General features: G+C 39.2%; 2 protein-coding genes across 5 annotated transcripts in view; both read left to right on the top strand.

The window, feature by feature from the left end:
• LOC139750883 (kelch repeat and BTB domain-containing protein 8-like) overlaps positions 1 to 33,843 on the top strand; it is a 66,002-nt gene extending 32,159 nt beyond the window's left edge. The window contains exons 1-9 of one of the 2 annotated variants that reach the window (XM_071665754.1): positions 3,421 to 3,681; positions 7,562 to 7,793; positions 9,470 to 9,659; positions 14,183 to 14,319; positions 17,522 to 17,677; positions 18,096 to 18,412; positions 19,810 to 19,991; positions 24,544 to 24,759; positions 32,400 to 33,843. In XM_071665754.1, the coding sequence (XP_071521855.1) occupies positions 7,627 to 7,793; positions 9,470 to 9,659; positions 14,183 to 14,319; positions 17,522 to 17,677; positions 18,096 to 18,412; positions 19,810 to 19,991; positions 24,544 to 24,759; positions 32,400 to 32,840 (1,806 nt within the window). In that variant the 5' untranslated portion in view covers positions 3,421 to 3,681; positions 7,562 to 7,626 and the 3' untranslated portion in view covers positions 32,841 to 33,843. Of the gene's footprint in view, positions 1 to 3,420; positions 3,682 to 7,561; positions 7,794 to 9,469; positions 9,660 to 14,182; positions 14,320 to 17,521; positions 17,678 to 18,095; positions 18,413 to 19,809; positions 19,992 to 24,543; positions 24,760 to 32,399 lie in introns of those variants that run through there. The other variant, XM_071665762.1, reaches the window with a different exon arrangement.
• A 15,998-nt stretch (positions 33,844 to 49,841) lies between these two features.
• LOC139750874 (uncharacterized) lies at positions 49,842 to 142,245 on the top strand. 3 transcript variants are annotated; one of them, XR_011713242.1, is made up of 7 exons: positions 49,843 to 50,044; positions 82,627 to 82,931; positions 106,587 to 106,719; positions 109,474 to 109,579; positions 112,631 to 112,756; positions 119,926 to 127,800; positions 128,161 to 142,245. XR_011713242.1 is itself a non-coding variant. In XM_071665742.1 (6 exons), the coding sequence occupies exons 1-6, from the start codon at positions 49,945 to 49,947 to the stop codon at positions 120,818 to 120,820; spliced, it is 1,653 nt and encodes a 550-aa protein (XP_071521843.1). In that variant the 5' UTR covers positions 49,842 to 49,944; the 3' UTR covers positions 120,821 to 127,820. The 3 variants fall into 3 exon arrangements, 2 of the variants coding, with proteins under 2 accessions (XP_071521843.1, XP_071521828.1); XM_071665742.1 differs by lacking the exon at positions 128,161 to 142,245 and having other exon boundaries at positions 49,842 to 50,044; positions 82,639 to 82,931; positions 119,926 to 127,820; XM_071665727.1 differs by lacking the exon at positions 128,161 to 142,245 and having other exon boundaries at positions 119,926 to 127,820.
• The last annotated feature ends 1,934 nt before the right edge of the window (positions 142,246 to 144,179 follow it).

Here is a 144,179-nt window from a genome sequence, read left to right as displayed (position 1 = left end):
ATCATAAAGATACTGTAATTATTTGACGAATATTATCGCTTTTAAAATATTCCTACGTATAGTCTTGACCTTGTTGTGTGTGTTTACCGGCACAAATATGTCCACAGTGGACTTTTAGGCTGGAAATATATAATGCGCCGGCACATTCAACACCGCCACAAACGAGTTCCTGGAGGATATTCACCAGAAGAAAAAAGTGCCCGTAGTGACACCCTCTTTGCTCTTAGGAGGCTTTCAACTTTAACACAAGACATAACGTAAGCAAGATGTTTTAGATTTATGCCTTTAGGGTTACAGCCATTTGAAACGAAATATTATAATGCTGGCAATCTATCCAAACTATTTTCTCTCTTTTTTTAATTTCAATTTAAAACTAAACTCGACTGAAATTATGCAGGTTTTCCCTGGTGACTGCATATATCATACAGGCTTCTCCATCTCTCAACATGTGTGATCATTCATCGTACTAGACAACCTCATTACCCAAGACATTGTGACCCAGGTCTTCGTCGTGTTTACTGCTTGACCACATGAAGAATAGATAAGCTCATACACCTAGAGTCCTTCGTGTAGTCAATGAGGGAATGCTGACGTCGACTTGGTGTTGTAAATGGTTTCGTTTCCATTAACAGCCTCGTCAGTGATATAAAGTTTAGCTTCCATTTTCCATTAACAGCCTCGTTAGTGATATAAAGTTTAGCTTCCATTTTCCATTAACAGCCTCGTTAGTGATATAAAGTTTAGCTTCCATTTTCCTTTAACAGCCTCGTAATATAAAGTTTAGCTTCCATTTTCCATTAACAGCCTCGTCAATGATATAAAGTTTAGCTCCCATTTTCCTTTAACAGCCTCGTCAGTGATATGAAATTGAACTTCCGTTTTCCATTAACAGCCTCGTAAATGATATAAAGTTTAACATCCATTTTCCATTAACAGCTTCGTTAATACATCGATAAATCCTAGCCGTATTATTTCATTACTTACATTCTTGAATATACTGTACGTGTATCCTTGTTTTTCATGAAACATAAGGTACGTTCATATTTGATCAGTGTGTTTAAGGATGGATTTCCACTCTATAGAAGTATAGAAGTGACCCTTTTTATATACCTATGCCGATGGCCACCAACTACAGTGGTAAGGGTTCCCTCTCGAAAATAAATTGGACTAACAGTGGGTCAGACATCCACAGCCAAGGCCCACACACCGTCCCATGGTCTCCCCTGACTACATCATATACCTTGCTTCAGTTCATTAGCAGCAGGTCGTCCCCTGTATGCCAGATCGCTCCAATCGCCTTTTTTTTTTTTTTTCTTTTTACTACGTGTATGTCTTTTGGGAGGTTGAGTTAGATGAATTAAGGTGAGGTGTTACCCAAGTGGGTGAGTAATCAAAGAGTTCAATTCAGCGTTCTTCCGCGGGTTCATTTGTGCAGTGCTGGTATGTAGGTGATGTGTCTAAGGTTGCCAACGGGAGGTGGTGGGGGTTCTGCTCAGCTGCTTGCATAGCTGGGTATACTGAGTGGATACAGTTGGTTTATGAACAGTTCATACGGAGGATCTCGGGTGTGTGTGTGTGTGTGTGTGTGTTGAGCCATAGAGAATGGTCTTGTTCTGGTAAGCCATTCAAATATGTCCTCTTTTTGTATTTCTTGAGTATAATGGACTGTTTACGCAATAATGATAATAGTAATACTATTAAATGATAATAATAATAATGGCAATTTGTTCATTGAACTTAAGCAGTCATTTCGCAGAAAATACATAGAACTGGGAAGGTCATAATTAGCTCATTAATCATAAAAGACCTCAAGGTAAAGGTGTGGCTGAATACTTCTGCGCTTTGGAAAAGGACATGAGTGAGGTACGTACATGGTCTTTAACTTAACATATACAGGGGCGTATCCAGGTCTTGGTTATGGGGCATGGGTGGGGGGCGAATTGTGATATAGCAAAGACAACAATGCAATTTAGTTACTTGGATTAGCCGAATTATTTTAAAACTGGACACAGCTGTTGTACTGAATCAGTGTGAGACCGGCGACTGATTCTGAATTAATAGAAATGTTGGTATTTAGTAACATTAAGTAGCTGCTATATATATATATATATATATATATATATATATATATATATATATATATATATATATTTTTTTTTTTTTTTTTTTTTTTTTTTCTTTTCATACTATTCGCCATTTCCCGCGTTTGCGAGGTAGCGTTAAGAACAGAGGACTGGGCCTCAGAGGGAAAATCCCCACCTGGCCCCCCTCTCCGTTCCTTCCTTTGGAAAATAAAAAAAAAAAAGCGAGAGGGGAGGATTTCCAGCCACCCGCTCCCTCCCCTTTTAGTCGCCTTCTATGACACGCAGGGAATACGTGGGAAGTATTCTTTCTCCCCTATCCCCAGGGATAATATATATATATATATATATATATATATATATATATATATATATATATATATATATATATCGCGGAAGTTTTGTTCGGTGAAGCAAATTAATATGCTTTTGGAGGTGGAGAAAATGTCGCTGTTATACACGCTTGCGTTTGGCGAAAGTGGTCAGACTGACAAATTCTCTTTACATATCCTTTCGAGGGACTACAGGTGTTCGGATGTAAGAGGATATTATTAATTATAATATTAAGTTTATTGTATACAGTTAACTTCAGGGGGGTTCTTCCCTCCATAGATACTCCCCTAAGTGGATGGATGGAATGTCACACGCTCACTTGTGTGTTGCGCCCCCTTGTAGCTGTATATTACTTCTGTATTTGCCGACAGTCTTACTCAGAATTGTCATATGCTGTAGGGAATAGGTGGTCGTATTTTGCAGTGACGTGCAAATTATAGGCGGTAGATATAAGTGTGATAGGATTATTGGGTTAGCTACTGCCCAGGGAACTTTCCAGTTCTAACTTCTTCGTCCCTGTGATCTTACCGAGGTTTATATAGACGATGAGAGCACATGTAAGGTCCAAGAGTTATCTGAAAGGCATGAATTAGGTGTTTTTTTCGGGTTGTGGTTTCAATATGGCGTTGACCCTAGCAGTTGATAGGCCTAAAAGTCCAACCAAACCAATCGTATATCTGGGATCGTATATTTCAACCAGCCATAAATCCTTAGTGCAGTAAATTACACACGTGCTGCCCGAAGATTTTATTAATAAAAAGCTGCAAAGTTCGTCACGAAGGAATCAAACTGACCTACGAATGTATTACTGGTAACAAACAGATGGTGCAGCCGCCACGGGCTTATCTGTTGCTGTTTGACTATTCCTCTTTTACATGTAATTAAATGCAGATGTATGAATTTGTTCACTCTCAGTGTATGATTATGATGGCATATTTATCGCTTCCTTTTCTTCCCTTTTCTTATTGTATTATTAATTTTTCCCCCGAAGACGACAATAGCTGTCAGTCTGTTCGAAACGGTCTGTGCGTCCCGTACGCCACGTATATTGTAACTAATATATTTGGGTCGCCTCGTGTTAACGTACCAAAATATAGTATCTCCATAATACGATTTAAATGTTTTGGTGAATTGGTACACAAGATAGGAAGGAAATATTCCTCACAGAACAGGTTGAGGCAAAGGTGTTCACTGGACGTGAACGAACACCGGGTCTCCCTCCCAGCTGATTCTACCTCATCAAAACAAACAAGCACACGGGCTAGAAGTAAGCACTGTCGGGCAGCATTTTTCTCCATTTCCTTCCTAACGTGATCATGGTAGTGCAGACTTTGATCAGGAACGAGAGGAGAGTAAAGATTGTTTCTGCATTGTGATGATGTGATTGATCAAGAGCAGTGTTCTCCAGTCTTTGTTGATCCCACATTTATTAGTGACTATTTCTAGCTTACACTTAAGGATTAGTGGGTTTCTGTAGTCATAAGTCTTATTTACCCACGGCCAGAAGGTGCTTAATCAGTCTGCTTTTGAAAATGTTTGTTATAATAGCGTCTCATGTTTTGTTAGCTGGGCTAATCTGCTTATTTGCGACTCTTCTTCATGATATATCAGTAATTTATCAGTACGAGGGCATGTGTGTACTGATTGATGGGTTGTAATGGAAGTGATGCCAATAGATTCCATGGATTCTTTACGGTTGATTTAGTGTGATATTTTTACCTGTAACCCTTCCTCCCATTAGTTTCTTCCACTGTGGATGGGGCTTTAAAAATTTTTTTTTAGTATAAACGGTCTGTACTTGCTGATCAAATGGTTCCATTTTTTTTTTTTTTTATCAAAATATGTTTGCTAAAACAGGAGGGAAGCGTATAGTGTTGTGAAGTAGACTTGTCAATATTGCTTCAAGTTAGGTGAGGGCATCCATAATTCATTGTCCTGCCGATGGCTAATAGCAAGGCGACTGATGTGAGTTCAGATTGTGTAAAGCTTTGTTCAGTTTGTGAATCAATGTTTCACTGACAGGAAGTAGTATGAAAGGTTATGATTAAAACTTTGGAGTTGTATAATTTTCTCACACTGATGAGAAACTCACCTCCAGTATGTCAGCACCTTTGTCTTATCACTGAGATGAAGCATCCTTTTCCAATGAAATTGTACTTCATCTCTATACTGGTGACACGAGATAAAGATTCAAATCAAATGATGCCCAAAACTAAAGCATCACAATAGTTACATAGGACCAAAGTTTAAAAACTTGTAAGATCATGGCCTCTAAACACTTCACTTGTGACAAAGTGCTGAAAAAGATACCAAGAATGACGTCATCATTCATGAACTTTCGATACTGAAGTTATGGGAATAAAGTTGATAATGATTATTGATAAGTAATTATTTTTCCCCCATGAAACAGATTCCCAGTTGTACGGAGGTTCCATTTCTTTAACAGATTTGTTTTTCCATTTATAAAGATTACTAATATTGCAGTAAATACAGATATCAAATTCTGTGAAAAAGGAATCAGACTCTGTGTTTAGAGAAGTTCGCTCCTTAGAAACATACATATTACCACATCTGTTCCTGAGTTGTTTACTGATTTTTTTTCCACTTGGCACCTCTCATATTACTGACAAACAGTAACAGCAAGTATATTGATATTTGTCCAACAAATTACAGAAATACACTTATTATTAGAATGCATTTATCATATAGAATGTTCTAAATTGCACATTTCACCGTGTTTAAGGGTTTAATTGATATTGATTATTAATTATTATAATTTTACTCCACATTTTTCCTCTCCTTCATAACCCTACCACCAATATGTTATTTGATACTGAAAGATATCTTAGTTAAAATTAAAAACTCATGTTCTAAAATCATTATTTGTAGGGGAAACGAGGAATCCATATAAGAAGAACAGGGATCCCAGACATAGAAAACATGTGCCATCATTTTGATATATTACCAAAATTTTGTTTCATCTGTTACTATCTTATTGAATATTATTGGCAAAGTGGCTAGAGTGGATGATATTGCCTTTGGAAATCTTAAGAATGTGTTGTTGATTGGTTAGTTAGGATTTCAGCGTAAGGACAGATCACACAACTTGAATTTATGTATGCTGTCCCTATTTATCATGTTCCGTCATCCACCACCCTTATATTGTACAGATGCTACTTTAAATCTTTGATAACAAGTTTCATGTTTGATTTCATGGTATGTCCTCTGGTTGCTCTATCCCCACATCTCTCAAAGAACTGTTCACTATCCATGTAATTGATCTCTTTTACAGGTTGTGATTAAGTCATCCCACATTCTTGTCTCTTTCAAGGTGGACAAATTTAAAGCCTCAAGCTTTTCCAAGTAACTTTGCTCTCTTTATCCTGGTACATATCTTGCTTTGCTTGTTCTTTGAATTTGGTTGGAGACAGCTGTTGATTGATGTCTTGCTGTAGTGAAGTATTTTGATACTCTTCTGAAGGACTATACATTTTTCAACTCCTGAAGCTGGTGAGAGAATTTTGGGGAGTGTATAAAAGGGGAAGCTGAAATTAATTAAAACAAAAGTAAAGTAATCAAGTGCAGTAGAGGGGGTGGGAGAGGAAAATTTGAGGATAAGTTGAATTGATAAGGACCTGATCAATGGATGGAATGATGGAGGCTTCAGTTTATCAAGGCTGGATCATTCTCAAGGTCATGAGGCATGCATTGGCAAGAATGAGTTGGATTGATATAATGGGAAGGAGTGACATTGGATTGATGTTATGGGAAGGAGTCACAGTGTGTTGTTGTTGGGCTTAAATATTGCATTTGAAACAGCATGAACTTTAATACACCAACCCTGTGACTCACTTCAGTACCCCTAGATCCGTATGTTGCCATGTATACCCCCAGATACCTAAAGCACTCCACTAATGCCAGATCCTTCCCTTTTAGACTTGCACTTAAACAATCCTTTGTTGCTCCCTTGCTGCTCCTTGTTACCCTACTTTTGTTCACATTTAACATCCTTGTACACAATCACCCAAACCCCTTCACCAGCTTCTGGAGTTTCTTTCAAGAATCTGGCACCAGAGCAAAGTCATCTGCAAAGAGCAGCTGATTCACTTACCGTGTTTCTCTACCCCAAACATACTGCCGACCTGCCTGTTAATCCAAAACCCTCACATTAATCATCCTTACCATATCATTCATGAACAGATTAAACAGCCATGGTAACATTATATATCCTTGATGAAGACCCACCTTCAGAGGGAACCACTCATCCTCCTCCCTTGCAACATAGTTGTGCATTTGCTTTGCTTTTCCATTAGCTCCATTTACTCCATGTATCCATAACACTTTTGTACAAAAATACATTTTTGTCACTCCCATCAAGATCCCAGATCCATGGGTGCCACATTCAAGTAATTCTTTCTTCAATTATTTCTCAAACATTCTTCACAGTATACACCTGGTCCTCACACCTTCTACCTCTCCTTAATTCACATTGTCACATTGCTCCTTCCTTGTCAGATACTTTGTGCATGACAGCCATCATCTCAATCATCACTTTTCCATACACCACACTGGATCTGCTCAGCTGACATACACCTTTTTAATTCAATCATTAATTTTTCGTTCCCCTTGTCTCTACACAAGGGCACTATACATGCACTGTGCCATTCCATAGACAGCTCATATTGGACCCTACTTGCATTGAACAGCTTAACTAATCAATCAACATGTTAACCCCCTTTCTTGACAAACATAGATGCAATCTCATCCACTCCTGATGCTTTCCTTAGTTTCATCTTGTGCAGGGTTTTCATGACCTTTTTTCCTTTTTTCACTGTCCTATTCACCATGACTGACTCTGCTCACCACCTTGTCCCACACACCACACTCACCTTCCTATTATCTTTTGCCTTAAGCAATCTCAAACTACCCTTCCATATCTTTCTCTCATCTTTTTCTGTTACCACTTCCCCCTCTGCTATCCTCACTTTTGCCTCTTTTGTTCTCTTGTAATCCCTTTCTTTGTTCACTTCCTCCTAAGCATTCCATTTTCTATGGAGTTAATTTCTCATCTGCCTTCATTTTCATCATATACCTTTCTCATGACCTCCTGCCACCTTCCTTATAAAAAGCTGTGTTTTTCTTTGCAGGGTTAAAGAATGATCATGCATAAAATTCCTATATGGGATTCTAGGAATGTTTAGTGAATGTCAACATGAATCGTCAGGAATTTACAGCTGGTGCACTCCATGCAGCGAGAGTTCTAAAGGAACTTTCAGCTTTCCGACATTTTGCTGCTCTGTGCGATGGAACTGTAAAGCTTTCTAATGGGACAGTGAAAGTCAGCAAAGCTCTGTTAGCTTCTGGATGTCCATATTTCAAGTAAGGTTATGATTTATTTGTTATTACAGAATACCACTTCCTTATGAATGATAAGGCATATGTATGGGTGATTTGTAAAAGCTAGTCTTAGAATCTCATCCAACTCCTAAGAAGTTCGTTACACACTACCCTTCCCAAAACTGTGCTCTCTCTCACGTAGGTAATTTCTCTTTTATAAAAAGTCATCCATTTGCATGATTATTATCATTCCCAGTATCTTACAGACCACAGTTTTAGGGAAACTGGTCTGTAAATCAGCTTCTCTTCTCAATCTCCTTCCTTATCAGTGGGTGCGACATTTCCCCTTTTCCATGCCTTCGGTACCTTTTTTCACGATTTTTAGAGAAGAGCATTTTTCTTTCACCTTTGGTTGCAGTTTCTATACCATTGTAGTGTTCTTAATACTTATGTGAAAGTTATACTTGAGGAGGAATTAATGAAAAAAAAGAGAAATGAAAATATTACCTGAGAAGACTGTGTGCAAGTTAAGTGTGTATGGCAGACCATGTAGAAGTGCTCCATGTTATTTACCATGAAAAGAACTGTCACCAGGAGATAGGGCAATACCTGACCTCCATCCACCAATAGCTGAGGCTGATTCATGTAATTTTTACCTCCAGTGTAGAATATCTGAATCTTAGTACAAATGGTCTAAACAATACAGGTACACCACTGATTTTCCGGCACTCTTGGTTCCAACTCCTAACCGGATTAATATTTTGCCTGACCAACTGTGGTAATAATAATTCATTAACTTACCTCAACCACCAAACCCACTAATTATACATCTCCCATGCATCTAAAGTATACCTTGGGCTGCTAGAAATTTAGATTAAACAAATGTTAAATGTTTGAGCACCCTAAGATGGTAAGTCTCTCCTTAAATTTTTTTAATCCTGTGGGATCTTCTTCGTCTTCTGTTGTTAGCATTTTCCTAGCTGTGCATTGCCAGAATAATGCAGTGGTTTGCAGACCACTTTTCTCCACACACTTTACTCATGGAAATTCCATGGTGCTCATGTTGTAATTTAAGTCTGGTCTGTTATCATGCTACCTGACAAGTCCACCCCGTTACTCTGACCCTGTTGAAACCATTCCATCATCACTTGGTCATACTCAGTACTCTTACCATCTTTCATAGTTTTTCTAATTATCATTTGCTTCTTGGAATTGCTATCTGCATAGAATTTCAATATTTTCTCCCTTTGCTTCTTTATATCATAAACAGTTTATGAACCAATACTGTAGATGTCACACAGCTTATGCTCCGAAACACCATGGTCCATTTTTTGAACAGCTCTACTTTATCTTGGATCGATATGGACTTGTGTTTATGTTTGACACCACAACTGACATTGTCTTAGAAGCCATAGATGGGTTAAATTTAAGCAAAATAGGCTAAGAATCTCACAGAATTGCAGTATCACCACCAACAAGTGCAGTGTAAAGCACGTCCTACACACAATGCCATCTGTAGCCACCCAGTAAACTAGTCTGGTGGCCGCAGTAATTTCAAGTTCCCTTACGTAATTTTGTCCAGACTAAAGGAGGTGCCGAACCATCAGTTGCCGGAAAATAGGTGGTGTACCTGTACTAACCCTTCACAGTGATTGAATATTTTGTTTTCATGGTATTTAATTCATTAACAACAATATTATTTGATTTTTTTTTCTCAGAGTTCTCTATGAATTTGAGGAAGAATCTCAGCATGGTGCCCACCGTACATCTGAGCCAAGGTTGGACATTACCTGTGAAACATTTGAACTCATACTGGATTTCATTTATTCTGGGAGAGTCATCCTAGATAATGATAATATTCAAGATATCTTACAAGCAAGTGATCTTCTGCTTATGACTGATCTGAAGGTTGGTTTATATTATTACTAATAGAATTAAAGTGGGCACAGTAGTATAGTTGTAACTTACCACTGTCAGACCAAATTTGATTCATGTTTTAATTTTGTCATGAGGGATAATTGGTTATTCCTTTTTATGACAAAGGTTCCAATCATAGAATGAAAGCTCAATCAATAGGTAAGCCTTGACAAACTGGAAGAATTTGGTAAAAAGGGAGAGAAAAAGAAAAAGATAAAAATGGAGGAGAGGTTAAGAAAAGTAACTATGAGAAGATGGATAAGAAATGAGGATAAGTACATGTATTTAAAGAAAAGATACAAGTGTAATTCAGTAACATATTCAGCATGACAGGGAATATGATCAGCATGCAGGTCAACAAGGGCCTAAGATAACTTTAGGCATGACTTTAACATATGCAAATCAGAATGATAGTGCAATCACTTGTGCAGAGCTGGTTACTGTGGGATATCAAGGGCCCGATATGATCTAACTCTTCCTGTTTGGTATGTGCTAGCCATTGAAGTTAGGAGCCCAAGTGAGGTGGTCTAGCCTTAACATTATTTGGGGAAAAAATGCAGTCCCCTTAAAAGCAAAGGCTCTCTTCCACCCTCTACTCCCTTTGGCATACACCAGATGGAAAGCAGGTAGAAAAAATACCTTGCAAGGTTGATATGCCTGAAGGAAATTTTCATAGGAAAGACATGAGGTAGAATGAACATGAATATGTCATGCATCACATCACCAATATGTGCTCCCCCTTACTTTTTGTTATAAGGCAGTAGTAAGAATAAACTTGAGTTCCATCGTCTCGACTTACTATGCCTATATGATCCTGATGCTGAAGAATGATTTAATGATATTTACTTACCCTCTCAAAGTGGGGTTAATCAATGTTGGTATCTTATAGCATACCCAGGGAGAGAAATGGTTGATAAAGTAGAATGATATGCCACAGCATTATGAGAGAGAGAGAGAGAGAGAGAGAGAGAGAGAGAGAGAGAGAGAGAGAGACACTGGATCCCATTATCAGTGTCCTTAGAAGTAACATATATTGGACCCATTTGGGTTGTTATTCTTGAGGACACTTCCTTCCTCCATCTTGGCAAAGTAAATGGCATTTATCAAAGGCCTTGTTCATTTGAGAAATTTTCTAGCTGTTCATCCATGGGAATCCTCTCCTCTGTTGTAATAGGTTTTGGATTAATTTTTTTCCAACTTAGGGGTGAAAAGGTTGAGCATGTAATCTTTGCATACCCATATGTTTCCTTTTCAAAGACTTTATGAAGAATTGTTTATCATGTGTCTGATTCAATAATTTTTTAATTATTATACTTTATCGCTGTCCCCGTGTTAGTGAGATAGTGCAAGGAAACAAATGAAAGAATAGTCCGACCCACCCACGTACACATGTATATACATACACATCCATACACACACATATACATACCTATACATCTCAACGTATACATATATATATATATATATATATATATATAGACACAGACATATACATATATACACATTTACATAATTCATACTGTCTGCCCTTATTCATTCCGTTGCCACCCCGCCACAAATGAAATGAAAACCCCCCCATTTATTTATGAATATGTAAATATGGAAATATGTATGAAACTGCAGAAGCTGGTGACTGAGTTTGGTAAAGTGTGTGAAAGAAGAAAGTTAAGAGTAAATGTGAATAAGAGCAAGGTTATTAGGTACAGTAGGGTTGAGGGTCAAGTCAGTTGGGAGGTAAGTTTAAATGGAGAAAAACTGGAGGAAGTAAAGTGTTTTAGATATCTGGGAGTGGATCTGGCAGCGGATGGAACCATGGAAGCGGAAGTGGATCATAGGGTGGGGGAGGGGGCGAAAATCCTGGGAGCCTTGAAGAATGTGTGGAAGTCGAGAACATTATCTCGGAAAGCAAAAATGGGTATGTTTGAAGGAATAGTGGTTCCAACAATGTTGTATGGTTGCGAGGCGTGGGCTATGGATAGAGTTGTGCGCAGGAGGATGGATGTGCTGGAAATGAGATGTTTGAGGACAGTGTGTGGTGTGAGATGGTTTGATCGAGTAAGTAACGTAAGGGTAAGAGAGATGTGTGGAAATAAAAAGAGCGTGGTTGAGAGAGCAGAAGAGGGTGTTTTGAAATGGTTTGGTCACATGGAGAGAATGAGTGAGGAAAGATTGACCAAGAGGATATATGTGTCGGAGGTGGAGGGAACGAGGAGATGAGGGAGACCAAATTGGAGGTGGAAAGATGGAGTGAAAAAGATTTTGTGTGATCGGGGCCAGAACATGCAGGAGGATGAAAGGAGGGCAAGGAATAGAGTGAATTGGATCGATGTGGTATACTGGAGTTGACGTGCTGTCGGTGGATTGAATCAGGGCATGTGAAGCGTCTGGGGTAAACCATGGAAAGCTGTGTAGGTATGTATATTTGCGTGTGTGGACGTATGTATATACATGTGTATGGGGGTGGGTTGGGCCATTTCTTTCGTCTGTTTCCTTGCGCTACCTCACAAACGTGGGAGACAGCGACAAAAAAAAAAATATGAAATATGTATGTATACGAAATGTATAGGTATGTATATGTGTGTGTGTGGGTATTTATGTATATACATACGTATGTGGATGGGTTGGGCCATTCTTTCATCTGTTTCCTTTCCTTGTGCTACCTCGCTAATGCAGGAGTATGATATGCAAGGTATGATAATATAAAGAAACACGACTAAACAATATTTCAACCCCAGATTTCTGTTCAGCATGAAAAAATACTTCTTATAGTGGGGTTTCAAAGTAAATCTATTTTTATAAGAAAAATAAAAAAAGTTGCAGGTAATAGTTCAGGGTACTTTTCAGCTCAAAAAACATTTTATTTCAAAATTGAAACTTAGCATATTCAAACACTTGTACACTTGGAATAATCATGGAAAATATATCATAATGCTCTATTATCGATAGGTACCCAGTAAATACAGTGCTAATGATCAGATGATACTTTAAAAATATCTTCATTTAACAGCTTAAATAAAGGTTGTAAAGTTGACCAAACGATATTTCAACCCCAGATTTGTATTGAGCATGAAAAATACTTATAATGAGGTTTCAAAGGAAATAAGTTTTTTTGTGAAAAATACAAAAAATTGCAGGAAAATTATCAGCTCCAAAATTTTTTATTTCAAAAAATAAGTATGATATATTCAGACGCTTCTATACTTGATATAATCATGGAAAATATATCATAATGCTTGCAGCCTCCGAAAGATAACGAGAAAATACAGTGTAAATGGTCACATATGAATTATAGAATATCATTAACATTTATTAAAGGTTATAAAGATAACCAAACATTATTTTAACCCCAGGTTTGTGTTCAACAAATAAGGTCATAAAGACATGCAAATGAAATTTCAGTGCCAGATTTGTATTCAGAGTGGAAAATACTCCATTTAATGATGTTTTACAGGAAATCTTTTTTTTTTTTGAGAAAATATTTTTGGGTCAAAATCTTTTTATTTCAAAATTGAAACTTTGCTTATTCAAACACTTCCATACTTGAAATAATCATTGAAAATATATCATAATTCTCTCAGTTACCGATAGATACCCAGTAAATATAATGCTGATGGTGAGTTGATACTTTGAAAATATCTTCATTTAACAACTTAAAGGTTATGAAGATGACCAAACGAAAGGTTATGAAGATGACCAAAGAATATTTCAACCCTAGCTTTGTATTCAGCATGAAAAATACTCCTTATAATGAGATGTCAAAGGATTTCTATTTTTTTTTGAGAAAAATACAAAAAAATTTCAGGTAATAATAGTTCAGGTTATTTTTCAGCTCAAAAAACTTTATTTCAAAATTGAAACTAAGCATATTTGAAAGCTTCTGTACTTGAAATGATCTTGGTAAATATATCATAATGCTCTCAGTTAGCATGTCTTGCTTGTTGGAAAATGCTGCTTCTTTTATTGACATTTTTATATTCATCCATATTAGGTTTATTCAGAACTGACTTCAACCTTAGCTTGAGTCTTTTCATTGTTCTGTGGTCACCCCAAGTATGGTTTTATATGTTTCTGTCAGTCACTATGTGTATTTTCCTAATTTCTCCTTGAACTTTATTGAATAATTCCTGCTAAATAGTTTTTAACTTCCTTGGTGAGGTCTAATACATCAATTTTAATGCCCCTATTTGCTGCCAAGCATATATTATCATGTATGCTTTGTAAGTTGAGCTGTTGTCACAACTACTGTTTGGAAGGTTTGTGAAGGGTAAGAGGTATAAATCTCAATAGAATAAGGGGTTGGAGTCTTCTAAACTGTGGACACACATGTAAATTCTCTTGTATCTTATGGGACACTGTTACAGAGAGAAACAGTTTTTCGTTGTTCAAAAATCTTTTCTTTCTTTTAGCTTCCATAGTGATGATAAGGAAGAGTGTATGTACTTTAACTTCTTGTCAATGTGCTGAAAGTGATTTCTTTCTTCAAAAGTTCTTATTTGATGTGTTTTCTTTTAAAGGAACTGTGCATTCAATACTTGATGAGCAGGATTGATGTGGACAATTGCTTGGGAATACTTCAATTTGCACAGCAGTTCTCCTGTCCACGACTTGTTCATTATGCTCAAGACTTTGTCTGCCAGCACTTCAAGCATAGGTGTGTGTTTTTTTTAATTAGCAGTAAACTTTTCTTATATTACTTTTCCTTCATTACAACTTGGTGGTTCAAAAGGACCTCCTTTTATCATAGTTATTGTATTTATCTCCTCAGTCATTCATAGCTTTCATGTAATACACCGAAACCACAGCTCCCTATCTACATCCAGGCCTCACAGACCTTTCCATGGTTTACCCCAGACATTTCACATGCCCTGGTTCAGTCCATTGACAGCACATTGAACCCAGTATACCACATTGTTCCAATTCACTCTATTCCTTGCACACCTCTCACTCATGCATGATGCATGTTCAGGCCCTGATCACTCAAAGTCACGAACATCTTTTTGAAATACAAAAAAATATGGTTGCCATGACAGTTGGAATAAAACTCAAAAGATGTAGTGTGGATGTGTGGATAAGCTTCTTTTCCTATGGTTGTGGTGAGCACTAGAATAAGGTACTGTCAGATGTAGTGAATGATATTTTATAAATTCAGGTATACTCTTGAGAAAAGCACCAGAAATAAACTGTATAAACAACAACGGTAATAGGGACACTAGAAGGCTGCTGAGCTGAATTACATTTTCTTGTCAAAGTCAAAATCCTTTTTTTTTTTTTTACCAGACTTCTCAGTCATGGGCCAATCAGGCCAACTGTTGTCTTTCATTCTCATGTAAACTCATGTAAACCACACTTTTTATTATCGCACCTCTCTCTTACCCTTTCATTACTTACTCAGTCAAACCATCTCACACCACATATCGTCCTCAAACATTTCACCTAATCTCCACACTACCTCGCTAATGCAGAAAATGGCGACATTTATGAAAAGAATTATGTTATATATCATATGTATTCACCTTATCCAGCATTAGCGAGGTAGTGTTAAGAACAGAGGACTGAGGCTTAGAGGGAATGTCCTCACTTGGCCCCCTTCTTTGTTCCTTCTTTTGGAAAAGTAAAACAGGAAGGGACAATTTCTAAATCTGTTGGGGATGAGAGGGCCTGGGAATTGAGTCAGTTATTTGATGATGATACAGCTCTAGTCACTGATTCATGTGAGAAACTGCAGAGGTTACTGACTGAGGTTGGAAAAGTGTGTGAAAGAAGAGAGGTGAGAGTAAATGTGAATAAGAGCAAGGTTATTAGGTTCAGTAGGATTGAGGGACAAATAGATTGGGATGTAAGTCTGAATGGAGAAAAATTGGAGGAAGTGAAGTATTTTAGATATCTGGGAGTGGATTTAGCAGTGGATGGAACCATAGAAGTGGAAGTGAGTCACACGGTGGGGGAGGGGCAAAGGTTCTTGAAGTGACAAAGAATGTGTGGAAGGAGAGAATGTTATCTTGGAAAACAAAAATGGGTATGACTGAAGAACTAGTAGCTACAACAATGTTATATGGTTGCAAGGCATGGGTTATAGATAAGGTTGTACATAGGAGGGTGGATGTGTTGGAAATGTTTGAGGACAATATGTGATGCGAGGTGGTTTAATCAATTGAGTAATGAAAGGGTAAGAGAGATATGTGGGAATGAAAAGAGTGTGGTTGGGAGAGCAGAAGAGGGTGTGTTGAAATGGTTTGGACATATGGAGAGAATGAGTGAGGAAAGATTGACAAAGAGGATAGATGTGTCAGAGGTAGCGGGAATAAGGAGAAGCGGGGGTGAGGAAAGATTGACAAAGAGGATATGTGTGTCAGAGGTGGAGGAAACAAGGAGAGGCAGGAGTTCAAATTGGAGGTGGAGGGATGGAGTGAAAATTATTTTGTGATGAGGGCCTAAACATACAGGTGGGTGAGAGGCATGCAAGGAATGGAGTGAATTGGAATGATGTTGTATACTGGGGTTGATGTGCTGTCAATTGACTGAACAAGAGCATGTGAAGCATCTGAGGTAAACCATGGAAAGGTCTGTGGGGCCTGGATGTGGATAGGGAGCTGTGCTTTCAGTGTATTGCTCATGACAGTTAGAGACTGAGTGTGAATGAATGTGGCCTTTTTTGTCTGCTTTCCTGGTGCTACCTCACTGAAGTGTGGGTAGCGATGTTTCCTGTGGGGTGGGGTAATGACAGGAATGGATTAAGGCAAGCATGAATATATACATGTGTATATATGTATGTCAGTGTGTGTGTATGTATATGTATGTGTATGTTGATATGTATATGTATGTATATGTGTATGTGGACGTTTATTTATATATATATGTATGTGTGTGTGTGTATACGAGTGGATGGGCTTTTCTTCGTCTGTTTTCTGGTCGTCTGTTTTCTGGTGCTACCTCGCTGGTGCAGGAAAGAGTGATTATGGATAATATATAATTATCCCTGGAGATAGGGGAAAAAGAATACTTTCCATGTGTTCCCTGCATGTCGTAGATGGTGACTAAAAGGGGAGGGAGCGGGGGGCTAGAAATCCTCCCCTTCTGTTTTTAATTTTCCAAAAAAGGACAGAGAAAGAGGCCAAGTGAGGAAATTTCCTCTTAAGGCTCAGTCCTCTGATCTTAATGCTGCCTCGCTAGTGTGGGAAATGTATGAAAATATGTATGAAAAAAATATGTAATGTAATGTTTTTTTTGCTCTCAGAGCTTTATTCAGATATGAGATATGTTAGAATTGAACCTCAAAAAGCTATTACTGTGCTAGAGGCAGAACCCTTTAGATATTATTTTATTTTTTCATGTCTTTCCTTTCCTTTTCAGAGAAACATTTCATGACAGTGACATCCCTAGATACAGACTTTGATGCATAGTGAACGATAAGCTTAGGTGGGCGATCTGGTGGTGCTACCGTACCACCTTGCTAATAATGTCAGAGGCCTAGGTGGGATGCCCTTTGGTTGTAGGATGTATGAATAAGTATTAGCTGGCCACCTAGATATTATGGTGGTCACTGAAAATAGAAAACAAACAGATTAATACTATTTCTTGAAGAAAAATGATTTTTTAACCCCTTTCATGTGAGCAAGTGCTGACACTAATGTTCATAGGGCTTTACTCCTGGTAGAGAAATGGTTTGTCATATTTTTGAAACCAACAGTTCTTCCAAGTAAGGTAAATATGATTTCTTTGTCAAAATTTTTTAAGTTATCAGTTGTTGAGGTTCAAGTACCTATAATTATACCAAGATGATATTTTCCTTCAAGTTAACTTTTTAAAAGATAATATGCTATTTCAGTAATTTACATGCATTTCTTATATTTCAGGCAAATTGTGCGCACAGAGGAATTTCGTAACCTGAGTGAGGAGCGCTTGAAGATTCTTTTATCTCAAGATGGGTTAGCAGTTAAATCTGAGTTGGATGTTCTCACTGCTCTCGTAGTGTGGCTTAATTCCAACCTATCAGCATCTCCAGATGTTGAGTAAGGCATTAGTGAAGGTCTTTACTTTATCAGTGTTTGTACTCGTGCATTTGTTTTCGAATGCTTTGTAGGACATAGTGTAATGAAATCATAGTTGAATTTTTTTTTATCTTATGCAAAACAGAAGATATTATGTTTCTCAATATTGTGAATATACAGTATTAAAAACTTTTTTCCTCTAAGTAATTTTAGATCGAGAATGATGATGATTTTACTAGTGTATATATTCTTCATTGTAGTAATAACTAGGTTTTGATTAAGAATAAAACTCTTATTGAATATTAGGAGTAGAACAGGTTGATGAGATGTGAAAAGGATGTTTATAGTTTATTTTGATGAGTAATGGAGGCTTAATTAGAAAAAATACGTAATTTACAATTATTTGAATTAGACTACTTAACTAGGTGAAAATTTCCAGATCTTTGGTTACTAGCTGCTTACGGGAGTCCTCTGATCTCAATTATGACCCAAAGTTCCAGCGAGCTTTACAAGACCTACGAGCTGCCAATCCTCCTTGGGACTCTCCTGGTGCCACAAGAGTATTAGATGCCCTTAATAAGACACGAAGAATTCGGTCCATCAGAGAGCGAGGCATGAAGACTGTTTTAGCGTGTTGTGATGGCTGTACCAATATTTACCTAGTTGATATCCTCAGTTCAGGAAAACATGCAGGGGCTCATGTGCGGTTGCCACCAATGTGTCATCCCAGAGTAAAACCTGCCCTTGTTGTAGAAGGTAAGAGGGTGTTTGGTTCTTATTATACTTAACAGCTAATGGTCATTCAGTGTGAGCAAATAAGATTGGTGTAATTAATGTAGTGTAGATTGTTGAATTTCTCCTACAATGTCTTCCTCCTTTGTACAGTAACTGATACCTTTATGTTATTCTGGTTAGAGCAGGATGATAAACAAACAATCGAGTTATAGGACCACTCTATTTCAGCTCTTAGAGATCCAATCTAGCTCATGGTTCTGGCATATACCCTTGACAGAAATTTTGTATTTTGCACTACTTGGCATTGGCTAATCTAGGGCTCAGATAAATCTTGTTTAGTTGACAGTCAGGAGGAAGCAGGAATAATCAAGTTTTTTTTTTTTTTTTTTTAAGATACTGCATCACTTTAAGACTATAAGGAATTATTTGATTATCCAAACCCTTACACAGTATTGGGTGATCATACCACAGTGATGCAGGAGTGCTTGTTTACCATAAAAAGGATGGGTGTGTGAGTGCATTTTTCTCTAGGATCTTGAGAATTTAATGTGTTTTATTTGAAAGAGTTGTCATACAGTGGTTTGAAAGCTTTGGGATTCTAACTTTGTGAGGGAACTTGCTTTTCTTCACAGTGTTTAAAACTCTTTGGAACCATAGGTAGAAGTAGTCTGCAGAAAGATTAGGGAGGAGCCTCTGGAAACACTTGGCTAGAGTTGCCCTCTGCCAGTGGCCTGGTAAGGATGAGGCATTAAAGGCAAAGAGGCAGCACTTGAGTTCATCAGTTATGGAGACTCATTTGCCATGGGCACCCTTTTGAGGGAGTGCCCAGAGGGAATGGGCATCAGAGATATAGATAGTAGGGAAAGGAAACAAAGGGAAGGTTTTGATTTCACAAGGCCATATACAGTAAGAGAAGAAAGTGCACTAAACTTTGTCATACTTAAAGGGGGAGAAAGACTGGAAGAGATGACAGAATTTAAGTTTTTAGGAGTTATCTTGTGTAAGTTTGGTGATATGGAAGGAGAGATTAGGGAGAGAGCAGTACAGGGTAGAAGAGTCATTGGGTTTCTTATTTACATAATGAAAGGTAGAAGTGCAAGTATAGAAATAAAGAAAAGATTAAGAGACAGTATGTTCCTCCTGACCCTGACCTACACAGCCGAAACCCATATGATAGTTTTTAGCCAATTGATGCCATAAACTCTGTATTTACCTCATTTGTTAAGTAAGCATTTAATACTGAATAAGACAAGGAAAAAGCAGTAATTTTTATCTCAATTTTGTGAAGAAGAGGCTGTCACTTATCGGAACTAGATGTGAATAATGGTTGAATGCCATGTACTAGAAATCAGTCTGATTTTGTGATTCAGTTAACGGGAAAAATTTTTCGAAAGTGTATTGGAGTAATTTCTTTACAGGTGGGTTTCTTTTTGCACTGGGTGGAATGAGTGTTGATGGAGGAATAAAGAATGATGTTCAGCGATATGATCCTCGGTCGAATTGCTGGACCATGATGTCTCCGATGCCATATGCTTGTTGTTTACCACAGGTTGTAGCACATGCAGGAAAGTTATTTGTTACAGGGGGATTAAATGGTGAGGTAAGTTCATCATTTCATTCAAATGTAAGTCCCATCAGTATATGATTCATAGGAAGCCCTCATGATATATGTTTCTATTATTTCAGATTAAAGTTGTTTTTTGCATTCGTTTTTCTAAAGTATATCTACTATGATAATGTTAATGATGATTATCTGTACCAAATTGCTTCTCCTGTCTTCGCAAGGTAGGGTCAGGATCAAATGAAGATCTTTAGCTCTAATGTTTATTTTATTGAAACCAGCACTTACCATCCACAGTCAAACAGCTCTTGCATTCAAATCACCCATAGCTGACATCCAATTTCTTGCATCAAAACTGCTGGCACATTCAATCAGCTCCTGGCAAAACAGTTGCCTCTCTTCCTCAATTCTTTGTTCCAGGTACATAAACACTAATGATCACCCACCATCGTAATCCACTTTAATTTATCCCAACATCAGTTGGGATGCTTTTCCTTACACTTTATTTTACACGTCTCCACAACTCCTCCTTCAGCAGAAATATTACCCTTCTGTAGCTTTTACCCTCACACTAACCCCTGAATTTACCTATGAGATATTCCTGAACCATTCTTCCCCCTTACCCTTGAGTTTTCTTTCACTTAGAGCAAGAGCATCCAGGTTCTTTCTCAAATGTACAACCTGTCTCTCCCTTCTTCTCATCTTGTTTACATCCATAGAATTTCAGGCATCCCAGCCTCTACATATTTCAGTCAGTTTTATCTTTCTATGGTAACTGGTATACTTTCTCACGATTACCTCGCTGGACTGCTCGGTATGCATACGAATGTCAACGGCTCGGGAGTTCGCAAAGTATGGATAATTCACGTGGATCCAGTTGTACAGGGTAAAGCTTCTGCCTCCTATAATCCTTTTGCGTTACCGGCATTCGGTGCACAATCAAATTTTTGTAGGTTTGTCAGTACGTCTTTGAGGAGGATGGTCCCTCTTTTCTTGGCCCCTTCTTGTTTTCAGCTTTTAGAAATTGAAGTATGAGGAAAAGAGGGTTCCCAGGCTCTGGTCTTGCCCCACTTAGTCACAAGTGTCAGCAAACTTTGGGGAGAATGATACAGTGTTTTGGAAGGAGGTTGATAGTGCGAAAAATAAAAGAAACAAAAGGGAATTTTCTGTGAAAGGGGCAGATGGGAAAGTGGTAACAGTCATTGATGTGGTGAAGAGTGTGTTTGATGATAGAGTGGTTGGTAGTTTGTGTGGATGGGGAGGTGAGAGAGTTATCACAACTAGTTTGGTGAAAAGAGGAAACTTACTGAGAGCCATGCATAAGATGTCAAGGTGTCTGGAGTGAATGGTACTACAAGTGAATTTCTTAAGAAAGGGAATGACTGTGTTGTTCATTGATTTGTTAGGATTTTCAGTGTATGTATGGATCATGATGAGGTACCTGAGGACTGGCAGAATGCATGTATAGTACTATTGTATGATGGCACAGGGGACAAAGGTGACATCACAAATGTATAAGTTTGCTGAACACTTGATAAGTTTTATGGAAGAGTGATGTTTAAGAGGGTGGTGGCATGCATAGATCATTAGACTGGGAAGGAACAGTAAGGTTTCAGGAGTGGTAGAGGATGTGTGGATCAGGTGTTTGCTTTGAAGAATGTAGGTGTGAAATACTTAGAGTAATGAAGGGATATGTATGTTGCATTAATGGATCTTGAAAAAGCATATAAGGTTGATAGAGATGCTTTGTGGAATGTGTTCTGAACATATGGTAAGGGAGGAAGGCTGTTAAAAGCAGTGTGGAGATTATATCAAGGAAGTAAGGCATATGTGTAAGTTTATGGTGGTGGTGGTGTGTGTGTGTGTGTTTGGGTGGGGGTTCTTAAAGGTAAAGATGGATGTGCAACAGTGTTGTCTGATGTCACTATGACTGTTTAAAATGTCTATGGATGATGTGGTGAGGGAGGTAAATGCAAGGGTCTTGGACAGAGGAACGAGTACATTGTTTGTTGGGTGTGGGAGGTGCCTAGGAGGAGAGTCAGTTCTTGTTTGCTGATGGCTTTTTGCTTGCGATAAATTCAGGTGAGAAATTGCAGAGGTTGATGTTTGAGTTTGGGAGAGTGTGAGTAAAAGGAGAAAGTGAATGAAAGCAAGGTTATTAGGTTTAGCAGTGCATAGAGACAGATTAGTGTAAATGGAGAAAATTTGAAGGGAGTGAAGTATTTAGGATACTTTGGAGTGGACATGGTAGCAAATGAAACTGGAAGCTAAATGAATCATACTATGGATGGATGATGGGATGAAGGTTTTGGGAGCATTTAGGAATGTATGGAAAGAGAGGTTGTTATCTGGGAGGGCAAAATTATGTTTGTTCGAAGGTGTATTAGCTTCACTGGTGTTGTATGGATGCAAGTCTTGGACTGTGGATGAAAATGTAAGGGAGAGGGTAAATGTGTTGGAAATATTTACCTCCTACCAGCTGCTCATATCTTAGTTTCTTTGCGATTCAGTTTGTGACCAAATGTGATGTGTGCTTTTGTTACTGTCAGCTGGCTTTTTCATCATTCCAATTCACTCTATTCTGTGCATGCTTCTCACCCTCCTCTATGTTCAGGCCCCGATCGCTCAAAACCTTTTTCACTCCATCCTTCCACCTCCAGTTTCGTCTCCCGCTTCTCCTTGTACCCTCCACCTCTGAAACAAACATATATCTCCTTTGTCAATCTTTTCTCGCTCATTCTCTCCACATGTCCAGACTATTTCAACACACCCTCTTCTGCTGTCTCAGCCACACTCTTTATATTTCCACACATCTCCCCAACCCTTTCATTACTTACTCGATCAAACCACCTCACACCACATATTGTCCTCAAACATTTCATTTCCAAGACATCCACCCTCCATACAATCCTATCTACAGCCCATGCCTCGCAAACATATATTATTGTTGGCACTACTATTCCTTAAAACATACCCAATTTTGCTCTGAGATAACGTTCTCTCCTGCCACACATTCTTCATCGCTCCCAGAACATTCACCCCCTCCCCACTCTGTAACTTATTTTTGCTTCCATGGTTCCATTCACTGTCAAGTCCACTCCCAGATATGTAGAACACTTCACATCCTCCAATTTTACTCCATTCAAACTTACATCCCAATTAACCTGTCCCTCAACCTACAGAACTCAATAACCTTGCTCTTATTCACATTTAATCTTAACTTTCTCCACCGCACATTTTTGCAAACTCAGTCACCAACTGACTCACTTCCCAGGCCCTCTCATCCCCAATGGACTGCATACTTGCCTCTCTCTCCAAAACTCTTGCATTTACCTTCCTTAACCACCCCATCCGTAAAGAAATTAAACAACCATGGTGACATCACACCTCCCTGCCACAACCGACATTCACTGGGAACCAATATCTCTCCTCTCTTCCTACTCATACACATGCCTTACATCCTTGGTAAAAACTCTTCACTGCTTCTAGCAGCTTACCCCCCACACCATATATACTTAAGACCTTCCACAAAGCATCTATCAACCCTTTCATATGCCTTCTCTAGATCCATAAATGCTACATGCAAATCCATGTTTTTCTTAGTATTTCTCACATTCATTCTTCAAAGCAAACACCTGATCCACACATCCTCTACCACTTCTGAAACCACACTTCTCTTCCCGAATCTGATGCTCTGTACGTGCCATCACCCTCTCAATCAATTCCCTCTTGTATGATTTCTTAGGAATACTCAACAAACTTGTGATACATTGTACTGTATGGGGAAGGCTTTTGATACTTAAGACCCTCTCTTGTGAACATTCTCTACTGTGACATAATTTCATAAATTTATGTATGCTGCCTGCTTTAACCATGTCCTCTCTTTTTGTTCCTTTCATCCACCATTCTTATTCTATAGAAGTACTTCTTTACATCTTTTTGAAAAAAATGTACAGCTTAATTTTATGTTATGTCATTTGGTTGCTCTATCCCTACATTTCTGAAGTACTGTTCACTGTCCACATCATTGATCTGTTTTAAAAACTCAAAGGATGTCATTAGGTCACCCTTTACCCTTTACTTTTCTTTAGCTTAGCTCAATTAATTCTAGTACCATCTTTGCAGCCCTCCGTTGGACCTTCTGAATTAGCTTTATGTGCTACTTTATCTGTGGTGACTAAACTTGAGAAGTATACTCTAGCTTTGGTGTTATGTAGGTTATGAACAGTTTGCTGAATATTTCCTTGACCATATGCTTGAAAGCTATTTTGATATTTCCAAGAAGACAGTTGGTTTCCGTTACTATTCTCGTAATGTAGGAATTTGGCAAAAGGTTAAGGATGATGTTGACTCCCAAATGCTTTTCACACCCAGGATCCTGAATTTTATTACCTGCTAGATAATAATCATATTGAGACCTTCTTTCACACCTGACCCATCCTCGTTTCTGCCCAGTCTTCATTACTTTGTGTGTGATTTAATGTATAGGTAACCCTGCCTGATTAGCAGTGTGCATTATGTGTTTGATTTACACTTACATGTTTCATGATATTATTTTAACAGCATATTTGACATTGTATCTTAATTGCAGACAGAACTTGAAATTTCAAACTTAGAAGAATTTGATATATATGCGAATAAATGGAGAACATTGCCTTCCATATCTAACGTACGTCGAGGGGCTGCACTTGCAGTAGCAAATGAAAGACTCTACTATATTGGAGGATCTCCATCACAAGAAGTACCATCTTGTGGCTTATTCTACAGGGTGTTAGATGCTGTAGAAATCTTCTGTATAAAAGAAGAGGTATGTACAATGAACTAATAATGAAAGATGCACATTGTTGGGGCAGTAGTTGTGTTATATTTTTTAACTAAAATAGAATAATTATTACCCTGATTAGAGGTGATTTGCATTACCATCATATTTACTGCATGTAGTAAGAGTTGACTAAAAGGAGTAAGTGTGCAGGGCTAGCAATCCTTCATTCCTGTATTATCACTTTCTAAGAAGCCATGAGAGGATTCTTCCTTGAAGGCTCAGATGTGATGTTTAGTCATGTATGGCTGTAGCCAAGATAAGGAGAGAGGAAAGACAGATGCTATATTTGATGAGAGATACCTAAATGTGTTAGGTCTAAGCAAAACAATAGTAAAGGAATACAGAGGTTCCGGAATGTTCATTGGGTAAAGTTAGGGGTATTAATGTGAGAATAAGAGTAAAGGGAGGGAAAGAACTTTGTCAAAGAGTCTAAGGAACTGAGTTGAAGATTAGTATGGTTTAGAGTGAAAGATACAGATACACAGACCCCCACCTCCAGGTCCAAGTGAGGTGTTCTAGCCTTAACAGCACTTATAGAGTTGTAGAGTCCTTAAAAGCAGTGGAATTAAAAGGATAGCAAAACAGAAAGGCACTGTCCATACACTCCAGTCCCTTTGGCAACACACCATACAGAAAACAGGTGGAAAAAATACCTTGCCAAATTAATATTGTTTTTGTCCACCACCTCCCACATTAGTTCGTTAGTGCTTGGAACAGATGAAGAAAAGCCACATTTGCTTGCATCCATTCTTTAGATATTAGGTGTAATGCACTGAAATCGTAGTCCCTTATACAAAACCAGGCTTACAGACCTTTCCATGTTTTCTCAACTGCTTTGCATGCCATAGTTCATTTCACTGATAGCACACCACCCCCAGTATACCACAGCACTTTTATTTTCTCTATCCTATGCACACCTGTCATCATCCTACATGTTCAGGCCCCATGCACTCAAAATAATTTTCACATCATCCTTCCATCTCCTGTTTGGTCTCCCCCTTCTCCTTTTCCCTGTCACTGCTGGACATATATCCTCTTTGTCAACCTCTCATCTCTCATTCTCTTCATATATCCAGTCCATTTCAGTACACACTTTTCTGCTCTCTTAATCATACCTCTCTCTTATCCTTGTATTATTTACTCAATCAAACCTCCTCACACCAAATATTATCCTCATACATTTCATATCCAACACATCCACCTTCCTCTGCACATCCTCATTTATATACCTTACCTTGTATCCATATATCATTGGGTTTACTCTATCTTCAAACACCCATTTTTGCCCTCTTAGATAATGACCTGACTTTTTGCACATTCCTCAATGTTCTAAGAACCTTTGGCTCCTTACCCACCCTCTAATGCATCAACTTCCATATTTCCATTCACTGCCTTGCTCATTCCCAAGTATCTAAAATGCTTCACTTCCTTCATATTCTTCATTCAAACCTACTTTCCCAAATAACCTGTCACATTGCCTTACTTTATTTGGAACCACACACTCTTCTCTCTTTTTAAATACATGCCTTACACACTTTCTTAAATACATACTGTACACACTTGATAAGAACTTCTCTGCTTATAGTAATTTTCCTCCATCACCTTGTATTCCTAAGACCTACCACAAGGCATCTCTATCAACCCTGTTATATGCTATCTTGAGAGTCATAAATGCCACATACAAATTAATGAAAAGGTCCGTGGGGCCTGGTTGTGGATAGGGAGCTGTGGTTTGGGTGCATCTGCTCCCAAAACACTTCTTATCATCTTTCTTCTCATGGCCAGGTGTATAATCACTAATAATAACCCATATCTTGCAGTCCACTTTAATTTTTACTGACATTAATCTGGAGCTCATTGACTTATACACTTTCATACATTCACACAGCTTCTGCTTCAGCAGTAGTGCTACCCCTTTCTTAGCCTTTACCTTCACCCCAACCCCAGACTTGACCCCTAAGACATTCCCAATCTTTTATTCCCCTTTAACTTTGAGCTTTGTTTCACTCACAGCCTGAACATCCAGGTCCCTTTCCTTAAACATACTACCTGTGTCTCCTTTCTTCTCATCTTGGTTACAGCCACATACATTCAGACACTCCAGTGTGAGCCTTCAAGGAAGATGAGCACTCCTTGCTTGACTCCTCCTTCTGTTCCGTCTTTTAGAAATTTAGTTGCAAGAAGAGGGGAGAAGGGATGTTCCAGGCACTATTCTTGCTCCTCTTAGTCACCTTCTAGTACCTTTCCATCAACACCTTATATTCTTAAGACCTTCCACAAAGCATCTCTACCAACCCTATCATATTCCTTATCCAGATCCATAATGCCACATACAACTCCGGTGGGAGTTGGGAATGTCTTGGGAGTAAAGTCAGGGGTTAGTGAGAGGATGAGAGCAAGGGAAGGAGTAGCACTACTCCTGAAACAGGAGTGGTGGGAGCATGTGATAGAGTGTAAGAAAGTAAACTCAAGATTGATATGGGTAAAACTGAAAGTGGATGGAGAGAGATGGGTGATTATTGATGCATATGCACCTGGGCATGAGAAGAAAGATCATGAGAGGCAAGTGTTTTGGGAACAGCTGAGTGAGTGTGTTAGTAGTTTTGATGCACGAGACCGGGTTATAGTGATGAGTGATTTGAATGCAAAGGTGAGTAATGTGGCAGTTGAGGGAATAATTGGTGTACATGGGGTGTTCAGTGTTGTTAATGGAAATGGTGAAGAGCTTGTAGATTTATGTGCTGAAAAAGGTCTGGTGATTGGGAATACCTGGTTTAAAAAGAGAGATATACCTAAGTATACGTATGTAAGTAGGAGAGATGGCCAGAGAGTGTTATTGGATTACATGTTAATTGATAGCCATGTGAAAGAGAGACTTTTGGATGTTAATGAGCTGAGAGGTGCAAGTGGAGGGATGTCTGATCATTATTTTTTGGAGGTGAAAGTGAAGGTTTGTGGAGGTTTTCAGAAAAGAAGAGAGAATGTTGGGGTGAAGAGAGTGGTGAGAGTAAGTGAGCTTGGGAAGGAGACTTGTGTTAGTAAGTACCAGGAGAGACTGAGCACAGAATGGAAAAAGGTGAGAACAAAGGACGTAAGGGGAGTGGGGGAGGAATGGGATATATTTAGGGAAGCAGTGATGGCTTGTGCAAAAGATGCTTGTGGCATGAGAAGTGTGGAAGGTGGGCAGATTAGAAAGGGTAGTGAGTGGTGGGATGAAGAAGTAAGATTATTAGTGAAAGTGAAAGAGAGAGGTATTTGGACGATTTTTGCAGGGAAATAATGCAAATGAGTGGGAGATGTATAAAAGAAAGAGGCAGAAGGTCAAGAGAAGGGTGCAAGAGGTGAAAAAAAGGGCAAATGAGAGTTGGGGTGAGAGGGTATCATTAAATTTTAGGGAGAATAAAAAGATGTTTTGGAAGGAGGTTAATAAAGTGCGTAAGACAAGGGAACAAATGGGAACATCAGTGAGGGGGGCAAATGGGAAGGTGATAACAAGTAGTGGTGATGTGAGAAGGAGATGGAGTGAGTATTTTGAAGGTTTGTTGAATGTGTTTGATGATAGAGTGGCAGATATAAGGTGTTTTGGTCAAGGTGGTGTGCAAAGTGAGAGGGTTGGGGAGAATGATTTGGCAAACAGAGAAGAGGTAGTAAAAGCTGTATGGAAGATGAAAGCTGGCAAGGCAGCGGGTTTGGATGGTATTGCAGTAGAATTTATTAAAAAAGGGATGACTGTGTTGTTGACTGGTTGATAAGATTATTTGATGTGTGTATGACTCATGGTGAGGTGCCTGAGGATTGGCAAAATGCTTGCGAGTGCCATTGTACAAAGGCAAAGGGGATAAAAGTGAGTGCTCAAATTACAGAGGTATAAGTTTGTTGAGTATTCCTGGGAAATTATATGGGAGGGTATTGATTGAGAGGGTGAAAGAATGTACAGAGCATCAGATTGGGGAAGAGCAGTGTGGTTTCAAAAGTGTTAGAGGATGTGTGGATCAGGTGTTTGCTTTGAAGAATGTATGTGAGAAATACTTAGAAAAGCAATTGGATTTGTATGTAGCATTTATGGATCTGGAGAAGGCATATGATAGAGATGATAGAGATGCTCTGTGGAAGGTATTAAGAATATATGGTGTGGAAGGCAAGTTGTTAGAGGCAGTGAAAAGCTTTTATCTAGGATGTAGGGCTTGTGTACGTGTAGGAAGAGGGGAAAGTGATTGGTTCTCAGTGAATGTGGGTTTGCGGCAGGGGTGCGTGATGTCTCCATGGTTGTTTAATTTGTTTATGGATGGGGTTGTTAGGGAGGTGAATGCAACAGTTTTGGAAAGAGGGGCAAGTATGCAATCTGTTATGGATGAGAGAGCTTGGGAATTGAGTCTGTTGTTGTTCGCTGATGATACAGCACTGGTGGCTGATTCGTGTGAGGAACTGCAGAAGCTGGTGACTGAGTTTGGTTAAGTGTGTGAAAGAAGAAAGCTGAGAGTAAATGTGAATAAGAGCAAGGTTATTAGGTACAGTAGGGTTGTGGGACAAGTCAATTGGGAGGTAAGTTTGAATGGAGAAAAACTGGAGGAAGTAAAGTGTTTTAGATATCTGGGAGTGGATCTGGCAGCGGATGGAACCATGGAAGCGGAAGTGGATCATAGGGTGGGGGAGGGGGCGAAAATTCTGGGAGCCTTGAAGAATGTGTGGAAGTCGAGAACATTATCTCGGAAAGCAAAAATGGGTATGTTTGAAGGAATAGTGGTTCCAACAATGTTGTATGGTTGCGAGGCGTGGGCTATGGATAGAGTTGTGCGCAGGAGGATGGATGTGCTGGAAATGAGATGTTTGAGGACAATGTGTGGTGTGAGGTGGTTTGATCGAGTAAGTAACGTAAGGGTAAGAGAGATGTGTGGAAATAAAAAGAGCGTGGTTGAGAGAGCAGAAGAGGGTGTTTTGAAGTGGTTTGGGCACATGGAGAGAATGAGTGAGGAAAGATTGACCAAGAGGATATATGTGTCGGAGGTGGAGGGAACGAGGAGAAGTGGGAGACCAAATTGGAGGTGGAAAGATGGAGTGAAAAAGATTTTGTGTGATCGGGGCCTTAACATGCAGGAGGGTGAAAGGAGGGCAAGGAATAGAGTGAATTGGATCGATGTGGTATACTGGGGTTGACGTGCTGTCAGTGGATTGAATCAGGGCATGTGAAGCGTCTGGGGTAAACCATGGAAAGCTGTGTAGGTATGTATATTTGCGTGTGTGGACGTGTATGTATATACATGAGTATGGGGGTGGGTTGGGCCATTTCTTTCATCTGTTTCCTTGCGCTACCTCGCAAACGCGGGAGACAGAAAAAAAAAAAAAAGTTTGAATGGAGAAAAACTGGAGGAAGTGAAGTGTTTTAGATATCTAGGAGTGGATTTGGCAGCGGATGGAACCATGGAAGCGGAAGTGAATCATAGGATGGGGGAGGGGACGAAAGTTCTGGGAGCACTGAAGAATGTGTGGAGGTCGAGAACATTATCTTGGAAAGCAAAAATGGGTATGTTTGAAGGAATAGTGGTTCCAACAATGATATATGGTTGCGAGGCGTGGGCTATAGATAGAGTTGTGCGGAGGAGTGTGGAGGTGCTGGAAATGAGATGTTTGAGGACAGTATGTGGTGTGAGGTGGTTTGATCGAGTAAGTAATGAAAGGGTAAGAGAGATGTGTGGTGGTAAAAAGAGTGTGGTTGAGAGAGCAGAAGAGGATATTTTGAAATGGTTTGGTCACATGGAGAGAATGAGTGAGGAAAGATTGACCAAGAGGATATATATGTCAGAGGTGGAGGGAATGAGGAGAAGTGGGAGACCAAATTGGAGATGAAAGGGTAAGAGAGATGTGTGGTGGTAAAAAGAGTGTGGTTGAGAGAGCAGAAGAGGATATTTTGAAATGGTTTGGTCACATGGAGAGAATGAGTGAGGAAAGATTGACCAAGAGGATATATATGTCAGAGGTGGAGGGAATGAGGAGAAGTGGGAGATCAAATTGGAGATGGAAAGATGGAGTGAAAAAGATTTTGAGTGATTGGGGCCTGAACATGCAGGAGGGTGAAGGGCATGCAAGGAACAGAGTGAATTTTAACAATGTGGTATACTGGGGTCGACGTGCTGTCAATGAATTGAACCAAGGCATGTGAAGCTTCTGGGGTAAACCATGGAAAGTTCTGTGGGGCCTGGATGTGGAAAGGGAGCTGTGGTTTCGGTGCACTATACATGACAGTTAGAGACTGAGTGTGAATGAATGTGGTCTTTGTTGTCTTTTCCTAGCGCTACCTCGTGCACATGTGGGGGAGGGGGACTGGGATTTCATTGTGTGGTGGGGTGGTGATGGGAATGAATATGGGCAGACAGTGTGAATTATGTACATGTGTATATAGGTATATGTCTGTGTGTGTATGTATATGTATTCATTGAGATGTATAGGTATGTATATGTGCGTGTGTGGACATGTATGTATATACATGTGTATGTGGGTGAATTGGGCCATTCTTTCGTCTGTTTCCTTGTGCTACCTCGCTAACACAGGAGACAGCGACAGAGTATGATAAATGAATAAATAAAATTCTCACACATTCTTTAAAGCACACACCTTATTCACACATCCTCTACTACTGCCGATACCACGCTGCTCCTCCCTAATCCAATGCTCTGTACCCTTCCATACAACTTACCAGGAATACTCAACAAACCTATGCCTCTGTAGTTTGAGCACTCACTTTTTATCCCCCTTGCTTTTATACAATGGCACTATACATGCATTCTGCCTATCCTCAGGCACCTCTCCATGACCCATCATACATTGAATATCCTTACCAAGCAGTCAACAGCACCATCTCCCACTTTCTTAATAGATTCAACAGCAATACCATCCACTCCAGCTGCCCATAAACAAATTAAACAACCATGCAGACATCTGTTTCCTGGGTGGTGGGCTGATTAGAAAAGGTAGTGAGTGGTAGGGTGAAGAAGGAAAGTTGCTAGTAAAAGAGAAGAGAGGCATTCTGGTGTTACTTACACAATTATTATACCTTATAAGTTATAGAGGAAGATGCTGATTGAGAGGGTGGTGCTATACATAGAGCTTCAAAAAGGGGAAGGAGCAGTTTGGTAAAATAGAGGTATGGTGGTGAGTACAAGGGTTTGCTGAAATGGTTTGAACACAAGATGAACAAAGAAAGACTAAGAGGATGCATGTATGAGAAGTGGAGGGAGCAAGAGGAGGGTTATACTGAAAAGGGTATGGAAGGGTAGAGTGAGGGAGGCTCTGTAGTATCAAGGATTAATGTCCAGAAGAGCAAGCAGAATGCATGTGACGGAATGAATTGATGTGGTACATAGGGATTCTATGTTGTCATGGGGCTAAACCAGGCCATTTGAAGTGGTCATGGTCATCCATGGAATAGTCTTTTATGCTAGGATTGCATGGTAGGCATTGGTTTCAGTACTAAATACTCAACAGCTTGAGTGGATATGTCCTGATGTGACCAGTGTTTGTATGTTTCTTAAACCATCTCACAAAAGTGGAAAGGCAATTAGGTGTGAAAAATTATTTATATGTAACATTGTACTGTATAATTAATCCATACTTATGATTATTGACAACAGATTTGGGTTGCTGGTCCTCAGCTTAAAGAACGCAGAAGTCACGCAGCAGCAGTTAGTCATGATGGAAACATCTTTGTCATAGGAGGTGCAAGACCTATTGAATGTCCAAGTGCACAAGGTCAGCTTAAAATTACAGGGACTGAAGCTCTCACACATGATTATCCAATGGGTTGGACTCCATTGCCTAACTTTCGTGTTCCCAGTGAGGCCAAGATTGAGACAACTGCTTTAGCAAACAGTAGAGACCTCTTGATAGTAGGTAAATGTGATCCATCTGATGTAAAGCGAAACAATTGCTTTGTAATGGAAGCATCCGGTTGGGCATTACCTCCTGGAATTGAGAGTATATTGACTTCAGGAACGATTATGTTCTTCAGCTTTGCACTCCTAACCTTGCCTCGAGCTGCTATGCAGGATTTACTCTCTGAAGATAGTGAATAACTCAAACATCTGCATCTCCTTTAAGTATTTGTATGTAAAAAAAAAAAGTGATTGCTCATATATTAACAGTATAAAGAGGAGATTTTGCTCTCCATTAGTAAGTTTAACATTTTATATTTTTTTGTGATAATCATAATCTTTGTACATCAAAAAGAATAGTTTTGGCCAGTAAAACCCATCACTTTCACATTGGTTTTCATTGGAAGAGATGAGAGAATTCCAAGCAAGGCAGTGTGATGTGGGCCATATCCCAAGGTGATGGGTATTAACACAGTCAGTCCCAGTGAATACAGATCTAACTTGTCTAGATTCCCTATGATCTTAACAACCAAGCTGGTATCCAAACTGTATTTTTTACTATTATATTTGTATACCCTGCTAATGCATATTTAAACCAGTTTAGGCAGGTCTTAATTAGTTTTTCACTCTGACACCCAGACAAATGACATGCTGGTAAGTAAGTGTTTATGGCGGTCATACAAAGTCTGTTGGTTTAAGCCAGCAAAAAGGTTCACAAGGGCAGCAGTCATTGTCATGGCTGAGATCATCAGTTGGTCATTTCAGGTCATGTGCATTAAATGGATTCTTCTGAAGGATCATATTTTCCGAGATCTCACCAGTTAGGTTCTTCTGAGCATTTCAGATCTGAGCACCATTTGTTAAATGTCTTTTTTTTTGTATTATTTCAACTTATTAGATATATGCTATATAGATAAAATGAAGCTTTTGATTTACATTTAATTTTACATCAGTTACATTTGTATGTATGGGCACAATTAGTGAATTTATTTGTACCCAAACACAATTGCCACTTGCACACAAGTGTTAACATCCATTTATCCAGACATTTTATATAGGCCTATTTCTGGCAGCATTCAAATAAATGAGTGTTAGCATTAATTGGTTTAAAAGAATTATAGCATGAGTTTCTTAGCTGGTTTTAATTAATGCAGAAAAGGTATATACATAAGAAGAAAATAAGATAATAAATTTTTTTTACATTTTTTGTCTTTACCTGTATCCTTTGTGCCTTTTGTCATCATTTAGCACAGAGGCTTCCACAGAACCTTCTCCAAACATACAAGCTTCATAGCCATACATTGAATACATCCATTGCATCAGCTCTAAAATGATACCTCTGTATTCTTTAACTGAATAACTTTAGCTCAAGTCAGTGCTCTCTGGATCAACCTAAATCTTCTGCTGTCTGATTCTCCTTTTTCCTTGAACCAGACCACTGAAACCACAGCTCCCTTTCCACATCCAGGCCCCACAGAACTTTCCTTGGTTTACCCCAGACGCTTCACACGCCCTGGTTCAATCCATTGACAGCACGTCGACCCCGGTATACCACATCGTTCCAATTCACTCTATTCCTTGTATGCCTTTCACCCTCCTGCATGTTCAGGCCCCAATCACTCAAAATCTTTTTCACTCCATCTTTCCACCTCCAATTTGGTTTCCCACTTCTCCTTGTTCCCTCCACCTCTGACACATATATCCTCTTTGTCAATCTTTCCTCACTCATTCTCTCCATATAACCAAACCATTTCAAAACACCCTCTTCTGCTCTCTCAACCACACACTTTTTATTACCACACATCTCTCTTACCCTTTCATTACTTACTCGATCAAACCACCTCCTACCACATATTGTCCTCAGACATCTCATTTCCAGCACATCCATCCTCCTGCACACATCTCTATCCATAGCCCACGCCTCGCAACCATACAACATTGTTGGAACCACTATTCCTTCAAACATACCCATTTTTGCTTTCCGAGATAATGTTCTCGACTTCCACACATTTTTCAAGGCTCCCAAAATTTTCGCCCCCTCCCCCACCCTATGATCCACTTCCGCTTCCATGGTTCCATCCGCTGACAGATCCACTCCCAGATATCTAAAACACTTCACTTCCTCCAGTTTTTCTCCATTCAAACTCACCTCCCAATTGACTTGACCCTCACCCCTACTGTACCTAATAACCTTGCTCTTATTCACATTTACTCTTAACTTTCTTCTTCCACACACTTTACCAAACTCAGTCACCAGCTTCTGCAGTTTCTCACATGAATCAGCCACCAGCGCTGTATCATCAGCGAACAACAACTGACTCACTTCCCAAGCTCTCTCATCCCCAACAGACTTCATACTTGCCCCTCTTTCCAAGACTCTTGCATTTACCTCCCTAACAACCCCATCCATAAACAAATTAAACAACCATTTTTGTATTTTGATTTAATGGAGAATATTATGCTCATAAATTTGGTATGGCAATGGGTAACCCTCTTTCACCAGTATTATGTAATTTTTACATGGAATTCTTTGAAACAAAATTACTAAGGGATATCTTACCCTCTAAGGCAATCTGGTTTAGGTATGTAGATGATATTCTCTGTGTTTGGCCAACAAACAAAATTTTACGAACATTTCTTCCCTTACATAACAATTTAGTACCTTCTATCAAATTTACTGTGGAAGTGGAAAATGATTGTTACCATTATTAGATTGTATGATCCATAGGGATAGAAATGTGTTTTAAGTTTAGCACATACAGAAAATGCCACATACAGATCCATCTGTTTTTTAAGTATTTCTCACATTCTTTTACTTTAAAGAGTGTGAGAAATACTTAAAAACTTGATCAACACATCTTCTACCACTTCTGAAGCCACACTGCTCCTCCACAATCTGATGTTCAGTACATGCCTTCACCCTCTCAGTCAATACCCAACCGTACAACTTACCAGGTATAATCAACAAACTTTTACTTCTGTAGTGTGAACACTCACCTTTATCCCCCTTGCCTTTATACAATGGCACTATACATGCAATCTACTAATCCTGACACACCTCACAATGATTCATACATCTTCTTTCTTTCTTTCAAACTATTCGCCATTTCCCGTATTAGCGAGGTAGCGGTAAGAACAGAGGACTGGGCCTTTGAGGGAATACCCTCACCTGGCCCAATTCTCTGTTCCCTCTTTTGGAAAATTAAAAAAAAACAAGAGGGGAGGATTTCCAGCCCCCCGCTCCCTCCCCTTTTAGTCGCCTTCTACGACACGCAGGGAATACATGGGAAGTATTCTTTCTCCCCTATCCCCAGGGATAATTCATACATATACTAACATTGAATATCCTCATCATCCAATCAACAACACAGTCAGCCCCTTTCTTAACAACCTCCACTGCAACACCATCCAATCTCGCTGCCTTGCCATATTTCATCGTATGCAAGGCTTTCATCACCTCTTCTCTCTTCACCAACCACTCTCTCTGACTCTATCATTTGGCATACCACCCCCAACATCTGCCACTCTATCTTCAAATGCATTTAATAGTCCTTCAATGTACTCACTCCCATCTCTTCACTTTGTCACTCCCTATTATCACTTACCCTTTTGTCCTCCTCACCAATGTTCCCCACCCTTTTGTCCCCCTCACCAATGTTCCCCATTGTTCTCTTGTCATTCACTCATCATTTACCTTCTTTTCAAACAAATTTTAATCCTCTAAAGTTTAATAATACTCTCTCACCGCAATTCTCATTGGCTCTCGTTTTGAGCCCCTGCACCTTCTTCTTAACCTGCTGCTGCTTTCTTATACATCTCCCAATCATTTGCATTCCTTCCTTTTAATTACAGCCCAAACACCTCTCCTTTCTCTTTCACTAGCAACTTTACTTTTTCATCCCACCATTCACTAACATATTTGATCTGCCCAACTCCCACCTTTCTCATACCACATGCATCTCTTGCACGTGCCATCACTGCTTCCCTAAATACCTCCCATTCCTCACCCAGTCCCCTAACATCATTCACTCTCACCTTTTGCCATTCTGCAGCTCAGTCTCTCCTGGGATTTCTACACATGTCTTCTCTCTAAGCTCACTTACTTTCACCGCTCTCTTTTCCCCAACATTGTTTCCTCTTTTTCGAAAACCTCTACAAATCTTTACCCTCACCTCCACCAGATAGTGATCAGACATCACATTAATTGCCCGTCTCACCACATTTACACCCAGAAGTCTCTGAGTCTCTCCTTTACATGTCTATCAATTGATATGTAATTTAGTAATGCCTGTTGATCATCTTTCCTACTCACGTATACTTGTGTATATCCCTCTTTTTAAACCAAGTATTCTTAATCACCAGTCTGTTTTTGTTTATAACACCATAAGCTCTTCACTATTTCCATCAATAACACTGAATACCCCATGCATCCCAATTGTACCCTCAACTTTCACATTACTTACTTTCACATTTAAATCACCCATCACTAATACTTGGTCTTGTACATCAAAACTACTGACACTCACTCAGCTACTCCCATAACACTAATCTTTCATGATCTTTATTCTCATGGCCAGTTGCATAAACACCAATAATCAACCATCTCTCGCCATCCACTCTCAGTTTTACCCACATCAATCTAGAATTTACTTCTTTACACTCTTATCACACATTCCCACAGCTCCTGCTTCAGTTGTAGTGTTACTGCCCAGACAGACATGAGTCACATTCTCATGCTTATGCTCTGAACATTGCCCATCACCATATCCCTCTACAAACACCGTTTCATCATATCCCAAGATCATTCATGCCCATGATGCAACTACCATAAACAAGACACTGAGCATTTGCTAGTCAATTGCCGTGCATTTCCTGCACACAAATGCACTTGCAAGAAGGTAAGACCATAGTGCTTATGATTTGTGGTACCTACCACCAACATATATAACACCAACAAAATAAACTCACGTTGAAATACCCGACAAGTACTAAACAAACGCTCTCCCAACTCAGCCTTAACTCCAACCCACACGACATAAACACATCGAAAACCACACTCCATAGACAAACACAAATACTTATCACTGTCTACACTCTAGACATTACCCATGGCATGCTAAAGGAGCTGCCAAGGTCTCATGCCAGTGAAGTATGAGGCATTGCCATTCCCTTGGCTGTGGTGCAGGAGCTGTTACCAATATCCCTTGGCTCTACCACATGAGGAGTTGTCCCAAGATCCCATGGCTGTGCTACAGGAGTTGCCAAGATCTCGTGGCTGTGCTTGTAAGACTTGTAGCCATGTTCCTATCGCTTTGTTGCAGGAGTTGTCAGAATGCCATGGCTCTGCTACAGGAGGCATTATCAAGGTCCTGTTGCTGTGCTGAAGAGGATGTTACCAAGGTCCAGTGGCTGTGCTGCAGAAAGTGTTGCTGAGGTCCAGTGGCTGTGTTGGAGAAGTGTTGCTAAGACCTAGTGGCTGTGCTGCTGGTATTGCCACGGTCCAGTGACTGCTGCAGGAAACATAGCCAAGGTCCAGTGCTGTGTTGCAGATGTTATCGAAGTCCAGTGGCTGCATGTTGTCAAGGTCCAGTGGTTGTGCTACAGGAGGCATTGCCAAGGTTCAGTAGTTGTGCTGCATGTGTTGCCAAGGTCCAGTAGCTGTGCTGCAGGAGGCATTGCCAAAGTCCAGTGGCTGCTCTGCAGGTGTTGCAAGGGTCGAGTGGCTGTGCTGCAGAAGATATTGCCAAATAACAGTGACTATACAGCAAAAGGTGTTGCCAAGGTCCAGTGGCCGTGCTGCAGGTGTTGTCAAGGTCACTGGCTGTGCCGCAAGAGGCATTGCCAAAGCCTAGTGGCTCTGTTGCAGGTGTTTCCAAAGTCCAATGGCCATGTTGCAGGTGTTGCCAGGATCCAATGGCTAGACTGCAGAAGGTGTTGCCAAGGTTCAGTGGCTGTGCTGCAGGTGTTGCTACGGTCCAATGGCTTTGCTGCAGAAGGTGTAGCCAAGGTGCAGTGGCTGTGCTTCAGGTGTTGCCAAGCTCCAGTGGCTCTGCTAAAGGAATCGTTGCAAAGGTCCAGTCGCTGTGCTGCAGGTGTTGCTGAGATCCAGTAGCTGTGCTGCAGGTATTGCCGAGATCCGGTGGCTGTGCTGCAGTAGGCGTTGCCAAGGTCCAGTGACTGTGCTTGCAAGAGGTGTAACCAAGGTCCAATGGTTGTGCTGTAGTAGGCGTTGCCAAGGTCCAGTGGCTGTGCTTCAATAGGCGTTGCCAAGGTCCAGTGGTTGTGCTACAGTGGGCGTTGCCAAGGTTAAGTGACTGAGCTGCAAGTGTTGCCGAAGTCCAGTAACTGTGCTTTTGGAGGCGTTGCCTAGGTCCAGGGGCTGTGCTGTAGGAGGCGTTGTCAAGATCCAGCGGCTGTGCTGCAGGTGTTGCTATGATCCAGTAGGTGTGCTGCAGGTGCTACCAAGGTCCAGTAGGTGTGCTGCAGGTGCTACCAAGGTCCAGTAGGTGTGCTGCAGGTGCTACCAAGGTCCAGTGGTTGTGCTACAGATGTTGCCAAGGTCCTGTGGTTGTGCTGCAGTTATTGCTAATGACCAGTGATTGTGCTACAGGCGTTGCCAAAATCTAGTGGCTGTGGTGCAGGTGTTGCCAAGGTCCAGCGTCTGTGCGACAGGTGTTGCCAAGGTTCAACGGCTGTGTTACAGTTGTTGCTAAGGTCCAGTGGTTAAGCTACAGGCGTCAAAATCTAGTGGCCGTGCTGCAGTTGTTGCCAAGGTCCAGTGGTTGTGCTACAAGTGTTGCCAAGGTCCAACGGCTGTGCTGCAGGTTTTGCCGAGGTCCAGTGGTTGTGCTGCAGGTGCTGCCAAGGTCCAGCAGCTGTGATGCAGGAGGCATTGCCAAGGTCCAGTGGCTGTGCTGCAGAAGGAATGATATAGTGCAGGGTTCTCGTGGTTTTCCTGCGCAGTCGTCCAGTGCGCCAATTAATCCTATAATCATGAAATAATATGGACAATGTGTCAGCAACACTCCGCCAGACTTATGAAACACTGCCACCCAGTATCATCCGTGATGGTCTCGTTGATAAGGAACCCGTATACCGAGATATTCAAATTACTCCATTTATCACCATTATGTGTATTCGTCAGCTCCCACTGTTGCATTAGATTGATCACCACGCAATATATCTATTGTATCAGTGTCTATTGTGTTCTTGGTACCTTTAATAGCAATCGTCGGGTTTACCGCTAACCCGAAATTCACTATTACAAGAGGAAAAGATAATGTTACGGTGTTTTAGACTTTAGGAAGTAAGTGTTTTACCTACTAATGATTTTACTGCTGCTCATCAGTTAGGAAGTTAGGTCATCTGCTACTGATCATTTTACTGTTCATCAGTTAGGAAGTTAGGTCATCTGCTACTGATCATTTTACTGTTCATCAGTTAGGAAGTTAGGTCATCTGCTACTGATCATTTTACTGTTCATCAGTTAGGAAGTTTGAGCATCTGCTACTGATGATTTTACTGTTCATCAGTTAGCAAGTTTGAGCGTCTGCTACTAATCACTTTACTGCTGTTCTAAAGTTAGGAAGTAGAGTAATTAATTGCTGGTAATGATTTTACTGCTGTTCATCAGTTAGGAAGTTAGGGCATCTGCTACTAATCATTTTACTGCTGTTCATCAATAGATTATTGCAGGGGATTCCTGCCGTGTTTGGGCGAGACTTTTACAACCATTGCATGAGTTACACGCGCGAATCCGCGAATGAATGTTAGTGAAATGTCCTCCACCGCAAACACTGTAAGTTGCTTCCTCTGTTACAACAAACATCTAAATATTATATATATATATATATATATATATATATATATATATATATATATACACACACGTTATCCCTAGGGATAGGGGAGAAAGAATACTTCCCACGTATTCCCTGCGTGTCGTAAAAGGCGACTAAAAGGGGAGGGAGCGGGGGGCGGGAAATCCTCCCCTCTCGCTTTTTTTTTTTTTTTTTTAATTTTCCAAAAGAGGGAACAGAGAAGGGGGCCAGGTGAGGATATTCCCTCAAAGGCCCAGTCCTCTGTTCTCAACGCTACCTCGCTAATGCGGGAAATGGCGAATAGTATGAAAGAAAGATATACACGAGAATAGTGAACAAATAAATGACATCCACAAGCGAATACTTACCAACACTTCAAAGGGGTAAATGGGGAAGTGGTAACAAGTAGTGATAAAGTGAGGAGATGGATCAAGTATTTTGAAGGACTTGTATGTGTTTGATAACACTATGGCAGATGCTTCGGTCGGGGTGGTATGTCAAATGAAAGAATGGTCTGGTGAAGAGAAAAAGGTAGAGAAAGCTTACATAAGATGAAATGTGGCAAGGTGGATGGAGAGGATTAAAATGCAGTTGAATTTCTTAAGAAAGGGAGTGACTGTGTTGTTGACTAGTTAGTAATGATTTCCAATGTATGTATAGATCACGGTGAAGGCCTTGGGAAGAAGAGTATGGTTTCAGAAATAGTAGAGGTGTGGATCAGGTGTTTGCTTTAAAGAATGTGTTTGAGAAATATTTAAGGAAGAAGGATTTGTATGTTGCATTAATGGATCTGCAGGAAGTATATGGTAAGGTTAATAGAGATGCTTTATTGGAGGGTCTTCAAGAACAGATGGTGTGAGAGGAAATCTGCTAGAAGCAGTGAGTTTCTGTCAAGAATGTTAGGCGTGTGTACGATAAGGAAGAGAGGAGAGTAAGTTGTTCCAAAAGAAGGTTGGTTTGCGGTAGGAGTGTGTGATGTCACCACGGCTGTTTAATATGTTTGGGGATAGGGTGGTGAGGAAGGTAAATGCAAATTTTTGGAGAGAGGGGCGAATATGAAGTCTGAAGGAGATGACGGGGGCCAGGGAAGTGAGTCTGTTCGTGTTAGCTGATGACACAACATTGGTGGCAGATTCGAGTGAGAAACCGCAGATGTTTGTATTTAAGTTTGGGAGAATGATTGCAACGTAGGAAGTTGAGAATAAATGTCAGTAAAAGCAAGGTTAGTAGGTTTAGCAAGGTAAAGGGGCGGGTTAGTAGGGGTGTGAATCTGTATGGAGAATCTGGAGGAAGTGAAGTGATTAGGCACCTGGGAGTGGACATGGCTGCAAATAGAATCATGGAAGCGGCAGAGTCATGGGGAAGGTGAGGGAGCGAGGGTTCTGGAAGCCCTGACGAATGTGTAAAGAGTTCGTTATCTGGGAGGACGAAAATAGGCAAGTTTAAAGTTACAATGGTCCCATCAATGTTTTATGGATGAAGTCAGTGACTATAGATAAGGATGTGCGGAGGACGTTGGATGTTTTTGAAATGAAAAGTGAGAAGGGTTGATCGAACAAGTAATCATAAGATAGGAGAGAGGTGTGATAATAAGAAGAGTGTGTTAGAGAGAACAGCAGAGGGTGTTTTAAAATGGTTTGGGTATATAGAGAAAATGAGTAGAGAAAAGCTTGTCCAAGAGGATATATGTGTCAGAAGTAAAAGGGACGAGGAGAAAGGGTAGACCAAATTGGAAATGTAAGAATGAAGTGAGCAAAGCCTTAAGTAGTCTAGGCTTGAACATGCAGGAGTGTGAAAGGCGTGCACAGAACAGAGTGGATTGGAACGATGTAGTATACAGGGGGCGATGTACTGTCAATGAACTGAACTAAGGCATGTGAGGTAGCTGTGGAAAACCACAGAAAGGTCCGTAGGGCCTGGTTGTACATATGAGGTTGTGGTTTCGGTGTGTTACACATGAGGAATGGATGTGAGAGAATGAAGCCTTTTTATCGTCAGTTCCTTTCACTACCTAGCCAAAGCGGGATGGGAACAAGTATATATATATATATATATATATATATATATATATATATATATATATATATATATATATATATATATATATATATAGTGCAATTTCCACGATTATGTATCCTCTTTATGTCTCTTTCCACCTCTGTTCTTTTAAGTTAGTCATTTACCACACAGTGAAACTTGAGTATTCCAGGACCACCTTTTCCATTTAGTGGGTCAGTAATGATGATTATCTTGATATACATGCTTGTATGTGTGAAAATTAGACCTAGAAATGATGGGGGTGTCATTCCCGCTTCTCTTAGTATGATAACTGACGTGCGTGTGTATGTCATTGATATTTGTGATTACTATTTGCGTGTTACGGGGAGAGTTTTACATTCGAGATGACCCGTCCTTTAACGGTGTATATATGTACCATTTCATTTCTACGTATGTATGTATATATACACACACACATCCTGGTCTGTGCCAGCCACTCATTATATCGACCAACATCTTAGGAAGGATGAACAGCTGGGAGGACTGTGGACCAGCTGCCGCGACTAAAATTCGAACCTCTTCAGGCTTGACCCCAGGCAGCCCGCGCATGCGCGATGGTCAGTAAAGCTACCCGCTACACCGCAGAAGCGAACCTTTTCGTGCATCCGGGGAAGGTTTACCTGTAAAGAAGCACTTGAAAAAGGCAGGAAGAACTATTAGAGACGGTCCAGAGGAGGTCAACAAAGACAGCATTAGAATTTGAAAGATGAGTTACCGTGAGAAGTCAGAGGCCCAGTCATTTATTTACCCCACCATAAAAGAATCTTGTACGGGATGATTGGATCATGGTGATGACAGGGACAGTCCCTCCAGGAAGGCAAACATGAAGCAACAAGAGGCCAGAAGAAAGAAAGAAAGCAAGAACGGTGCTGGGAAGAATGTGAAGAAAAAAAAAGTATTTTGTACTATCAAAGGAATAAATGAGTGGACTGAGGCATGTGATGAAAAAGCGAAGACTCGGTAAACAGCAAAAGCATAGAAATTTGTGTTAGTAGAGTAAGTTCAACGTTATAAGGGACCCAAAGAGTGTTCAACTACTCCCAGTGCCGTAAAGGTAACAATCCAATCTTTTAGCCTCTCTTTCCTATCATCCATTCACTTGTAACTGCTTTTCTCACACTGTTTCACTTAGCTTGTTCCACTCACTCACTACTCTGCTAATTTTTTTTCAGCATCTTGCTTTTGTTCGGTTTTCTTAACTGCCCTCTCTAATTAACCTTTTCCTCTCCATCCAGAACACCTTCAGGGGTTTAACATAGTTCTTAGATTATATACGCTGTATGTGGACCTTGTAGAATATAATGGTTGGATAGATGTTTTAGTTGGGCATATTTTAGGCCTACCACCTGCTCGAGTTAGGCTGGCAAATATCTGTATAACCACAAGACAGGAGGAAACATTTAGAATTCATTCTAAAAGTTAGCACAATTCAAATAACCTGCAAAAAAAAAAAAAAATGACGTAACTAAATACATTGTTCACAGTTCTAACCAATGGGCTAGGGGGAATCTATTATCAAAAATGCACAAATAAGCAGTTTCCTTTAATTGTATAAACTTATTTTTCATTTTTCTTCCTTTTCTCTCTCTCTCTTTTCCTTTGTGTATCGTTTTTGCTCTTCCCCGAGAACCAGTCAATCAACATTGGCGGGTTGCGGGGAGTGGGATTGAGGGTTAATAGTCACCCTGCTACCTTGGCAACATTTTTCTTTCAGATGGCTGTCTTTTATGGTGGTTTGGCAGTGGATCTCCCACTCCCGTGATATCGACCACTATTCTAAGGAGTCAAACATCATCTGTAACGGCCCATTTAGTGCTTCCACAAACCCAGTGAGTAAAAAAAAATAAAAGTAAGTCCCAGGTATGTTTCCTCCTTTGGAGGGCACGTCTTCCACGGCGAAATGACTATCGTGCAAAGTAAATACAGGCCAGAGTACATCGACTCATCTCCAGCCTAGCCCGGTAGGGACTTTGAACACAACCGTACGATCCTTGAGCACGACGGTTCAACCCCCCTTAAGCATGACAGTCCAAAAGTCCCTCAGGGTTGATGGCTCGGCAATTGACCTGAAGTTTAAGGGTCAGGTGAAAGGCCAAGTTATCGTACTCGAGGGTGAAACCATCGTCATCCAGGTAGTAGCAAGCGTTGAGGGTTATATATATATATATATATATATATATATATATATATATATATATATATATATATATATATATATATCATACTTGAACGTCGTTTCCTGCGTCAGCGAGGTAGCGCCAGGAAACAGACCGTATACATTTATATAGGCGAATATGGATGTGGTTGAAGGGATGCGAGGCATGCCATGGCCTATATAAATGTGAATATACAGAAGAGGGTGAATATATCTTGGAAATTAAATGTTCGAAGACAAATATGTGGTGGAAGGAGAGTTGGTAGAGTAAGAAATGACTGGGGTAAGAGAGAGGTGTGGCTATGAGTATCGTTGAGAGAGCTGAAGAGGGTGTCCTGAAATGGTTTGGACATGCGGAGAAAATGAACTAGGAAATGTTGATAAAAAGATGGAAGGACGTAGTGAACAAGGGTTTTGAATGATCGGAGCCTAAACATTCAGGAGGATGTAATTGGTGAAGGTGATAGAGTGAATCGGAGCGATGTGGTGTACGTGGGGCGTCATGCTATCAGTGGACTGAACCAGGATATACGAAGCAACCATGGGTACCACGGAAAGATCTGTAGGGCCTGGTTGTGGACTGAGGACAGAGGTTTCTGCGCTACTTATACATATCAGAACAAGTGATGTTCATATGTAAATCAATATAAACAATTTTACAACTGTGCGTCGAAGTTGAACTTCGATTACCGAGACCAACAGGCAGACATCGTACCTCTGGCCTACGGATGGGACAGAGATAAGGTTTGTTCCATTTGTGGTATAGTGGTGCGCTGTAGGCCAGCTGTGCCGCAGTTTGGTTTTCTGGCACAAACTCCTAGGCGTGGCATTATAAAAGTGTTTATATATATATATATATATATATATATATATATATATATATATATATATATATATATATATATTGCGTAGTTGTACTGTACGAGGAAGGATTTTTTTTTCTCATGGCCTCCATCTCTTGAACATTTATTACTCTGGTGCAACTTTTAAACTTCCGTATGCTCTACACATTTACCACATCCTCTTTCAGTTTATACCATTCACCCACTACTTACACTATTTTTCCTTTAATTTCATGCTTAATAGAAGGCCCTATGGTTGTCTTCTTTCGACATCTCTCTTGTTACAGTTCACAGTTTGAATACTTCACCCGTCAAATAAAATATTTTTTTTTAAGGTTATTATCAGGTCACTCGTCACCTCTCCCGTGCTGGGTAAATCTAAGGATTCTAGCCTTTCCCTATAACTTAGGTCTGTGCGTAGTTACCTATTTCTGCTATACGAGTAGGCAATTCTTACACTCGTGGGGCCGCATCTCCTGAGCATGTATAAATACCTATTCGTGATTACGTATATGATTGTACGGGGGGGGGGGGGGGAATTTGGCACTCCTGGGACCCCTATCTCTTGAACATATGTAATTACCTATTTGTAATTACCTTTTGATTATATGGGGAGGGAATTTAACACTCATAGGGCCCCTTCTCTAACAAAATTCTTTTACTATCATACAGCTTTTTAGATTTATGCAAGTTGTCTGCATGAACCATATCCTCAGCCATTCTCTTCCATCTATCCAACACTCCTATTCCATAAAGGTCCTTATTTATACATAATCTTGGCAAATATTACTGAATTTCATGTCATGTCCTCCGGTTGCTCTATCTCGACATCAACCGAAGAACTGTTCACTCTCTACATTATCGATGTGTCGTAACATTTCAAAAAAGGTCGCGGTCAGGTCACTCCTCGCTCTTCTCTCTTCGAAGCTGGGCAAATTTAAAGCCTTTAGCCTTTCCCTGTAATTTAGCTCTCTTAATGTGTGTGTGTGTGTGTGTGTGTGTTGTGTGTGTGTGTCAGTCTGTGTGTGTGTGTGTGTGTGTGTGTGTGTGTGTGTGTGTGTGTGTGTGTGTGTGTGTGTGTGTGTGATGATTCTTTTTAGAGTTGTGCATAAAAGTAAACATCTACAATTTCCTGCAGCAGTAAGAGCCGTGTCAGGACAATAATGCCGATTTATTTGAAATTATCTTTCAGTGGAGTTGCAAGAAACTTTCCTTCTGCGTAGCAACGCATGCTACTTTGATTTTGGGTTTTGTTATGATTACGGCACCTGTTGGGTCCTGCTCTCCCTGCAACCTGTTTCGAAATTTTCCTTTGACGAAAAAGACAACCTCAACATGAATCATGAATTCACAATAGAGATATGACTACATAAGCGAAAGGGTTACAGTGTATTGCAGAATGTAGCCTATCTAACTTCTCTTGGGCTACTGAAGTAACCGAAGAACATTCTCTTATAATTCCCTATTAGTCAACACCTTCAGTGTCTGTGATGGACGTATTTCAGGATCGTCTGTAAAGGTCAAACGTATGACCTCCTGAAATTACTAAATTACCTTCTAGGGGATTTCGACAACCCCCAGATTATATGATGTATCCATTCCCAGTAAGGAGATCTTATAAGAATATCAAAGATCAGAATGATTGCAAGTAATAAAATCTTCATTCACAATTCAAATGCTTGCCTATCGAGGTGGATTTCGCAAATATATCACCATTGAAGAGGAGAAATGATACATTACAAATCCCCAAGTCACTGAAAGTTCCTGCAACAGAAAATAAACGCCAGTGGGCAGTGCGGTACAGCTTCTTAAAAAAGCGGAGACATGGAGAGTCCGCCAGTCCTGATGGCCTTGCCTTTGACCTCACCCTTAAGGGCAAGGTCATAAACCAATGCCATCCTACCCGAGGGTGGTCGTATCGTTAAGTGTTTAAGGGTGGTGATGTCGTACGCAAGGGTCGTACAGTCGTCGTGCTTAATTGTCTCATATCGTTAGCAATCCTAACATTACCCCTTCGTAACACTTCTCCGTGGTTGATTTGTGGAGGGAGATGATGGCACACAAAGAAACTGGTCCAACTGTAGTTTTCGGCGTAATTGCGTCAACTATCGGGAACTTCACATCAACGATGTGTCGTCCTATTAGCTCCATGAGATTTGGACCATAGTGACACAAGTGAACAGTTAGGTCTTACCTCTGAACCTATGAACATTTTGATATCTCAAAGTGATCAAAATTCTCTCCGGGACTTATATATCTTGCTGAGAATTTCGTGAATTTATCCCATTTAATCATAAATGATAGTTCGGACAGAATAAGATTGCGGGCTCTCAAAGACATGAGTTATACGTAGAATATCTATGTAACTCATCGACGCTTAGGTAAGCAAGATAAGACACCAAATGAGTTTAAGTAAGATAACAACTCAGATCAAGGCAAAGGCCAGCAATGTCTCCCTCCTTCCTCTACTTTAGACATTCAAAACAGGAAACGTATGCATGACAAAACAGCGAGAGAAGAACAGCAATTAACAATTAACACTTATTTGCATTCTTAAAGTGACAGATGGATGTTAACGGCTATTTGGAACAAAAACTGTGGTAAAGACAGAAAAAACCAAGCAGTACTCTGAGCGAAAAGACTGATTACTGTAGATGTGGGCCATGGACATATTGGAGTTGATAAATAGCAGCATAGGTTGAAGACTCTTCCTTTTTAGGGAGATTATATTGCAAAAAATTGCATTACAAAATCAATCCAATTATATACTAGGCCTAGATTGAATAAGAGAGAGAGAGAGAAAGAGAGAGAGAGAGAGAGAGAGAGAGAGAGAGAGAGAGAGAGAGAGAGAGAGAGAGAGAGAGAGAGAGAGAGAGAGAGAGAGAGAGAGAGAGAGAGAGAGAGATCAGTGAAGTTTGCCCGTACTATGTTGATATAAACTTCCAACAACTTCGTCGCACTACTGAACCACATATAACTACTATAGTCAACCATGATCGAGTGTAACTAACTTAGGCCAATTCGTTTCATTTTCTCCCCCATGAGATTATTCTAGAGTCGTGAGTGACATAACATTGCCTTTTCTTTTTCTTTTTTTCTTTTTTTTTTTGTCATGATGGGTTGAGGGCACAGCAACGGTGTGTGGCAACTGGCCATGGTACGGTGTGGGCCGAGGCTACACAACTTAACCCGGCCGCCCCGCCCAACATAACGGTGGGAGTCTGTGCAGGCTCAAGCCTCGACCATAATGCCCTCCACTGTGAACACCTGAATCCACACTCTTTCTTCATCCACCGAGTTTCATCAACGGATGAATGAGTTTTGCCTCTTCACGGACCCTATGAATGTTGAGGTTTATGTTTGATACTAATGTATTGCGACTGAACTCCCTACTGAAGGCAAGGGAAGAAAGAAGGATGATGCATATTTGATATAGGATTTATATAACTAAAGCCATGGTTATAATGTGCGCCTACGCAATGGCCTTACGCGCTGGGAACGTCTGTTTGCTTAAAGCTTCATGGCATCCTAAAATGACCTTGACACATTACCAATGAATTCATTATGTAGATTATTTAACGTGTTCCGTCATAGATTCCTTGGAAGAAGCTATATAATAGACTGTGGTAAAAGACTTCCGGTGTGGTGGCCAGCGACCAACCCACAGGGTTCAAAAACCTTTGACTGTTGTAGCGCAATTTTTACCCGGATTTTGTTTTCACGTTAGCAAGAGTGTCTGGATCATCATTTCTTAATGTAAAATGTCTTTTTGATATCGTTATGTGCCAGTTTATTCCAAGTTTTGTCTAGTAAACATCATTTATTTCTACTTTTTTGTGCTGGTATTAGAGTTTAAGTGTATTTCCAGTCATTTTCATGTGAACTAAGTGAAACAATGATATACACTGGACAAAAAGAATTGGAATTTTGTATGATTAACATTTCATAGAATCTTTTGAGCAATTTCTTTGAATACCCACGAAAAGTTACTTTAACTTTTTGAAGAAGATAATATGCAACATCTCTTTGCACGGATTACCTTCCTCTCCTTCAAGTGAAATGTATCCAGATATAAGTATATAATTCTAGATTGTTTAAGATTTCTCACTTGAATATAAATTGGCCATAAGATAAGGTAATATGACTACCTGGCAGCGGGATTCCATCGCTCCCGCCGGGAGGGTCAGCGTCGCACTCCACCGTCGTCTGCATTTCGCGGTCGTCGACCGACCTGCCACCAACAGAGTCAAATTAGAGTCGAATGTTTGATTATTCTAATGCGTTATATAGAAATATTCTGGTATACTGTGGCAGTATATATAAAAAGTCTTTAATAAGAAATATTTATCATTACGAAAATTGATTATCTTTAAGGATTGACATGAATATGAGTTAGAGAGAAACTATCGATACTTGGTAAACAGCTGATTATGGCAGTCTTCCTGCTGAACCACTGCAAGTATAATGGCTGTGGATTGTCATTTCCCAACCTGTTAGAGCTTATCCAGCACATCGAGGAGACACATATAGGTACAGTGTATTCAAACGTGTAAACATTTATGAACTAAACAGGCTCAGGAAGTGGGTGAGAATAGATATTCTTGTTGCCCCTCCCTAACCCATCCCACTTCGGGATTTGTTTACATTCGTGACTCAGAGAGTGGGTTACGCCCCTGTTGCTCTACCAACCTCTTACTGCGACTTGTTTCTTGTAAATATTATTGTCTGCATCTGGTTGATCGCACTTGGGAAATACTACCCTAATATGAATGATAGGGCTTCAAGGACAACTTTACGACGATTTTTCATGAAGAATTATACGTTTATGATACGAGTATTGTTGTATCTTATGTGTTTACCTGAGTTATCTTAGAGGAAATTTTTCGTATGTTCCTGAAATTCTTCGAGATTATCAAGCGCTTAGAGTTATTTGTATCTTCAAGACTTGATACAGGTATGCCAAGGGTGATTTTGACATATGGCTTCATGTTACCTTTAATACGTCTAGTTCCAAAATTTCAAAAGGTGGCCCTGTCTGATGTAGTTTGATTTTTCTTTAGAATACTGAAAAGAAATAAAGTTTTAATCTTTCTTGATCACGCACTAGTATATATATATATATATATATATATATATATATATATATATATATATTTCGTGTGTGTGTGTGTTGGAAGTAAGACAACCTTGGGCTGTAGGGGGCCTTTTAGAAAGAGGTCCTGTGTATCACCAAGACTCTTTCATAGAAATTGGTCAAGGAGTGATTATGAATAGATTAATTAGAATAGTATATATATATATATATATATATATATATATATATATATATATATATATAGATAGATAGATAGATAGAAAAAAAGAAAGATCATAGCAGGAGAATTTGCTTAAGGGCTTTGATGTACTTCAGCACATCCTCAGAAGCAGTTTGTAACAGATCACTGAAGAAATTTTTACAGACATCAGGAAATGTTAAGAGGATGGGCACACAGGTAACAGCCCAAACCTTTCTTAATTGGTCAGGTCAGGTCACATTGGCTATACCATATCACCAGTCGGCTTACATAGGTCACTATGAAGCCTTTGCAAAATGACATTATTTAAACAAAATATACCTCTGCTACTATTCATATTATTACCATCAGTCATCTGAATGAGAGAAGATTCAAACAAGTTTCTATGTATAAGATTTGCACTTTATAAATGAGGATGCCTTTGTGCAGTCAACAGGATCTGAATTTTCATTCATGTGAATGAATAGAGCACCAGATCGTTGACCAGTGCATACAAAGTATTAATGCTGACATACATGAGATTTTAAGGCTTTTCCTGTCCGCCCCAAGTAAAAGAAACCAAGTTTTGCACGGTATTCTGTAGACCACTGTTTCCATTATATAGGCTATTTTTATTCAACTTTTTTCTTATGCTGGTTTCATAAGAGAAAATTGATTTTACACCAAATTGCTTAAGTAGTGGATTGATTTAGTTCAAAAAGGTTTGTGATATGGTAGACACAGTGTTTCTAAAAGACCTTTTGTCATGTGTCATTTATCATAGAAAGTCTTTCTTGCCTTGGTCTTACATTTATATAGTGAGTGAGAAGGATAATGAAGTTTCTTTTCAAAGTTAATATTTCCAAATTCCTTGTCCAGAAATATCAGGCTATCTAACAGTCTATATCTCTGATGTCTGTTCCCCCTGGGAACTCCTTGTAAGGGGTTGCCAGCAGAAGAGTCTCCACTTATCCCAATCCTTACATGCCTCCCCCATATACACCATTCCACATATTCTTCCTATGTTTCTCTCCCTTCAGTATTTCCACCCTGTTTGACCATGTCACAAGTGTTCTTCCACTCACACCAACCCCTTTAATTGGACTATCTTACACTCTCCTTGTAAACTCTGTCTTGCATTCTTTCTACATGCCTAAATCACCTCAGTATTGTGATTGACCCATTCTACCACTCCACAATTCATTCCCTTTGCATTCCTTGCCATGCCACATCTCTCATTCACCCTTTCATTTCTCTCTTCATTACATCTAGTCTTACCACATGCTCTTCTCAAATAGCTCATTTCCCCAATCTGGATTCTTGTCCTCTGCCTCATTCCACGTCCATGTTACGGCCTCATAGGTAAGGGTTGGGAGGTTTATGCTGTTCCTTAATCCTCTCTCCACTTCCATACTTACATCTCTACCCTTCATTATTATATTAAGGAACCCAATGACTCTTCTACCCTGTACTGCTCTCTCCCTTATCACTTCCTCCAGTCTTTTTCCCTCCCATATCCACAGCACAATTTAGTACAGTTTTTTCTTTCACTTTATATGGTTTTTACAAAATCTATACATTCACTTTGTTTCCTTTCAAACACCATATCTTTACTTTTACTTCCATTTGTTTCCTATCAAACACCATTGCTTTACTTTTACTTGCATTTACCTTCAATTATTTATATTTACACTCATCATTAAACACACTTACAACCCTCTGCAACTCCTCTTCTTTCTCTACAAACAACACAGTATCATCCACAAACAGGCTCGCCACCATCCACCATATCTCACCACCACACTCCATTACTGCAACCTTTTTCCCTAGTTTTGCTTTCATCTCTCTTATCACTCCATCCATGTTTATATATTAAAGAGCCACAGTGATATCACACAGCTCTACTTCACACCTACATGTATCCCAGAACTTTTGCTCAGCACTCCATCCACTCTTACACATATTTGCTCCTCTGTAGGAGGCTTTTACACCATCCATCAGGTGTCCCCCTATACCATATATCCTAAACACATCCCATGAAGCATTCCACTTGCCTCTGTCTTACTCTTTCTCCAGATCCATAAAAGCTGCATACAACTTCTTATATTTTATTTATTTATTTTGCTTTGTTGCTGTCTCCCGTGTTAGCGAGGTAGCGCAAGGAAACAGACGAAAGAATGGCCCAACCCACCCACATACACATGCATATACATACACGTCCACACACGCAAATATACATACCTATACATCTCAATGTACACATATATATACACACACAGACATATACATATATACACATGTACATAATTCATACTCTCTGCCTTTATTCATTCCCATCGCCACCTCGCCACACATGCAATAACAACCCCCTCCCCCCTCATGCGTGCAAGGTAGTGCTAGGAAAAGACAACAAAGGCCCCATTCGTTCACACTCAGTCTCTAGCTGTCATGTAATAATGCACCGAAACCACAGCTCCCTTTCCACATCCAGGCCCCACAGAACTTTCCATGGTTTACCCCAGATGCTTCACATGCCCTGGTTCAATCCATTGACAGCACGTCGACCCCAGTATACCACATCGTTCCAATTCACTCTATTCCTTGCACGCCTTTCACCCTCCTGCATGTTCAGGCCCCGATCACTCAAAATCTTTTTCACTCCATCTTTCCACCTCCAATTTGGTCTCCCACCTCTCCTCGTTCCCTCCACCTCTGACACATATATCCTCTTGGTCAATCTTTCCTCACTCATTCTCTCCATGTGACCAAACCATTTCAAAACACCTTCTGCTCTCTCAACCACACTCTTTTTATTTCCACACATCTCTCTTACCCGTACATTACTTACTTGATCAAACCACCTCACACCACATATTGTCCCCAGACATCTCATTTCCAGCACATCCACCCTCCTGCACACAACTCTGTCCATAGTCCATGCCTCGCAACCATACAACATTGTTGGAACCACTATTCCTTCAAACATACCCATTTTTGCTTTCCGAGATAAAGTTCTCGACTTCCAAACATTCTTCAAGGCTCCCAGAATTTTCGCCCTCTCCCCCACCCTATGATTCACTTCCGCTTCCATGGTTCCATCTGCTGCCAGATCCACTCCCAGATATCTAAAACACTTTACTTCCTCCAGTTTTTCTCCTTTCAAACTTACCTCCCAATTGACTTGACCCTCAACCCTACTGTACCTAATAACCTTGCTCTTATTCACATTTACTCTTAACTTTCTTCTTTCACACACTTTACCAAACTCAGTCACCAGCTTCTGCAGTTTCTCACCTGAATCAGCCACCAGCGCTGTGTCATTAGCGAACAACAACTGACTCTTTTCCCAAGCTCTCTCATCCACAACAGACTTCATACTTGCCCCTCTTTCCAAAACTGTTGCGTTCACCTCCCTAACAACCCCATCCATAAACAATTTAAACAACCATGGAGACATCACACCCCCCCTGCCGCAAACCTACATTCACTGAGAACCAATCACTTTCCTCTCTTCCTACATGTACACATGCCTTACATCCTCGATAAAAACTTTTCACTGCTTCTAACAACTTGCCTTCCACACCATATATTCGTAATACCTTCCACAGAGCATCTCTATCAACTCTATCATATGCCTTCTCCAGATCCATAAATGCTACATACAAATCCATTTGCTTTTCTAAGTATTTCTCACATACATTCTTCAAAGCAAACAACTTCTTACATATATGTATGTATATATATGTGCAAAGTGAGAGGGTTAGGGAAAATGATTTGGTAAACAGAGAAGAGGTAGTAAAAGCTTTGCGGAAGATGAAAGCCGGCAAGGCAGCAGGTTTGGATGGTATTGCAGTGGAATTTATTAAAAAAGGGGGTGACTGTATTGTTGACTGGTTGGTAAGGTTACTTAATGTATGTATGACTCATGGTGAGGTGCCTGAGGATTGGCAGAATGCGTGCATAGTGCCATTGTACAAAGGCAAAGGGGATAAGAGTGAGTGCTCAAATTACAGAGGTATAAGTTTGTTGAGTATTCCTGGTAAATTATATGGGAGGGTATTGATTGAGAGGGTGAAGGCATGTACAGAGCATCAGATTGGGGAAGAGCAGTGCGGTTTCAGAAGTGGTAGAGGATGTGTGGATCAGGTGTTTGCTTTGAAGAATGTATGTGAGAAATACTTAGAAAAGCAAATGGATTTGTATGTAGCATTTATGGATCTGGAGAAGGCATATGATAGAGTTGATAGAGATGCTCTGTGGAAGGTATTAAGAATATATGGTGTGGGAGGCAAGTTGTTAGAAGCAGTGAAAAGTTTTTATCGAGGATGTAAGGCATGTGTACGTGTAGGAAGAGAGGAAAGTGATTGGTTCTCAGTGAATGTAGGTTTGCGGCAGGGGTGTGTGATGTCTCCATGGTTGTTTAATTTGTTTATGTATGGGGTTGTTAGGGAGGTAAATGCAAGAGTCCTGGAAAGAGGGGCAAGTATGAAGTCTGTTGGGGATGAGAGAGCTTGGGAAGTGAGTCAGTTGTTGTTCGCTGATGATACAGCGCTGGTGGCTGATTCATGTGAGAAACTGCAGAAGCTGGTGACTGAGTTTGGTAAAGTGTGTGGAAGAAGAAAGTTAAGAGTAAATGTGAATAAGAGCAAGGTTATTAGGTACAGTAGGGTTGAGGGTCAAGTCAATTGGGAGGTGAGTTTGAATGGAGAAAAACTGGAGGAAGTGAAGTGTTTTAGATATCTGGGAGTGGATCTGTCAGCGGATGGAACCATGGAAGCGGAAGTGGATCATAGGGTGGGGGAGGGGGCGAAAATTTTGGGAGCCTTGAAAAATGTGTGGAAGTCGAGAACATTATCTCGGAAAGCAAAAATGGGTATGTTTGAAGGAATAGTGGTTCCAACAATGTTGTATGGTTGCGAGGCGTGGGCTATGGATAGAGTTGTGCGCAGGAGGATGGATGTGCTGGAAATGAGATGTTTGAGGACAATGTGTGGTGTGAGGTGGTTTGATCGAGTAAGTAACGTAAGGGTAAGAGAGATGTGTGGAAATAAAAAGAGCGTGGTTGAGAGAGCAGAAGAGGGTGTTTTGAAATGGTTTGGGCACATGGAGAGAATGAGTGAGGAAAGATTGACCAAGAGGATATATGTGTCGGAGGTGGAGGGAACGAGGAGAAGAGGGAGACCAAATTGGAGGTGGAAAGATGGAGTGAAAAAGATTTTGAGTGATCGGGGCCTGAACATGCAGGAGGGTGTAAGGAGGGCAAGGAATAGAGTGAATTGGAGCGATGTGGTATACAGGGGTTGACGTGCTGTCAGTGGAGTGAATCAAGGCATGTGAAGCGTCTGGGGTAAACCATGGAAAGCTGTGTAGGTATGTATATTTGCGTGTGTGGACGTGTGTATGTACATGTGTATGGGGGGGGGGTTGGGCCATTTCTTTCGTCTGTTTCCTTGCGCTACCTCGCAAATGCGGGAGACAGCGACAAAGTATAAAAAAAAAAAAAAAAAAAATATATATATATATATATATATATATATATATATATATATATATATGTATGTAAATTATATGGGAGGGTATTGATTGAGAGGGTGAAGGCATGTACAGAGCATCAGATTGGGGAAGAGCAGTGTGGTTTCAGAAGTGGTAGAGGATGTGTGGATCAGGTGTTTGCTTTGAAGAATGTATGTGAGAAATACATAGAAAAGCAAATGGATTTGTATGTAGCATTTATGGATCTGGAGAAGGCATATGATAGAGTTGATAGAGATGCTCTGTGGAAGGTATTAAGAATATATGGTGTGGGAGGCAAGTTGTTAGAAGCAGTGAAAAGTTTTTATCGAGGATGTAAGGCATGTGTACGTGTAGGAAGAGAGGAAAGTGATTGGTTCTCAGTGAATGTAGGTTTGCGGCAGGGGTGTGTGATGTCTCCATGGTTGTTTAATTTGTTTATGGATGGGGTTGTTAGGGAGGTGAATGCAAGAGTTTTGGAAAGAGGGGCAAGTATGAAGTCTGTTGGGGATGAGAGAGCTTGGGAAGTGAGTCAGTTGTTGTTCGCTGATGATACTGCGCTGGTGGCTGATTCATGTGAGAAACTGCAGAAGCTGGTGACTGAGTTTGGTAAAGTGTGTGAAAGAAGAAAGTTAAGAGTAAATGTGAATAAGAGCAAGGTTATTAGGTACAGTAGGGTTGAGGGTCAAGTCAATTGGGAGGTAAGTTTGAATGGAGAAAAACTGGAGGAAGTAAAGTGTTTTAGATATCTGGGAGTGGATCTGGCAGCGGATGGAACCATGGAAGCGGAAGTGGATCATAGGGTGGGGGAGGGGGCGAAAATTCTGGAAGCCTTGAAGAATGTGTGGAAGTCGAGAACATTATCTCGGAAAGCAAAAATGGGTATGTTTGAAGGAATAGTGGTTCCAACAATGTTGTATGGTTGCGAGGCGTGGGCTATGGATAGAGTTGTGCGCAGGAGGATGGATGTGCTGGAAATGAGATGTTTGAGGACAATGTGTGGTGTGAGGTGGTTTGATCGAGTAAGTAACGTAAGGGTAAGAGAGATGTGTGGAAATAAAAAGAGCGTGGTTGAGAGAGCAGAAGAGGGTGTTTTGAAATGGTTTGGGCACATGGAGAGAATGAGTGAGGAAAGATTGACCAAGAGGATATATGTGTCAGAGGTGGAGGGAACGAGGAGAAGAGGGAGACCAAATTGGAGGTGGAAAGATGGAGTGAAAAAGATTTTGTGTGATCGGGGCCTGAACATGCAGGAGGGTGTAAGGAGGGCATGGAATAGAGTGAATTGGAGCGATGTGGTATACAGGGGTTGACGTGCTGTCAGTGGAGTGAATCAAGGCATGTGAAGCGTCTGGGGTAAACCATGGAAAGCTGTGTAGGTATGTATATTTGCGTGTGTGGACGTGTGTATGTACATGTGTATGGGGGGGGGTTGGGCCATTTCTTTCGTCTGTTTCCTTGCGCTACCTCGCAAATGCGGGAGACAGCGACAAAGTATAAAAAAAAAAAAAATATATATATATATATATATATATATATATATATATATATATATATATATATATATGTATGTAAATTATGTGGGAGGGTATTGATTGAGAGGGTGAAGGCATGTACAGAGCATCAGATTGGGGAAGAGCAGTGTGGTTTCAGAAGTGGTAGAGGATGTGTGGATCAGGTGTTTGCTTTGAAGAATGTATGTGAGAAATACATAGAAAAGCAAATGGATTTGTATGTAGCATTTATGGATCTGGAGAAGGCATATGATAGAGTTGATAGAGATGCTCTGTGGAAGGTATTAAGAATATATGGTGTGGGAGGCAAGTTGTTAGAAGCAGTGAAAAGTTTTTATCGAGGATGTAAGGCATGTGTACGTGTAGGAAGAGAGGAAAGTGATTGGTTCTCAGTGAATGTAGGTTTGCGGCAGGGGTGTGTGATGTCTCCATGGTTGTTTAATTTGTTTATGGATGGGGTTGTTAGGGAGGTGAATGCAAGAGTTTTGGAAAGAGGGGCAAGTATGAAGTCTGTTGGGGATGAGAGAGCTTGGGAAGTGAGTCAGTTGTTGTTCGCTGATGATACTGCGCTGGTGGCTGATTCATGTGAGAAACTGCAGAAGCTGGTGACTGAGTTTGGTAAAGTGTGTGAAAGAAGAAAGTTAAGAGTAAATGTGAATAAGAGCAAGGTTATTAGGTACAGTAGGGTTGAGGGTCAAGTCAATTAGGAGGTAAGTTTGAATGGAGAAAAACTGGAGGAAGTAAAGTGTTTTAGATATCTGGGAGTGGATCTGGCAGCGGATGGAACCATGGAAGCGGAAGTGGATCATAGGGTGGGGGAGGGGGCGAAAATTCTGGAAGCCTTGAAGAATGTGTGGAAGTCGAGAACATTATCTCGGAAAGCAAAAATGGGTATGTTTGAAGGAATAGTGGTTCCAACAATGTTGTATGGTTGCGAGGCGTGGGCTATGGATAGAGTTGTGCGCAGGAGGATGGATGTGCTGGAAATGAGATGTTTGAGGACAATGTGTGGTGTGAGGTGGTTTGATCGAGTAAGTAACGTAAGGGTAAGAGAGATGTGTGGAAATAAAAAGAGCGTGGTTGAGAGAGCAGAAGAGGGTGTTTTGAAATGGTTTGGGCACATGGAGAGAATGAGTGAGGAAAGATTGACCAAGAGGATATATGTGTCGGAGGTGGAGGGAACGAGGAGAAGTGGGAGACCAAATTGGAGGTGGAAAGATGGAGTGAAAAAGATTTTGTGTGATCGGGGCCTGAACATGCAGGAGGGTGAAAGGAGGGCAAGGAATAGAGTGAATTGGAGCGATGTGGTATACCGGGGTTGACGTGCTGTCAATATGATTGAATCAGGGCATGTGAAGCGTCTGGGATAAACCATGGAAAGCTGTGTAGGTATGTATATTTGCGTGTGTGGACGTGTGTATGTACATGTGTATGGGGGGGGGTTGGGCCATTTCTTTTGTCTGTTTCCTTGCACTACCTCGCAAACGTGGGAGACAGCGACAAAGTATAAAAAAAAAATATATATATATATATATATATATATATATATATATATATATATATATATATATATATATATATATATATATATATATATATCCCTGGGGATAGGGGAGAAATAATACTTCCCAGGCATTCCTCACGTGTCGTAGAAGGCGACTAAAGGGGACAGGAGTGGGGGGCTGGAAACCCTCCCCTCCTTGTATTTTAACTTTTTAAAAGGGGAAGCAGAAGAAGGAGTCATGTGGGGAGTGCTCATCCTCCTCGAAGGCTCAGATTGGGGTCTCTGAATGTGTGTGGATGTTACCAAGATGAGAAAAAAGAGATAGGTAGTATGTTTGAGGAAATGAACCTGGATGTTTTGGCTCTGAGTGAAACGAAGCTCAAGGGTAAATGTGAGTAAAGTCAGGGGTTAGTGAGAGGACAAGAGCAAGGGAAGGAGTAGCACTACTCCTGAAACTGGAGTGGTGTATGTGATAGAGTGTAAGAAAGTAAACTCTAGATTGATATGGGTAAAACTGAAAGTGGATGGAGAGAGATGGGTGATTATTGGTGCATATGCACCTGGGCATGAGAAGAAAGATCATGAGAGGCAAGTGTTTTGGGAGCAGCTGAGTGAGTGTGTTAGTAGTTTTGATGCACGAGACCGGGTTATAGTGATGGGTGATTTGAATGCAAAGGTGAGTAATGTGGCAGTTGAGGGAATAATTGGTGTACATGGGGTGTTCAGTGTTGTAAATGGAAATGGTGAAGAGCTTGTAGATTTATGTGCTGAAAAAGGTTTGGTGATTGGGAATACCTGGTTTAAAAAGAGAGATATACATATGTATACGTATGTAAGTAGTAGAGATGGCCAGAGAGCGTTATTGGATTACGTGCTAATTGATAGGCATGCGAAAGAGAGACTTTTGGATGTTAATGTGCTGAGAGGTGTGACTGGAGGGATGTCTGATCATTATCTTGTGGAGGCGAAGGTGATGATTTGTAGAGGTTTTCAGAAAAGAAGGGAGAATGTTGGGGTGAAAAGAGTGGTGAGAATAAGTGAACTTGGGAAGGAGACTTGTGTGAGGAAGTACCAGGAGAGACTGAGTACAGAATGGAAAAAGGTGAGAACAAAGGACGTAAGGGGAGTGGGGGAGGAATGGGATGTATTGAGGGAAGCGGTGATGGCTTGCGCAAAAGATGCTTGTGGCATGAGAAGTGTGGGAGGTGGGCAGATTAGAAAGGGTAGTGAGTGGTGGGATGAAGAAGTAAGATTATTAGTGAAAGAGAAGAGAGAGGCATTTGGACGATTTGTGCAGGGAAATAATGCAAATGAGTGGGAGATGTATAAAAGAGAGAGGCAGAAGGTCAAGAGAAGGGTGCAAGAGGTGAAAAAGAGGGCAAATGAGAGTTGGGGTGAGAGTGTCATCAAATTTTAGGGAGAATAAAAAGATGTTTTGGAAGGAGGTAAATAAAGTGCATAAGACAAGGGAACCAATGGGAACTTCAGTGAGGTGATAACAAGTAATGGTGATGTGAGAAGGAGATGGAGTGAGTATTTTGAAGGTTTGTTGAATGTGTTTGATGATAGAGTGGTAGATATAGGGTGTTTTGGTCGAGGTGGTGTGCAAAGTGAGAGGGCTAGGGGAAATGATTTGGTAAACAGAGAAGAGGTAGTAAAAGCTTTGTGGAAGATGAAAGCCAGCAAGGCAGTGGGTTTGGATGGTAATGCTGTGGAATTTGTTAAAAAAGGGGGTGATTATATTGTTGACTGGTTGGTCAGGTTATTTAATGTATGTATGACTCATGGTGAGTTGCCTGAGGATTGGTGTAATGCTTGCATAGTGCCGTTATACAAAGGCAAAGGGGATAAAAGTGAGAAGAATACATGTTTAGGACAATATTAATGGTTCAAAAACCTACGGCTGACTGTAATGGAAAAGGTAAGATTGTAACACAACTTATGCTAGTAATGGAAAAGGTAAGATTGCAACACAACTTATGCTAGGAAAACATGATCAACATAACAGGTCAAAAGTACAACCAGAATTCTGGCAGGGAGTTAGATATGCCCAAGGATACTTCAGGGGCAGTATCATATATATGATGATGAACAACAACAATGTTGATGAGAATCAAATATGGTAAAAGAATTCATGAACACATTGAAATTGGTGTTCAAAATCACACCAGAAGAAAGCAGAAATTATTACCAAGGCCAAGAAAGGGAAGTCACTGACTTGTTGACTCCAAATAAGGAAAGAACCATCCTACATCAGACCATTGACTCAACTTAACTAACTTTTAAAAACTGCCTTTCAGTGAAAATTAACATGCAGGAACTACTACAAGCTGCCATCCAGAAGACCAAGAACTCTGCCTCTGGGGAAAGTTCAGTAGATAAGAAACAAATCAGTGTGTTACTTTCAGAAAGTCATTAATACCTTTTTAACAACTGCCACACAGTGCTAAACACAGGTTATTTTCCTTATAAGTTCAAAGAGCCAATAGTAACAAATTTAGCAAAGCTAGGAATGCAAAATTTAAACCATAAAGAATTCTTGTCATCTCCCTCACAAAAGTTCCAAATAAACTCTAGAATGATAACACAGTTAAAAGGGGACCAAGAAAGTAGCATCCTCAATAATCCAATCCGGTGTGGCTTTTGGAGATGCAAGAGCAAACCTCTGCAATTGTCAGTGAAGCAGAAAAAGTATGATTTTCAGAGAATGAGAAATTAACTACACACTTATATTGAAAGATATGAATAAAGCCTTTGACAAAGTGTAGGTAGAGAGCATTCAATGCAAACTATTACAGCAAGGTATACTAAACATCACAGAAAGACTACTGTGTATCTTCCTTAATCACCTTTCCACAGTAATTAGCATCAATTTAACAACATCACCTGAATTTCCTCTGTTAAGCGAGTCCCACAGAGTAGTGTCATATCACCAGCACTGTTCATTACTTATGCAGCTAACATCGCTCCTCTGGTTAAAAAAGTATTGACATCTTCTATGCTGATGATGCCAGACAAATGATTTGGTTTCAGAACACACACTTACAGTAGAAGAGAGGCTTCCAGAATAAACAAATTAACAAAAGATTGATAAGCAAAAATGAACACAGACAAATTCACCTTAGTGAAACTAGAAAGAGTAAAACCACAGGACACTACCATCGAGAGGCATGGGATAAAAAAGTAGAAGAGCTACAAAATCCTGGGTTACTAATGTCAAGAGGTTTGATGATAGGCCATATCAAGAAAAGAACTGCCAAAGGGAAAGATACCTGACCAGTCTTTGTACATTCAAACACCTCCTGTGGGGTCAGTAATTACAAGTTGAGAAAGTCATAATCATATCTCTCCTTACTTGTTCCCTAGTACCCACTTGCATGGTTAACCTACATGGGATACAGAATTGGGCGGTACTATTCATCATTAAAAATATGAAACAACAGCATAGATACCAAGACTTAGACCAATTGGCACATATTTGATAGAGGCAGTAGAGGAGAATGGGAGAGGGCAGAGATAACAATGATACAAACTATAACATATCCAAGACCTTGACCATAGTGCAAATGTGAAACATCTTTGGTTCTCATGGAGCCTCAAAACACCAAAGAACTCCCAGCCATCCGTTGCTGTGCACAATGAACAGTGCTTAGCTTAGCTACTTTTTTTTAGTTTAACTAACTAGAAATATTTCATTACATGCTTACCCTCAGTCTGCTGGGAGTATATGAATTGAGCACCAAAAAAAGTTCCCAGAATAATACCTACTCGATTCTCTCTTACTTTCTCTTAGATTTCAAAACTTAACCTCCTCTGTACACCCCTTCCCATGTTAAAAGGAAATGGCATTTTGATGGTTACTGAACAGCTGAGTTGAAAAGATATGGATGTGGAAACTTTGTTTGAGTTACCAGTAATTGCAGTTTTTACTATATTGGGATTTTCAAATGCCCCAGACCCTATATCGCACACTTGCAGTCAGCTGTTGGAGGTGACCCATGACATGAACAGCACAACAATAATCAGTTGATTAACTTCTAGGAGTATTTACCAAGCATTTTGTATTCCTTATTTATATTTTTGGCACGAAAGTGCATTACTTTGCATTTGTCACTGTTAAAATCTGTCAGCCATGTTTGTGACCTCTCTATCAGTATGTCTAAATCCTCTGAATCTTCAGGGAATTTTCCTTTGAATTGGTTATGTTTTCTAATTTCATGTCATCAGCAAATTTTGGGATTCTACTTGTGAGTCTTGTCTCTATGTTGTTGATATAGATGATGAAAAGTATGGGTCCTAGGATTGAGCATGGTGGAACTCCACTAGACATGAAGCTGGTTGAATGCTTCCCCTGTTAATATCACCTTTTGTTTCTCAACATGTACGGATTTGATCTTCGTTGAGCCATTGAGCTTTAATTTTATTTAGGAATTTCTTATGTGATACTTTGTTGAAGACTTTACAAAATTCTAAGTATTGTTTATAACATCAGAGGGTATTTCAGAATAATGATTGCCTTATGTATATGACTAGAGATTTTAGTTGGATTCTTTCAATATGGTCTTTTATAAAGGAAACCTTTTTAATGTCGGTTATTAATCTTTTTTATAGGAATTTAAGAGTTTTTATCTAATTATTGTTTTTGATAGTTTACTTAAAATTGAAGTGAGGCTAATGGGGCAGTGGTTCAAAGCACATTTCCTGTCTCCTTTTTTGAAAATTGACATTGCATTAGGTAGCTTCTAGTCGTTTAACACTTCCCCTTTCTACAAGCAGATTTTGAGTATTTTGATGATCAGAAAATCTAATTGCTGGCTTGCTTCGTTCAGTAGTCTGGGGGAGATATTGTTTGGACCAATTAATATGTTTGTATTTCGTTTGTGTAGATATCTAAGTACTTCAAGGTATTCAGTATTTTTATTGAACGGTTTTTCATTTTCACTGTCCTGATAGGTAAGAGATAGGTATAGTAATAAGACGAGTATGTATGAGAAAGTGGAATACGGTGTGTTGAAATGGTTTGGACATATGGTGAAGATGAGTGAGGAGAGGCTGACTTGGAAGGTATACACGTCAGAACAGGAAACATTGGAGGAGATGGAGCACTGGGGTGAAAGATGCTTTGATTGGTTAGAGTCAGAATACGGAGAGGGGCGTGAGGTATTCATGGGCTAGAGAATAGCAGAGGGATGCAGTATTCTGGGGCAACTTGCTGTCGTGAGCTGAACTAGGGCATATGACGCAGTTGGGCAGATCATTGAAGGATCTGAAGGGCTTGACTGTGGATAGGGGGGCTCTAGGCTCAATGTGTTATACATGAAAACTAGGGTGTTGATGTGAGCAAATGAGGTTGTTCTTTGTCCATTCCTGACAGTGTCTCATAATGTGGGAAACTGCGAAACACCTTGACACTACAGAAGCAACAACAAACATGCACCACAACAGTACACAGCCGGAACAGTGGCTTACCTAGAAGAGAATGTCTGCATCTCCACAGAAGTCTTCACTCACTCTTTTAACCCTTGGCAGACACACATGCAACCTAAACTCTCCAGCTGCCTTGGATGGACAATCACTTCTATTCAACGAAATACCTACTGCTCTTGGTGTTACATACAACATACACATGGCATTCACTGCCCATATAAAAACAAACTCAAAAGCAACACACAAACTAAATGCTCTCAGAACACTAACTGTTACTAGATTTGGACAAGAAAAAGAATCCCTTAGCATGCCCTAAAAACAGTTCATCTTCTCCAACTTAACTATACTGCATCTGTTCTGTCATCTACTCTATTGAAACTAAATAGCCTCTAACCACACAAACCAGGTTGTTCAGAGAACAATCTCTGGCTGCTTGGTAACCACAAACACTCAACACATATGTAACAAAACAGAAATCCTCCCAGTTTAATCCCACCTCAATTTGCTCAGCATTCAGTTCTTTCCAAAGCACAAGACCCATTCCATCCAAGTCACTCCATAACTAACCACCGAACCCCAAGTGGAAATGACTTACCCATGTTTCACACTTCAGCATCCAGTATACACAGATCCCCAGTCTCAACAAACTCAACACTCTTATAACACATACACTTTGAAATGACCTAACAAGCACTAAACAGCTGCCCTCCCAACTCAGTTTTGAACACCACCCAACCAATCAAACTCCCATCTGAAACCACATTTCCTGGGCATGTGTGAGTTACACTTTCTCCTCTGTGTTCTGGACGTTTTCCTGTCCTTACAAAACTACAAACACAGATTCATCATATCTCAAGACCATTCATGCCCATGATGCAACATTCACAGTGAAGATGCTGTACACTTACTGCTCAGTTCTCCGCACTCACTCCACATAAGACACATTTATAGCATCATTACACTTTATGACCTGTGGTCCCACCCATTGGATGTGGCTGGCTTCCTGAGTGTTGTGAGAACTCTGTAGAAGAAGGTAAGAGCTTCTGGGGCAGAGTTGTAGGTAGATAGGCAGGTATATATTCTGCATAGATATGTATAGGTGTTACTGGACTCGGCATGTTTAAGGTTACGTTACAGATGAAAAGTCACCTTTGGAGGGGCTGTGTCTTTTTTCAGTGGACAGAACAGAGTACAGTCCCATCAAAGAACTTCTTGCTTCAAAGGATTCCATCCTGTCCCTGTTACTAAGTGTAGTACAGCTGTAAAGCTGCAGGGGCCCTTGAATCTGTGAAAAAGGGATCCTGGAGTTTGTGGTAGTAATGAAAAGTATAGATATATTCATGATGATTATCATATCGGCCAAAAGATAATGCCATATTGTATTTCAAGAGTACTGTCAACTGAAATGCATTTCAATGATGAATATTTATGGTTAAATTGGGTAATGGTATAGTATAAGGTAGGATTTGGAGCTTGCCCAAGGTAAGTAGTATTTTGGTTGAAACTTTGATTAATGCACTGGAAATGATGCTGAGAATGGTAAAGTGTAGATATGATGGAGTGTAAGTTATATTAGTATAATTATGTCTTCAGTCAAGAAGTTTTACACTGTATGGAAAGATATTTGCTTTCTAGATTATTGATGCCATTATGGCTGTTTCTTATTGCATCATTGTTTGTATTCTTCATGTCATTTAACTGATTACAGCCTTGTAGACAGGTAAACACATGAATGAGGTAAGATCCCACTTTGAATTACATTTCCTTAGTTAAAGTTCAAGATTCAAACAAAACCATAACCGTCATCTCGATCATCTCAAGTGTTAATACACTTGGATATGAGTATTTCCAGAATGACTTCTTACTGTGTTTTCCATAATTTTGTTTCCTGGAAGCACTGTATTGTTTTACTTATATTGTTTTAAGAATTGTCAGTACTACTCAGACTTTCATGTATGTTAGTATTTTAACAATTTTCTAGCATATTGGAAATAGTTTCATACTACAACATTACTTGGTTTTGTTGTTCAGATAGACTTTACTTCTGTCATACATAGGTACGGGATAAGTTTCATACTATGACATTACTTGATTTCGTTGTTCATATAATTTGTATGAGCAAAAAGAAATTGTTTACCTATTGTAGTTCTTATTGAAAGTTGATCTTCCAAAAATAAGATATCTGTAAAATTGAAATTATTGCAGTTTGCTCTGGTACCCTTTAATGCCTTCACTTACACCATGTGCCATATATTTTCTTTTCTGGAAGGCCAGGCCAAAAAATGCCTTGACCATCACAAATGCTATTTCTGTGTTTACACTCTGTCTTTGTGTGTTAAAAAGCAGACTTGCAACACTTATGATTAATATTTCATTTCTTTAACATTCTATAGAATTAACTCTCCCTCTGAAAATTTTTTTCGTTTGTGCATGCATATCAGGTAGTCACAATACAAGGATGTAACAGGTGTCTTATGTATTATTGGTGAGTTAAGATGGGACCATAATTGAGGCTGAATGTACTGTACATAGTTTTTTTTTCTTTAGTGCTTTGGTTCACATTAACGTTTTAGGGTATGTGACTTGTGATATTGTTCCTAACCCAGCTTAGAGTAGTTGAGATATTTTTAGCTTGCATGCATTTAACCATGCATATGAACCAAAATGATATTATGAAACTTAATTTAAGGTAGTATAGATAGGATTATTTTAGATGTTTGGCATGCATTATTGTTCTGCCTTTCACCCCACAATTTCTCTTTCTTCATAGACTTACACATTTTTCATTGAAGCGTTGAACATTGATGGGAATGTGTACTGTTGGTCCACCCACTAGTGTTTCCCATTCATTACTTTTGCTAATACTCCAAGTGGTTTCGTGTTATTGTTTTATGAAAAATTTCTGAGTTGGATAAAGATAAACAAGCTCAATAATTTTGTAAGATTTTCTACTTATTTTCAATAAAAGCATGCCACTCCTGGTTAGAAAAATTCTAAATATTGTCACCTAAATGCTCCTAATTCTTCTCATATTTCAAAGAAGATTTTTGTTTAATTCTGATTGGAGATGGAGACATATGTAGCTAAGTCTGTCTCATCTGTGGTACTTTACCCCCAACTGAAGATGGTGCCCATTTGTCTACCAACCAGAGGAAGGATGAACAGCTGGGTGGGCTATACGTTGTCTGCCCATGTCATTGAAGGCAACTAAGATGGGTAGGAGCCAGGGGTTGGAAATCTTACCCTGCTGTAAGATTACTATCCAAAAGAAGGAACAAAGGATGGGGCCAAGCGAGGATTTTTTCTGTAAGGATGTTATCTGTTCCTGACACTACCTTGCTGAGGTGGGAAATAGTGAACAGGTATGAAAGAAAGAAAGAATCCAGATTGGAGTTCATCATCATAGAAATACATTTTGTTTGACAGGTTAGTGAAGCGAAGTACCATAATCTACTTTGCAGACTGTGAAATGTATGCTGCTGCTTCTAGCTACTTGTGGTGCAGTGTATAAACTTTTAGTTAACAAAACAAGTAAATTTAAGTTATGAAAAGCAAGAAATGTTATACATCTATTTTTTCATCATTTTAACTCAGAAAGATGTAAATGATATATACCACTGATCATGAAAGATATACTATTCTGAATGTAAGAAAACAAAGCTCTTAGTGTGCCACTGCTTCATTTCTCTTTACACTAATGAGTATTAAATTGATAGAAACAGAAAAATTTAGACTTTTTTTTATATTTTTATTTTAAAAATACTTTAATTTTTCATTAACTGCATTACAAAATCACATTTTATTCTCCTAAAGTTTATGACTAAGTATGATCTTAATGAATATTTCAAAGTACCATCAGATGGTCAAGACATACATGAAAACACACTTAGGGCATACAGTTCATAAAAGTTGATACATTTTGTTAGTGCTGATAAAATATAACTCTTCATTACAGTAGAACCTTTCAGTTTGTATTGAAGAAAAATATGAGATGATGTAAATGTTATCAAGTTAAGAGTAATTTTCAGTAGGTACATATAGTCAAGATGGATTGATATTACATTAACATCTTTCTTTTTTTTTTGAGAGAGAGAGAGAAATGTGAGGTGATGTAAAAGTATCTGATGAACAGTTCATGTACCTATGTCTGATAATTCCTGAACAAACGAGAATTAGATGATATTACCTTTGGTACAAAGAAAAAGATAGGAATGCATTTCAACCTGTAAACTGCTATAACCCTTAACTGATGATGCATGTTCACTACTGTTACCATCAGTTGACAATATAATGGCTCCTGCTCCCATTTGGATTCCCAGCTAATGTTTGATACCATCAAATGTCCATAGATGTCATCAACATTCTTCTGCCATAGCTGGAGAGAATGTCATATGCCTGTCACCCATGTATATCCTCAAAAATATGTAGTTACAATAAAACTACTGTTATCCTTCATTCAAGATAGCAAAATGTTCTAACCAGCTTATGTTTTTCTGTTTCGGTTGCCTGCCTTCCAATATCCCCCAGAAAATTGAAAAGATTGAAAAGAATAGACATAATATTTCAAACAGTGTATGCACTATGCTGCAGCAATTGTTGTACACACCATCCAGTATTTTGTGGTGCTGGTGATTGTGCACCATCTCCCATGTGTTCTGGGACAGTCTTGTTTGCTGGTCTTGTACATTTGCTCATTTTGTGCACTTGTGATTACTGTTGTGGACAGTGGTCCCTTTCAAGCATTGTCAGCAATTGCCTGACAACAATTTAAAGCCATGTACATCTTGCACAAAGCGCAAGAGGAACATCTTAAGCTTTGAAAAGATGGAGTTCTGCAGGAGGCTAGCTAAGGGTGAGACCAAGGTGGCACTAATGAATGGCTTCATTGTCGGTATGATGACTATGACATCACCAAGCGGCAGAAGACTGAGGCATTTAGCAGTGCTCATTTGCATCCATATATTAGTATCTCCCCCATGTAAAATATTTACAAATAGGTAAAATATTTTAAAATGTGTGTTGTAGAAAGTGCGCCAAAACTTCAGTGATGGTTAATAGATGGAGTGAGTATGGGTCCTGAGTGAAGTGTACCACATTTCCACAGTGGGTCAGTCTCACAATTCCTGCTTGTTTTTTGAGCTGTGCTATTTGTTGGATTTGAGTGTACCAGCTAATTATTTTCATACTACCCTCTGTGTTTGTTTTTGACGAAAGAAATGGCCCAACCCCCCCCATACACATGTACATACACACGTCCACACACACAAATATACATACCTACACAGCTTTCCATGGTTTACCCCGGACGCTTCACATGCCTTGATTCAATCCACTGACAGCACGTCAACCCCTGTATACCACATCGCTCCAATTCACTCTATTCCTTGCCCTCCTTTCACCCTCCTGCATGTTCAGGCCCCGATCACACAAAATCTTTTTCACTCCATCTTTCCACCTCCAATTTGGTCTCCCTCTTCTCCTCGTTCCCTCCACCTCCGACACATATATCCTCTTGGTCAATCTTTCCTCACTCATTCTCTCCATGTGCCCAAACCATTTTAAGACAATCTCTTCTGCTCTCTCAACCACGCTCTTTTTATTTCCACACATCTCTCTTACCCTTACGTTACTTACTCGATCAAACCACCTCACACCACACATTGTCCTCAAACATCTCATTTCCAGCACATCCATCCTCCTGCGCACAACTCTATCCATAGCCCACGCCTCGCAACCATACAACATTGTTGGAACTACTATTCCTTCAAACATACCCATTTTTGCTTTCCGGGATAATGTTCTCGACTTCCACACATTTTTCAAGGCTCCCAAAATTTTCGCCCCCTCCCCCACCCTATGATCCACTTCCGCTTCCATGGTTCCATCCGCTGACAGATCCACTCCCAGATATCTAAAACACTTCACTTCCTCCAGTTTTTCACCATTCAAACTCACCTCCCAATTGACTTGACCCTCAGCCCTACTGTACCTAATAACCTTGCTCTTATTCACATTTACTCTTAACTTTCTTCTTCCACACACTTTACCAAACTCCGTCACCAGCTTCTGCAGTTTCTCACATGAATCCGCCACCAGCGCTGTATCATCAGCGAACAACAACTGACTCACTTCCCAAGCTCTCTCATCCCCAACAGACTTCATACTTGCCCCTCTTTCCAAGACTCTTGCATTTACCTCCCTAACAACCCCATCCATAAACAAATTAAACAACCATGGAGACATCACACACCCCTGCCGCAAACCTACATTCACTGAGAACCAATCACTTTCCTCTCTTCCTACACGTACACATGCCTTACATCCTCGATAAAAACTTTTCACTGCTTCTAACAACTTGCCTCCCACACCATATATTCTTAATACCTTCCACAGAGCATCTCTATCAACTCTATCATATGCCTTCTCCAGATCCATAAATGCTACATACAAATCCATTTGCTTTTCTAAGTATTTCTCACATACATTCTTCAAAGCAAACACCTGATCCACACATCCTCTACCACTTCTGAAACCACACTGCTCTTCCCCAATCTGATGCTCTGTACATGCCTTCACCCTCTCAATCAATACCCTCCCATATAATTTACCAGGAATACTCAACAAACTTATACCTCTGTAATTTGAGCACTCACTCTTATCCCCTTTGCCTTTGTACAATGGCACTATGCACGCATTCCGCCAATCCTCAGGCACCTCACCATGAGTCATACATACATTAAATAACCTTACCAACCAGTCAACAATACAGTCACCCCCTTTTTTAATAAATTCCACTGCAATACCATCCAAACCTGCTGCCTTGCCGGCTTTCATCTTCCGCAAAGCTTTTAAAATATGGCATCCAAATGTCCAGCAACATCTACCACAGAATCAGAGGTAAATGGAAGAGAACCTCTCTGACCTTAGAAACGAAGCTAGAAATCTTAAAATGCACTGCTGCTGGTGAGGGAGTTGCAGCATGGTAGAAAGTATACCAAAATTTCGGTGAGGGTTGTTTTGAGTGGAGTAAGCATGGGTCCGGGGTGGAGTGCACCAAGTTCCTGCCAGCAGGTCAGTCTCACAGCTACCACTGTTGTGTGGGGATCTGTGCTACTTGTGCTAATGTGATTTTCCTGCAACCTGCTGTTTTTGTTTTTGTTAATATGGTATTTGAATGTCTTAACATTATCTTCTTTGTTAATATGGCATCCAAATGTCCAACAACTTCTACCCTAGAACCAGCACTTAAACGGAAGAAAACATGCCTGACCTTAGAAACAGAGCTAGAAATCTTACAATATGCTGATAAGGGAGCATCAGCACTTTGGCATGCTTACAACTAGGTGAATCTCTAATTTGCAACATAAAGAAGAATACAAAGGAAATTCAAAGTGCTATGGTCCAATACTCCACTGTCTGCCAAGGTAACCGTAAGGGTTAGAAATCCACCTGTGGAGAAAATTCATGGAAAAGATGGAGGAAAGGCTCTCATTATACATAAAGCATGCAATGAAGTAGGAAAAGCAACCTTCAGCCAAGGTATAAGGCTCTGAAGATTTATGAGTGTTTATGTAAAGAAGACAGCATAGCTGAGCCAAAGCTGTTTCAAGCAAGTAAGGGATGGCTAGTTAAGTTTATTTGATGTCAGAGGCTATGTAAGGTGAAGGTAGCAGGAGAATACACTGATGCTACATGTGATTTCTCTTTGTGTGAGGTTTCGCAGAACATAACCCCTTCATAATATATTAATAAAACTCAAAAAAACTGTATTTTTGTTATCCAAAACAGCTGATTTCCTCAAGCATTTCAGATACAGAAGTATTACTGTACCTTTCTGTATTATATGAGGGGGTTTTACACTCATAGGGCCCCATCTCTTGAACATTCTCTGTTATCATGCAACTTCTGAAGTTTATGTATGCTGTTTGAATTAACCTTGTCAGTAGTCATTCTTTTCCATTCATCCACCACTCTTATACTATGAAAGTACTTCTTAACATCTTTTTTATTCAGTTTCCTGCTTTATTTCATGCTGTGTTCTCCAGTTGCTCTATCCCTAAATCTTTTAAAGAACTGTTCATTGTCCATGTCGTCACTGTTTTATAAACTCTCAAAGGTTGGCAATTTTTAAGCCATTAGCCTTTCCTTGTAGCTTAGCTATTTTATGTCTGGTACTATCTTTATTGCCCTCCTGTGGGCCTTCTCTGTTAGTTCTTTGTGGTTCTTTAGGTGAAGTGACCTGAGTTGAGGGGCATGATCTAGTTTTGAACTTGTGTATGATTTTTTTCTTCGTTTTGAAGGCTCCAATCATGGACAAAAGTCCACATCAAGGCCAGGCCTTAATTGAATATAGAAAATTATGAAATGGAAAAAGAAAAGACAAGGGAAAGTATTTGCAAATTTTTGTTGAAGTGAAAAACCTGTCTTTTGACATGTGCCAGGTCATAGTTATTGAGAAAAACATGAGAAGGTAGAGTTCCAAAGGTTTGACATGTAGGGAAAGAAGCAGGTATCAAAATGGCTCACCCTTGAGTTGCTGATGGCAACACAATAATCATGGGATGCAACAGCTTACTGAGTACTGCGTGTTCTAGGTAGTGGTGGGGGCACACAGGCAGCCAACTCTTGAGAGCAATAACGAAAGTAAAATCTATTGAAGAGGAAAAGTGAACCAACATTGTGGCGTAGGTTAAGGGGGGTCAAGTTTGGAAGTTAGCCTGGGACAGTTTATAAGTTAGGACACTTTCAACTCAATTCTGTCAAGTAAGCATACAGAGCTTGAGTCACCCCAAATGTGAGAGCAGTACTCCATACAAGGATGAATTAATCCCTTGTATAAATGGAGCAACTGTTCAGAAGTTTTGATATCTAAACAAGAAACCCAGTTTCATAGAGGCAGACTATTCCTGCAATGTGGGGTTTCCAAGAAAGAGTGGATGTTACAATAATACTATCTTTCTTGAGTTAAGAGGTGGAATTACAGAACCATCAGAGGAGAGACGAGAGTTATGAGGAGTTTTCAGTAGAGAGATGAGTAGAAATTGGAACCTGGAGGCATTAAGCTTTACAAGATTTTGTCTACCCCAGTGAGATATCCTGTCCAAGTCTTGATTTTATTGAGGATGCTGTGTCAAGACATGATGCAGATCGAGAGAGGGAAGAGGGAGCAGAATTGAATGATATGGATGAATGCAGTGTTGAGTTGTCAACGTATGAGTGCATTGGATTATTTATAGAAGAGAGGAAATTGTTGAAAAAAAGGAGAAAAAATTGTAAGGGACAGGACAGAACCTTGAGGGACACTGCTGTTGATGGAATAAAGGGAGGAGGCTGATCCATCAACAACCAGAGAGATAGATCGGCTGGAGAGGAAGCTAGATATGAAGGAGGGAAGCCAAAAGAGGTGAGCTTAGAGATGAGACTTTGATGCCACATCATGTCAAAAGCCTTAGATATGTCAAGGGCAACTACACATGACTCTCCAAAATCTTTCAGGGACGATGACCAGACGGACATTAGTAAGATAGGAAAGAATATCACAAGTGGATATCGCTTTATGAAAGTCATACTGGTGATCAGAGAGAAGACTATGGTTTTTCAGTGTTCAAGGATATGGGAGTTGAGGAGGGATTCACAGACTTTGGAAATGGTAGATGTCAAAGCAATAGAACAATAGTTAGAGGGGTCAGAACAGTCACCCTTCTTATGGATGGGATGTATCAATGCATGTTTCCAAGGAGAAGGAAAAGTTTTGGTTTTTAAGCAGAAACGGAAGACGAACAAGCATAGGTGCAAGTTCAGAGGCACGCTCTTTCAGTACATGGGGATGAATGCCATCAGGACCATAAACCTTGCTTGTGTCCAGACAAAGAAGCGCTTTTTATATTGTCTGAAGAGAGATTACAGGAGGAGGCATAGGGGGTGTAGGAATGTTAAAGTCTTCCAAGGTGGAATTAGAGGAGAAACAGGAACCAAAGAGAGTTAGTGTGTCTGTAGGAGAGTTTTCATAACATAAGAACAGAAAAGTGAAGGAATGGTATGGTGACAGAAGTTTTTAGAGATGCTCTAAGCTAAAGACCAAAAAGACCTATCATTGGATGACGAGGAGAGGTTATCACACTTCCTTTGAATAAAGGGACACTTCGCTTCACAGATAATGTGCTTGCAGCAATGATGGGCAGTGATAAAAGCTAAATGGGAGCCAGAGGAAGGAGAGTTTTTCTAAGCCTGATATGCCTGATCCTTTGTCTGAATGGTCTCAGAACAGGAATGATTGAACCATGGATTGGATGAAGTCGTTGTGGAGGAAGAGGGGATAAATGCTTTCATTCCCACAAGAATATCCTCTGCTATGCATTTGGCAGAGACAGAAGCATTATTACATAAGAGACTAATTTATCTAAGGAAAGTTAGAAAAGAAGTATGTAAGTTATTCCAGTCAGCTTTGTTCAGGTGCCAGTATTTAGGCTTAGAAGGAGCTGCTGTCATTAGACTACATACATTTATGAGAATGTGATCAGGTGAACTAATTAAGAGTGATATTGTGTATTTACAGTGGGATGGACTAGAGATGAAAAACAAATCCAGAATATTGGGAGAATGGTCACAGCAATCAGGAATATGGGTAGGGTGGGAGACAATTTTCTCTAAATCAATTAGAATGGAGAAAGTAAGAGCTTCACTTGCTCCACCATCCATATGAGAGGAATTCAACCATTTCCTATGGTGAATGTTGAAATCCCCAAGGTAGAGGATCCTAGCTTGCCGATGAGAGGATGTTACAGTGTTATGGTGGGAGATTAGATAGTCGAAGAAGGATATGAAATTTGTAGAATTAGGAAAGCAGTAGGCAAAATGGGGTGGCTGTGTTGCTGGTTTGATAGTTAGGATTTTTGGTGTATGTGTAGACCATGGTAATGTGCCTGAGGAATGGCAAAATGCATATATAGTGCCATAACATAAAGGAGGGCAGTGATTGAGAGAGTGAAGGCATGTATAGAACATCAGATTGGGAGGAACCATGTGGTTTCAGAAGTGGTAAAGGATGTATGGATCAGATATTTGCTTTGAAGAATGTGTGTGGGAAATACTTAGGGGAATGCATGTGAAATTCTCAGGGAAATGGATGGATTTGTATGGTGCATTTATGGATGTGGAGAAAGCATATTTGTGAAAGTTCTTAAGAATATACGTTATGGGAGGAAAACTCCTACAAGCAGCAAGAAGTTTTTATTAGACGTGTAAGGCCTGAGTACAAGTAGGAAGAGAGGAGAGTGAATGTTTCCAAGTGGAGGTTGATCTGTGGTGGGAAGGTGTGATGTCACCATAGTTGTTTAGTTTGTTTATAGATGGAATAGTGAGGGAGGTAAATGCAAGAGTCTTGGAGAGAAGGGTGAGTTTGCAGTCTGTAGGGGGTGAGGGGACCAGGGAAGTTGTTTGCTGATGAATTAGTACTGGTGGCAGATTCAAGTGTGAAACCGTAGAAGTTGGTAAGTGGGACTGGAAGGGTGTGTATTGAGGGTAGATATGAATAAGAGCAAGGTTATTAGGTTTAGCAGAGTTGAGGGACAGGTTAGTTGGGGTGTGAGTTTGGGTGTAGAAAAATTGGAGAAAGTGAATTGTTTTAGATAGCTGTTAGCGAATAGAACCATGGAAGCAGAAGTGAACCATAGGGTAGAAGAATACTGAGGAATGTTTAAAAAGAGAGATCATTGTTTGGAAGGGCAAAAATGGGTATGTGTGAAGGAATAGTAGTCCCAACAATAGTATATGGGTGCGAGGCATCAGCTATACATAAGAACATTTGGAGGAGGATGGGTGTGTTGGAAATTAAATGTTTGAGGACAGTATGTGGTCTGAGGTGGTTTGATTAAATAATGAAAGGTAAGGGAGAGGTGTGGTAATTAAAAGAATGCAGTTGAAAGAGCTAAAGAGTCTGTGCTGAAATGGTTTGGACTTCGGACAACATGAGTTTTTTTAAAGCTCCAGTCACGGACAAAAGTTCATATCAAGGCCGGCCCGTTTATTGAAATATAGAGAGAATTATGAAAAGGGAAAAAAAAGACAAGGGAAAAATATTCAGGAATTTTGGAGGAAGTGAAAACCTATCTTTTGAAATGTGCCAGTTCACAGTTATTGGGAAAAACATGAGAAGGTAGAGAGTTCCAAAGCTTCGATGTGTAGGAAAAGAAGCAGGTACCAAAATGGCCAACCCTTGAGCTGCCAATGGCCACACAGTAATCATGTGACACAGCAGCTTGCCAAGTATTAAAACTTCTAGCTAGTGGTGGGGGCACACAAGCAGTCAGCTCTTGAGAGCAGAAACCAAAGTAATACCTAGAAGAGGGAAAGTTAACCAACATTATGGCGTTGGGCAAAGGGATCAAGTTTGGAAGTTATCCTGGTATAGTTTATAAGTCAGATTGCTTTTGACTCAACTCTGTCAAGTAAGCATACAGAGTTAGAACTACCCCAAATGTGAGAGCAGTACTCCACACAAGGATGAATCAATCCCTTGTATAGATGGAGCAACTGTTCAGAAGAGAGGAAGATTTGACATCAAAACAGGACATCTGGTTTCTTAGAGGCAGACTTAATTGTTCCTGTAATGTGGGGTTTCCTAGAAAAAGTGGATGTTACAGTAATACCGATTATATTAATTGAGTCAAGAGGTGGAATTATAGAACTGTCAGAGGAAAGACAGGAGTTGTGAGGAGTTTTTGATGGAGATATGGGTAGAAATTGGGTCGTATAAGCATTAAACTTAAGATTTTGTCTACTCCTCTGAGGTATCCTCTCTAAGTCTGAGTTTATTGAGGAAGCTGTGTCAAGACGAGATGCAGATTGAAAGAGAGAGGAGGGTGCTGAATTGGGGGATGTGGATGAATGCAGTGTTAAGTTGTCAGTGTATGAGTACATTGGATATTTTGTGGAGGAGAGGAAATCATTGAAAAAAAAAAGGAGAAAAAGTGTAATTGACGGGACAGAACCTTGAAGGACACTGCTGTTGATGGAGAAAAGGGGGGAGGCTGATCCATCAACAACCACAGAGATAGATTGGCCTGAGAGGAAGCTAGATATGAAGGAGCAATGTGAGGGAAGGAAACCAAAAGAGGGGAGCTTAGAAATGAGGCCCCAATGCCACACCCTGTCAAAAGCCTTACATATGTCAAGTGCAACTACACATGACTCCCCAAAATCTTTCAGGGATGATGACCAAACAGTAGTGAGATAGGAAAGAATATCACCAGTGGATCTCGCCATATGGAAATCATACTGGTGACCAGAGAGAATAGAGAAGACTATGATTTTTGAGGTGTTTAGGGATATGGGAGTTGAGGAGATATTTAGAGACTTTGGAAATGGTAAGTGTCAAGGTAATAGATGATAGATAGAGAGAGAGGATATATTTGTCAGAAGTGGAGGGAACAAAGAGAGTAAGGAGAGTAAATTGGTATGGAAGGATAGAGTAGAAAGATTTTGAGCCATTGGGGCCTGAACATGTGGGAAAGTGATAGGCTTGTATAGAATAGATTGAATTGGAATGAATTGGTTCACAGAGGTCGACATGTTGTTGATGGACTCAGCCAGGGCAAGTTAAGCATCCTTCCACCTAAAAAAAAAAAAAAAGAAAATATATATATATATATATATTTTTTTTCTTTGTCGCTGTCTCCCGCGTTTGCGAGATAGCGTAAGAAAACAGACGAAAGAAATGGCCCAACCCACCCCCATACACATGTACATACATACGTCCACACACGCAAATATACATACCTACACAGCTTTCCATGGTTTACCCCAGACGCTTCACATGCCCTGATTCAATCCACTGACAGCACGTCAACCCCGGTATACCACATTGATCCAATTCACTCTATTCCTTGCCCTCCTTTCACCCTCCTGCATGTTCAGGCCCCGATCACACAAAATCTTTTTCACTCCATCTTTCCACCTCCAATTTGGTCTCCCACTTCTCCTCGTTCCCTCCACCTCCGACACATATCTCCTCTTGGTCAATCTTTCCTTACTCATTCTCTCCATGTGCCCAAACCATTTCAAAACACCCTCTTCTGCTCTCTCAACCACACTCTTTTTATTTCCACACATCTCTCTTACCCTTACATTACTTACTCGATCAAACCACCTCACACCACACATTGTCCTCAAACATCTCATTTCCAGCACATCCATCCTCCTGCGCACAACTCTATCCATAGCCCACGCCTCGCAACCATACAACATTGTTGAAACCACTATTCCTTCAAACATACCCATTTTTGCTTTCCTAGATAATGTTCTCGACTTCCACACATTCTTCAAGGCTCCCAGGATTTTCGCCCCCTCCCCCACCCTATGATCCACTTCCGCTTCCATGGTTCCATCCACTGCCAGATCCACTCCCAGATATCTAAAATATATATATATATATATATATATATATATATATATATATATATATATATATATATATATATATATATATATATACATATATACATATATATATATATATACATATATATATATATATATATCTGGGAGTGGATCTGGCAACGGATGGAACCATGGAAGCGGAAGTGAATCATAGGGTGGGGGAGGGGGCAAAAATTCTGGGAGCCTTGAAGAATGTGTGGAAGTCGAGAACATTATCTCGGAAAGCAAAAATGGGTATGTTTGAAGGAATAGTGGTTCCAACAATGTTGTATGGTTGCGAGGCATGGGCTATGGATAGAGCTGTGCACAGGAGGGTGAATGTGCTGGAAATGAGATGTTTGAGGACAATGTGTGGTGTGAGGTGGTTTGATCGAGTGAGTAACGTAAGGGTAAGAGAGATGTGTGGAAATAAAAAGAGTGTGGTTGAGAGAGCAGAAGAGGGTGTTTTGAAATGGTTTGGTCACATGGAGAGAATGAGTGAGGAAAGATTGACCAAGAGGATATATGTGTCGGAGGTGGAGGGAACGAGGAGAAGTGGGAGACCAAATTGGAGGTGGAAAGATGGAGTCAAAAAGATTTTGAGTGATTGGGGCCTGAACATGCAGGAGGGTGAAAGGCGGGCAAGGAATAGAGTGAATTGGATCGATGTGGTATACCGGGGTTGACGTGCTGTCAGTGGATTGAATCAGGGCATGTGAAGCGTCTGGGGTAAACCATGGAAAGTTGTGTGGGGCCTGGATGTGGAAAGGGAGCTGTGGTTTCGGGCATTATTGCATGACAGCTAGAGACTGAGTGTGAACGAATGAGGCCTTTGTTGTCTTTTCCTAGCGCTACCTTGCACACATGAGGGGGGAGGGGGATGGTATTCCATGTGTAGCGAGGTGGTGATGGGAATGAATAAAGGCAGACAGTGTGAATTGTGTGCATGGGCATATATGTATGTGTCTGTGTGTGTATATATATGTGTACATTGAGATGTATAGGTATGTATATTTGCGTGTGTGGACGTGTATGTATATACATGTGTATGGGGGTGGGTTGGGCCATTTCTTTCGTCTGTTTCCTTGCGCTACCTGGCAAGCGCAGGAGACAGCGACAAAGCAAAATAAAAAAAATAAATATAAATGTGTAAGACAAGAGAACAAATAGGAACATTGGTGATGGGGGCTAATGGGGAGGTCATAACAAGTAGTGGTGATGTGAGAAGGAGATGGAGTGAGTATTTTGAAGGTTTGTTGAATGTGTTAGATGATAGAGTGGCAGATGTGGGGTGTTTTGGTCGTGGTGGTGTGCGAAGTGAGAGGGTCAGGGAGAATGGCTTGATATACAGAGAAGAGGTAGTGAAAGCTTTGTTGGAGATGAAAACCAGCAAGGCAGTGGGTTTGGATGTTATTGCAGTGGAATTTATTAAAAAAAGGGGATGACTGTGTTGTTAACTGGTTGGTGAGGATATTCAATGTATGTATGGCTCATGATGAAGTGCCTAAGGATTGGCAGGATGCATGCACTGCTTTAGCAACTTACCTCCCACACCATATACTCTTAAGACCTTCCACAAAGCATCTCTGTCAACCCTATCATATGCCTTCTCCAGATCCATAAATGCCACATACAAATCCATCATATGCCTTCTCCCGATCTATAAATGCCACATACAAATCCATCATATGCCTTCACTCGATCTATAAATGCCACATACAAATCCATCTGTTTTCCTAAATATTTCTCACACACATTCTCAAAGCAAACACTTGACCCACATATCCTTTACCACTTCTGAAACTACTCTGCTCCTCCCCAATTTGATGATCTGTACATGCCTTCACCCTCTCAGTGAATACCCTCCCATACAATTTTCCAAAAATACTCAAGAAACTTATGCCTCTGTAGTTTGAACACTCACTTTTATGCCCTTCGCCTTTGTACAATGGCACTATACATACATTTTGCCAATCCTCAGGCACTTCACCATGATCCATACATTCATTGAGTATCTCGACTAACCAGTCAACAATACAGTCACCCCATTTCTTAATAAATTCAACATACATTCCCATCCAAACTTGCCACCTTGCTGGATTTTATCTTCTGCAAGGGTGTCACCACCTTCTCTCTGTTAACCAAACCATTCTCCCTGTCCCTTTCACTTCACACACCATCCCGACCAAAACACCCTACATATGCCACTCTTATCATCAAACACGTTCAACAAACCTTCAAAATACTCACTCCATCTCCACCTCACTTCTTCACTACCTGTTATCATCCATCCCCCCTTTCCCCCTTGCCTGTATCATGCTCATGCATTCAAAAGAGGCTTTGGCTGTGCTTTTCTTTTAAAACTTTCACACTGCTGTGTAGAGTGACAGTTGAAAAAATTAAAGGAAGTTGCAGAATCATGGAAAGAGTATAGTAGTTGATTAATATGGCATTCATATATGAAAAGAGTGGGAAAGGGAGAAGTTTAGAAGGAAAGCCAATGGTCTAATGGGAAGGCTGCGCAATGGAAGCGACTTTGCTAAAGTAGAAGTAGCCAGAAGATCATGAAAGGTTTTGCTGAGCCACCCTGCCTTGTTTAAAGACATCAGGCATGTTTTGATGATATGAAGTTCGGAAATTTGTACTCTGGGGAGAGAGCATGGTAGAGTAATGGGGTTTAGTGATAAACCAAATGTTTGGGTTGTATTTTATTTCATTTACCTTTAAAGTAAGAATAGTCATGATGAATTGATGTGGCATAATATATTTACTCATTATTATCATTAAAGGCATTTTCATATGAATTATTTTTTTGTAACTATATTTTTGCATTAGTGTTCTGTATAGTCACAACCTTACTGCTGCTCCAGTTGTCTGTTACATCTTTGAACTCTTCTATATCTGTTATTGCATCCATTCCCTTCCTATTCACATGTTTTCTTATTTTAGTTGGGTTGCTTCATCAGCTTGGAAATCTCAACATTTGCTCATTTTGATCTTATTGTACAAGAAGGCAGAAACTGCTTCATGTAAGTAAAAACTACAGTCATATGATATTCTCTGCATTTTGTATGCTATGGATGTATGACATGGGATTTTCATTAGATATGCATTGTCCTTATAATGGTTAGGAAAGTTTTTGCATGTGCTGCCGTGCTTGATAATTGCAAGGAAGACTTTGTGGATTTAGTTTATACTTTATGTTGACTACATACTTTTCTCCCAGTGAATGGTGTACATGCTATTTTTGTACAAGGATGGTTATGAAGGTTTCTAGATGCCATTTTCATTGCTTTATTATACAAACCCTGTAGGAATTTGCATTTTTGAAATAGATATAGAACATTGGATATGCATTATGATAGCTTTTTGCAGAAGCTGAGGAAATGCAGTGCTGCATTGAGTTAGCTGATAATGCAGATAAAGCTGATATTAACAAAAACACAACATCTTTTTCTTTCTTATCAGAGACTATTACAGATCCAGCAACAGAAGCTGTTCAAGAAACGCAACAACCGTCATGCCTTCCACTGTCATCAGTCCTGCGATTCTTCAGCCCAAGTGCCCCACGTGCTACTCCTCGCAAGCACTCTCTTAGCTCTAAGACATCTGGAGGTCCCCAGGCTAAGATCCCCAAGTTGTCTCACTCAAAAACTCAAGGGTCATCCTCTAGCAAATGTACAAATAGCAAGTCTCCTCCACCTGTTCTTACTACTAGTACCAGTACTGGGGGTTCACTGCACCTGTCTTCACTTCTTACATCCTGTAGCAAGGTGAGTGTTTGCACTTTTATATAGCATATTTTCAATTTATCCCTGGGGACAAGGAAGGAAGAATATTACGTATGTATCTCCTGCATGTCACTAAATGGAAAGAGCAGGGGGCTGGGAATCCCTCCCTCCTTTAGTATTGCTTTCAAAATGTAGGAATAGAAGAGGCAATAAAGCAGTGATTTATCCAATTGAGGGATCTGTTTTTGATATTACCTCGCTTAGGCGGGAAAGGCAAGCATGTGTTTAAGAGGATGAATCAAATACTGTTTGCTTAGTGGAAGGAAAAAATTAGCATTTTAATCTATGTTGCTTATATGATTCTGTTACCATTAGAGTATTGTTTACTTTAGTAACAATGGAAGGGGTAATATTAACGTTAGCATGTATTTTCAGAAGAAAGGACCAAGTTTACAATGTGAGTTTGAGAAAGAATGTGATCACATACCTAAATGACTTCCTTAAGTATGAGGACAAATAGAAACTGATGATGAAATCTGTGAAAGTTTTACTATAATATCAGGACTTTTTCCTGTATGTTATTTTATGCCACATAGAAGAAAGGAACTAACTCATATTTGTGATATGCAAATTCAAACAGAGGTTGTTAAGGTATGTTTAGAGAAATTGTTGTAGATAGGTGGTCTGTTGCAGGGGTGTGTGATATCACCATGGTTGCTCAGTTTGTTTATGGATAGGGTGTTAAGGGAGGTAAATGCAAGTCTTAGAGAGAGGGGCGAATATACTGTCTGTGGGGGATGAGATGGCCAAGGAGCTGAGTCATTTGTTGCTTGCTAATGATACAGCAATGGTGGCAGATTTGAATTAGAAACTGCAGAAGTTTGGAAGAGTGTATGAAATATGAAAGTTGAGAGTGAATGTGAATAAAAGTAAGGTTTTTAGGTTTAGCAGTGTTAAGGAACAGGTTAGTAGGGGTGTGACTTTGAATGGAGAAAAAATGAGGAAGTGAAGTGTTTTAGATATCTGGGAGTGGACATGGAAGCAGTTAGAACAATGGAAGCAGAAGTGAGTCATAGGGTGGGGAAGGATGAAGGTTCTGGGAGCACTAAAGAATGTGTGAAAAGTGAGAACATTATCAGGGGGCAAAAATGGGTATGTTTAAAGGAATATCCCAACAATATTATGTGGACATGAGGCATAGGCTATAGTTATGGCTGTGCAGAGGAGGTTAGATGTGTTGGAAATGAAACTTTTAAGGACAGTCTATGGTGTGAGGTGGTTTGACTGAGTTAGTATTGAAAGGGTGAGAGAAGTTTGTGGTAATAAAGAGAGTGTGATTGAGAGAGCAGAAGAGGATATGTTGAAATGGTTTGGACATATGGAGAGAATCAATGAGGAAAGGTTGAGAAATGGCCTGAACCAGGGCATGTAAAGCATCTGGGTTAAACCATGGAAAGGTCTGTGGGGCATGAATGAGGATAGGTAGCTATGGTTTCAATGCATTATAATGACAGCTAAAGAGTGGATGTGACAGGATGTGGCCTTTCTTTTTCTATTCCTAGCACTATCTTGCTGACTTAGGAAATGGTGATCAAGTAGGAAAAAAAAGCATAAATACTGAAATGGAAAATGCATATTTCATGTTACTGAAGGTGAGTTCAGGTGAATAGATTCATAACTACTAGATGAAGGGAATGACAAATAGGAAATGAATCATGGATGAAAATGGAGTGAAGTAGAATTCTATCTTGAATCAGGTGAAAGAGGGAAATAAAATCTTGTTTAGAGGTGTTAGTGTGGACTAGAATTCTGAGAAAAGATTTGTACTTGCAATTGATATAAAAGATTTAAGAAACTTGAATGATATAATTGAATGAAGAAAGAAGCATACTGCTGTTGTCTATTCTCCCACCACTTTCCCAAGGTCTTTGGTATCATAATATTGTTCTTTCAAGGATGAGAAAGGGAATGCCTACTTTACATTGTTAATTACATTTGTTAATGAGGATTCTTTGAATAGTGCAGCACTTAAATCTGTCTCTCATACCTACATATAAACTTGATTACAAATCCCTCCCTCTGAAGGATTATAAACCATCACCTGTGACTTATCTGGGATCCCTTCAGTCGATGCCATGACAGTTGGGGAAGCTGAGTGTAAGAGAAACATATGCATGTGGTATAGTCGTTATACATGTATTCTCACTCATCAACCATACACATGAAAAATTAAAACAAGAAAACGGTTCAGACATTTGTACAGCCACATTCATTCAATAGTGTTCAGAACTCTTTGTTGATACTTTCATTTGGGTACAAAGGTCATACAGTTATTGAATGATATTTTTCTTGACTGCCTCTCCTCTTCCCTTTACATGTTTTATATGTTTTGCTTGTTTTATTGATATTTTTTTTTTTGACTGCTGCTCCTCTGGTGTAGTTGTCTTTTCTAGGTTCAACAGATATTGCCTTTACGAATGATTTTAATCTTCTGTTGAATGTTTCTTTGGTCATTTCATTCATATTTCCTATTTCTCCAGGTATTGAATTAAATAATTGCTCCAACTTCCTTGCTAGACAGTCATGTATCTTGATATGAAATCTTTTCTGGCATATTTTGAAGAATTATTTTGACTGAATGATTGTTTTATCTTCCTTGTTTGGCTGTTATCAGGATTAAAATATTGTTTTATTAGCATTCTATATGGTGCCAGGCTTATCTTAAAAAGAAAAGGATATAGTGAAGATGTAAGGGGTAACCAGTTGTGGTTATGTTTGACTTGGAGTCATTAAGTCAGGAAGTACTTAGAAAGGCAAAGAATCTTAAGAGCATAGTGGATTCAGTGGGATGTTTATCAGGTGTGACAGAAGTAAGGAAGAGAGGGAGAAAAGCAAAAACTTCTGTCAGAAGAGAAAAACCTGGAGATTCCACATGTAAGAGGATGGAGCAACCTTGCTAGAACTACTGAGAGGGCAAGAGTGATAGGAGATGGTAAGGTCATACTGAAAGTTATGTATTCAGATGTTGATGGTTTAATAGTTAATGTTAAGGAACTAGACTTCAAATGTTTGCTCTTACCTGTTCTGCCGAAAGGGGGACATGATAGCAAAAAAGAAAAGAGATAAGGAAGGGGTTGGATTGGCCTTCCTAATAAAAGAGAGCATGAACTATCAAGAAATAATAGAAGATGGCCCATTCAGACAGTACATAATGGGAATAGTAACTGTAGGGAAGAAGAGCATAATGATGTTATTATTATATCCTCCTCTAAAGAATTGCAAAAAAGTCTAATGAATATACAACAATAACAGTGAAAGAGCAGTCATGATGGTACATAAAGTAGTGAAACACTCACTCTTTAGAGATGATAAAGTAGTGAAAGTGGGATTTTCAGTTATAAAGAGACAGACCAGAGAATTATGCATTCCCATGGTGATAGGGAGTATGGAGACACAGGTTTTTAGAGCGTGCACAGGAAAAGTTCCTATACCAACATGTCAAGGAGCATACTAGGATGAGAGGAATTGTTGCACTGTTATTACTAGATCTTATCTTCACTCATACTAGCATGGATAATGAGAACATACAATACAATATACCCACTGGAAGAAGTAATTGCATAATGCTCAAGTTTCAGTATGTGGTGAAAGAAGACAATAAAAGAGAAGAGGTGAGACAGTAAATAGGAAGGAGATATAACCGCAGAACCTACAATACCTCATTAATTTCTACGGTGGTGTAGATTGGAAAATGGAACTCAGTAATTTTAAACCAGGGCTTTGTGTTAAGAGGTTCTTTGAAATTTGCAATGAAGTTGAGGCATGGGTGCCTCAAGCCTCTAATATAGAGGGATTGTTAAGAAGGAAGAAGGAATGGTTCAATAAATGATGTCATAAAGCATCATACCTTGCCAGCATTGGCAAGGGATAAGAGAGCACAGAATGAGTACAACAGGTTGAAAAAAGAGAAACAAAGAAACTTTTAAAAAAATATTATAAGCAAGGTAGGTGAAATTCCAAAACTTTTCCATTAATTTGTTAAAAGTCAGTTGTGAGTTAACAAGCTGCTAATAAGACTAAGAGATTTAGAGAGAAAATTTGTAGAGGATGTTGTAAGGATATATGAGGAACTGAATAACAAGTTCAAAAGTGGAACACAATAAATCCAACACCTCAGAGATGGAAGTGGGGAGGGGGTTTTGGAAGTCACTGAGATATCTAGAAAAAATGGTAACAGAACACTAAAAGTACTTGACCCATACAAGGCTTATGTTCCTGATGAACTTTCATCATGTGTGCAAATAGGCTAGATAAACTGCTGAAATACTGTTCAAGATGTCACTTGAGAGAGGCGTATTGACATGTGGATGGAAAAGGGCAAACACATTTAAGAGAGGAAACCGGGCGTTGAACTACAGACCAGTTTCAGTGATAGGCATAGTGTGTGAGGTTCTGGAAAAGATTATTAGCAGGCAAGTAGATGACTTTCTACGAAGGAGAAGTTTCCTAAATGATACATAGTATGGTTGTAGGGAAAAGAGGTCAGGTGTAACCTCTTAGAGTTTTACAAGAGAGTGAGCTCAGGCCTTGACAAAAGGGAAGGTTGGGTGAACTGTCTTTAGAAGGCATTTGACACTGTACCTCAGGAGGCTGATTTAGAAGGTAGATCACCATGAATAAGGAAGAAAGTCATGCTATGGATGGATTATCTCGGTGAAAGGGAACAAAGGACTCATGTTACAGGAGCCTTTTCCAAATGGGTTGAGGTGCCCAGCAGAGTCTCACAAGGTTTGATTCTGAGATTGTTACTCTCCTTGATATATATTAATGACTTGCCTGATGGTATGGACTCATACCAAAGTATGTTTGCAGATGATGAAAAAGTCATGATGAAAGAGAAAAGCAAGGAGGATTGCACTGACAAGAGGACCTAAACAGACTCCATTTGATGAAATTAGACCTGAGTAAATGTGAAGTAATGGGGATGGGACAGATTATTACCGAGCAGGAAATAATCTTTAGAAGGACTTGGGAGTCATCATTGTCCCACATCTTTTACCAGAGTCCCATATTAGGAGAAAAGTTAAAGTGACAAACTGTCTACTGAGAAATATCATAATATCTTTCAAGTATATGGATGAGGAAATAGTTAGCAAGCTATTCATATCATATGTAAGGCTAAGACTACAATATGCTTCTCAGGTTTGGTCATCGTGCCTAAAGAAGTGCAAAGTGCTCATATAGAAGGTCCAAAGTAGGGCTGCAAAGATAACACTAGCATTAAGAGAGCTAAGCTACAAGGAAAGGCTGGATATTTTTAATTTACTCAACCTGGAAGAGAGAAGAATAAAGGGTGACCTAATCACAATCTTTAAGATTTTAAAAGATATTGAGAAGATGGACACTTCTTTAAGAGGCATAAGGATTAAATTTTGTAAATAGAGATGTAAAGTAATTGTATTTTTTAGAAAAGTGCGGGATGAATGGAATAAATTGACTGAGGACTTGGTTAATACATACAGTATATGTACATGAATTTAAGAAATTTTATCATAGTATTCAAGTGATAGGGCCCCCTTCTCCCCATACAGTACAAATAGGTAATTAGGTATTTCTGACATTCTAGACAGTATAGCCCTAGTTTTTTAATCTTTCATGGTATTTCATATGCTCTGGATTATAGATTTTACTTGTGAAGTGTTTCTGTATTCTCTCTCATTTACTTTCTATCTCTTGTTGCAGATGCCCTCAAACTCATTTCACCTATTATATAGATTGAAAGCACTATCTTGTCAATGTGTTGTTTAAGTTCAAGCTTTTCACTTACAATAATTCCCAAATCTTTGATTTTTTTTAGCTGAGATGTTATGAACAGCTGAGACCCTAATCAAGACCATCCCATAAATTCTGTATATAACAAAGATGTAACCTCATGCCATGAAATTACACTGCAGAATATAAAATACAAAGTCGAGGGATACAATCTGTTATCATTATGAATATCAAAAATTGTGCGGTCACAAAATATGTGGCTGGAATGTTACATCCAGCTTGTATTACAATGACATTGCAACATCCCTGTCATAAACAAATGCCCAAATCCCTTGCATGTCTTAAGAATTCCTCCCCCTACTAGAAGAAATAAAATTCTCACTTAATAAACACATTATAAAAGCCATATAAGAGTCAAAAGGAAAACTAAGTACAATAAGTAAACTAGAGAGAGCTCATCGCAGCATGAAGAAGGAAGATAATTCATAATGACTATAAATAAAAAGAAATTTACAAACTAACTGGAGTATGACATAATGCATAACAAAAGAATGAATATACTTTAACTTTAGAATAAGATTATCAAAACAGTGTTAAGGAAAAATCAATGGCATTACTGACATTATATGGGACTTCTGGGAACACAAAATATTTTGCTCCCCCTGGATGTCTGGGTTTTCACTTGGGTTTGACGCAATAATTCTAAACCTGTGTTTTACTAGTCTTCATTCTTTTGTTTAGAAAGGTAAATGGAATTTCACTTGTCCCTGATGCTGAGTTTTCTACGACTTGAACGACTGCTTTATTTATGTCTCTCTGATAAGTTTGTTTCAGTAAGTGAGTGTTTCTCATAACAAGTAATTATTTCTTATCAGTGTCATTATTCTTTCTTGTACTAAACACTTGGTTATAGTGGTTTATTAACATTTGACAGCTTCTTTGGGGTTATTTACATAACTCGCACCTTCCAAAAGTGGTGCAATCTCTGACTTTTTGTTCTTTTTTTTTGTTTATAAAAGCAAATCGAAATTTTGGGTTTTAATCCATTCTTTAAGCTATTTTACACATGACAGTCTCTAGCTGTCATGTGTAATGCACTGAAACCACAGCTTTCTATCCACGTCCAGGCTTCACAGACCTTTCCATGGTTTACCCCAGATGCTTTACATGCCCTGGTTCAGTCCATTGAACAGTCCATCAACCCCGGTATTCCACGTCGTTCCAGTTCACTCTCTTCCATGCATGCCTCTCACCCTCTTGTATGTTCAGGCCCTGATCACTCAAAATCTTTTTCACACCATCCTTCCACCTCCAATTTGGTCTCCCACTTCTCCTTGTTCCCTTCACCTCTGATACATATATTCACTTTGTCAGTCTTTCCTCACTCATTCTTTCCATATGTCCAAACCATTTCAAAACACCCTCTTCTGCTCTCTCAACCACACTCTTATTTCCACACATCTCTCTTTCCCTTTCATTACTTAATCAAACCACCTCATACCACATATTGTCCTCATACATTTCATTTCCAGCACATCCACCTTCCTCTGCACAACCCTATCTATAGCCCATGCCTCACAACCATATAACATTGTTGGAACCACTATTCCTTCAAACATACCCATTTTTGCTCTTCGAGATAACGTTCTTGCCTTCCACACATTCTCCAACGCTCCCAGAACCTTTGCCCCCTCCCCCACCCTGTGACTCACTTCCACTTCCATGATTCCATCCGCTGCCAAATCCACTCCCAGATATATAAATCACTTCACTTCTCCAGTTTTTCTCCATTCAAAGTAACCTCCCAATTTACTTGTACCTCAACCTTTCTGAACCTAATGACCTTGCTCTTATCCACATTTACTCTCAGCTTTCTTCTTTCTTACACTTTACCAAACTCAGTCTTCAACTTCTGCAGTTTCTCACCCGAATCAGCCACCAGCGCTGTATCATCAGCAAACAACTGACACTTCCCAAGCCATCATCAAAAACAGACTGCATACTTGCCCCTCTCTCCAAAACTCTTGCACTCACCTCCCTAACAACCCCATCCACAAACAAATTAAACAACCATGGAGAATCATGCACCCCTGCCGCAAACCAACATTCACTGGGAACCAATCTGTTTTTCTAAGTATTTCTCATACATTCTTCAAAGCAAACACCTGATCCACACATCCTGAATTACACTGCTCTTCCCCAATCTGATGCTCTGTACATGCCTTGACCCTCTCAATCAATACCCTCCCATATAATTTCCCATGAATACTCAACAAACTTATACCTCTGTAATTTGAACGCTCACCTTTATCCCCTTTGCACTATGCATGCATTCTGCCAATCCTCAGGCACTTCATCATGAGCCATACATGCATTGAATATTCTCACCAATCAATCAACAATGCAGTCACCCCTTTTTTTAATAAATTCCACAGCAATACCATCTAAACTCATCCGCCTTGCCTGCTTTCATCTTCCGCAAAGCTTTCACTACCTCTTCTCTGTTTACCAAATCATTCCCCCTGACCCTCTCACTTCGCACACCACTTCGACCAAAACACCCTATATCTGCCACTCTATCATCAAACACATTCAACAAACCATCAAAATACTCACTCCATCTCCCTCTCACATTACCACTACCTGTTATTACCTCCCCATTTGCCCCTTCACTGATGTTCCCATTTGTTCTCTTGTCTTACAGACTTTATTTACCTCCTTCCTTTTTATTCTCCCTTAAATTTAATGATACTCTCTCACCCAACTGTCATTTGCCAAATCAAAGCTAGGTACCTCATTTATTGACCAAACCCTGAGGGAAGATGAATAGCTAGATTGACTCTGGGCCAACCGCCCAGATTTCAACCCAAGTGCTTGACCCTAGGCAGCCAATTAATGCATCACTGTCAGCAGTGCAAACTGCTACAACACAGACGTCATGTTATGAGTAAACATAGTTATTATAGTCTTACAGGAAGTGCAGATCTCCAACACCATTTCACAGGGAAGTTTTTGAATCTTGATTATGCGACCAATGTGGAGAACTTCCTAATCCATTCCTTGGAGACCTCCAGTGACTTATTTAGTGGTTTGGATGGGCACATCAAACATGGGGCATCCATTTTTCAAGTGACTTGTAGGTGTGGGTCCTTGGATGGAGGTACAGAAGTCTTGTCATATCAACATAGGAGCTGTTGATTTCATGGTTTTCATCTCCCAGATTGCTCTAAGGATAGGGTGTGTATTTTATATGCTGATGAAGAATACTGTGGCTGTCTGATTCCTGATTAAGAAGGCTCTCACAGGCCTTACTTCTGTTAGAATTAGTGAGAAAGTTTCTGTGCCTGGTTAAGTTAAAAGGCTTTTTTTTTCCAAGCCTCTTATATCGATGGAGTATGTTTTGTATGTGCAGAGTCCCTATTTAGATCATAAAGTGTCATCATAAATATTTTTAGGAAAGGAGTTTTTCAATTGGATCCTTTCTTTAAGAGTGGTACTCCAAGTGAATCTCTTGTCCTCAGAACAAGTGCATTGCTTCTGAATTTTTTCTCCAGTTTTAGATATAGGAGAGTTGCAACAGACACCTTGTCTGTGGTGTAGATTATCAAAACTAGCTTTGCTATGTCCCCCAGTATACTCGAGGTGTATTGAAATTGTAGTCTTTTGAACATTCTGAGAGCCCCACTACCTCTGGGAACACTGTGCTGGAGTTGCCTCTGCCAGTGGCTTGTCAGGTGATGCACTGAAGGCTAAGAAGTGGCACTGGAGTCCACCAGTTATGCCTAGGAATACAAGGGACAAATGATTGAGAGTGATGGCTCTGAACGTTACCGGGTTGAGTGGTGAGAAGAAAAGAGGGAGCTTGTTGAGAAATTGAAAGGCTATAGTTTGGATGTGCTTAGGATTGGGTAAACCCATATCCTTGGGTAGGGTGTATGGAGTCAAAATGAAAAGTTGAGTTCAAGTTGTGGGAGGATATGGAAGGAGCAGTGGCATGGATGGGAATGAATTAAAATTATCAGGGAAGACAGAAAGAAAGCTGTGCAATTGTTCTATCACCAAGAATCTGGGAGGGTGTTACACAGCTTAAATGGAATGAATCAAGAATAGTGTAAGTGAAAGAAGAGATTGGAATTGTAAAGTATGCATGCATATATGTATATGTGCCTGTGAATATGATGACTGTGTAAGGTAAGGATGAAATGAAGCATTTATGGAGAAATATGTGTAATTAGGTGAAACTGCTCTCAAACAAAATAGCACCTATAGCAGAGTACACAGGGCTCACCTCACCTCACTTACAGAAAAAAATCTAAAACACAAATGAATTCCTGCGTAGGTCATTGAAGCAAAGCAAAAAATCTACTTAGTTATTTACAAAAGAATACAAAAATAATCTTGGCCAAATACAAACAAAACCTTATTCACAACATTAAATGAAAGATTTCCAAAAGTTCACTAATTGTTCACATCCAGAGTGATCACTATTAGTATAATGCCAGGTAACTTTTAAGTCACAGTACTTTAGGTCGGTGTGGCCAAACCTTGCTATACCAGTCACTTTAGTTGTTCACTCATTTTTACCGTACTTGCCAATGTCCATAAACTTCTGTACACATTAACCTTTATCACCAGTACCACTTTATCATCCCTTTAAGTTCTTCTTTAACATAATTCACTTCTGTAACCCAGCCTGAGTACTTAGGTCAAATCAACCCTTCCTGGTAACCTGATTGGGATAAACTAAGCCAATGTTTCTCTATGGAGACTGGTTGCTTCTGATCTGCACTCAAGTAAAAACTTTCTAAAGTCTTTTTTTTAGGCATTTAACCTTGGTTTTCCTGGTAGTTTTGCCCCTCAACATCTTATTAAAATCTCTTTTCAATTCAGCCTTGGACTCTGGGACGAGAGGTTAAGAATGGCATGGTGTACAGACTCAAGAATCTTCCATGTCTTTTATGACATCTGAGTCGACATAAAACCAGAACCCTAGTATTTTGGCTAACATGACTGTCAACTAGAAATAACCTTTTCATCATCCAGTCTTAGAAGACATCTAGAAGAAAACATCAAACTTTATGTGTAGTTGTATCTCTTTTGAGATCTTTTGGACTTCATCAGAAACTGAACCATTTATTTAGGCATGCTGCTACTTTGTAACTCCTTTCAGAGAGAAATTTCTCTTCATGGATTAAGAATTAGTGTTGTCAGCTCAACCTGGGCTTTATGTGAGAAGGTGGCCTTTTCCCCTGTCTTTCATATAACCTTTTGTCGGATGAAATCAAAGTAGGGTCTGTGGCACACTTTTGCCCTTGGAAGAGTTGTATTTCAGTCCACCTCTGAATCACCATTGAAGGTGTTTCATTATTGCTTTTAAGTTTGGTCATATCCAACAGGTTTTCTATAAACTCTTGTCCTTCATATGGGTATGTTCTCATGCTTGTGGGGCAGACTGTATAAGAGAGAAATGTAGGTTTTGAAGATTAAAAACCCTTTTCTTTCCAAAACTGTATATATAGGCATTTTTTTCTGTTTTTCTTAACCTAACCCCCCCTCCCTCCATCTCTCTCTCTCTCTCTCTCTCTCTCTCTCTCTCTCTCTCTCTCTAGAGATGTCTCATATATATATATATATATATATATATATATATATATATATATATATATATATGGAGAACGGGGGGCTGGAAATCCTCCCCTCTCGTTTTTTTTACTTTTCCAAAAGAAGGAACAGAGAAGGGGGCCAGGTGAGGATGTTCCCTCAAAGGCCCCAGTCCTCTGTTCTTAACGCTACCTCGCTAACGCGGGAAATGGCGAATAGTTTGATAAAAAAAAATAATATATATATATATATATATATATATATATATATATATATATATATATTTTTTTTTTTTGTTTGTCGCTGTCTCCCGCGTTTGCGAGGTAGTGCAAGGAAACAGACGAAAGAAATGGCCCAACCCTCCCCCATACACATGCCTTGATTCAACCCACTGACAGCACGTCAACCCCGGTATACCACATCGCTCCAATTCACTCTATTCTTTGCCCTCCTTTCACCCTCCTGCATGTTCAGGCCCCGATCACACAAAATCTTTTTCACTCCATCTTTCCACCTCCAATTTGGTCTCCCTCTTCTCCTCGTTCCCTCCACCTCCGACACATATATCCTCTTGGTCAATCTTTCCTCACTCATTCTCTCCATGTGACCAAACCATTTCAAAACACCCTCTTCTGCTCTCTCAACCACGCTCTTTTTATTTCCACACATCTCTCTTACCCTTACGTTACTCACTCGATCAAACCACCTCACACCACACATTGTCCTCAAACATCTCATTTCCAGCACATCCATCCTCCTGCGCACAACTCTATCCATAGTCCACGCCTCGCAACCATACAACATTGTTGGAACCACTATTCCTTCAGACATACCCATTTTTGCTTTCCGAGATAATGTTCTCGACTTCCACACATTCTTCAAGGCTCCCAGAATTTTCGCCCCCTCCCCCACCCTATGATCCACTTCCACTTCCATGGTTCCATCCGCTGCCAGATCCACTCCCAGATATCTAAAACACTTCACTTCCTCCAGTTTTTCTCCATTCAAACTCACCTCCCAATTGAATTGACCCTCAACCCTACTGTACCTAATAACCTTGCTCTTATTCACATTTACTCTTAACTTTCTTCTTTCACACACTTTACCAAACTCAGTCACCAGCTTCTGCAGTTTCTCACATGAATCAGCCACCAGCGCTGTATCATCAGCGAACAACAACTGACTCACTTCCCAAGCTCTCTCATCCCCAACAGACTTCATACTTGCCCCTCTTTCCAAAACTCTTGCATTCACCTCCCTAACAACCCCATCCATAAACAAATTAAACAACCATGGAGACATCACACACCCCTGCCGCAAACCTACATTCACTGAGAACCAATCACTTTCCTCTCTTCCTACACGTACACATGCCTTACATCCTCGATAAAAACTTTTCACTGCTTCTAACAACTTGCCTCTCACACCATATATTCTTAATACCTTCCACAGAGCATCTCTATCAACTCTATCATATGCCTTCTCCAGATCCATAAATGCTACATACAAATCCATTTGCTTTTCTAAGTATTTCTCACATACATTCTTCAAAGCAAACACCTGATCCACACATCCTCTACCACTTCTGAAACCACACTGCTCTTCCCCAATCTGATGCTCTGTACATGCCTTGACCCTCTCAATCAATACCCTCCCATATAATTTCCCATGAATACTCAACAAACTTATACCTCTGTAATTTGAACGCTCACCTTTATCCCCTTTGCACTATGCATGCATTCTGCCAATCCTCAGGCACTTCATCATGAGCCATACATGCATTGAATATTCTCACCAATCAATCAACAATGCAGTCACCCCTTTTTTTAATAAATTCCACAGCAATACCATCTAAACTCATCCGCCTTGCCTGCTTTCATCTTCCGCAAAGCTTTCACTACCTCTTCTCTGTTTACCAAATCATTCCCCCTGACCCTCTCACTTCGCACACCACTTCGACCAAAACACCCTATATCTGCCACTCTATCATCAAACACATTCAACAAACCATCAAAATACTCACTCCATCTCCCTCTCACATTACCACTACCTGTTATTACCTCCCCATTTGCCCCTTCACTGATGTTCCCATTTGTTCTCTTGTCTTACAGACTTTATTTACCTCCTTCCTTTTTATTCTCCCTTAAATTTAATGATACTCTCTCACCCAACTGTCATTTGCCAAATCAAAGCTAGGTACCTCATTTATTGACCAAACCCTGAGGGAAGATGAATAGCTAGATTGACTCTGGGCCAACCGCCCAGATTTCAACCCAAGTGCTTGACCCTAGGCAGCCAATTAATGCATCACTGTCAGCAGTGCAAACTGCTACAACACAGACGTCATGTTATGAGTAAACATAGTTATTATAGTCTTACAGGAAGTGCAGATCTCCATCACCATTTCACAGGGAAGTTTTTGAATCTTGATTATGCGACCAATGTGGAGAACTTCCTAATCCATTCCTTGGAGACCTCCAGTGACTTATTTAGTGGTTTGGATGGGCACATCAAACATGGGGCATCCATTTTTCAAGTGACTTGTAGGTGTGGGTCCTTGGATGGAGGTACAGAAGTCTTGTCATATCAACATAGGAGCTGTTGATTTCATGGTTTTCATCTCCCAGATTGCTCTAAGGATAGGGTGTGTATTTTATATGCTGATGAAGAATACTGTGGCTGTCTGATTCCTGATTAAGAAGGCTCTCACAGGCCTTACTTCTGTTAGAATTAGTGAGAAAGTTTCTGTGCCTGGTTAAGTTAAAAGGCTTTTTTTTTTCCAAGCCTCTTATATCGATGGAGTATGTTTTGTATGTGCAGAGTCCCTATTTAGATCATAAAGTGTCATCATAAATATTTTTAGGAAAGGAGTTTTTCAATTGGATCCTTTCTTTAAGAGTGGTACTCCAAGTGAATCTCTTGTCCTCAGAACAAGTGCATTGCTTCTGAATTTTTTCTCCAGTTTTAGATATAGGAGAGTTGCAACAGACACCTTGTCTGTGGTGTAGATTATCAAAACTAGCTTTGCTATGTCCCCCAGTATACTCGAGGTGTATTGAAATTGTAGTCTTTTGAACATTCTGAGAGCCCCACTACCTCTGGGAACACTGTGCTGGAGTTGCCTCTGCCAGTGGCTTGTCAGGTGATGCACTGAAGGCTAAGAAGTGGCACTGGAGTCCACCAGTTATGCCTAGGAATACAAGGGACAAATGATTGAGAGTGATGGCTCTGAACGTTACCGGGTTGAGTGGTGAGAAGAAAAGAGGGAGCTTGTTGAGAAATTGAAAGGCTATAGTTTGGATGTGCTTAGGATTGGGTAAACCCATATCCTTGGGTAGGGTGTATGGAGTCAAAATGAAAAGTTGAGTTCAAGTTGTGGGAGGATATGGAAGGAGCAGTGGCATGGATGGGAATGAATTAAAATTATCAGGGAAGACAGAAAGAAAGCTGTGCAATTGTTCTATCACCAAGAATCTGGGAGGGTGTTACACAGCTTAAATGGAATGAATCAAGAATAGTGTAAGTGAAAGAAGAGATTGGAATTGTAAAGTATGCATGCATATATGTATATGTGCCTGTGAATATGATGACTGTGTAAGGTAAGGATGAAATGAAGCATTTATGGAGAAATATGTGTAATTAGGTGAAACTGCTCTCAAACAAAATAGCACCTATAGCAGAGTACACAGGGCTCACCTCACCTCACTTACAGAAAAAAATCTAAAACACAAATGAATTCCTGCGTAGGTCATTGAAGCAAAGCAAAAAATCTACTTAGTTATTTACAAAAGAATACAAAAATAATCTTGGCCAAATACAAACAAAACCTTATTCACAACATTAAATGAAAGATTTCCAAAAGTTCACTAATTGTTCACATCCAGAGTGATCACTATTAGTATAATGCCAGGTAACTTTTAAGTCACAGTACTTTAGGTCGGTGTGGCCAAACCTTGCTATACCAGTCACTTTAGTTGTTCACTCATTTTTACCGTACTTGCCAATGTCCATAAACTTCTGTACACATTAACCTTTATCACCAGTACCACTTTATCATCCCTTTAAGTTCTTCTTTAACATAATTCACTTCTGTAACCCAGCCTGAGTACTTAGGTCAAATCAACCCTTCCTGGTAACCTGATTGGGATAAACTAAGCCAATGTTTCTCTATGGAGACTGGTTGCTTCTGATCTGCACTCAAGTAAAAACTTTCTAAAGTCTTTTTTTTAGGCATTTAACCTTGGTTTTCCTGGTAGTTTTGCCCCTCAACATCTTATTAAAATCTCTTTTCAATTCAGCCTTGGACTCTGGGACGAGAGGTTAAGAATGGCATGGTGTACAGACTCAAGAATCTTCCATGTCTTTTATGACATCTGAGTCGACATAAAACCAGAACCCTAGTATTTTGGCTAACATGACTGTCAACTAGAAATAACCTTTTCATCATCCAGTCTTAGAAGACATCTAGAAGAAAACATCAAACTTTATGTGTAGTTGTATCTCTTTTGAGATCTTTTGGACTTCATCAGAAACTGAACCATTTATTTAGGCATGCTGCTACTTTGTAACTCCTTTCAGAGAGAAATTTCTCTTCATGGATTAAGAATTAGTGTTGTCAGCTCAACCTGGGCTTTATGTGAGAAGGTGGCCTTTTCCCCTGTCTTTCATATAACCTTTTGTCGGATGAAATCAAAGTAGGGTCTGTGGCACACTTTTGCCCTTGGAAGAGTTGTATTTCAGTCCACCTCTGAATCACCATTGAAGGTGTTTCATTATTGCTTTTAAGTTTGGTCATATCCAACAGGTTTTCTATAAACTCTTGTCCTTCATATGGGTATGTTCTCATGCTTGTGGGGCAGACTGTATAAGAGAGAAATGTAGGTTTTGAAGATTAAAAACCCTTTTCTTTCCAAAACTGTATATATAGGCATTTTTTTCTGTTTTTCTTAACCTAACCCCCCCTCCCTCCATCTCTCTCTCTCTCTCTCTCTCTCTCTCTCTCTCTCTCTCTCTCTCTAGAGAGAGTGCTCATATATATATATATATATATATATATATATATATATATATATATATATATATATATATATGGAGAACGGGGGGCTGGAAATCCTCCCCTCTCGTTTTTTTTACTTTTCCAAAAGAAGGAACAGAGAAGGGGGCCAGGTGAGGATGTTCCCTCAAAGGCCCCAGTCCTCTGTTCTTAACGCTACCTCGCTAACGCGGGAAATGGCGAATAGTTTGATAAAAAAAAATAATATATATATATATATATATATATATATATATATATATATATATATTTTTTTTTTTTGCTTTGTCGCTGTCTCCCGCGTTTGCGAGGTAGTGCAAGGAAACAGACGAAAGAAATGGCCCAACCCTCCCCCATACACATGCCTTGATTCAACCCACTGACAGCACGTCAACCCCGGTATACCACATCGCTCCAATTCACTCTATTCTTTGCCCTCCTTTCACCCTCCTGCATGTTCAGGCCCCGATCACACAAAATCTTTTTCACTCCATCTTTCCACCTCCAATTTGGTCTCCCTCTTCTCCTCGTTCCCTCCACCTCCGACACATATATCCTCTTGGTCAATCTTTCCTCACTCATTCTCTCCATGTGACCAAACCATTTCAAAACACCCTCTTCTGCTCTCTCAACCACGCTCTTTTTATTTCCACACATCTCTCTTACCCTTACGTTACTCACTCGATCAAACCACCTCACACCACACATTGTCCTCAAACATCTCATTTCCAGCACATCCATCCTCCTGCGCACAACTCTATCCATAGTCCACGCCTCGCAACCATACAACATTGTTGGAACCACTATTCCTTCAGACATACCCATTTTTGCTTTCCGAGATAATGTTCTCGACTTCCACACATTCTTCAAGGCTCCCAGAATTTTCGCCCCCTCCCCCACCCTATGATCCACTTCCGCTTCCATGGTTCCATCCGCTGCCAGATCCACTCCCAGATATCTAAAACACTTCACTTCCTCCAGTTTTTCTCCATTCAAACTCACCTCCCAATTGAATTGACCCTCAACCCTACTGTACCTAATAACCTTGCTCTTATTCACATTTACTCTTAACTTTCTTCTTTCACACACTTTACCAAACTCAGTCACCAGCTTCTGCAGTTTCTCACATGAATCAGCCACCAGCGCTGTATCATCAGCGAACAACAACTGACTCACTTCCCAAGCTCTCTCATCCCCAACAGACTTCATACTTGCCCCTCTTTCCAAAACTCTTGCATTCACCTCCCTAACAACCCCATCCATAAACAAATTAAACAACCATGGAGACATCACACACCCCTGCCGCAAACCTACATTCACTGAGAACCAATCACTTTCCTCTCTTCCTACACGTACACATGCCTTACATCCTCGATAAAAACTTTTCACTGCTTCTAACAACTTGCCTCTCACACCATATATTCTTAATACCTTCCACAGAGCATCTCTATCAACTCTATCATATGCCTTCTCCAGATCCATAAATGCTACATACAAATCCATTTGCTTTTCTAAGTATTTCTCACATACATTCTTCAAAGCAAACACCTGATCCACACATCCTCTACCACTTCTGAAACCACACTGCTCTTCCCCAATCTGATGCTCTGTACATGCCTTCACCCTCTCAATCAATACCCTCCCATATAATTTGCCAGGAATACTCAACAAACTTATACCTCTGTAATTTGAGCACTCACTCTTATCCCCTTTGCCTTTGTACAATGGCACTATGCACGCATTCCGCCAATCCTCAGGCACCTCACCATGAGTCATACATACATTAAATAACCTTACCAACCAGTCAACAATACAGTCACCCCCTTTTTTAATAAATTCCACTGCAATACCATCCAAACCTGCTGCCTTGCCGGCTTTCATCTTCCGCAAAGCTTTTACTACCTCTTCTCTGTTTACCAACTCATTTTCCCTAGCCCTCGCACTTTGCACACCACCTCGACCAAAACACCCTATATCTGCCACTCTATCATCAAACACATTCAACAAACCTTCAAAATACTCACTCCATCTCCTTCTCACATCACCACTACTTGTTATCACCTCCCCATTTGTGCCCTTCACTGAAGTTCCCATTTGCTCCCTTGTCTTACGCACTTTATTTACCTCCTTCCAGAACATCTTTTTATTCTCCCTAAAATTTACTGATAGTCTCTCACCCCAACTCTCATTTGCCCTTTTTTTCACCTCTTGCACCTTTCTCTTGACCTCCTGTCTCTTTCTTTTATACGTCTCCCACTCAATTTCATTTTTTCCCTGCAAAAATCGTCCAAATGCCTCTCTCTTCTCTCTCACTAATACTCTTACTTCTTCATCCCACCACTCACTACCCTTTCTAATCAACCCACCTCCCACCTCGATTAATATGGGTAAAACTGAAAGTTGATGGAGAGAGATGGGTGATTATTGGTGCATATGCACCTGGGCATGAGAAGAAAGATCATGAGAGGCAAGTGTTTTGGGAGCAGCTGAATGAGTGTGTTAGTGGTTTTGATGCACGAGACCGGGTTATAGTGTTGGGTGATTTGAATGCAAAGGTGAGTAATGTGGCAGTTGAGGGAATAATTGGTATACATGGGGTGTTCAGTGTTGTAAATGGAAATGGTGAAGAGCTTGTAGATTTATGTGCTGAAAAAGGACTGATGATTGGGAATACCTGGTTTAAAAAGCGAGATATACATAAGTATACTTATGTAAGTAGGAGAGATGGCCAGAGAGCGTTATTGGATTACGTGTTAATTGACAGGCGCGTGAAAGAGAGACTTTTGGATGTTAATGTGCTGAGAGGTGCAACTGGAGGGATGTCTGATCATTATCTTGTGGAGGCTAAGGTGAAGATTTGTATGGGTTTTCAGAAAAGAAGAGTGAATGTTGGGGTGAAGAGAGTGGTGAGAGTAAGTGAGCTTGGGAAGGAGACTTGTGTGAGGAAGTACCAGGAGAGACTGTGTACAGAATGGAAAAAGGTGAGAACAATGGAAGTAAGGGGAGTGGGGGAGGAATGGGATGTATTTAGGGAATCAGTGATGGATTGCGCAAAAGATGCTTGTGGCATGATATATATATATATATGTGAATAGGAGCAAGGTTATTAGGTACAGTAGGGTTGAGGGTCAAGTCAATTGGGAGGTGAGTTTGAATGGAGAAAAACTGGGGGAAGTGAAGTGTTTTAGATATCTGGGAGTGGATCTGGCAGCGGATGGAACCATGGAAGCAGAAGTGGATCATAGGGTGGGGGAGAGGGCGAAAATTCTGGGGGCCTTGAAGAATGTGTGGAAGTCGAGAACATTATCTCGGAAAGCAAAAATGGGTATGTTTGAAGGAATAGTGGTTCCAACAATGTTGTATGGTTGCGAGGCGTGGGCTATGGATAGAGTTGTGCGCAGGAGGATGGATGTGCTGGAAATGAGATGTTTGAGGACAATGTGTGGTGTGAGGTGGTTTGATCGAGTGAGTAACGTAAGGGTAAGAGAGATGTGTGGAAATAGGAAGAGCGTGGTTGAGAGAGCAGAAGAGGGTGTTTTGAAGTGGTTTGGGCACATGGAGAGGATGAGTGAGGAAAGATTGACCAAGAGGATATATGTGTCGGAGGTGGAGGGAACAAGGAGAAGAGGGAGACCAAATTGGAGGTGGAAAGATGGAGTGAAAAAGATTTTGTGTGATCGGGGCCTGAACATGCAGGAGGGTGAAAGGAGGGCAAGGAATAGAGTGAATTGGAGCGATGTGGTATACCGGGGTTGACGTGCTGTCAGTGGATTGAATCAAGGCATGTGAAGCGTCTGGGGTAAACCATGGAAAGCTGTGTAGGTATGTATATTTGCGTGTGTGGACGTATGTATATACATGTGTATGGGGGGGGTTGGGCCATTTCTTTCGTCTGTTTCCTTGCGCTACCTCGCAAACGCGGGAGACAGCAACAAAGTATAATAAAAAAAAAATAAATATATATATATATATTTTTTATATATATATATATATATATATATATATATATATATATATATATATATATATATATATATATATATATATATGAGCACCTGCAATTCTAAATTTAGTAGGTTGGTAGTGAGTGGATCAATGATGGAGGTCACTGATTGGCCTAGGGTGGATCTGGGAAGTGAGCAAGTGACCATGTTCAAGTGATTCATGAAGGATGGGTGAAGGCTAACACCATTCAAGAAATCACAAAAGTTTTAAGCCCTTATCCATTCCTAAGGAAATATATATAGCTTGCTAACAGGATGCTGCATGGGAGATTTTTTTTTCAATCTTCAAAACATACATTTTCCATATCTAACTCTTCTGTGTGGTGCACATGTGAAACAACTAAGCTTAAGAATAACTCTCTGATGATTTAGTTTAGATGATATTAATGAAAAACTACAAGAAGTGGAGAAGTGTTACTAGACCTTTTGAGAAAGCTAACCAGTGTTAGCTGAGTGGCATGCAACTTCCTGTATCTATAACTCTTCTTGTGGCAGAGTGAAACATCTATCAATCCTCAAGAGATGTTGGAATCCATATCATTAACAAGGGTCACAATCTTTATTTTTCTTTATAATGGCTCCAGTTGAATAAGTGAGACCCATGGACTTGGCTTTTGCCACGAGTTTCTATCTCCAAATTTCTTTACCATATCTCATTTCTCAAGAGTGATACCCTTGTGTCCTCTATTTCCCTGAGTATTTTCAGCATTTGATGCAGAAGTAGTGGAATGGCTGCATGTACTATGGGGGCACCAGATAATGTTTAAGAGGGTAGACAAACTGGCATTACCAAAAATGGATGACATGTTCTTGTTTACAAGGTGAACATAAGTGGATTAGATGCAATTTTTTTAAATGAATTTTCCTAGTGGATAGGATGTAAATTGAAAAGTATTTTATGACACTGTTATAAAATACATGATGCTCAAAAAATACCCTAAATTAATCTGCTTCACAAAAGTGATATTGTTATTATTTGAAAAGAATGTATCAATGAAAATGTGAAAGTTCTTTTTTTTTCAAATGTATCACAACTATAAGGTGTTAAGTGCCGTGATCCAAGCTTGTTCCTGTATTATCAGTTGTTGCAAGTGCAGAAAGTTGTCATTTGAGCTGTCATTATGGATGAGCTCCCAGTACACTTGGCAGGCCTCTTAGAAATTTTTTCTGGAGGGTGTGGAAGTGAGCAAAGGTCATGCTTGCCCTTAAGGAAGGTGATGGGAAACTGCACTGATGTACAGCACAGCCCAGTCTTCCCAACAGATATGGTCTGTAAAACACTGGAGAAGATAATTAGAAAGCAAGTGGATGACTACTTTGAAAAGGGAAACAAGCTAAGCAAAAGACAACTTAGATTAGGGGAAAAGCATGCATAACGGTGCTCTAAGACCTCTGTGATGGAATCAGCTCCATTTTAAACAAAAGAGATAGATAGACTATGTATCTGGACTGTCGGTAAGCTTTTGACGCTGCACCACAAAGGAGCTCTATAAAGGAGATGGATCTTCAGGCAGTAATAAGGACTCCTTCATTTGACAGGAGGTTGCTTTAATGTTAGAGCCAAGGATGTAGGCCTGCAAAGCTTTCTCAGAATTGATGGAGCCACCAGTGATATGCCTGAGGACTTGGCCTTGGGACCACTGCTTTTGATCCATGTAAAGATGGACTGAACTTTTTTATGGACATAATTCTAGGTGATCACTAGGTCGTGAAAGAAAGAAAGAATAAATAGAACTGCATTATCTTATGGGGAGGTGTAAGCAAACTACTAAGTTGGTCTAGTATATGGATCATGAAATTCAACGTGAGTAACTGCAAAGTAATGTGGATGGATGCAATGAAACTAGGATTCAGCATGATCCTTATGTAGTAGGATGTAAATTATAGGAATCTGTTTGAGAGATATCTGGGAGTCAACATGGTGCCTAAATATGTTGCCAGAGCTTCATGAAAGGAGAGATATCAAGATCATTTATCTGCTGTCAATTATAAGAGTAGCATTTAAATATATGGATGAAAAAATGTTCAGCAAGTATTCACAGTGTATATCAGACCACAACTGGATTATGCTTCCCAAGTATGGTCACTGTATTTAAAGGATGAAAGAGATTTAATTGAAAGGGTCCTAAGAATGGAAACGAAAGTGTATCTGAGTTAAGAGAAATAATCTGCTGAGAGAGGCTGGGGACCATTGATTTGTCTACCATGACAGAGAGAAGAGTATGAGGATGACTTAAATACTGCCTTAAAGTTTCTAAATCAATTATCTGTCATTGATAGTGATCATTACTAATGAGATACAGTTGAAGAGAAATCATAGGACAGAACAAGAAGCTGAGAGAGAGAGATGGAAGAAAAAATTGAAAACGGCTTCTTTGGTATGTGTTTGGTGAATGACTATAACAAACCAAGTGATGAAATTGTGATTGCTGGAAACTTTTAGAGGTTAAAAAATTTGATTGATGGTAGAGAAGGTTTAAGAGATGGGGCTCCACAACTGTAGAACTCTCTTCTTGCACTGTAGAAGTAGGTTATTACAAATAGGTAACTACAGAGGAGGAACGAAAGGAAGGTTTTCTTATTTATGACAGTATGTCACAGACTTGACAGAAGGATTTCCTGATTCTTTCACAGTATGTTTTGTGTAAAATACAAGTATAACTAGTATCTAATATCAGACGGGAAGAGTCAAAATTGGGGTATGAAAAATTATACACCAAAGGAGCCTGCTCAAGAATTCTTGGAGTCAAAGTTCCTCTTCTATTTAAGGATCCATCTTGTATATGAAATTAATCCTATGTAATGGAGTATCTCACTTCACTGTTTAATTGTATGTATACTCAGTATGCCTAGCATGATTGAGTCAAAAATGGCTTATATGTTGTTGGAGCATTTCATGATTATCACACTTATAAAACCACATCTCCGTGGGAGACTTGTTTCTCATTTAAGTCTGACTTTTTCCCTTCCTACCTTCAGCCATGCTGTGCCAGATCTCTACCAAACTTTTGTATTCTATTCATTCTTCGTGGCTTTACTGTCTTCAAAGGTTTCCATTTATTATCCTTTCTCATTACTTGCTCACACTACAAATATTTTCCATTTCTTTATATTTCTCACTGCTCTCTTTTGATTAAATCCTATGGAAAAACTCTATATTCAGTGTTAGATTGTCATTAAAGAGTTTACTGAGTTTACTGAAAAAGGGGTTTGATGATGTTGGATGATGTATATGTGTGAGCCAATATGGTATTTATGAAGTGGCCAAAGACATACCACTCATTCTAGACAATGGGAGGTGTTGCCTCAAGCATAGGCAGCTCAAGTGGAGGAGGTTCAAGCGTGGGAGGTTCCAGTGTGGGTACTCCGTCCTCCACACGAGAGAGCACTCCTGTCAGCGCAATCAGTAACAGCCCTCCAGGTTAGTCAGCCCATGAGAGCTCAGATGATTACATGGTGGTTAGGGCTAATGTGTATCTTTTGAAGAGTACATTAATATGAGATATGTTATTCTAAGATATTTTGTTGTATAAGATGTATGGAAAACTTTGAAATACTGTGTTATTGTGATTTACAGTCAGTGCAGTGACTTGTTACTACTTAAAGATCTCTTTGTAGGGACTCACACCCATCCATATTCTAGTATTATTGCATTAGTATTTTTTTTTTTTTTTTTTATACTTTGTCGCTGTCTCCCGCGTTTGCGAGGTAGTGCAAGGAAACAGACGAAAGAAATGGCCCAACCCCCCCCCATACACATGTATATACATACGTCCACACACGCAAATATACATACCTACACAGCTTTCCATGGTTTACCCCAGACGCTTCACATGCCTTGATTCAATCCACTGAGAGCACGTCAACCCCGGTATACCACATCGCTCCAATTCACTCTATTCCTTGCCCTCCTTTCACCCTCCTGCATGTTCAGGCCCCGATCACACAAAATCTTTTTCACTCCATCTTTCCACCTCCAATTTGGTCTCCCTCTTCTCCTTGCTCCCTCCACCTCCAACACATATATCCTCTTGGTCAATCTTTCCTCACTCATCCTCTCCATGTGCCCAAACCACTTCAAAACACCCTCTTCTGCTCTCTCAACCACGCTCTTTGTATTTCCACACATCTCTCTTACCCTTACGTTACTCACTCGATCAAACCACCTCACACCACACGTTGTCCTCAAACATCTCATTTCCAGCACATCCATCCTCCTGCGCACAACTCTATCCATAGCCCACGCCTCGCAACCATACAGCATTGTTGGAACTTCAAACATACCCATTTTTGCTTTCCGAGATAATGTTCTCGACTTCCACACATTCTTCAAGGCCCCCAGAATTTTCGCCCCCTCCCCCACCCTATGATCCACTTCCGCTTCCATGGTTCCATCCGCTGCCAGATCCACTCCCAGATATCTAAAACACTTCACTTCCTCCAGTTTTTCTCCATTCAAACTCACCTCCCAATTGACTTGACCCTCAACCCTACTGTACCTAATAACCTTGCTCTTATTCACATTTACTCTTAACTTTCTTCTTCCACACACTTTACCAAACTCAGTCACCAGCTTCTGCAGTTTCTCACATGAATCAGCCACCAGCGCTGTATCATCAGCGAACAACAACTGACTCACTTCCCAAGCTCTCTCATCCCCAACAGACTTCATACTTGCCCCTCTTTCCAAAACTCTTGCATTTACCTCCCTAACAACCCCATCCATAAACAAATTAAACAACCATGGAGACATCACACACCCCTGCCGCAAACCTACATTCACTGAGAACCAATCACTTTCCTCTCTTCCTACACGTACACATGCCTTACATCCTCGATAAAAACTTTTCACTGCTTCTAACAACTTTCCTCCCACACCATATATTCTTAATACCTTCCACAGAGCATCTCTATCAACTCTATCATATGCCTTCTCCAGATCCATAAATGCTACATACAAATCCATTTGCTTTTCTAAGTATTTCTCACATACATTCTTCAAAGCAAACACCTGATCCACACATCCTCTACCACTTCTGAAACCACACTGCTCTTCCCCAATCTGATGCTCTGTACATGCCTTCACCCTCTCAATCAATACCCTCCCATATAATTTACCAGGAATACTCAACAAACTTATAGCTCTGTAATTTGAGCACTCACTCTTATCCCCTTTGCCTTTGTACAATGGCACTATGCACGCATTCCGCCAATCCTCAGGCACCTCACCATGAGTCATACATACATTAAATAACCTTACCAACCAGTCAACAATACAGTCACCCCCTTTTTTAATAAATTCCACTGCAATACCATCCAAACCTGCTGCCTTGCCGGCTTTCATCTTCCGCAAAGCTTTCACTACCTCTTCTCTGTTTACCAAATCATTTTCCCTAACCCTCTCACTTTGCACACCACCTCGACCAAAACACCCTATATCTGCCACTCTATCATCAAACACATTCAACAAACCTTCAAAATACTCACTCCATCTCCTTCTCACATTAGTATTATTGCATTTAAAGTTTCTGTAGTGTTCAAAAATATATTGGGGACCATTGATGAAGATACTGAATTTTGTATCATTCTTTTGATTTGCAAATGTGCACAGTCAGTTTTCTTTATTAGGAAAGTTAGTATTTATATGGAAGACACAGGTTTTAACATTTGATACAAGATAGCTAAAGACAATGGGTGCAAATGAGGCTAGTGTTTATTTGTTCCTGATGCAACCTCGTGAAAGCGGGAACAGCAGTCAGGTATGAATAAAGGAAATATGTCATTAAGGAACTGAAACATTACTAGAAAGTGAGTTGATAGAGTGATATAAACTTTTGTAAGAGTCCAAATAACTGACTTGAAGCTCTTTTGTTTTGATACCAGAACAGTATATTAAAGTACTTAAGGTTCCCCAGGTCCTCATGTGGTAGTGGTGACAGTGGTTGCAGCAGATGGGTGAATATGATGAACAGTACTTCTTGACTACTGTCATTGTTGCCCTAAAATAACAGTAACCCCTTGACTACTGTCATTGTTGCCCTAAAATAACAGTAACCCCTTATTTACTGATCCATTTTTTGTCATATGCACTGTCCTTACAGTATTGTGTATAGCCCTTATTGATTATAAACATGATGAAATAGTCTTAAAGTTTACCCTTCTTTGGATTTTTCAGGGAGTGACTGTGAAGAAGCACTTCATAGTGATAACGAGGACAGTAATGATTCTTGGACTACTCAGGATGAGATTCCTGCAGAACTCATCATAAAACTAGCTAGCAAGTAAGTGTGTGGTCAAGTGAATATTAAATACAATATTGATTCTAAAACATTCAAATGATTGCAGATTAAACGTGAGTCTGAGATAGAAGCGTTTTGTTAGAGATAGTGGTCACTTTTCTTCCTTTTGAAATATTATGATGACTGGGGAATATCTTTATGCCATAAGCTCTTGCCTTGCTTCTCATAGGTGCCATTTGGTTATGCTAGGAAGAGTTGGAGATTACTCCATTACAGTTTTTGTCCTCCAATCTGACTAATTGAATTAAGTCACAGGTGTTGATCTCTTCTGTTTTTCATCCTTTGTGAAATTAATGTTTCTTGGAAGCTTTATGAGATCAAGTGTCTTTAGTGAAATGTTCAGATTTTTGCAAATTAAATGCTGAAAGTGGCAGTTAGATATATGGGGATGTATGGATGTTGAGACTTCCTGCCCACTTATTCTGTGCATCAACATTCATTCACCCCCTGCAAGCAACTTTTGAATTGTTGGCAACTTGCTCGTTTTATAAATATATTCTCAGCCAATCATAAACCATCACAGGCCTTAGGTCATTGACCCACCTCTTACAGCTTCTCTGAGCTCACAATTTCTTTGGTATCATGTGCTTAGATTGGTATGCTGCATGGCTACTGCTCACATCAGCCAGCATATTGTGGATCAGTATCCTTTTCCATTTTACTCATTCCTTCCTTTTCACTCATTCCTGTCATTACTTATTTCACTTTATCCATACATCTTGCCTTTCCCTTTTTCCTTATTCCCTCCACTTCTGACAATTTTACTCTCTTAGTCATCCTCACCTCACTCATCCCCTCCATGTGTCAAAAGCATTTCAGCACCCTCTTCAGCTCTTCCATTCATGCACCCCTTACTGACACCTTTCTCTTATTCTATCATTTCTTATCTAATCATCCTTTCTCATATCACATTACTGTCTTCATACATTTCACTTTTAGTACATTCACCCCTGTGACCTGCAAAATGTTAGCTCCTTGTAGTTGATGAGGGGATAGTTTAGTCATGTTAGACTGGATGTAGTTTCTGATGGGCTGAAAGAGTCCCTATTTTATGAGCATTGGTTGTGGGCCCCATGGTCATTTGCAGAGGATTAGTGAAAGCTGTTACCTTTCATGAAATTATACGGATGTAGGCTGAATTCTGACCTAGGCTATCCCAGGGAATCTCTAATGCTTGTAGGACACTGTCCTGGAGAATAAAAGTTTATCAGCTTTCAAAACCTACAGTTACATTCCCTTGTTCATTTCTAATTAAATCTGTTTTGAAACGTAATTATGTGCTGGAATTTTTTTTGCATTTACAATATTTACAAAGTAGACTGCCTAGTACCATAACTTTGCTCAAGAATTCAGGTTTAGTTTGCATCACTGGCTTTTGTCATGGTTGTTATTGTTTGTTCGATAAAAGGTAACTCTTACAATTCACAGCTGGTGATAGCTTTCTCTTGGATATGAATGGCTGTTTATGAATTCATAGGTAGAATGAAACATATGAGATACTGACTATGGTGGCTGGTCTTAAGATATGGAAAATTATGGGTCTCTTTGTAGTGACAGGCAAAGATTAATCAGGCTGAAAGAGAACAAAACTTTATGTACTTTTTCCTTGCTTTGGTGGATTGAGCTTTGATTTCGTTCTCTTGGTTTGCTTCACATCACCATAAGGCACTTGGCCCCTTTGGGCATTCTCATCATTTGTTAAGAATCTGTGCACATGACATCTTACATTGTGCTTTATATTTTGCTAGATCCCTTTACTCTTCCTTTAGCACCAGTCTCTGTACCTGCCCTTCAACTCTGTAGACATGAATTACTACTTCCTCTGGATATCTCCACCACTTTATTAAAGCTTTGTACACATTCAATTACTTGACAAAATCTCTAAGCATGTTTGATTTTATCCCCGAGGGAGGGGAGAAAGAATTCTAGCTCCGTATTCCCTGCATGTTGTAGAAGGCGACTAAAAGGGGAATGGGGGGCTGGAAATCCTCCCCTTCAGTTTTTACTTTTCCAAAAGAATGAAAAAAGAAGGGGGCCAAGTGAGGATTTTCCCTCTAAGGCTCAGCCCTTTGTTCTTAATGTTACCTAACTAACACAGGAAATGGCAAATATGTGTAAAAAAAAGATGTGTTTGATTTTAAGCAGAAGGAACTTCAGAAATAATTGTAACTTCTGTATGTCTATCTTGTATTTAATATCAACTAAGCTGACGTGGGTGCAGTACACTAGAATACGATGGCTTGCACAACATACCTCTCCCCATACTCAAAGATTTATAAGTTTTAGATAATTTCATCATTATAGATAGTGCAAAGAACAGCACTGGTATAATAAGCAGAGATAAAGTAGTCATACCTAAGGAATTGGACGTAAGAAATCTGTTGCAGAAGAAAATTTTATTTTTTTATAACACTGAATCTGTCACCATGTGTTCAGAGTGATTTTGAGTGAAATCTGAAAAAAAAAGGAAAGGAAAAGACATCTGTTATTCTTTCATATACAAAGGATCTTTCTTTTCAGGTAACGGTTTGTTATTAATGGTAATGGTTATTCCTGCAAAGCTAGAGCTAGTTTATATTCTTGTGATGTACTTGTATAGGACTTACTTTTTCATGTGTGACATCATTTAGTTGACACCCTGTAGAGATTAATTCTGTTCAATTATCCACACCTCTCCCTTTGTCCTCCCTTTGAATGAATGGTGAAATAAAAGGGACAAGGTGTAAAGGTTTGTTCTGTACATATGGGGAACAATTCTCTGTTGGTGACTTGTTTTTGATTCAAATCAGTCATATGTCGACTACGCTTTTTTTCTGTTCTTGTAACTGATGACTAGCTTTAACCTACCTGGCCAAAGCTCAGTCAATATATGTGAGATGACTTTAGACTTTAGTGTTTAAGAATACATCTAAAGACTCAGAGTTGATTTTTGAAGCTATTTTGTAATGGCAACTTTAGGATTGTTTTGGTTAGTGTAAGATCATTTATTGCATACTTGTTTATAGTATTAGTACAGATTTCTCTTCATTGCAGAGGTCACTCCAGCAGCAATGGGGAAGATAAGCCTTACGTGTGTCCTGTAGTTGGATGTCGAAAGCGATATAAGAATGTAAATGGAATAAAGTATCATGCCAAGAATTCTCACAAAAAAGATAGCAAGTGAGTTTTCATGATATCTGTGATGAAAGTACTTTGGTGAGCATGAAGGCTCACACAGCTGAGATTTTATGCTATCACTGTTTAGCTTGCCATTGTTTTAGTTGACATGATCTGCCACATTGCTTAATTGATACCACATACTGAATTTTCACGAGCCAGTTTTTTCATATAGATTCTCATTACATCATTCCTTACTTTAATTGTGTGATATGGCTTTTGGGGCGTACACAGATAAATGAGGTGTTGTTGCAAATTTGGAAGGTTACTGGATGGATTAGTTTAATAACTTTAAATACCTTGCTGACATATTTGAAAGTTATGGATCACTTGATTTTATTGCATTTCATCTGTTTACTTGAATTTGCTGTACATTTTGGATCTGCTTTTTCATTTGGATGGCTTAGAATGTTATATAAATTAATCCTGACAGTGGGGGATACTATCTGTTCTATCTGTTCTATATTTCTGATACCTGTTCCCTTTGGAAAACTCCCCTATAGGGGTGGCCACAGCAAAAGAGTCTCTGTAGCTGTTGAACTCCATTATTGCTCCTTAGCTTTTAGTGCCTCATCCTTAACAGGCCATTGACTGATGGCAACTCAGGTGCAGTGTTTTCAGAGGCTCCTACCTAATAATCCTTCCAACTACTTCTACCACAAGTGTCTACCATTTTAATGTTTCAACCTGCCACATTACTCAATATTCCCTGCTAATGCTCTTACCCACTTTGTATACCCAATGTTTTTCTACCTACTACTCCTGTCTTATGTTCCTGCCTAGTACCTCTATCTATTGCTCCTGCATGGAGATAATTGAATACATATGTCTAAATGATGTGCACAGACTAGTTGTGTTGGTCCATCAGAAATACTGTATAAGAATTGCACTTCTACCATAACCTGAAAAGACTTCTTGATGGGACAGACTACTGATCGTGGGTCTAATCCAGCTAGTGGCTCTCATTTCATTATTTTTCCACAAGAACACATGTTTTGGCTCTGTTGGGTCCCTCAGCTAGTAGTAGGAGTGCATTCAGAATACATTAGCTTTTATTGAGGCCAGGCCAGAAATTGAATATGAAAAGGGTTAAATTGATAGAAAAGTGAGGAGAGAAGAGATGCATCATAGAGTTTTGGAGGAAATGGAAAAATCTGTCCTTGAAAAAGGGGCAGATCATAGCTGCAAGGAAAAATGTAAGAAGGTAAAGGGTACCTGAGCTGAGTGATGTATGGACATAACAGATATTGCAATTTGATTGATTGTTTGTGCTACATCAACAATGTAATGATGTAGTGCAGTGATTCACCAAGTGTTATATTGTTTCAGTCTAAAGTTGGCAATCTGTGGCTCCAGCAACACTTGTGGCTCTTTCAGGAGACTTGTGCAGCTCTTGCGCTTTACTCTTATTTTGAAAAAAGAAACTATTTTTGATATGTACTTACATTTAAATCCATAGACTCTTAGTAATGAAAGACCTGTTCATAGGAGAAAAGTGATTTGATGTTAATAACATTTGATACCTCCCTTTTGATATGTGTCCAGGTTTCCTTCTCCAGTTGCACCAGTTGCAACTAATTTTTGCTTTCGTATAATACAGTTTAACAACTGCAATTTGTTCATGTCATGCAAAGATTTGTATATTAGTGACTGGATAGCAGTATTATACAAGCCACAGGACTTACATTGTGCAGTTATTGATAGGAACACGTCTTTATTTTTGTCATAAGACTGAACACACAGTCCTTTTGTGAACTCCTTTGTTTTCTCTTGGGAATACTCTTTTTCTTTACAAATTAATTTTTATTTGAAAAAAGGGATGAAGTAAATGAATGCAAGTGAAGAGCTAAGGAGAAAGAAGGTGGAATGAGTGAATGCAGCAACTGACAACAGAGAGGGTAGAAATAGAATTTGCTTCTCAGGTTTGGTCAGTCCACCTAAAGAAGCACAAGTTACAGCTAAGTTATTAAAAGGTTGAAGGCTTTAAATTGTACCCACCTTGGAAGAAAGTAGAGTGTGGGTTGACTTGATTTCAACCTTTGAATTTTTAAAAGAGATTGATGACGTGGATGATGACCAGTTTCGTCAGAGGTGTAGGGATAGAGCAACCAAAAGACATAACATAGAATTAAGTAAGAATCTTTTTAGAATGATGTAAAGAAATACTTTTACAGTATAAGGGTGGTGGATGAATGAAAGATGATGACTAAGGGCATTTTTAATGCAGTCAGCATTTATGAATTTAGGAGGCTGTATGACAGTAAAGAATGTTCAAGAGATGGGGCCCATAAGTATAAAACTCCCTCCCTGTGCAAGACAAGTAGATGATTGTAATTAGGTAATTGAAAATAGTTAATTACTTGGAGGATTGTCTTTTGTGTAGAATATATCCGTTACTCTTCACTCCAAGGATATACATCTCCATGCCACCCTTGCAGTGTGAAAGAAATTGACAGCTGTTGTATTGTATTTTATTAGTCATTAATAAGCAAACTACTAGAGCTCTCTGATGAAATGAGAATTTGCTTAGAGTTGCACAAAAAACAGGAATAGTGAGGAGGGGTGTGTTTATGCCCCATCCTATATGTGGTTAGGTTATTGCCCCCTGATCCCTCTCTCCTGGATCATTGTAATACCATGATATCATTCTTGTTCCTTCAAGACCAACAGCAATTTTGAGAGAGACCAGATTTAGAATTAGAGTTTCAATATAACTGGTATCATACAGTGGGGTGAAAATGGGTTCCAGGAAAAGGAAAATGAAGAATTTCAAAATGATTGGAGTGACCCTCTTGCATTCACATCAAGCTGCCTCAGACTTTCTTCATCGCTTAAACCTAATAAAACATTAGGCAACAAAAAAAACCTAGTCTCAGAAGATAGTTCTACAGGAAGCACAGTATCTGTTTGGATTTGCTACAGAGAAAGCAGCAAAGCTAACCTGAGTGAAGACATGTGCAGTAAATAGGTGAAATCACCTAGCAATACAACTGCCACTAGTTTTTATGATCACATAAGAGTTTATGAAAGGAGAGAAGCTCTTCACAGATATTAAAAGCACAAAGACTTCTTTATATTATTTATGTTATACTTTGTCGCTGTCTCCTGTGTTTGCAAGGAAACAGACAAAAGAATGGCCCAACCCACCCACATACACGCCCACACACGCACATTTACATGCCTATACATTTCAATGTATACATACATATACATACACAGACAAATACATATATACACATGTTCATATTCATACTTACTACCCTCAGCCACTCTGGTACCCCGCCACACATGAAATGGCACCCCCCTCCACTCGCACACGTGCGAGGTAGCACTAGGAAAAGACAACAAAGGCCACATTCGTTATTCTTGCAGGAATGGAAGCATTTATCCCCTTCTCTCCAAGACGTCTTTTTCTTCCAATTTATGTTTCAACTATTTCTGTTTTCAGTACATTCAGGTAAGGAATCAGGCTTCTTGAGCTTGGAAAAACTCTTCTTCCCATTCACCTTTTATCACTGTCTGTGATCATTGCAAGTACACTCTCCATGTGGTAAAGCATTCCTTTATTCAGAGAGAGTGCGATAACCTCTCTTCGTCATTCACTGATTAATCTCTCTGGTTTTTAGCTTTAGGCATCTCTAACAACTTATATCGCTCTGCCTTTCCTTCACCTGTCCATTCTGTTGGTATTATAACTGTCTTTCCTGTAGACAAAACAACTCTCTTTGGTTCCTGTTTCTCCTGTAGCTCTGCCTTGGAGACTAACTCTTCTTCACCCCCATGCTGCTCCTCTTGCTAATCCTATGCCCCTCCCCGTAATCTCCTTTTGGACTGTCTGAACAGTGTTTTTTCTTTAGAAGCAAGCAAGGTTTATAGTCCTGATGGCATCCATCCCTGTGTACTGAAAAAGTATGCCACTGAATTTGCACCCTTGCTTGCTTGTCTGTTTCGTTTCTGTTTAAAAACCAAAACTTTTCCTTCTCTTTGGAAACGTGCATTGATACATCTAATTTCTAAGAAGGATGAGCATTCTTACCCATCAAACTATCATCTTATTGCTTGACATCTACCATTTCCAAAGCCTTTGAATCCCATCTCATCCATATCCATAGACACCTTGAATCTCTCTGATCATTAGTATGGCTTCCAAAAGGCAAGATCCACTGGTGATATTCTTTCATTTCTTACTACTGTCTGGTCATCAAGGCTCTGTCCTGTCCCCTACACTGTATCTCCTTTTTATCAATGATTTCCTCTCTTCCACATATGTATAACCAAATGCACTCATATGCTGATGACTCGACATTGCATTCATCCACGTCCTTCTATCCTTTCACCAGGTCTGCATCTCGTCTTGATACAGCTTCCTCAATAAATTCAGACTTGGACAGGATATCCCAGTGGGGTAGACGAAATCTAGTCAAGTTTCATGCCTCCAAACCCAGTTTCTACCCATCTCTCTATTGAAAACTCCTCACAGCTCTCATCTCTTCTTTGACAGTTCTGTAATTCCACGTCTTGACTCAGTTAACACACTTGTAATATCCACACATTCTTGGAAACCCCACATTGCAGAAATTAAGTGTGCCTGTGAGGACCTGGGAGTCTTGTTTAGATGTCAGAATTTCTTTTCTGCTGAATATTTGTTTCATTTATACAAAGGATTTATTCATCCTTGTATGGAGTACTGCTTTCTCATCTGTGGTGGTATTAGCTTTGCTTCCTTACTCGACAGAGTTGAGTCGAAAGCAGTCCAACTTATAAACTCTCCCAGGTTAACTTCAAAATTTGACCCTCTTGCCCTACCCCGCAGTGTCGGTTTACTTTCCCTCCTCTATAGGTAATACTTTGGTTTAGCTCCCAAGAGCTGGCTGCTTATGCGCCCCCACCACAAGGTACACCCTGCGATACATATCAAGCTGCTGCATCACATTATTACTGTGTGGCTGTTTTGATAAGTATTTCTCTCCCTACACCTTGAAGCTTTGGAACACTACCTTTTCGTGTCTTTCCCAATGATTATGACCTGGCACATTTTAAAAGACAGGTTTTTTACTTCCTCCAATGTTTGTAAATAATTTCCCTTGTCTCCTCTTTTTCCCCTTTATAACTCTCTCTATATATCAATTAAGGCCTGGCCTCATTGTAAACTTTTGTCCCTGACTGGAGCCTTGAGGTAGAAAAGTTACAAAATGCAGACCATAGATATATATCATACTCTATCAGTCCCCAACTCATAAATGTACATCATAGGCACAAAGAGTTAAGTGTTTAGTGTGCAAGAAGCTTGCATGATGAAATTTTTGCCAGCCTTTGATATAATAGATGTGCAATCTTTGTTTTTCTGTGTCCATATTGGTCAGAAATAAGTACAGATGCATAACATACTTCATATGATAGGAAGTAAGAAAATGGATAATGAAGGTGTATGAAAGGTGTATGATATGAGGAAATAGATTGAGAAACATTTAGACAAAAGCCTTTTTAAGATGATATAGCCATGTAGGACACATGACACATGATAGATTGATAAGGAGGCTATTTCTTAGTGCAGTTTGAAGATACAAGTAGAAGAGGCAAACCAGAAATGGTGTGAGTGCATTGTTTAGATAAAGATGCTTGTGGAGTAGTGTTTGATTGGTTGCAGTACAATTATGTGAAGAGAGTTGTGTGAAATGAAAAAAAGAATTGCAGAGTAAGAAATTTAATGCTGAACATTGACATGGAAGCTCCATCACTTTAGTAAACTGACCATATGTTTCAGAATGTGTGTGATTAAGTATAGGTATAAACACTAGCAGCTGTGGAACTGTTGAACTCCCACAGTGTTCAGGAAGACAGCCCCATCCAATAGGTGGGAACACAGGTTAAAGATTGTGGTGATATTGGGTGTTATCTTTGCGATGTGAGTGTGGAATAGTTTAGGAGTAAGTGTTCCTTTTCTTTAGTGTGGAAGTTGCAACTTGGATATGAGGGGTCTTGTGGTATGATGGTATTTTGAAATGGATTTTTGTTATGGTGTAGAGATGGGTGGTTTCCAAAGCACATAAGAGAAATTATGTTGCATGTGAATGGAGAATTTGCTTTCAGATGGATGTATGTTTGGTGGAATGGTGTTAAAGACTGTGTTGGGAGGGTGGTTATTTGATGCTTGTCAGGTCATCTCACTGTGAGTATGTTTCATTTGTGATGTGTTTTCTGGGCTAGGGATCTCTGAGCACAGGTAGTTGAAGTGTGAAGCAGAGGTAAACTTTTTACTTAATTGGATTGTTGGTTAGTTATGGAGTGGTTTGGATGGGAAGTGTCTAGTACTGTTGCAATGAGTGGAATGCCAAGCACATTGAGATGGGATTGTGTTGTGAGTATCTTTGTTTCACTGTGTTGGTGTGGAGTGGTTGTTTTTGCCAGGTAGCCAGTGATTGTTCTTAGTGCTCTGTTTTTTTTTTTTTTTGTTTGCAGCCTTGTTATATTTGCTTTTGATAGGATGGATGACCTGGTTAGGATGGGGTCATTTAGGGTGGAATGGATGCACTGTTTGCCAAAAATGTTAAGGGATGTTTTTTGTTTTTTCAAATCTTGAGCCAGTAAGTGTTTTGAGGGCATTTACTTAGTTTATTGCTTTTTTTGATGTTTGTCATATGGGGGAAAATGGCATAATTCAAATGCTGCAGAGTTTAGGAAATAGCCTTTCTGTTAAAAGATAAGTTTCTTGACTTTGTCTAAAGCTTGAAGGCTCCAAGTACTTGCCACAGGTAGTTTGTAGCTGGTTGTCTTGGTTCATCTGTAGCTAGTACATTTCTGTTAGTTAACGAGCATTCAGTATGTGATTTGCAGATCTAGAATACAGTTATGATAGATGCTATTTTAGTGTTGTTGGGGTTGCAGTGTTAGGACCCTGCTGTCTTCAAGACTTAGGTGAATTCTTTTGATATTCATTTGTTTGTCATATTGTTTTATAGATATGCTTTATCATTTATCATCATGTCATGCATAGTACATTTGATGTCCTAAAACTAGGGTGGTGTTAGCAAACTTCATTGAGCCTAATTCAACCTGGTATTAAGCCATGATACTGTGCCATCACGTGAGTGATTTTTAATTTTGCTTCTTTACTCATATGGAAATTGTGTTAACAGAATTGGCTTACATTTTTTTTGTTTAATCTCTTGCAGAGTGAGGAAACCATATAGATGCTACTGTGGAAAAAGCTACTGCACAAACCAGGGCCTCAAGAACCATTGTACACACTCCCATAAAAATGAAAGTTTGACAGCTGTCACAACAAATACTGGTGAGGTTCTCCAAGTACAAGCAAACCAGCTGTCATCCACTTCAAATTCCACCGGTCAGGTCTTAAATAACAATAATAAAATTACAGCATCACCAGTAAGTACATCGCCTGAGAGTGAGGGAGCTATTCAGGTAAGCGGAACACCCATGGCATCATCAGTAAACAGCCAGATTGCTGTGACTGGGCAGATCATAAAGGGAGGCTCAGCAACCACCACCAAAGGATCTACATCAATACCTAGTATTAATTTAACGGGTTTGGTAGCAGCAAATGGTGGAAAAATTGCCCTTAAAACTCTTCCAAATGGTCAGTTACTTCTTTCACAACCTCTGGAAGGGAAACTAGCAGCCCTTGTCAAATCAGATTCAAAGAATGATTTTTCTGATGATGGAAAAAATAATGTTGTTCAGTTGAAAACTGATGGATTTCAGCAACTAGAGCTAAGCAAATTACTTCAGACTACTGCAAAGTCCTCACAACATCAGTTGGCAGTTACCACATCTACTCTTTCTGTAGCAATCCCAGCAAGTTCACTTAATTCACTGAAAAGTCCTCAACGAACAGGACTAACATCTACTGTGATGTTGGCACGTGCCCTAAAGAACCAGCTTGCATCAGCTCCAACAGGTGTAACTTCAGTACTAGGGTCTCTTGATAATCAGTCTGAAGACAGTATGTTAGGAGGGCAGGGTGTTATTTTAGGCGTAACAATGGAAGAAGGAACACTTGTTGATAATGGTGATGGAACACTCTCAGAACTCTCTGTCATTGAGTAAGACAAAACAATTTAGAAAATTGTTGGTGGCCTCATATTTTGTGAATTCTGGCTTCAGACTGAACTGAAGTTAGTGATTTGATATGCATTATGAAGCATAGTATTTGTGTGCAGTTTACTATGTTGGGAGTGGAACCCTGTGTATCTGCACTTACAGCCTTATTGTTTTTGCTCAGTAGTAGACACTAATTTTAGTGAAAGCATCTTGAGGTAACTGTGCTCATCATCTTTGTCTTTGTTGTACAAACATCAAATTTAGAAATAAAGTTGATATTCGAAGTATTAAATTAAGACGTCACCATATGTTCTGAAAGTTCCTACCTGTAAATATCATGGCACAAAAAAAAGCTCATAGAAGTTTTGAGTAAATACTTGAAAGTATATCACAACCATATATGACAGCTTGAAAACTGTTGTAGTTTCCATCTTTGGTTCTTGATGTATGGTATAAAGTAGGTAGACTCTATAATCAGAATTACAGTTACTAGAAAAGTTTGAAAGTATATGTATTATTTTGGTAGAAAAATCTTGTCTTACGTATGTTGGTTTCATAGGTAAAATGACACATTTAACTGTATTGATAGATTCATGACAGTTAGAAGAGTACAGCAATGTAATGCCAAGAAACTGTTGTTGAAACAGCTACACAGGGGAACTTCTCTTGTTTTGCATTATCTAGTCTGGTCTGAATATCAAATGTGAAGCCTCATTGCAGTATACTATATATTGTTTCATAGCCTTGGTGATTTACTACAGCTTAGGTGTTATGTAATATACATTAATTATATATATTTAGGGTCTCACTTTATGAGTAATCTCCTTTTGGAGCTCCAAAGTACCTGGAAATTCACTTATTATCTCCATCCACATTTTGCTTGTAAATAGAATAATTTTCATCATTGGATAAGCATTTTGTATTATATATATGTAAATATTGTGTTATAATGTCCATTTAAGATAACTCATACCATATTAAGTGTCTTAGTCCATTACACTCTTAGTCAGGTTTATAATAGGTCTTAGGTGTTGGGTGTGTAAATTCCATTTAGCATTTGCTGTTATGGTATAAAATCTGAATTATTTCATAACACGAGAAGACCACTGAGGAGTTGGTGGATCCATTGAGAGGAATTGTATAATCTTTACAGAATGAAATTAGAAGGTACCTCCATATTGAAGAGTGAGGTATACCCATCTGTTGAAATTTCACAGTATCAGAGCATCTTTTTTTCTATGTGGTTTCAAGTAGTTTTCTTTCATGTCCAGAAGTCCATTAGAATGTTTATTTTACACCATTTTCCTGAAAAGAGTAAAATGAATTGGTCAAGGCAAGCCAAGGAGGGTGCAGAAACACAATTAATCTTTCTTGTCCTTCATGCTACATGATAGCTACTCTCCTTAGTAGCTATCATTATGAACCTTTATTCATTAACTATCAACCATCCCAAGTGACAATCATGAAGAAGCCTGCTTTTCTGGGAAAACCAGAAAGAGTTTTGAGGATAGTGTCCTTTCAGCATATGTACTTTCCCATGTATTGGGGATTAGCTTTGGCTTTTGCCTTTTCTAGAGATTTGCTTGTGTAGCAGAGTTGAATGTGGTATTTTCATCAGCCATATAGAGTACTTGAGGCTTTGAAAGCCGTTAAATTTTCATTTTAAAACAAATCCAGCGCAATCAAAAAATAAGTTATTTCCTCTTGTTATGTGGAATCCCATACACTTTCAGTAAGGCCTTTTTGAATGTGGTATATTCATTTGTCTACCTTATACTGTACTTGAGGCTTTTGAAAAAACTTTTTCTTTCTTTCTGAAACAAATCCAATACAACTGAACAACATGTCATTTCTTCTTTTCATGTGGGATCCTATACAGGTGCAGTGTGGCCCTTCTATTTGGGTTCAGGCTCAAAATTGTCCTATCCATTTTTCTAGTGGTGATGACGTTCTCAAGGTTTTAAATCAATAAAACAAGGATCCTTGAAGGATTTGTAAATGCACGGGAAGAGTAAAGTTTTGTTACCAGTTCTGGATCATAATGATTAACTGCATTATTAGATTTGAGCCCAGTGGTAGTATAACCTTAAAAAGGTACTCAGGCTCTAATGTAATTCAATTTCAAATTCTTTGGATCTAGTGACAGAAAGGATAATATTGCTGATTTGTCCATTCAAATTGGGGTTAATGAAAAATATTATTGGATGGAGGTCAGCTTAGGTAGAAATTCCATATCATTTCCACATATATGGTTTATTTGGTTCCAAAAATTACCTTTCCTGTAGCAGATTAAGAGATCACTGTATCTATATATCTACCTGCAAAAACATATGAATAGGTTTTGCTAGAATGGCAGGGCTGTGATATAATGCTCTCCTTATGTTTTGCCTGTTGAAATAGTGTTTCTGTTGTCACTCATTGTCATTCCAAGGCTCATCAGGGTCTGACTTCAGCCATGAGTTAAATTTTCTCTTTAGTGTTTTGTAGTCACTCCTTTCATGCCATTTATATCTCCTGGTAATAAAAGAAATAATATTTCCAACATTTTTGCAGGACACTGTTACATTCTTGAGTGATTTTTTTTTTATATATTCCCAGGAATTGTTTCCAACTTGATATTGCTGTTTTTCCCTTACTGAGGTACTTCCAGATTTAAAACATTATTTTTTTATGCCTTATATTTGCTGACAGGCATATATTATCACATATCTCTCCCTTCTTTGTAGTTTGTAGATTTCAGGTTCTTTTAATTTTTCATATTAGTTAATATGCTCTAGACCATTAGTTTTGCTTGAGAAGCATTTCTGTGTTCTTACCAGCTTGTTTATTTCCATCTGTTTCACTGGTAACCTTATAATGCAGCAGTATTAAATTTTGCTTCTTGCATATAAGTTAAACATTTTCATCATTAGCATTATTGTTAAAGTTTGTCATTTGGCGTGGAAGCACTGTCTTATTAATGTGGTTCTGTAACTCGAGTTTCTCATGGGTAATAATTCGTAAGTGTTGACATTTTCTTCACTGTCTGTTTCTCTCCATGTAGGCCCTTTGTAGGAAGACATTGTTACATTGTTAATCTTCCTGTCACTAATTTGCTCAAATTTCACTTCAGTAGATTCCATTAAGGTCTCTTCTGACTACTTTTAGATTATGTTCAGCTCTTCCTGTAGTTTATATAGATATTCTGATCAAAGTGTTGTACTTGCTCTTGTGTTATCTTCAAAGCACATGAGTATGCCTCCCCTTACATCTCTGTCTCTATCAAAAAATCACAATTACCAAGAGTGTTGAAGCTAATGTCATCCTTTGTGGTACACCTGATACACTATCATCTTTGTTAGAGATGGTTTCAATTGCCACCACTTTAAATTTTCTGTTAGTTAAAAACTCTTCTTAGTTTTCTTTTAGTTTTTTTGTCAGTTACTCTAATTAACAATCCTTAGTTTACTTTGTTGAATACTTATAGCAAAATCTAGAAGGGTGTCCGTTTTCTTTGTTGGATCGAAGTTTTTGTAGTGAACTAGTAATTGCATTTGTACTACTTCACCTGGCACAGATCCATGTAGGACTTCATTTATGGTGCTCCTTAATGTTTTTTTTTTTTATCATTCTCTCATATTCTTTGATTATATGCAGTGTTAGGCTAATTTGTCTATATTGATTAGGCAGGAATTAGAGTTCCAGTTGTTTATTGTTGTTGACTATGCCATTTTGTGTATATCTGCTAATCAGGATTGATATGTGCTTGGCCTCAATAACAACATAGGTTTGCTATTGTCATCTTTATCTTTTCAAAAAATGTAGCTGGGATTTCGTGAGATCCAGTGCTGACCTCTCCAAGTTGGTCATTTGTTATGATTATGTCCCATTGTATGACGTGATAATATTTTTAAGGGCATGCTTATCAGAGAGATTGAATATTCGTTATTTATGTTTTCCCTCCTTTTGTTCTGATAACAAACTTGTACTGGTTAGATAGTAATTTGACAGTTCTGTCTGGGGGAATTTCTTAACTAACTCCCTCTTTCAAAGGTCCAGTTTCTATTTTTTTTTCTTTCTTTATGTTGATATATGGAAGTGGAACCTTTGGATTTTGTTCATGCTTCTAATTAACTTTTTGTACACTTCTGCAATTCCATTATTTTCATTTCAGCATTTCTTAATTTTTCCAATTTTTTTTTTACCATACCCAAATCATTTAGTATACAGTGTCACTCTCCTCTCAGGGATGAACTAATGTATTCTGAAAATTACATTTGGTTGCATTCTCCTATTGATAGGGAATTAGTGCCTTGCTTAGACATTCACTGATGGGCTGAGATCACTTTGTGCAAGGGATTAGGTAAAACCAGTATTATATATAGTAATGTAGATTTATGAATGGCATGACCCTTATCGAGATATTTGATTTTGTTTCATATGACCATCAGTGTGTGCCTGGTTATTCTTGTATTCTTGCCTGATCATTCAGCTGTGTACTGATGCCTGGGGGAAAAATGATAAAGGTAGTGTTATAATTGTTCCAAAATTAAAGATACAGTAAATAATCTTTATTATCTTTAGTTTAATATGGTTGGGACCAAGCATTTGCTGATCCAGTGATTTTTCCATATTATAGATAGTAAACATTTCCAAGGATTCTGATATTTTATCAAAGCATAAAGTCTGAATATATAAGTTAATTCTCTTGGTAACATGCAGTCATCTAATTCACAACACTGTTTTACTGCTGGGCACTTGTAACTCATTTTAACTGAGTTATGATGCACTTACAATGAAGCAAGTCTTCAGTACTTAGCTCCAATGCAAAAAGTAGGAATGAACATCTGACGACTGAACCATATACATGGTTGTTTTCATATACAGATGCACTGATAGACAAATGCTATGTGAAAGTGTCAGTATGTGCACTTACCATAATTTGAAGAAAAGTTAAACTTTTTAGAAAATGTTTACAATGGGCTACAGTGAAATGTCTTTGATGTGGTGATCTAATGTTGGGAAACTCCCATTGTTTGGAAAAAACAGAGATTGACTTAGTTCCAGTCAAGGCATACATTTTTCCAGGTGTTGAATTATTGTACTGAGTCGGTGTCTCAGAAGATCAGAACTGCATTATTCAGTGATAGAGTGAGAAATTATCCTACACTCCTCTGCCTCAGGACCACAAACTGTGAAGGTGTCAGTCCTACATCTGCCAACTGCCTGGTTTTACAGACACTCTCTGACTTATGGAAGATTTGACTTATGGAAATCCAGCTTTACACAAATTCTCATATAATTCAAATACAGTATTTTTAAAAGACAAAAATTTGCTTTGGTAACAGAAAAGCTAAGTAGCATGCATGAAGGAATACAGCAGAGAGATGCATTAGTAAGCATCCTCTTTCCAAGGCACGTCTTACACAAACAGTGTCACGGTTACAGTGATTCACTGCACATCACCATATTGTTTTGGAACTTTCAGTGACAGTGTAAACATCGCTCTTATTTTTAATTCAAAACAAATGGAAAATGACTGAGCAATAATGAGAGTGGAGTACCTTTCATAAATGTTAAGTGATTGATTGATAGATGAAAATAAAAATTATAAAGAAACGCTAAGGTTAGCAAACAGTTCTTCTGTCTGGCATGAGCTTGGATTAAGGTAAATGATTTTTTTTTAGTTTCATAATTTCTTTCTCATGTTTCCTTTTTGTAGTTCATTATTTATTTCCCATATTTCTGTTGCTCACTATGGTGGTGTTTTAAGTGTGTTGGTATTGCAGTCTGGAGTTTAGGGTGTTGTAAGTGATGTAATATGGTTGGCAAGTGTACTAGAGTGTTTAGAGTACAGTACCAATGGAAGTAAGGCACCTGTGCAATGGAACACCAGAGAAAATGAACTAATACCTGGGGAATGGAGACTCATCTATTCTAGATGAAGGGATTTTGAGTGAAATTGTATGCTTTTTGACTTGTGGCAGTTTCAACTTATGCACTGTTGATAGGAATGTAACCCTTACATAAGTCAGAGAGTGTCTGTATACTCCATCCAGCTACAGTATTAATGTTCTTACTTGGATCAGGAATTAAATGGGTTGACTAGTGTTTTGTTTTGTTACATTATTGTTTTTATTTATACCTTATTTCTGTAGATATTAACTCCTTTCCTTACACACTTTCATTGAAGATGTACTTCTTCATTTCCATCTTTTTAAACATGCATATAGGTAAATTATCACAAAATATTTTGTTACAAACATAATGATTTTTGAAAGTACTGTTTAAACAGATGCTTAGCTAGAACATAGTTTAATAAGTGAAGGGGTGTGATAAAAAAGATTATTTTCTCTTCAAAATGGATTATTATTATTATTATGCTTGTGGCATGAGAAGAGTGGGAGGTGGGTTGATTAGAAAGGGTAGTGAGTGGTGGGATGAAGAAGTAAGAGTATTAGTGAAAGAGAAGAGAGAGGCATTTGGATGATTTTTGCAGGGAAAAAATGCAATTGAGTGGGAGATGTATAAAAGAAAGAGACAGGAGGTCAAGAGAAAGGTGCAAGAGGTGAAAAAAAGGGCAGATGAGAGTTGGGGTGAGAGAGTATCATTAAATTTTAGGGAGAATAAAAAGATGTTCTGGAAGGAGGTAAATAAAGTGCGTAAGACAAGGGAGCAAATGGGAACTTCAGTGAAGGGCGCAAATGGGGAGGTGATAACAAGTAGTGGTGATGTGAGAAGGAGATGGAGTGAGTATTTTGAAGGTTTGTTGAATGTGTTTGATGATAGAGTGGCAGATATAGGGTGTTTTGGTTGAAGTGGTGTGCAAGGTGAGAGGGTTAGGGAAAATGATTTGGTAAACAGAGAAGAGGTAGTGAAAGCTTTGTGGAAGATGAAAGCCAGCAAGGCAGCAGGTTTGGATGGTATTGCAGTGGAATTTATTAAAAAAGGGGGTGACTGTATTGTTGACTGGTTGGTAAGGTTATTTAATGTATGTATGACTCATGGTGAGGTGCCTGAGGATTGGCGGAATGCGTGCATAGTGCCATTGTACAAAGGCAAAGGGGATAAGAGTGAGTGCTCAAATTACAGAGGTATAAGTTTGTTGAGTATTCCTGGTAAATTATATGGGAGGGTATTGATTGAGAGGGTGAAGGCATGTACAGAGCATCAGATTGGGGAAGAGCAGTGTGGTTTCAGAAGTGGTAGAGGATGTGTGGATCAGGTGTTTGCTTTGAAGAATGTATGTGAGAAATACTTAGAAAAGCAAATGGATTTGTATGTAGCTTTTATGGATCTGGAGAAGGCATATGATAGAGTTGATAGAGAAGCTCTGTGGAAGGTATTAAGAATATATGGTGTGGGAGGAAAGTTGTTAGAAGCAGTGAAAAGTTTTTATCGAGGATGTAAGGCATGTGTACGTGTAGGAAGAGAGGAAAGTGATTGGTTCTCAGTGAATGTAGGTTTGCGGCAGGGGTGTGTGATGTCTCCATGGTTGTTTAATTTGTTTATGGATGGGGTTGTTAGGGAGGTAAATGCAAGAGTTTTGGAAAGAGGGGCAAGTATGAAGTCTGTTGGGGATGAGAGAGCTTGGGAAGTGAGTCAGTTGTTGTTCGCTGATGATACAGCGCTGGTGGCTGATTCATGTGAGAAACTGCAGAAGCTGGTGACTGAGTTTGGTAAAGTGTGTGGAAGAAGAAAGTTAAGAGTAAATGTGAATAAGAGCAAGGTTATTAGGTACAGTAGGGTTGAGGGTCAAGTCAATTGGGAGGTGAGTTTGAATGGAGAAAAACTGGAGGAAGTGAAGTGTTTTAGATATCTGGGAGTGGATCTGGCAGCGGATGGAAGCCATGGAAGCGGAAGTGGATCATAGGGTGGGGGAGGGGGCGAAAATTCTGGGGGCCTTGAAGAATGTGTGGAAGTCGAGAACATTATCTCGGAAAGCAAAAATGGGTATGTTTGAAGGAATAGTGGTTCCAACAATGTTGTATGGTTGCGAGGCGTGGGCTATGGATAGAGTTGTGCGCAGGAGGATGGATGTGCTGGAAATGAGATGTTTGAGGACAATGTGTGGTGTGAGGTGGTTTGATCGAGTGAGTAACGTAAGGGTAAGAGAGATGTGTGGAAATAAAAAGAGCGTGGTTGAGAGAGCAGAAGAGGGTGTTTTGAAGTGGTTTGGGCACATGGAGAGAATGAGTGAGGAAAGATTGACCAAGAGGATATATGTGTCGGAGGTGGAGGGAACGAGGAGAAGAGGGAGACCAAATTGGAGGTGGAAAGATGGAGTGAAAAAGATTTTGTGTGATCGGGGCCTGAACATGCAGGAGGGTGAAAGGAGGGCAAGGAATAGAGTGAATTGGAGCGATGTGGTATACCGGGGTTGATGTGCTGTCAGTGGATTGAATCAAGGCATGTGAAACGTCTGGGGTAAACCATGGAAAGCTGTGTAGGTATGTATATTTGCGTGTGTGGACGTATGTATATACATGTGTATGGGGGGGGTTGGGCCATTTCTTTCGTCTGTTTCCTTGCGCTACCTCGCAAACGCGGGAGACAGCGACAAAGTATAATAATAAAAAAAATATTATTATTATTATTGTTATTATTATTATTATTATTATTATTATTATTATCATTATTATTATTATTATTATTCTTTTCTTTCTTTCAAACTATTCGCCATTTCCTGCGTTAGCAAGGTAGCGTTTAGAACAGAGGACTGGGCCTTTGAGGGAATATCCTGACCTGGCCCCCTTCTCTGTTCCTTATCTTGGAGAAAAAAAAAAAAAAAAAGAATGGCCCAACCCACCCACATACACATGTATATACATAAACGCCCACACATGCACATATACATACCTATACATTTCAACAAGGCGTGTAAGGAATAGAGTGAATTGGAACAATGTGGTATACTGGGGTTGACATGCTGTCAGTGGATTGAACCAGGGCATGTGAAGATTCTTGGGTAAACCATGGAAAGTTCTGTGGGACCTGGATGTGGAAAGGGAGCTGTGGTTTCAGGTGCATTATTACATGACAGCTAGAGACTGGATGTGAATGAATGGGGCCTTTGTTGTCTTTTCCTAGCGCCACCTCGCACACATGAGGGGGGAGGGGGTTGTTATTTTATGTGTGGTGGGGTGGTGATGGGAATGAATAAAGGCAGACAGTATGAATTATGTACATGTGTGTATATATATATATATGTATATGTCTGTGTGTGTATATATATGTATATGTTGAGATGTATAGGTATGTATATTTGCGCGTGTGGACGTGGATGTATATACATGTGTATGTGGGTGGGTTGGGCCGTTCTTTTGTCTGCTTCCTTGCGCTACCTCGCTAACGCGGGAGACAGCGACAAAGCAAAATAAATGAATGATAATAAACATTTCAACATATACATGCTTATACATACACAGACAAACATATATACACATGCACATATTCATACTGGCTGCCTTCATCCATTTCTGTCGCTACCCCGCTACACATGCGAGGTAGCGCTAGGAAAAGACAACAAAGGCCACATTCGTTCACACTCGGTCTCTAGCTGTCATGTGTAATGCACTGAAACCAAAGCTCCCTTTTCTCATCCAGGCCCCACAAAACTTTCCATCATTATTATTAATATCTTTCATTTTTCTTAGGAATGCTGTGAAGTAGATGACTATATTTTATTAACTATATTTTATTAATAAAATTTGCTTGCAGTTGTGGACTATACTGTTAGCTAAACCTACAGAATCCTTGGAAATGATCAGTGTGCATATCCTCTGGAAAAATCATTAATCCAGCAGCTGCTTTGTTCGAACAAGTCAGAACTGAAGACATTTCTCTGTACTTGTTTATTATTCTCTTAACTTATGACCCGAATTGAATGCGTGTGGTGTATGTTCATGTCAGTGAAGAAGCAGTACTGCACCATGTTTTGGAAATGCTGTAATTTACTACAGAAACTCTAGCAGCAATGTTCAAGGGTCATGTAGGTATACTTAATCAAAATAAAGTGCCTCTGAATGAATAAAAAAAGAATTACAGTTTATTAGTTATTTTCTTGTAACAGAATGTTTTAATGCATTTATTAGTGAGAAAAATGAGTTGGGGAAGAGAATATGTTTTGTATCAAAACATATCTTGGGGGGGAAATGTAAGGAACATCATCATAAACATTGTGTGATACCCAAAACTGCACGATGAGTGTTACAGTGAAACCATGTATACATCTTCAGAAGCAGTAGAGACAAAAGGAACAAGGGTATTTATATATGAGGCATCAGTTGTATATGGGGTTTCAGCTGATATAGAAACAACTAAGTTCCACAAAGCAAGACATTCAACACCAAAAGGTGTAGTGCTAATCACAGGCTCAGTAGTAAGCTCTCATAGGGAGTTTGTTATTTCTTCCTGGATGAGTTAAGGACTATATTACTTGTTTCAATGTTGTTTTATTTTCTTTTTGTGATGTTTTTTCATAAGAGAGAATTTGTTTTCCACTTGAAAAACACCCCCCCCCATTTTTTTTTTTTTGAGATCAGAAAATACATGTATTGCATCAGCATTGCACCATCAGTTTGGAGTTCTGGATACAGAGTCATAGAAATACATTCAGAAAAAAATAAACTGTTGATACAAACACAAATTTTATTAGTTGACAGGGTCTTCATTAGTATAATGATAGGTGTATTTCACCAACTTTACCGCAATCCTTTTGAATTTTAGGATTATTCTGTTATATTCAGAGTGTAGGATTATCAGCTCTTTTCAGAGCCTTAAACATTTTGCTAAACTAGACCAGATTCTTTATTTTTTGAGCCATAGATAACTAGGTTAAAGGTATTTTGCTGTGTCTTGTTGAATTTTGAAATGCAGAAGCAACTAATCAGTCAAGCCAATTAAAGCAGATTTGACAAAATGTTTGTTATTACATGTTTTACTTCCCTTACTTAAGGTAAACTTTTCTTGTTATTACACGTAGTACTTCCCTTACTTAAGGTAAACTTTTCTTGTTATTTTTTCAAACTCATTAATTGTTCCATTTCTTATGTCCACTGGTGATTCTGTTTACAGTTATATCAACATGATGATTAACACTGACATTGATGTTGAATTATGGAGGTTATGATTATGCTTCCCCACTCTCTTATCTCGTCCAAGTTGGGCAAATCCATGTATGCTGTCCTCTCCTGATTCACCTCCTTTATTTCAAGTCTAGTCTTTGTTGCCCTCTATTGAACCTTCACTAGCAGATCAGTATTTTTTCTAGTGGGGTGACCTAACTGGTGGTGCATAGTTTGATTTAGGTCTATTCAATTTCTTTTTGATTTTTCTTGCTCTTGAAAACTTTCATGATATTAGAGATAGACTATTAGTCTTTTTTTTTACAGTTCTCTGAATGTGCACTTCTAATGATAAGTTGGGTACCTTATTAACTAGAATATTTTGTTTCATTCCTAGATTCCTGCAATTTTTTTCTCTTAAGCTGGTATTTTTGACTTGGGCCTCATATCTCTGAGTTCCATCTTTGTATTTTGTGTACAGTCAGTTTGAATTCAATCAACCATGCATCTGACCATAATTAAATATTATTTAATTCTCTCTGTATGTTTCAGCCATGTGCCTGACCACATCTCAAGCTTTTTAAGTCTCTCTGCAGGTTGCAGAGATTATGCACCTTTTTAATGCTTATTTTTCTTATGATTTTCCCTTTATTATTTAACATATTCATATATGTTCTTCAGTTCCCTCTAGCAAGTAGTTAACATCAATCAGGAATAACAGTAAGACACTACTGGTTGCTCCATCCTAGTTTGAAAAGGCATCACAGACTTATGGTTTTTCTTCTGAAATGATGAGTCTTGATCAACTGAAGAATTGCTCATGGTCTGCCTACTTTATTTTTTTTCCAAACCTCCTGTACTGGAAAGTTTTAAATGCCTTCTGGCCATCCAAAAGCATTCACACACACACACACACACACAACATGCACACATGTACACACACATAGCTCTCTTCTAGGTGAATGTCCAGTGCATCTAGAATTTTAGACAATTCCTTACATAAGACCTCTTTTGTCTGAATCCATGCTGCATCTCATAAATTTTTCCTTTTTAGATACTTATATGTATTTAAGCTATGCAGTGCTAGGAGGGACTTTCTATACTCATGGAACCCCCAACTCTAACTTTCTCAGGCATCAAACATCTTTTAAATCATTTGTAGCTAGTACTGATAATATGATCACTTCATTTACTTCAGTAATCCACAAACCTGATAAAAAGATAGCACCCCTTCATGCCCTTTCAGACAATATTCTTGGTTAGCTTCTTGTTATGAGCTCTGGCTGCTGTGACATTGCAACTTGCAAAGAACTGTTCTTTGTCACCTGCCTTGTTCACAATATTCTTTTCAGAGTTTCTTTTGTTCTTCCTTTCTTATCTTGGTGTACTCATTCTGTGCTCTCTTATACCTTGTGTATGCTGACTGGCTGGATTGCTGTTTTTGACTTCACTGCACACATCTTGAAGCTCCTTTACTTTTTGATATCTTCTTTTAGACCATTTTTTCCTCTATCTCACTGTTCCCTCTATATTGTGTTACGATGGACATGATTAAGGTTTGTGTAGTTCCTGCACTTATATCTCTCCTTTATGTTCTGTTTCACCTCTGCTCTTTTTATATCTGTGTTTACCACATAGTCAATTTTGAGCATTAAATAATCACTTCTAATTGGTGTATCATATTTAATGTTCTTAATATGTATGCTTGTATGTGTGAAGATAAGACCTGGCAGTGACGTATTGGTTCCTCTTATCTTACTGTGCTGTATGACTTATTGGTATAGGAAACTCCTTTTTACACTCAAAAACTTGTATCCATGACTCCCTGTCACTACAAGAATTCAAATTTCCCTTTATACTTAATTCACTTTCTTAGCATCAGATGTGACTTCTTCCAGCAGATACTGGTTCATATTTTGCTAGTTTACCACTCTTTGTGTAATAACTTGTTTTTTCCTCATAAAAATACTTTCTAGGCTCTTATAACTATACCTTCTATTCATTTACCTGCAAAATTGATGACTTGGCTAGTTTCACCTCTGTAGATTCCAATCCCAATATGGATCTTTTAGATATGTGCTGATCATGTTTCCCAGCATTTTACAGACCATGTTGACACTACCTCGCTGATGTGGGAAATGGTGAATATGTATGAAAAAAAAAAATTTTTGTTACATAGGGATAAGTACTCTACCAATTTCTAAAGTCAAAATATAAAATGATCAGACTCTTGCTTTTTTTGGAATCCCTCTGTAAATGGGGTTATCTGTATCAACACCAGGTCACAGTGAATGGGTTAAAGAGACACTTGGTAGCTTTGCATTGCCATGTCATGAGCACTCGTCAAAAGTATGGAATCTTGTTGTATATCTTTATTTATGTATTATGATACATAACACACACTCATAATGAATGAACTGAAAAGGGAATAAAAACTATACATGCAAAGTTAATGGGATGCTGAACAGACCCATGCCACCAACTTGTAGATCTATGTATCTGTCATATATCCAATGCCCATTCCCTCTGCAAACTCCCTTAAGTGAGTGACCATGGCAAAAGAGTCCATAACTCCAGTGCCGCTTCTTAGACTTTAGTGCCTCACCTTAACAGGCCACTAGCAGAGGCAGCTCTAGCACAGTGTTTCCAGAGGCTCCTACCTCATGTGTCTACGTAATGTTCATGCCTGAAGCTCCAACCTAATATTTCTACCTAATCCTCCTGCTTGATGTTCCTATCTACTGCTTCAACCTAATGCTTCTACATAATGCTCCTGCTGAATGTTCCTACCCGCAACTTGTATCTATTGTTGCTACCATTTTACCAAAAGCTAAGGCAAGGCTGTTGCATCATGCTCACTGCAGGAAAATCAAGTGTTATGAAGAATGAGATGTATGAGTTAAGTGTTGTCAGCTGTTGTATGAGATTGGATGTTTGTGGACAGACTGCCAGTATTCCATATGTAGGTGAGACAGAAAGAAAAGACAGTTGCCTGGGTTAGAGTGCAACTTGACAGCCACTGAAGTGCTGGTTAACTACGCAGCTATCACTAACCTTCCTGTTACCAAGGTGGGTGGTACCATTTATATACAGGTACATCACCGATTTTCTAGCACTCTTGGTTCCAAAGCCTTGCCGGATTAACCATTTTGCAGGACCAACCATGGTCACATAATACTGATTTATCAGCACACCTCTAACCCACTAATTATACATCTCCCATGTGTCTAAAGTATACCAAGGACTGCTAGAAATTTATATTAAACAAATGTTAAATGTTTGAGCACCCTAAGATGGTAAGTCTGTCCTTAGATTGTTTGAATCCTGTGTGGTCTTCTTCGTCTTCTGTTGTTAGTGTTTTCCTAGGTGTGCATCGCCAGAATATTGCAGTTTCATCTGCATTATACACCTGCTCAGGACTGAGGTGCTTGTCAGCTATGAGTTTCGCAAATTCGTCCACATACTCAGCAGCTCCTTTGTGGTTTGTAGACCACTTTTCTCCACACACTTTATTCTTGGAAATTCCATGATGCTTCTTGAATCTTTGAAGCCATCCTTCACTATGGTCATGCTCATGTTGTAATTTAAGTTCTTTATGGAACAACTTAGCCTGGTCCATTATCATGCTACCTGACAAGTCCACTCCATCACTCCGATGCTGTCGAAACCATTTCATCATCACTCGATCGTGCTCAGTACTCCTACCATCTTTCATAGTTTTTCTAATCGTCATTTGCATCTTGAAATCGCTGTCTGCATAGAATTTCAGTATTTTCTCCCTTTGCTTCTTTATATCATAAACTGTTAATGAACCAGTACTGTAGATGTCACACAGCTTACGCACCGAAACACCATTGGTCCATTTTTTTCAACAGTTCTAGTTTATCTTGGATTGGTATGGACTGGTGTTTATGTTTGACTCCACGACTGACACTCTCATATGTCTTAGAGGCCATAGCTAGGGTTAAATGTAAGCAAAATAAGCTAAGAATCTCACAGAATTGAGTATCAACAAAAACAAGTGCAGTGTAAAGAATGTAAATAAGTGCGCCTTACACACAACGCCATCTGTGGCCACCCAGTAAACTAGTCTGGTGGCCGCGGTAATTTCAAGTTCCCTCACGTAATTTTGTCCAGACCAAAGGAGGTGGCAAACCATCAGTTGCCGGAAATTCAGTGGTGTACCTGTACCTCCATGGTTGGTGGCTGACTACCAGCCACTAAAATTACTCAATATGTTGTGTTGTCATTACATATCTTTATTTTTGCATTATGATACATAACAGACACATCCCACACAGTCACCAGAAAGACTCACACAAATTATGGGAAAACAGCTGGGCCAACTTTCATATAGTACATAGGCTCCAAGCTCCAAAACTTCATGATGAATAATTTCCCATCCCCATACTGTTTGCTTATCGGATTTGGTCACTGCACCTAAATATGCAAAAGGAGCTAATAGAGAATGTCTAGAGGAGGGTAACAAATTAAGAAAGCAGAGTTATAGGGAAAGTCTTGGGCCTGAAATTTACCCACCATGGAAGAGAATAGTGAGGGATGACCTGATCACAGATTAATAGTGTGGACAGTGAACAGTTCTTCAGAAGATTAGGGATATAACAGTCAGAGAATATAACAATGAATTAAACAGAAAACTCCCCAAAATATGTGAATAAGTCTTCTGTGGTATAAGAGTGGTGGATTATTGGAGTAGATCAAATGAGGAAATATTAAATGTAGACAGTATACAGAAGTTAAAGAATTTGTATGATAGTAGAGAAAGTACAAGAGACTGGGCCTCATGAGGGTAAAACTTCTCCATACAGTACAAAAACATAATTGCAAGATACACTATTACACAACATCACGCTTATGACCTGTGGTCCCTCCAGTTGGATGTGGCCAGCTCTCTAAGTGCTGCAGGAGCCTCATTAAAGGGGACTACTTGGACGAGAGGGTAATGTAAAGTATATAATGTAACCTTAGCACCTCTTTAATGGGGCTTCTTCAGCTTTGAAAGAGTGGAGCTGTCTTTCTCATCTCCCTTGTTCTCAGGCCCTCTTCATGTGACGAAATAAGCTTTTCTGAGTTCAGAACATTTCATAGTACTAAAGGCTAAGAAGCAGCACTGGAGTTCACCAGTTATGGAGATTCTTTTGGTGTGGCCACCTCCTTGAGGGTGTTCCTGGAGGGAATGGGTGTCAGACAGGAAACATTTTTAATTTCCCTAGAATTTATGATGCTGTTATTAGAAATTCCAGTACTTTGCAAGCAAATGTACAGTATCTCTTTTCAGTAAACACATCTTCACTTGTATCTTCACTCACCCTCAACAAATGCAGCTTAACTACATCCTTGATGGATTTAATTTACTTCACCCTTGACAGATGCATCTTCCCATCACCTTCAGCAAATACATCTTTATTATACCATCAATAAATCTAATTTCACTTCCCTCATGGATAATGCAATTTTACTTTTTTCTTGATAAACACATCGTTTCACCATTAAGAAATGCATTTTTGCTATACCCTTGATTAACCAAAATTTGCTTCACCCTTAAATGCATATTTACTTCACTCTTGACAAACACATCTTCACTTCACCCTCAAGAAACACATCTTCAGTGCACCCATATCACCACTACTGATTATTGGAAAGAAACAGTTTTAAAGTAGAAATAATAAACTGAGCCAAAACAATATGATCAGCCTCATTGGAAGTAGACATAAGAAACCAGTTTTTCAGGTATAGAAATTTGAAACCAAGGTTCAAGAAACCGGGGCTAGGGTATGTAGTAACATTTCTTCTGCTTCAGATTAATGGACATATGTAACAAATTAAGCAGAGAAAGTAAATGTTGATAGCACTATATATGCAAGTATGTATACTTCAGTTATATGGATGTGGTGATAATCAGAAAATGTTTATAGTATATATTAGACTCAAATCAGAGTATGCATCAGCAAGGTAAAACCTCTGTTATCTGAAATGCTTGGGGAATCAGTCTTGTTGGATAAGAAAATTTAAGATTTTTCAAGTTTTTTAATGTTAGATAATTCAGAAAGTTTAAATATTTTAAGATATTTTACCTATTTGTAAATGTTTTACATAGTAGAAACATTAATGTATGTAAGCAAATAACAATGAAGTCTTTAATAAGGGCTGTGGTAGACTCACCCTCAGCTGGCCTCTTGCATCTTCTTTTTGAGGCTTAGAATGTTCCTCTTGCACATCATGCAAGATGTAGATAGCTTTGAGGAGGTGTCTGGCAGTTGCTTACGATGCTTGAAAGGGGCTATTATCCACAGTTGTAATCTAGGGTCCACGAAATACACAAGTGTGCAAGACCAACACACAACACTGCCCCAGAAAGCATGTTAAACAGTCACCAGCACCACAAAGCACTTGGTGGTGAGTACACCAATTGCTGTCATGTGTATTTGTGCAATTTAGAGTACTTTTATGCATCTTTTTTAATTTATGAATTTTTTTTGGTGTGTTACCAGCCAAGATTGAACAAAAAAAATGTTTTGAACAATTTGATGTCTCAAATTATGGATAATAGAGGTTTTACTGTATTTTTTTCAGTAAATTTAGGAGACATAGAGCTCTGGTAGATTATTTTCAGTCATAGGCAACAAAGATTGCACCAGAAGAGAATTAGGTCCTGGATGGTTGTGAAGAGCTAGATTTAGAAAACTAATCTCAAGAGATGATATACTTTATGATTATCAGTAAGAATCTTGATTTAATCTTTAAGCAAATCAAAATGATAGATGACAAGTGGCTTTCATGATCATTGAATATTTTGCTTTTACAAAACTTTGACTTAATTTCATTTGAAGTGTATGAAAATTATTCTGCAGTATGAGACAGTGATGTGACATAGTCCTTAACAGAAATATGATATTTCAAAAAATTTGATGACTCCCAACTGCAAATATGATGGAGATCAGCAGCAAAAATTAATATGTTTAACCAAAGAAAGAAATGTTAATCTTTATACCACAGTGAGATGATGCGTGGAATAATTGTAAAATTTTGAAAGTTGAAGTGTGCAAAGTTGGTGTTATTTTTGTATAGCACAAATTTGTTCTGAAGATGCTTGAAACTTCTCAGAATCAGTATTGTTACTGTATTTTGGATGTAGTTGGAATTTCTCATATAAGAAATAGGTACTACTGTATTTTCTGCCATCAAATTGCAGTGGAAACATAGTACAATAGTACATAAATGCAAGTGGATAACACTGTGGAGCACTTGATTGTTAGATGGGCATGCTAATTAGGAACCATGTTGTGAGATTACCAATCTCTTTATACATCTCCAAACTTAGGGTTTATTGTATTTGAAGGGTAGAGCTAGCAGCTACTTACGTAGCAGCATGCATTTAGAGTATAGTAGTTCAAATGTTAAACATAAACCATTTCCTACATGTAATATCTCACTTTGCAGAAAATTGGATGATTATGTTTACCAAGGATTATCAAATCTGACAAAGAATTTTGCTTAAAAGTTATTCATCACGAGGAAGATATTGATCTTAAGATAATATATTAATGTATTTAAATAAGTGCAGTTAGTTCATTAGGACACACATGAGGATTTATAAAGCAAAATTATGTGAGGGGAATAGATGAAAAGGATTTCATTAGCTTTGTTCTTGGATATTTAGCTGGTCAGGTGCTCATTTGGAAGAGATTGATTCAGAAAATGTTTTAAACATAAAGATACCGCATAGGACACCATTTTACAGTATGGCTGACTGTGAATTGATAAACCAGATACATATTATTTTATGTATTTCACACTTGTAATTCATGTTTACCTCATTTGATATGTATTCCTACTACAGTCTTTGTGAATAAGAGCAAGGTTATTAGGTACAGTAGGGTTGAGGGACAAGTCAATCGGGAGGTAAGTTTGAAAGGAGAAAAACTGGAGGAAGTGAAGTTTTTTAGATATCTGGGAGTGGATTTGGCAGCGGATGGAAGCATGGAAGCGGAAATGAATCATAGGGTGGGGGATGGGGTGAAAGTTTTGGGAGTGTTGAAAAATGTGTGGAAGGCGAGAACATTATCTTGGAAAGCAAAAATGGGTATGTTTGAAGGAATAGTGGTTCTAACAATGTTATATGGTTGCGAAGCTTGGACTATAGATAGAGTTGTGCGGAGGAGGGTATATGTGCTGGAAATGAGATGTTTGAGGACAATATGTGGTGTGAGGTGGTTTGATCGAGTAAGTAATGAAAGGGTAAGAGAGATGTGTGGTACTAAAAAGAGTGTGGTTGAGAGAGCAGAAGAGGGTGTTTTGAAATGGTTTGGTCACATGGAGAGAATGAGTGAGGAAAGATTGACCAAGAGGATGTATGTGTCAGAGGTGGAGGGAACGAGAAGTGGGAGACCAAATTGGAGGTGGAAAGATGGAGTGAAAAAGATTTTGAGTGATCGGGGCCTGAACATGCAGGAGGGTGAAAGGCGTACAAGGAATAGAGTGAATTGGAACAATGTGGCATACCGGGTTCGACATGCTGTCAATGGATTGAACCGGGCCATGTGAAGCATCTGGGGTAAGCCATGGAAAGTTTTATGGGGCCTGGATGTGGAAAGGGAGCTGTGGTTTCGGTGCATTACACGTGACAACTAGAGACTGTGTGAATGAATGTAGCCTTTGTCTTTTCCTAGTGCTACCTGGCACGCATGCCGGGGGAGATGGGGGTACCATTTTATGTGTGGTGGGGTGGCAACAGGAATGGATGAAGGCAGCAAGTATGAATATATACATGTGGATATATATGTATATGTCTGTGTATGTATATGTTGAAATGTACCGGATATATATTTATTCATTTATTATACTTGTCGCTGTCTCCTGCGTTAGCGAGGTAGCGCAAGGAAACAGATGAAAGAATGGCCCAACCCACCCACATACACATGTATATACATACACGTCCACAAACGCACATATACATACCTATACATTTCAACGTATATATATATATATATATATATATATATATATATATATATATATATATATATATATATATATAAACATATATATATATATATATATATAAACATATATATATATATATATATAAACATATATATATAAACATATATACACATGTACATAATTCATACTTGTTGCCTTTGTTCATTCCCGTCGCCATCCCGCCACACATGAAATGACAATCCCCTCCCCCTGCACACGCGCGAGGTAGCGCTAGGAAAAGACAACAAAGGCCACATTCGTTCACAGTCCCTAGCTGTCATGTATAATGCACCGAAACCAAAATGTTTAGGCATGCATATGTATGTGTGTGGGCGTGTATGTGTATACATGTGTATGTGGGTGAGTTGGGCCATTTTTTTGTTTGTTTCCTTGCGCTACCTCGCTAACGAGGTAGCACTACCTTGTGCACATGATGGGGGAGGGGGTTGTTATTTCACGTGTGGCAGGGTGGCGATGGAAATGAATAAAGGCAGACAGTATGAATTATGTACGTGTGTATATATGTATATGTCTGTGTGTGTATATATATGTATATGTAGAGATTTATAGGTATGTATATTTGCGTGTGTGGATGTGTATGTATATACATGTGTATGTGGGTGGGTTGGGCCATTCTTTCGTCTGTTTCCTTGCACTACCTCGCTAACGCAGGAGACAGCAACAAAGTAAAAAATATATATATATATATATATATATATATATATATATATATATATATATATATATATATATATATATATACATATGGGTAAAACCATGGAAAGCTGTGTAGGTGTGTATATTTGCGTGTGTGGACGTATGTATATACATGTGTATGGGGGGGTTGGGCCATTTCTTTCGTCTGTTTCCTTGCGCTACCTCGCAAACGCAGGAGACAGCGACAAAGTATAATAAAAAATAAATAAATATATATATATATATATATATATATATTTAAATATGTCCTATTTACCTGTTTGTTGTGTTTAAAAGATTATTTGTATATGATTATAGTAAATGAAAAAAATCCTATTTGTAATTTTCTTTTAATTAGTAAATTTATATACATTAAGATTAGTATTATAGTAGCTGAATGCCAGCATGCTTGTTGGAATATTGTTAATGATTTTTTATTTTGATGATTATTTTCTAGGCAATTAGATATAGAAATTACATAATCTTAACAAAGTAACAAATTGGTCATTGAATTTACTCAAAGACATTGTTTTGTGACATGCATGAATATCAAGTAACTAAAAAATTTTCTTGTTGGCTCACAGAAAAAGCTCATGATGAAAGCCTTTATTGAAAATGAGGTGAAAAAATAAAAACATTGAAACTATCAGTGGGAAGACAACTGACAGCAAAAGCTAACTTGCCTTGTGCCTTGTTTTATTTCTGCCCTAGACAGTTGTTCAGTCAAAAGAAGCTTCATGTTTACAAACTGCAATATTGTTCAGCCTTTTGATCTTGTGTTGTGTTGAATCATAGCTCTGCTTATTTAGACAATATGTGAAATAATCATATTAATTTCAAATATTTGATATCAACTTCTGTATTTCATGGGATTTATTTCATGGATTATAGTTGAACAGGTTTTGCTTCTTTGCATATTAGAACTATTTATACCTTGCAAGCAAGTATGGATATGTACGTGTATGAATGTATATGTCTGTATGAATGTGTATGTATATGTTGATATGTATATGTGCAAGTATGAGTGTTTATGTATATACATGTGTATGTGAGTGGATGGACCATTCTTCGTCTGTTTCCTGGCACTACCTTGCTGACGTGGGAAACAGTGATTAAATATAGGAATATATTTGTCGCGGGAGACAGCAACAAAGCAAAATAATAATAATAATAAAAAAGAAATTAATAATTATTGTATTTATTTATTTATTATATTTAATCACCGTCTCCCACATCAGCGAGGTGACAGTGGTGCACGTGATCTAGTATATGCATAAAACCATAGGGAAATGAAACATGATAAGTTCCCAAGTTTACTTTTGTGTAATGATCACATTGTCAAGGAGGGATACAAGAATGAGATAAAGACATTGAGCAATCAGTTGATACACAAGGAAGAGATGTGGTTAAGATGCCATTGGTGTTGTTTGGTTCTGGCATCATGCCATAAAATTTTCATCATTTACAAGAAAGGGAACTGTTTACAAATTTTGCCTACTACAAAACTATCCAGTTTGTATAAACCTTCACTAATATTAATGTTACAATTCTTTGTGTTTTTAATAAGATTCACCGATATTTCCCGTGGTAAAGGAGTTACAGTTAATAACTTAAGTGGCATTACTCCAGTCATTACAATGGTCATAAGTTTTAACATGATTAAACAAAGCGCTTGATTCTTGTCCTGTTCTTATATTATATTTATGTTGCTTAAGTCTAACATAAAGAGCATTATCAGTCTGCCCAACATAAAACATATTAAAATTTCTACAAGATATTCTGTAAACAAAGCCCATAGAATTTTCTGGTGAGTTTTTGATTAAGATATTCTTCATAGTATTGTTATTGCTGGAGGCTATGGTTACATTAAAGGATTAAAGCAACCTGGGAAGTAATGTAAAGTTATCACTAAAAGGGAGAACTAAAAGATTCTAGATATCAAGGTGGGGTGGGTTTGGGTTGACTTTATAAAATTATTTCTTTGCAAACTAAAGGGATTTATCAATGAAATATCTAGGATACCTTAACTTGGATCCAATAGAATATGACTTCTCAAACTGATCAATATATTCCTGACTGCATATATGTAATGCCCAAAGGAATATTGACTGGAATGATGATAAAATTTCCTCTAATGTCTGAGTATAATACTCTCCATTAAATTGAGATACACAGTCATTTGTACACAATTTTAGCAGTTTAATAAACACATAGTTTGAAAACAAGTATATCAATATTTTTCAAGACATCAACCAAATGTTCCTTGTTCACATAAGTTCCAGTTAATGATTTTTTAGAACATTTGCCTTAGAGGGTAAGATATCCTTTAGTAATTTTGTTTCAAAGAATTCCTCGTAAAGATTACTTAATACTGGTAACAGGGGTTTACGCATTGCTGAACCAAATTTCTGAGCATAATGTTCTTCATTAAACTGAAGTACACAGTCATTTATACACAATAGTAATTTTGTTTCAAAGAATTCTACGTAAACATTACTTAATACTAGTAAAAGGGGTTTACACATTGCTGTACCAAATTTCTGAGCATAATGTTCTTCATTGAACTGAAATACACAGTCATTTACACACAATTCTATCATTTCAGTAAACATAGAATTTGA

The sequence above is a fragment of the Panulirus ornatus genome, chromosome 1 (assembly GCF_036320965.1).
Source record: "Panulirus ornatus isolate Po-2019 chromosome 1, ASM3632096v1, whole genome shotgun sequence".
In the NCBI taxonomy this organism is placed as follows: domain Eukaryota; kingdom Metazoa; phylum Arthropoda; class Malacostraca; order Decapoda; family Palinuridae; genus Panulirus; species Panulirus ornatus.
The sequence above is the reverse complement of the archived record's forward strand: the minus strand, read 5'-3'. Positions and strand labels throughout refer to the sequence as shown.

Bases quoted from the DNA above. Each gene is read 5' to 3' on its own strand.
- LOC139750874 (XM_071665727.1), top strand. From the start codon at position 49,945: ATGGCAGTCTTCCTGCTGAACCACTGCAAGTATAATGGCTGTGGATTG. The intron at 82,932-106,586 runs GTGAGTGTTTGC...CACTCATTCTAG, and splicing joins TTCTTACATCCTGTAGCAAG to ACAATGGGAGGTGTTGCCTC. The intron at 112,757-119,925 runs GTGAGTTTTCAT...AATCTCTTGCAG, and splicing joins TCTCACAAAAAAGATAGCAA to AGTGAGGAAACCATATAGAT.